Source organism: Choloepus didactylus, chromosome 3 (assembly GCF_015220235.1).
Source record: "Choloepus didactylus isolate mChoDid1 chromosome 3, mChoDid1.pri, whole genome shotgun sequence".
Taxonomy (NCBI): Eukaryota; Metazoa; Chordata; class Mammalia; order Pilosa; family Megalonychidae; genus Choloepus; species Choloepus didactylus.
In genome coordinates this window covers 154,537,670-154,681,848 of record NC_051309.1, presented here as the reverse complement: position 1 = coordinate 154,681,848, position 144,179 = coordinate 154,537,670, and the positions used below count along the sequence as shown (strand labels likewise).

General features: G+C 36.9%; 2 pseudogenes; both read left to right on the top strand.

The window, feature by feature from the left end:
• Nucleotides 1-29,753: 29,753 nt before the first annotated feature.
• Nucleotides 29,754-30,141, top strand: LOC119530495 (annotated as a pseudogene).
• A 3,664-nt stretch (nt 30,142-33,805) lies between these two features.
• LOC119530494 lies at nt 33,806-114,219 on the top strand (annotated as a pseudogene).
• The last annotated feature ends 29,960 nt before the right edge of the window (nt 114,220-144,179 follow it).

Genomic DNA, 144,179 nt, shown 5'->3' with positions numbered 1-144,179 from the left:
GAAAACTTAATATTGCTAAGATGTCACTATCATGCAAAGTGATCTACAAATTCAATGCAATCCCTATCAAAATTCATCTTTTATACAGAGTGGAAAAGTCTGTCTTCAAATTCATTTGGAACTGCTAGTGGCCCTGTTTAGACAAAACAGTTTTGAGAAAGAAGGAAAAGTTGAAGAACTCACACTCCTCATTTCAAATTGAACTGCAAAGCAACAGTAATCAAGACATTGTGATAATGACATTAGACAGACATATAGCTCCATGGAACAGAATTGGAAGACCCACATATCTATGGTCAATGGAGTTTTGACAAAGGTGCTAAGCTCATGCAATGGGGAAAGAATATTCTCTTCAATGAATGGTGTTGGGAAAACTAAATATCCATACGCAGAAGCATAAAGTTAGACCACTACCTCACACCGCATAGAAAAATTAATTCAAAATGAATCAAGTATACAAATATAAGAGCTCAACTATAAAATTCTTAGAAAATAGCATAGAAGATAACAGTACTTATGACCTGAGGTTCAGTAAAGAGTTCTTAGATATGACACCAAAATCATGAGCAAGGAAAGAAACAGTGGATACATTTGACTTCATCAAAGTTAAAAATTTTGTACATCAAAAGCATCATAAAGAAATTGAAAAGACAACCTATAGAATGGAAGAAAATAGTTGCAAACCATAATCAGTCCCAGGCTTCTTATCCAGAATTTATAAATAACTTTTACAATGCAACAACAACAAAAGATAAACAATCCAATTTAAAAATGGGTAAAGGATTTGAATAGACATTTTTCCAAAGAAGATATACAAATGGATAATAAACATATGAAAAGATGCTCAACGTTTGCCATTAGGAAAATGCAAATCAAATGAACAATGAGAGACCACTTCACACTCACAAGGCTGGCTGTCTTTTCAAAAATAGAAAATAAGTATTGGAGAAGATGCAGAGAAATTGAAACTCTAGAGTATTGTTTGTGGGAATGTAAAATGGTGCAACCACTAAGTAAGGCAATATGGTCTTTCCTCAAAAGATAAATACAGAACTATATTCCATGGCAATTTTAATTCTAAATATATACCCGAAGAAAGTGAAAACAGGCTCTCAGATACTGTACCCCAATGTTTGTAGCAATATTATCCACAGCAGCCAAAAGGTAGAAACAATGCAACTGTCCATAAACAAATGATTGGATAAACAAAATATGGTACATACACAAAATGGAATATTATTTGGCCATAAGAAAGAAAGAAATCCTGAGACATGCTGCAACATGAAAGAACACTGAAAACAGTATGCTCAGCGAAATAAGTAAGATGCCTGTGGACAAATACTGTACGATGTGTCATTTCTAAGCGATGTCTAGAAAAAGTAAATCTCCCAAAACAGAAAGTAAGTTAGTTACTAGGGAATGGGGAGAAGGGGAAAAAAGAAAAAGGAAAAAAAAAAAAACAAAAAAAAAGGACAAGAATCAAAAGCCTCTGTCACTTTGACAGGTGTTTCCACCAACCTTGATCTTGCAGTATTTGAATGAAGAAGCAGCCAGTGGCCTTCATGCAATCTACAGTCTGAACTAGAAGACACAGCTGAAAATGAAATGGGAAGAAAGAGACTTTGACTCATTTTTGGTGCTTGTTTTTAAAGTGATAAATGTTACATTAATCAGGAAATGGAGCTGCCACTGCTTTTACATTTTTTTTCTTTTTTTTTCTTTTGAGACAGCCAAGATCTTTTCCCTCCATGCTCAGTTGTCCTCATCAAAGTATCTCTTTTTTTAAATTCATATTTACTGAGATATATTCACATACCATGCAGTCATACAAAGCATACATTCAGTTGTCCACAGTACCATTATAGAGTTGTATGTTCTTCACCAAAATTAATTTTTGAACATTTTCATTACCACACACAGAAAAATGATAAGAATAAAAATTAAAGTGGAAAAGAACAATTAAAGTAAAAAAGAATACTGGGTGCCTGTTTTTTTGTTTGTTTGTTTTTTTTTTTTTTTTTTTTTTTGTTCCTCATTCATCCATACACTGGACAAAGGGGAGTGTGGTCCATATGGCTTTCCCAATCACATCGTCACCCCTCATAAGCTACATTTTTATACAATTGTCTTCAAGATTCAAGGGTTCTGGGTTGCAGTTTGATAGTTTCAGGTATTTACTGCTAGCTATTCCAATTCATTAGAACCTAAAAAGAGTTGTCTATACTGTGCGTAAGAGTGCCCACCAGGGTGACCTCTCGGCTCCTTTTGGAATCTCTCAGACACTGAAACTTATTTCATTTCATTTCACATCCCCCTTTTGGTCAAGAAAATGTTCTCCATCTCACAATGCCAGGTATAGATTCCTCCCTGGAGTCATATTCCACACTGACAGGGAGATTCATTCCCCTGGGTGTCAGATCCCACATAGGAGGGAGGGCAGTGATTTCACCTGCCAAGTTGGCTTAGCTAGAGAGAGAGGGCCACATCTGAGCAACAAAGAGGCATTTGGGAGGAGGCTCTTAGGCGCAATTATAAGCAGGCCTAGCCTCTCCTTTGCAGCAACAGTCTTGCCAAGGGCAAGTCCTGTGGTAGAGGGCTCAGCCCATCAAACCACCAGTCCCCTATGTCTGTGAGCACATTAGCAACCATCAAGGTGGGGAAGACCAACACCCCTGAATTCTCCACCAGCTCCTCAAGGGGGCTGTGCATATTTTTTCATTTTTTTTTTAATTAACTCTTTTTTTAAAAAAAATTAACTATATCAAAAAAATTAAAATAAAAAACAATGCAGTAAAAAACATTTCAAACAAACCGTAACATAACAAGGGAGTAAGAAAAAGACAACTAACCTAAAATAACTACTTTACTTCCAACATGTTCCTACTCTACCCCAAGAAAATAACCTAACATAGCAACATTTCTGTGAACTTGTTCACAGAATACCCATCAGAAATTAATAAACCATAGTTATTCCTGGGCATTCCCAGAACATTAAATTCACCCATGATGGCTTATCTGTTCTTATTGGGTTATCATTCCCCTTCCATTAATTGCTCGCTAACTCTAGTTCCCCAACATTCTACATTATAAGCCATTTATTTTACATTTTTTAATGTTCACATTAGTGGTAGCATATATTTCTCTTTTTGTGCCTGGCTTATTTCACTCAGCATTATTTCTTCAAGGTTCATCCATGTTGTCATATGTTTTGCAACATCGTTTCTTCTTACTGCCACACAGTATTCCATCATGTGTATATACCACACTCTATTTATCCACTCATCTGTTGAAGGACATTTGGGTTGTTTCCATCTCTTGGCAATTGTGAATAATGCTGCTATGAACATTGGCCTGCAGATATCTGTTCGTGTCACTGCTTTCAGATCTTCCGGGTATATATCGAGAAGAGCAATCACTAGATCGAAGGGTAACTCTATATCTAGTTTTCTAAGGAACTGCCAGACTGACTTCCAGAGTGTCTGAACCATTAAACAGTCCCACCAACAATGGATAAGAGTTCCAATTTCTCCACATCCTCTCCAGCATTTATAGTTTACTGTTTGTTTAATGGCAGCCATTCCAATCGGTGTGAGATGGTATCTCTTTGCAGTCTTAACTTGCATCTCTCTAATAGCTAGTGAAGCTGAACATTTTTTCATGTGTTTCTTGGCCATTTGTATTTCCTCTTCAGAGAACTGTCTTTCCATATTTTTTTGCCCATTTTATAATTGGGCTGTCTGTACTACTGTCATTGAGTTGTAGGACTTCTTTGTATAAGCAAGATATCAATCTTTTGTCAGATACATGGTTTCCAAAAATTTTTTCCCATTGAGTTGGCTGCCTCTTCAACTTTTTGACAAATTCCTTTGAGGTACAGAAAATTCTAAGCTTGAGGAGTTCCCATTTATCTGTTCTTTCTTTTGTTGCTTGTGCTTTGGGTATAAGGTCTAGGAAGTAGCCGCCTAATACTAGGTCTTGAAGATCTTTCCCTACATTATCTTCTAGGAGTTTTATGGTACTGTCTCTTATATAACAAAGTGAGGAGTAGAGAGAATGGAGAACAGCAATCACATCCTGGGAAGGTGACTTTTCAGGTAGAGCTCTATAAACAGAATAGAGGCAAGAATGGTCGCAGAAATATTGCATGCTGGGAAGTATAATTTTTGATGGCTTATACCTGATTTGATAACTACAGGTTGCCTGGGGATATATGCTATCCCTTTTATAGTAAAGGAACTGAGAAGTTAGAGCAGAATACCCCACTTCTATGCCAGATTAATTCTTCTGAGGTATCAGAAATTGAATTGGGACTGTGCACCGTTGAGATGGTGGTTTTTACCAACACATAAGTGACAGTAAGGATAGCCGTGGGCAATCTGTTCAGTGACGTATTTGCAAAACCTAGACCTGGATTGATCTCATGTCATATAAGAATGAAAAGCTGAAAAAAAGTAAGATAATTGCAAGATGAGATTAAAAAAAAAAAAAAAACAGTTTGAAGAAATTTAGAAAATTGTTATAATGGAATAAAAAATCTGCACTAGAACCAGAGTAGGAAAGAATTGATGCCAAACAAATCAATTCAGTGATATATACCAAACAACTTTAAAGTTTTTCCCAGGAAAAAGGGAGAAATGATAAAAATGATGTGAGATAGTAGATATAAAGAATAGAGAGAAGAGATTCCAATTTAGTGATAAAAAGAAGTCTTAAAAAGAAAACAGAATAAATGAAAGATAAATGAATATCAAAGATTATAATAGAAGTCAGAAAAGATCAGAATCCGTAGTGTCCCAGGACAAATTAATAAAATATTTTGAATTACAAGTATAAAGTATAGACTGTACTTTTGAATATTAAATTCTAGTAGATAATAGTACAATGTCTATGGGGAGCTAAGGAAAAAATTTGGGAACCTAGAATACCAAATCAAGCCAAAATGACATTGATGTATGAATGCAAAATCTGGCAAAAATGTATCACCCATGCCTTTCTCCTGAATGAAAACAAAACATATTCTCAAAGATATACTCCACCCAACTGGGAATTCAATTATCACCAAGATCTCTAAAATGAAGAACTACTTGTGAATAAGGGGTTAGTATTAAATAAACTGGTTACAAATATATAGAGTTAATAAAACTGTTTTGAGAAAATTCTCAAAATTGAAGTGAAAACCCAAAAATATGCTTGTAATTAAAACTTGATATGTTTTTTAGTAATTTGTAATTAGGATCTATACTGCCAAATAAATTTAAGAAAAGCAGAGAAAATGGAAATAGGGAGTGGATGTGCTGTAGGGGAAATGAATGCATCTTAAATTCCTGGGTTATAATAATAACTCAGAAGTTATTGTCTTACTCTTGAGTTTGATAGTTAAATATAGAATCAAGTGGGTTATTTTATTCTGAGGTATTGGAAGGAAATTATTTCTCTATTAAATATAGGATGCCTACCTTCTAAATCTTGTAGAAAATGAAAGCAAATAAAACATGAAATGTCAATGTTTTTCCTAGGCTGAGAGTACAAGTAAATTAAACCAATTTTCAAAATTTTCAAACTGTGTTTCACAGAATGTTTGATGCTTCCTGGAGTCACAGATAGGATTGGAGTGAAGTGAGGGTGGATGAGTGGGTGGGCTAGTTGTCTGGTCTCCTTCCTTTCTCTTATGAAGCGGAGCAGTTTTATTTGGTTTACAAATGGGGCTTCTGACTTAAATGGCCATTGTTTCCTGGGTAAAAAATGTTTGGAAACATTGCTCAACTTAAAACTCTACTGACCCCTCACTGGCCTGATTAGCAGAAAGCCAAGTTGTTCACAGGCAGGGCAGGCGTCACAGGCGTGTGCCCAGTGCAGTCACACAGAACCCCATGCTTAGAAGGGCCCCATGTTTGGGATTTAATGCTCTCAAGTCATGTTTTAAAATCCTTAAAAAAATATTTCTTTGCATTTGTACTTTGTAAGTGAAGTCCAGTGGGACAGCGGAGTGAACTGAGGGCTTAGCTCACACACAGTCCTGATCACATGCATTTCGACTTCTCACTGACTCCCTGCTTCCACTTGACATGGCCTCAACAGCCTACTTTTCCCACCCATGGCACCCCTGCCAGACTCCTACTCCTCAACCCTGCCCAGTAATTGCTGATGCTCTCTGTTCCCCTGCAATAGCCTGGGTGTGGGTGAAAGGAGGGTCCAAGACACACAGGCACCTTGTAGCATCTCAGGCAGACATGGCAGCAGCTGTCCCTTCCCTGGGCTGCCAGTGCCATGGCGTCTTCAGTGGGTCATACAACTATCACTGCAATCCTGTTTGGGAGTATGTCCATTGTCCCGAACAGTCACTGAATTTTGAAATCTATGGGCAGTTATATAAAACTGCAGGAAAAAAAAACAAGCATAATCTATATTAATGACAGAAAGCAGACTAGTAGTTGCTTGTAACCCAGGTGGAAGGGGATTGACTGAGAAGAGCACAAGGAACTTTCAGGGGTGTGGAATCTTCCATATCTTAACTGTGGTAGCAGTTACAGTGTGTCTAAAACGGAAAAACTCATAGAAATATACACCTAAATGGGGTGCTTTTTTCAAAGCTAATTATGTCAGTAAAGGCAATTAAAAATTCAGTGAACAATTTAAACAACAGATTAAAAATAATTTAGGAGGAATTAGTGACATGGATAAGTCCAAGAAAACTGTCTTGAATACATGCAGACAAAGGAAAAAGGATGTGTAAAATAAGAAAGATCAGTGTGACTTAGCTGCCATGATTTCTACCTCCTGGTACTCAGGCCCTTCTGTAATCCCTCCCCCTTGGATGTGGACTGGACCTAGTGGCTTGTTTCTAAGGAGTGAAATATGGTAACAGTGATGAGATCTCACTTTTGTGATGAGATTACAAAAGACTATGACTTTCATCTTGCAAGTTTGCTTTCACCAGCACACTCTCTTGCCCTCTCACTTGCTTCCACTGAGGAAACCAGCTGTCATGTTGTGATGTGCTCTCTGAAGAGGCCCATATGGCAGGTAACCAAGGGAGTTCTCTGCCTACAGCTCGGAAGGAAATGAAGCTTCACTCCAACAGCCTACAAGGAACCTGCCAACAACCACACGCATGAGCCAGGAAGCAGACCTTTCCCAGAAGTGCCAGAGGACTGCAGCCTTGTGACAGAACCAGAGCCAGAAGACCAGTGAAATCACACCAGATTCTCAGCCCCCAGAAACACTGAGATAGTACATACTGTAGTTTCAAGTTACACTAAGTTTTAGAATAATTTGTACAGGGCTATAGGCAGCTAATATAAACAATTAAAGACAGAATGAGAAAGTATAACATTTTTACTTTAGGAATTCCAGAAGGAGAAATAGTGTTTGAAGAGAGAATGATTGATTTGGGGAGAAGCAGTATTTGAAGAGGAAATGGATGAGGATTTTTCAGAATAAAAGAAAAACCTATATCCTCAACTAGCAGAAATGCAATAAGCACCCAGAGAGATGAATAGAAAGGAATTCACAATAGTTGTATCATGACAAAAGTGCAGAACATTAAATACCAAGAGTTAGAAACAACCGAAGAATAAAGATTACCTTGAAAGGAGCAACAATTTGATTGATAGCAAACTTCTCTTCAGCAACAATAGGAAGCAAAAGAAATAAAAAAAATACCTTCAAAAGTTTCAGGGGAAATAACTGTCAACCTAGATTTCTACATCTAGCTAAACCATCAATCAGGAGTACAGGAAAAGAAAGGCATTTTCAGGTGAAAATAGAAAGTTTGCCATTAATAAACTAATGAATGGACTTCAGAAATCAAAGGCTTTTCACAGAAAAAAGGAATCAATGACTCTTACCAGTGCTGTTTCAATAGAAAGGTGTTGGAAAGCATTGTAATGGTTCAGAAGTGAACAGAAGGAAAGAAGTTGAGAGAGTCCCAGAAAACAAGGCTCATCCCTTTCCCATATCTTTTTGTAGTACAGTGGGAGAAAATGCCATTTAAAGAGAGCATGTGATTGTGAACAGAACAGCAAATTTCAGAATAGTTCTTTAACTGAATGGGACAGTGAGCTGACTAAAGGCAAGAAAAAGGGCTATGGACAAATGTCGAAGGTCTAGCTGAGAATGGAAACCAAACAATTATTACCATGAATCCATAACAAATTATTTGGGTAGAAAATATTGGTCCTTTAATTCTCTGGAGAATGAAAATTAAGAGATATTATTAGATCTTTAGTGATAGTGGTTTTTTAACTCCAGGCTTTAAACAGTCATTCCAAAGTATTATGCATCATTCATGGCAAGTCCTATTTTCAACAGTTATGTAGTCAGAATCAAGGAGGAGGTAGAGAAAAAGGCAAAAGAGAGTTATAAATATTGATTTGCTTGCCATTTCTTTTCAAAGCACTCGAATATCTTCTGGGTAGGGGAATTTTAAAGAAAGCTCTATTGTTATAGATATGCTAGTTTCTGTTCCGTAAGAGAACTGTTTTAAGTATACTGATGAAAACACATTTAAAAAAATGTTTGCATCTAGAAGAACATGAAAAGGCATGTCCCAAAAGGATAACAATTTTGAATGTGTGTTTTCCAAGGTCTGTGGCATTTTGGACCTTCTCTATCTCTGAACAGGACTGTACTTGTGTTCATTTTTATGGCAGTGAGACTGTCATTTCAGGACACAAAGAGATACAAACCAATTAAGGGTTTCACTGGCTTCCAATACTTATCAGCAGAAGCTAGACAGTCTCACTGTGCTTCTCTGAATCTCTGGGCTCTGGAGCTGGCATTGCTCCTCAAGTGAGAGAGGCACTGCCCTCACCTTATAGCCCAGATTCTGCAAGCTGAACTAATTTCAATAAATGTGAGAAGGTGCTCTCATGCTTTTCATTTCTCTTTCTCAGGCAGATATTGTGGGTCCATGGTGAAATACAATTGTAATTTCACTTTTTCTTATTTAGCATACAAAGGTGAAATTTCTCCATAATTTTTCAGGGGAAGCATGTGGGTTCTTAAATAAAAGAGTTCCCACAATCTAGACAGTTTATCTTTCAGAAAAATATTCAGCAGATTTAGTCCATCATGATTAAGAATATTTCATAATCTAGTATTCTTCTATAATCCTATAAGAACAGCCTATAAGAACATCATTACATGTGAATCTCAGACCCCAATGGGAGATTTCCCTGAGGCTTCCCGCAAAGTGCAAAAGGAAACAACACAGAAAGATGAACAAGAAGCTAAGATGATCATTTAGTGACTTATGAAAGTGATCAAATATTTGCCCATCTGAATCATATGCAGAATATTAACAGCTTTGATTTCCATTCAGAAATCTGGAGAAGCAGTCACAATGTTAGGAGTTATACTAGTAAACAAGGTTATATAAGAATCAATTGATCCTATATTTTGGATTTTAATAGTGAAGAATTCATTGCTTTTATACTACTCATGTTTTATTTGGAAATACCTGTCATGCATTTAAAGGCTTGTCATGTTTTTCTTGGCCATAATGTGTATGTGGGTACATACTCAGGTCTCAAGAAAGACGAGAGGGAACTTGGTAAAGAGCAACAGAGAAGAAATAAGGAACATTACTTAGGTACGAGGCAGGGATATGTTTCACAACAAAATCAGGAAGCATGAAAACATGGCATAGACTAGACTAGAAACCCAAATTGGAACTTAAAGCCAAGCAAAGATTAAGTAGAAAAGATAAGACATGGTAATATAACAATTACTATGTATTAGGCTCATTTTGAAAGGGATGCTCAGACAGATTAAGTGACTTGCTCAAGTTCACACGCTTTTAAGTAGCCAGAGCCAGAATTCAAAACCCCACATTTACCTGACCCAAGTCTGTTTTCGCCACCTTCCAAGCACTGGAAATCACAGAGCGGCCTGAGCAAAAAGGTCAAGGTCAGTAGCTCCTGTCTCTGTGTAGGGAGAAGCCCTGGGAAGCAGGTACTGCTTCAGACTTATTCTGTTCACCTTCAAGCAGTGTCAGCCAGACTTTGATGCATTCACACCTCCATGTCAATGAAAATTCCTCTTCTTTAATCAAGTTCGAACTCAGCTTTCAGAGAGTGAAATCTTCCAGTTCAGAATCATCCAATAATTGTTCTCAGCATTCACCCCTGGACCTCTCTTTTATTGCTCATGGTATACAATTAAATTTCAGTTGGGCTGTTAATAGGTTTGATTCTAGTGTCTCTGAAGGTACTAAGTCAATTTTGATTTAATACTTGTTTTCATTCCACAGGTACTGTAAATTTTCAGGAAGTACATTTTATTGTCAGAGGAGGTCTGCTGCCACTAATATAAGGCTTTCTGCTCTTTCACTTAGACTGTCAGTGCCTTTAATTCAAAGGACATTTGAGATAATCTGTGCTCACTGAAAATGCCATAATGTTCCACAAAAGTTCGTTTTGTTTATGATTAGCATGGTTGAGATTTGCCTGTATTTTAGAATTAGAAAGGAATTTAGAAATCACCAATCTACCATCTTCACTTTACATGAAAAGAAACAGAGTATTAGAGCAGTTAAACAACTTGGCCAAAGACAGATATCTAGGGCTCTTGCTTACAGATCAGTGCTCCACACTAAGTCCCTTAGGCTGACAAAAATAGAACTACTAACAGAGAAATCTCCAACACCATGCTAAGATATGTGCTTTAGTCACACTAGTACTCTTGAAACTACTTTTCCAAAAAAATTTAGTGGAAAAACCAGTAAAATATGGCAACTTAGAACCATGTAATGTAGAACATACTCAATTTGATTCCTCTCAATCCTATTCATTAACCAAAATTGTTCACAATGTGGGCATGTAGACGTCCTGAAGGGCCTACTGAGACATGAGGCTCCGTGCTTCTGCACTGAATGTTGTTGACGCTCACCATCCTTCAAGCTCTCTCCTCTTTTGGTTACCATGACTCAATTAACCTCCTGGCTTGAGAAAAGCCAGTTTGCCTCTTTATCACCTCATCTCCTTGGTGGGCTCTTCTTAGAACTCTCTCCTAAAGACTGCTTTTCTTCTGGGGTCCTTCCTTTGCCATCTGTGGTATATTGAATTTTGTTTCTCAATTTAGACATGTTCTTAATCTTAATCTGCATTCCATGGATATGACCCCATTGCAAACAAGACCTCCTGAAGATGTTATTTTTAGTTAAGGTGTGACCCAACTGAATGAAGGTGAGTCTTAATCCAGACTACTGGAGGCCTTATAAAGAGAACAGGGAAGTCACAGAAGCTAGGAAGGAAAGAACATTGCCATGTGACATAAGGCAAGGGTTCAATCCAAGTGTTCTAGTTTTCTAATGCTGCTGGAATGCAAAACACCAGAAATGGATCAGCTCTTATAAAGGGGGTTTATTTGGTTATACAGTTACAGTCTTAAGGCCATAAAGTGTCCAAGGTAACACATCAGCAATCAGATGCCTTCACTGGAGGATGGCCAATGGTGTACAGAAAACCTCTGTTAGCTGGGAAGGCACGTGGCTGGCATCTGCTCCAAAGTTCTGGTTTCAAAATGGCTTTCTCCCAGGATGTTCCACTCTAGGCTGCAGTCCCTCAAAAATGTCACTCTTAGTTGCTCTTGGGATGTTTGTCCTCTCTTTGTCCTCCAGAACAAGAGTCTACATTCGACGGCCATCTTCAAACTGTCTCTCATCTGCAGCTACTCTCTCAGCTCCTGTGCATTCTTCAAAGTGTCCCTCTTGGCTGTAGCTCCTCTTCAAAATGTCACTCTCAGCTGCACTGAGTTCCTTATGTTTTTCAGCTCATTTGTATGGCTCCAGTGATTTAATTTAGACCCATCCTGAATGGGTGGGGTAACACCTCCATGGAAATTATCCAATCAGAGTCAACACCTGCAGTTGCCTGGGGCGCATCTCCATGGAAACACTCAGAGAATTACAATCTAATCAACACTAATACATCTGCCCACACAAGATTACATCAAAGGTAATGGCATTTTGGGGGGACATAATACACTCAAACCGGCACACCAAGGATTGTGACAAGCCAGCACCCAGATGCCACCAACCCCAGAAGGAAGCAAGTCACCTGGCTTCCAAACTTGTGGGACAATAAACTTCCATTGTTTAAACCAACCCCTTGTGTGTGATATTTGTCATAGCAACCTGGCAAACTACGATACCTTCTCTTCTTTTTCTCTAGCTACTCTACCTGTAAACTCCTTCCAAGTCCAGAATTTTACTGATCTTAATTATCTTTGATGGACAGACAGTTCCAGTTCTCCAGAACTCCATTCTGAGCTCAAAAATTATATAAAAATCATATTCTTGAAATCCCTGAGTTTACCTCAAGGAATCTCAAGTTGAAATACTAAAATTTAACTGATTGATTATCCATTCAATATCTGCTTCTTTTATATTAACTACTAACTACTCCAAATGCCCAAGGACTGAAATTTATACTTCTCCCTTTCTTCAGCCTTCTTAGCAAGTACAGCAACATATTTCATAGAGCTTTTGTGGCTCTATTTGTACCACAGGTAGATGGATGAAAAATGTACTCCTAATAGTGCAAATATCAGAATGCTTACTTTATAAATGAAATTTTTATATATCTATCTTGACTTTGCAGCTTCCATGTAAGTGTTTTCCAGTGGTTTGAAAGCATTTGTAGATGGTCTTTCTCCTAAATGTATTTCCACGATCTAGAAAACCCTGCAGGGAGCATATCAGTCGTATATGGTTACATTGCAAATTAACTTTGACTTCTATCTTAAACCAGCACGATCATCTGAAATATCTACGGAAATGGTGATTCACAAGAAATACATTAATCACATCTGAACAGAAACAAAACATGAACACTCTCCAGGCTACAAAAATGACCAAATATTCCCCTAACCTGGCTAATGTAACTGACTACTGTGTCTTTCCCAATTATAGCTTTAATCTCAGTCTAGTCTTCCCTCCTTCTAGATAAGATGTTAAGATATCCAATCATAGAATTACCCCCACAGCATCCATGCCAGAGCAAAGACCTGCTTTTTTAAACATTTCCCAAAACTACCGATCACATGTCCAAATGCCCTTTCTAACACTCTCTTACTGAGATGCCCCACAGTTCCCCAGCGTGTGTGATTTCCCTTGCAACAAGAAGTAATAAACCCAACTTGTACACTACAGAGGTGCTCCTGGTGGTCTTTGGCTGAACAGCCTTGATAATGTTCACAACATGAACTGTTGAACCAGAGGGGAGGAGAAGCAAATCAAAGAGGGGACTTCGGCACTAAACTGGGGAAGAGATAATGAAAGTGAATAAAGCAGTTCCAGCAAGCCATAGGAATTGTATCCCAAGACTTAAAAAAAAAATATGGATATGCCCACACATATTAAAATTTCAGAAATCATGGCATATGAGATAATACGAAACATGAAGTCTGAAAGGGACAAACGCCAAATTACCGTCTTATTAGTAGAGCCTTCTCCAACATGAGAGAAGCCATACACACACGCACACATGCACACACACACACATACACACACAAAAGAAAGACCAAAGCCCCTGAAATACATTCTATTTACAAAGCCGCCAGGAGAAATGCATAGCAATTCCCACTCCAGTTTTCTGTAAAGGCCCTTTGCTTACCTGCCTAAACCTGTATCTAGAGAGTGATTTAGTCATTTTGTATGAGTAGGCAAGTAAATCAATAACTGACTTGATTAATTTTTCCTGCCTAGCTGACAAGTCATTTGACTCAAATGACCAAATCCGAGTCATATAGACAGCCTAAGAAATAGTTGGTGCAAGACTCCAGGTTAAGCTTAAAATACCAGAGAGAAACAGAATATAAGAGAAGAGATTATTCATGTGAAGAGGTCAGATGGCTCCCGGCCTGCAGCCCCAGAACCAGTGCTGTTTCTCTCACAGCTCTGTAAGTATCTACATCAGGTCTTTGAACTCTAAGCCCATTGATGTTATAATTTTTCCCACAAAACTTCCTAATTCATGCAAGATACTCCTAAAAATGAAGCCAGATCAATATTTTCTCCTATGGATGTTCACTACATAGAGCATCAAATTCATGATTTATAAAGTATGCTTTGATGTTATTAAAAACCATTTATTTTTTACTTAATTACGTATTTTGATTTCTCACTGATTACATCATGATTGGCTATGTTTGGGGAACATTATGCATTAATTGTAAATCATCACAAGTCTTTTTGAGAGAATATAAATAAATAAATATTGTATTCAATTCATATATCCAATTATGCCTAGTCCTCAAATACATTTTACTCTAATTAATGTATCGTATGACTGGTACTACTCAGGGAACATTCACATCTATTTTCTTCCTACAATAATTCTGCAGCATTCCCGTCTTATAATTTCCATTTCAGGGATGAGGAAACTGAGTCTTCAAGTCCGGGACAGGCAGAGGCTCACCGAAAGAGTTGAGGGAAGGCAAGTTCTCTGATGGAGTGAAAAGCATTGAAGCGGCAGTTAGGAGGCTTTGCCCTGATGTTGCCCTCTCGTGCTTTCTTTCCACCCTCTGTAAAATGAGGATGCCCACCTAACTGAATTCTAACTTCCCTTCTAGAGTAAACAGAAGAGAATCCAAGTCTCCTGATGGCTAATTACTGTAACTACACAACACTGAACACTATCAATATAAAATGAATAGAAACCTCTGCTTTGACAAATCTCCTTAAACAGACTGCTGAAGGACAGCTGTGTGGCTTTGAATGTGGATCAAACATTGGAGAAGAGATAGAAACTATTGGATGTTGCTTTGCCATTACTGCTAAATTTCAGGGCTCTGCATGAGATCAGTTGATATTCTGAAAGTTTAAGACAACTTAATCTGAATTTACATGTCTACAGATATCATTAGCAATCCTGACCTGGATGACAGCAGTTCTTGGCACAACCTATACCTAATAAATGTTATTTAATCACTATGCTGAGCTTTAAATTTTTTTCCAAATATTTTCTATAAAAGCTTTATATTCTTTAGATCAGCGATGCTATTCAATTTTCTTAGAATGGAATCGCTGCAAGTGTATGTAATCACAAGACAATTATTGAACTTTAGGGGTTGTAACTGCATCTGAATGTATTTCTCACCTGTCACTTAATGTGACAGGCTAAGCCCACCTGTCACTTAATGTGAAGTTGTAAACTTTTTCTTTCACTTTTTTTTTACAGGTTTTTTTTAATTGTGGAATATAATAATATCTATACATAGAAGTGATAATGTTCTAAGTGCAATTTAACAAGTAGTTAGAGGGCAAATTTCAAAGACTGTTATGGGTTACAGTTCCACAGTTTCAGTTATTTCCTTATTGTGAAATATAACATGTGCAAAAAGGTAATAACTTATGAAGTATGATTTAATAAGTAGTTATATAGGAAAATTCCAAAAATGTTATGAGTTACAGTACCATAGTTTCAGTTGTTTCCTTATTGTGAAATATAAGATATATACAAGTAGCTACAGAGTAACAAATTTCAAAGAATGCTATGGGTTACAGTCCTACCATGTCAGTTTTTTCTGCTAGCTATTCTAGAACCCTAGCAAATAAGAAAAAGAAAATTATATAGAGATTCGGTATTCATAATCCTTTGTTAATTTCCATCTTGTCTGTTGCTACACCATTCTTCTAGTTTAATCACTTTCCCAATCCCCAGGGATGTCTAGGCAGTGACCACCTAACTTGTTCATGTTAAAAAGGGATGTCAGCATTATGGGAAAAGGGGACGTATCTGGTTGATGTTCTTGAAAAGGCTATTGCCTCTAGATTTGGGGACTTGGCTGGCATAGGAGCTCTCTGTAGGATTTAAGTTTCTGAAGAATAAACTTAGTGAGTGGAACTTTATAGAGTCTCAGATAGGGAGCTGGTATTCTTTAGGGTTTTCAGGACTACTACTAACTTGGGCTTATCATACTGTGGCCCTTGTCATATCTAGCTGAAGCTCACATATGAGTAATCTCCATGATGCCTCTCTACTCTATTTGAATTCTCTTAGCTACTGAAACCATATGTTGCTGCCCTTTTCCCCCATTTTGGTCAAAAAGGCATTCTCAATCCCTCGATGCCAGGGTCAGGGTCATTCCCAGAATCTGTGTCCCAAGTCACCAGGGAGACTCATTCGCCTGGGGGGTCCTGTCCCACGTCAGGGGGAGGATGATGAATTTATTTGCAGAGTTGGGCTTAGAGAGAGAAAGTCCACATTTGAGCAACAAAAGAGGTTCTCTGGAGTTGGCTCCTAGGCATAATTATAGGTGGGCTTAGCATTCCCTTTACCAGCATAAATTTCACAAGAGTAAGCCCCAAGATCCATGGTTTGATTTATAAAGTAGGGGGTTCCTAAGTTCACATAGCATATGTTATATCCACGATAATCAATCAGTATCTTACATTATCATCACTTAGTTGTATAATGCTCATCATTCTAAATTTTAAACAATTTTCATAACCCAAAACACCCAATAGCTCTTTTCAGCCCTTAATTATTTGTCCCTGGTATTTGTGTGGTACTAGTAAGTTTTTCCTATTGATTGTCATCCCAAGTATGCAATAGGTAGATTTTTCCCATATACCACCCTATTGTCAACTCTCTGTACCAGTGTCATACATTTGAAGTATATCCGGCAAACACCTATCTACATTTGTAACGCTGATTTGTGAATTATTTGCCTTTAAACAACCTCTTTCAATCCTATTCAACTTCAGTACAGCTCTGATATTTATAATCCCATTAACAAACAATCATCACCTCTATCCTTCTCATACCTTTGAATTCACCCTCATTAACATATCTGAACATATTAGATTATCATTCCCCCTCCACTAGGTTCTGTCTATCACCAGGTCCCCAATATTCTATAATGTAAGACATTGATTTTACATTGTTCAGGGAGTTCGTAGTAGTGATAATATACAATATCATTCCTTTTGTGTCTGACTTATTTCACTCAGCATTATATCTTCAAAGATCATCCATGTCGCCATATGTTTCAGGACCTTGTTCCTTCTTATTGTTGCATAGTATTCTACCGTATGTATATACCAGATTTTGTTTAACTACTTGTCTCTTGAAGGACACTTCGATTGTTTCCATCTCTTGCAAATTGTGAATAATGCTGCTATGAACATCGGTGAACAAATGTCTGTTTGTGTCACCGCTTCCAGATCTTCTGGGTATATACCCAGAGGTAGAATTGCCATTCATAGGGTATTTCAATATCTAGTTTTCTGAGAAACTACCAAACTGTCCTCCACAGCAGCTTTACCATTATACATTCCCACCACCAAGGAATAAGAGTTCCAATTTCTCCACATCCTCTCCAGCATTTGTTGTTTCCTGTTTGTTTTATGGCAGTAATTCTTATTGGTGTGAGATGGTATCTCGTGGTTTTGATTTGAATTTCCCTAGTAGCTAGTGAAGATGAACATTTTTTTTATGTGTTTTTTAACCATTTGTATTTCCTCTTTGGAAAAATGTTTTTTCATATCTTTTGCCCATTTTATATTTGGGCTGTTTGTACTATTGTTGTTGAGTTGTAGGATTTCTTTATATATGCAGGATAACAGTCTCTTATCATATATATAGTTTTCAAATATTTTCTCCCATTGAGTAGGCTGCCTCTTCACCTTTTTTGGCAAAGTCTTTTGAGGTGCAGAAGCTTCTGATTTGGAGGCATTCCCATTTATTTACTTTTTCTTTTGTTGCTTGTGCTTTGGGTGTAAGGTCTAAGAAGCTACCTCCTATTACTAGATCTTGAAGATGTTTCCCTATATTATCCTCTAAGAGTTTATTGTTCTTTCTCCTGTACTGAGGTCTTCAATCCATTTTGAGTTAATTTTTGTTCAGGGTGTGAGGCATGGGTCCTCTTTCAGTCTTTGAATTATGGATATCCAGTTCTCCCAGACCCAATTGTTGAACAGACTGTTCTGACTCAGTTCAGTGAATTTGGGGGCCTTATCAAAAATTAGTCAACCATAGATCTGGGGATCTACTTCCAAACTCTCAATTTGATACCATTGATCAATATATCTATCTTTGTGCCAGAGCCATGCTGTTTTGACCACTGTGGCTTTATAGTAGACTTCGAAGTCTGGAAGTGGAAGTCCTCCCACCTCATTCTTTTTTAGGATGCTTTTGGCAATTTGAGTCCCCATTCCCTTCCAACTAAATTTTATAACTAGCTTTTCCAAGTCTGAAAAATAGATTGTTGGAATTTTTCTTGGAATTACATTGAATCTGTAGATCAGTTTGGGTAAAATTGACATCTTACAGATGTTTAGCTTTCCTATCCATGAGCACAGAATATCTTTCCACCTATTTAGCCCTTTTTTTTTCCTTTTAGTAAAATTTTGTAACTTTCTGCGTACAGGTCTTTTATGTCCTTGGTTATGTTTGTTCCAAGGTACTTGATTTTTTTAGTCGCTATTGTGAACAGAATTACTTTTTTGATTGTCTCTTCAGTTAGGTCATTGCTAGTGTATAGGAACATTACTGACTTATGGGCATTAATCTTGTATCCTGCCACTCTGCTGAATTTATTGGCTCAAATAACTTTGTCATTGATTTCGCAGGATTTTCCAAATATAAGATCATATCATCTGCACATAATGACAGTTTTACTTCTTCCTTTCTAATTTGGGTACCTTTATTTCTTTGTCTTGGTGAATTACTCTGGCTAGAACTTCTAGCACAGTGTTGAATAATAGAAGTGACAGAGGGCATCTTTGTCTCATTTCCAATCTTAGGGGGAAGGTTTTCAGTCTCTCGTCATCAAGTGCTATGCTGGCTATGGGATTTTCATATATGCCCTTTATCATATTGAGGAAGGTTCTTTCAGTTCCTAACTTTGAAAGTGTTTTTTAATCAAAAAGGATGTTGAATTTTTGTCAAATACTTTTTCAGCATCTATTGAGATGATAATTTGATTTTTCCCTTTCTATTTGTTCATGTGTTATATTACATTAATTGATATTCTTATGTTGAATCACCCTTGCATGCCAGGAGTCAACCCCACTTGGTCGTGATGTATAATTCTTTGAATATGCTTTTTATTTGCAAGTATTTTGTTGAGAATTTTTGAATATATATTCATTAGGGAGATTAGCCTATTTTTCCTTTTTGTAGTGTCTTTATCTGGTTTTGGCATCAGCATGATATTAGCTTCTAAAATGAGTTGGGTAGTGTTCATTTTTCTTCAATGTTTTGAAAGAGTTTGAGCAGAAATGATGTCATTTCTTGTTAGATAGTTTGGTAATATTCTGCTGTGAAGCCATCTGGTCCTGGGCTTTTGTTTGTAGATAGATTTTTGATGAGTGATTAGATCTCTTTGCTTGTGATTGGTTTGTTCAGGTCCTCTATTCCTTCTTGGTCAGTCTATTTGTTCATGTGTTTCCAGAAAATTGTCCATTTCCCCTAAATTGTCTAGTTTGTTGGCATACATTTTTTCATAGTATCCTCTTATGATTTCTTTTTAAGTTTCTTTGGAATCTGTAGTAATTATCCTGCTCTCATTTCTGATTTTGTTTATTTGAGTCTTCTCTTTTTTTGGTTTTGCCAGTCTAGCTAAGGGTCTGTCAATCTTGTTGATCTTCTCAAAGACCCAACTTCTGGCTTTATTTATTCTCTGTACTTGTTTTTTTTTTTTTTTCCCCAGCTCATTTATTTCTGCTTTAATCTTTGTTATTTCTTTTCTTCTACTTGCTTTAGGGTTAATTTGCTGATCATTCTCTAGCCTCATCAGTTCTTCAGTTAGGTCTTTAGTTTTAGCTCTTTCTTGCCTTTTGATATATGCATTTAGAGCCATAAATTTCTCTCTCAGCACTGCTTTCACTGCACCTGAAAGGTTTTGATATGTTGTGTTCTCATTTTCATTTGTCTCTAGATATTTACCTATTTCTCTTGCAATTTCTTCTTTGAGTCACTGGTTGCTTAGGAGTATGTTGTGTAACCTCTATATATTTGTGAAGGATCTGGTTCTTTGGTAGTTATTGATTTCACATTGCATTCTTTTATGGTCAGAGAATGTGCTTTGAATAATTTCAATCTTTTATAATTTATTAAGACTTGTTTTGTGCCCCAGCATATGATCTATTCTGGAGAATGTTCCATGGGCACTAGAGAAGAATGTATATCCTGGTACATTGGGATGTAATGATCTATATATGTTTATTAAGTTCAATTCATTTATCATATTGTTTAGTTTCTCAGTTTCCTTATTGGTTCTGTCTAGTTGTTCTATCAATTGAAGAGAATATTGTATTGAATATTGTATTGAAGTCTCCCACTATTATTATAGATGTGTCTATTGCTCCCTTCAGTTTAGCCAATGTTTGTCTCATATATTTTGGAGCTCCTTGAGTGGGTTCATAAATATTTAATCCTGTTATTTCTTTTTGATGAATTGTCCCTTATATTAATATATTGTGTCCTTCTTTGTCTTAAGAGAAGGACTTATGATATCTTTTCATTTAAAGTGTATTTTGTCCAATACTAGTATAGTACCCCTGTTTTCTTTTCATTTAAGGTTGCATTGAATATTTTTTCACTTTTAGTCTCTTTATGTCATGGGGTCTAAGACGAGTCTCTTGTTAACAGCATATTGATGGGTCATACTTTTTAATCCATTCTACCAGTCTGTACCTTTTCTTGAGCATTTAATCCATTCACATTCAAAGTTATTACTGTGAAGGGAGTTCTGGAACTAGACATGTTATACTTTGGTTTTTAGTTGTCAGATCTAGTTTTCTCCCTCTCTCTTTTTTTAGCCTTTAAGTTACCCTTACTAATATCTTCAGTTCTGTGCCCTTATCCAGACCTCTCTCTCCTTTCTTTTTTTCTCAGCCAATAGAGCTCCCTTTAGTATTTCTTGCAAGGCAGGTATTTTGTTAATGAATTTTCTCAGCATTTATTTGTTTGCGAAAATTTTTACACTCCATCAAATTTGAAGGAGAGGTTTGCTGGATAAAGAATTCTTGGTTGCCAATTTTTCTCTTTCAGAATCTGAAATATTTCATACCACTGCCTTCTCACCTCCATGGTGCCCACTAAGTAGTCAATATTTAGTCTTATGTTGTATGTGATGAATCAATTCTCTTTTGCTGCTTTCAGAACTTTATCCTTCTCTTCAGCATTTGACAATCTGATCAGAATATTACCTGGAGTGCATCTATTTGGATTTATTCTATTTGGAGTTTATTGGGTATCTTTGATTTGTATATTTACGTTGTTTCGAAGGGTTGGGAAGTTTTCCCCAACTATGTTTTGAAACATTCTTCCTAGCCCTTTACTTTTCTCCTTCTGGGACACCAATGGTTCTTATATTTGTGTGCTTCATGTTGTCCATCATTTCCCTGAGTTCCATTTCAAATTTTTTTTCCACCATTTTTTCTTTTGTGCCTTCATATTCAATTGCCCTGTTCTCTAGTTCACCTATTTTTTTCTCCCACCTCTTCAAATCTACTGCGGTGTGTCTCTAGTATATTTTTAATTTGATCCACAGTGTCTTTTATTTCTATTAGATCTGCTATTTTTTATTTACTCTTTCAAATTATTGTTTATGTTCTTCTAGAGCCTTCTTGATATCCTTCATATCTTTAGCCTTGCCATTGAAATTGTTTTGGAGATTTGTGTGTAATTCTTTAATTAATTGCTCCAAATTTTGTGTCTCTTCCAGCTTTTTAATTTCTTTGTCTTGTCCATATTTTCTTCAAGTGCTTCATGATTTTCTATTGGTTTTGTCACATTTGTTTATCTTGGTAAGATTATTTTGGGAAATGCAGGATTATTTGAGCATCTATATATAATTTGGCAGAGCTAAGATGCTTTAGTGCAGTTTCCCTATCCTACCAGCAGGTGGAACACTTGAGACACCTTTTACTCTCAAGCCAGTTTTCCCTGAACTTTTGCTCTGTGCTGCATGGGGTCCAAACCAAATGGGGAACCAATCAGTTTACCAGTTCTCCATGTGCATTGGCAAATGCCTGCCCTGGGGCTGCAATGTGGGCCCTGTACAGTTCATCAGGGAGTTTGCTCAATGGTACCCTCCAGCACAAACATGCCCCACTCCCTGCCTGCTATGCGTCCATGAGCCTCTAGGGTTGTGGAAGGGGCTGCCGATGCCTCCGTATGGTGCCCTCTCCACCCCTGCACTTCCATCAAGGGACAGTAAATGCTGCCTCCCTCATTGCCTAATGGGAGCTCCTGGCTGTATGGATATGGTTGATCATCTCCCCAGCTAACTGCTAAGGTGGGTGCATGGGAGTGAAGAGCCACTGCTCACTCCTTGCCAGCCCTATGAGGTGGTCCCAGCCAAACAAACTCACTCCATCCCTCGAGGCAGCATCTCTCCATGATTTTTTTTTTCCATGTCCCCACCACAAACTGTAGGGGTCCCTCTATGGCTGGTCGCACCCTGAACCCAAGCATCCTCTGGCCCCTTTCTAGCTTCTTTCATGGAGGAGAAGCCATTCTGCCTTCGCCACTCCACCATTTTCTTGGAAGTTCCTTCTTTCACTTTTGATTGGATCAATTCTGACATTTCACTCTTTTGTCCCAGTCCCTCTCATGGCTGTGCTGGTGTCAAGGAGGGTTGTTTGGATTTCGTGGAAGTGATGATTGTTATGGGAAATAAGGGGAGAAGGCTAAAGCCAAAAAGCAATTCAGTTTTCTGTTCTTTTTTTTCCACTTTTTGACACTTTAAGTATCAACAAGCCATGAAGAGTTACAGACTTTTTCATTTCTACACTCAGGGACATTGTCTTTCCATCTTTCCATGTATTTATGTTTAGTTAAAAGAAAAAGATATACACACATACACACACATATATAGACACAGATATGAATGTGTTTGTGCATATTTTGTGTTCTATTATAGTTCTGCATTTCTCACTGAAATCCTAGTTCCTGGTGACATAAAGTTAAAATCTAAATAATAAGAAAATACCTAGAGTTTAAATTTAGCATCCTTTATGTTGTCTTATAAAAAAATTGGGTTTTTAATAAAATATTTATTGTTAGAATGAGCAAACACGTAATCCTAAAGTACAATGTTGCATTCTTAAAAGCTTATATCTTCAACTTTTAGATGGGAAATTGAATAACATGGGTAACAGTCTATCTCTTTTAATATAAAAATGATAATATCCTCTGTCTCTTTTTTGTCCTGTTCATATTTGTTGATACAAATAGAAAATAATAAATGAGAAAGAAATCAATGGGTCAAGTACAAGGAACAGGAAGGAAACATGAGTTGATTTGTTGAAGAAAGAGGGGTGGGGGACAATTGCAGTTCGTGAAGGGGGACACTTCTTAGAAGAGATGGGCCACTGGAAGTACAAAGCAAAATGTCCAGTGAGGATGAGCAGAAAGAGCGCTTAGTAGCTACTACACTGTCTAAGTTGGCCTCATCTCAACAGCATTTGGGTGATTCAGTTTTACAAAAGTCTGATCAGTTGTTTATTTCTCATTTTTAAATACTATTTTAAAGAATACCTATGCTAGGAAAAGCTGGTATGAATATAATTTCATTCAATTGGCATGTCAGTTCCCCCTCCTTTATTCATTTACTCTTTACAGTTTCCATTCCAGTAAAGTGAACTCAGCAAAATTTGCCACTGATGTACACAGTGTTTGAAAAAAAGAAATTCCTAATGTCAATGAGGAGCAAGTATTTTTAAAATAGACTGTCAAAAGAGGAGTTATGACTTCCCAATGCAGACCATCTGTATTACCCTGATGAGCATGGGTTAGAGATTCAGACTACAGGCCTGCAATGTAAAACATGGGCTTAACAATGTTGTGACTAGAGATTTTTGACAACCACATTTCATTAACTAGAAGACTAATCTAGTTGTGCAAATGCTGGCCTTTAAAAAAGCAAACAGCAGGGTAGGTTTGATATCTGTTCGCCCTTTTTGGTGCACAACCTATTGGCACAGGAGCCTTTCAGATCTATTCAAAGTTAAGTGAAGTATTTATTCACCCTGTCCTTTATGGAAACTTTTACTGAATGGCAATGCAACCCAGAGAGAGTGTGTAAAGTAGTGAAGAGAGGGAGGAAAAGAAAATAACACTGTGAAGAATTTACTGCATGTTGGAGCTGTGATAATCTGAAGAAAATTTAAATGTTTTCACTCTATTAGTAGCTCTAGCACATTTTGCATGAAAGTGTACATGTCCAACTATGGGATAGATTTCCATATGTGTAAAATTTATATTTTTCACATTCCCAATCATCGTGGGTAATGAAATCTTCACAGATATACCTTCATGAAACAGATTTCTACTCTGAAATTCCCTTTGACTATACGTATGTTGTCCACATCTTAAGGGGTAACTAGATGTTCCTGGGCCCTGCTCTGCCATCATTTTTTTTTTCTTTATTCTAAGAATATCCAATGTAAGGTGGTCTCACTCTATTTTAATGAGGCAGACAAACTTTTCCTAAATCAATTATTAAACTTCACATTTTTGTGCTAATGCTTTTGGGATGCGTGCTTTGCACAAATGAATTTTATTTCTTTTTATAAGCATCCTCTTTTCTAGGAAATGAAAAGATATTGAGGACAGCAGTGATTCATTCCCTTCCGTGCTGAACATGAGCTGGATGGGCTCCAATGAAGTTTTGAGCCATTTTGATTGCTCACTGTCCCAGAGCATGACACACGCTTTGTTTTTTTGTTCGTTGGTTTTGAGGGGTGGCTTTACTCTGTTTGGTTTTTCTTTTAAGCCCTATTTGAAATATACAGGATAGCAAAACTTATAGCCACTGTTACAGATTGTTAGTAAAATTCTCATTGATTTTAGCTCAATCTAATTTTAACTGCTTCTTTGAGACAATTCTTTATATAATTTTTAGAATAATAACCAGGTATTCAGCTAACTACTTGTTATACATGTCTCATGTAATCATTGCAAATCACCTGATAGGGTAGGAATGTTATCCCACTGGACATACCATTTTGTTCAGCACCATATTCCCATAACCTTGGGCAGTGTTTGGCTGGTATTAGGTGTTTGATCAATAATTGTTTCATGATAAAATGAATGATAAAACCAAAGCATGGAAAGTTTAATTTTCCTAGGGTATAGGTCCAGGAATAGGTATTCAAGCCCAGCTCTGTCTGATTTCAAGCCTTAGAGGCAATAACTGCCTCAAGTTAATATGAACATATATCAAGGTGTCACAGGCCTTGGATGACCATTGCATAATTTTGCAAACCTAAGTCTGAGGAAGCATTTTCTTTTATTTTTTTCAATCAAAATTCCTAATACTACAGCTGAAAATTCTGTTCTCTTTCAGTGGAAATGCAGAAACTCCCTCTTTTAGTATTCTCGACTCACATGTGTATCTGAGTGCCAGCAAGCTGTACTTAAGCTTGTTTTATAAACTGAGGCATTCTGTTAGAGGACTTTGCTTCCTAGAGTAATCTTGCAGTGAATAAATCCCTACACAATATAACTGTGTGAGGAGTTTTAAACACTATGATGTCCAGACAATATCCCCTACCAGTTAAATCAGAAAGTCTAGGCATATGATAAGCATCAGTATTTTTTAAAGCACTCCTGGTGATTTCAATTTGAGGCCAAAGTTTGAGTGGTACTAGTTAGAAAGAAGAAACAACCTGCTGTTAATATCTCTTCTCAGGTGAATATATTTTTACTTCAGCCTACTGTTATTTCACAAATAACCCCTAGTTCCCTAGCCTTTTCCCCTACATTGTACATTTTGATTTTCCCCTAAGTTGTACATTTTGATTTTAATTATTTTACTAACTCTTTTCTAGCTCTTTGCCAAACACTTTATATGTAGAAATGAATTAAGAGCAAAACTGTAATAAGAGTCTGACATGTTCAACATATTAATGAAAACTTTCTGGCACTTAGGGGCAGTACTACTTTTCTAGTGTTACCATGCTGTGCTAGATTTCATTAATATTTATAAAACAATCATGTTCAAAATTAAACTATCCACCTCACAGAAAGAAGGGTGAATGCTATAAGCTTCCATGCAACCACCATTCAATGAGGCCCCTTTTCCTCCTGTGAGATCTGGGCAATCAACCTTCCATCAGGGTGATGCAGCTCACTGATAACTGGATTCCAAACTTACATGTTCAGAATTAGGTAAACTAGACAAGGACCACTGGCTGTAAAGAACTATGTACACTCTTCTCCATTTTTCTAATGCCATGCTAGACCTTATTGTGACATAGTTTCTAATATTGATACTATTTTATTTTTATTCTAATCTTGGATTATTCAGGCTTTCCTCCTCCTCACAGTTGTTACCATTAAAGATGCCAAGAAAGTAATTTTAACCACCAGAAGTCCATTATTAGTCTATGATATAGAATAACAGCTTGGGAGCTCTGTGATTGCCAACTCTTCATTGCTATGTGAAGTTTTGTATTTCCCTGAACCTGAATTTTGTGTGCTTAAAACATAGCTTAAGATATCCACTGTTTATTAATAGCAGGAGAGATTATTTACACACACACACACACAAACACAAATATACACATACACACACATTATGAGTATCAAAAAAATACTGGATAAACTTCCTCTTAAATTGAGGAGTTCACAATGTGGTGAAGATTATGAGCTCAAAATGTATGAGGAAATAAGAACCCAGAAAGGCAAGCACAGCACTCAAAGCTTTGATCCTGAAGCACTTTGATCAAACAGGATAAAATGGATTGTGAAACTGAGCTATGATTTTCATTAACTTGTGAAGCAAGAGGGTAGAAATCTTAGCTAAGGGCCTGTTAAATTTGGAAAGCCTAATAGACCTCTCACTTTAAAGTTGGTAAAGAACAATATCATTAGAAGAAGTTTCTGGCTCTACCTTCAGAATAAGGAGGAACTAGAAATAAGCCACTCCCACCCTCCACACCCTTCCAAACGCTGAGACTTCCAAGAAATTTACTTTGGCACTAAGCAGATTCAGTGTAAATGTGTATTAAGGAAAGTATTATGGAATGTTATAACCATGGGCTGGTATATTGGCAGCCCACTTAGTTTTTCATCATCAGGTATTCCAAGAAACCACAAGCTATAAATTTAAAGTCAATATTGAACTAACAGTCATCCTAAATACCTGAAAGGAACAAATGCCAATCTCTAGAGGAAGGTACCTATATCCTAAGCCTTGTGGACTCCACACAAACAATTTTTCTAGGATAATGAGTAGCATATGATTAAAGATAACAAATCATACAAGGAAATAAGTTGTCACAAGCAACAAACAAAAAAATGTAGATGGAAGAATGACTGCAAACATTGCTTTTATCAGATACCTTATAAAACAATGATGCTTACTATGCACAAAAGAAACAAAAGAGAAACTTAAAACTATATGCATGATGTAAGAAATTATAAGAAATGACAGAAAATTGGAAAAGAATGAAGAGAACTTAAAGAACTGAAATGTTGTAAACACCAATTAAATGTGTGTTATATTATAAGGATTTATTTTCTAAAATAAAATAAAATGCCATAAAACAGGAACACTAATACTCTGCTGGTGGGAGTGAAGAGTAAGATAACCACTTTGGAAAACATTTGCTATGGTCTATTACTATTATATATACACAGATCTTACAACCCAGCAATTCAACTTCTAAGTATATGACCTAGAGTATATATACGAGAACACATGTAAAAGAATGTTTATAGCAGCATTGTTTAATATTACAGAAGTGAAAACAAATACCTACAAAAGCGTGGGTAAATAATTGCAGTATACACATACAATAAAATTCTATACAGAGGACTTCCAGTTGACCAAGATGGCAATGTCAGATGCTCTAGGGTTCTGTACTCCATGCAGAATCTTTAAACAACTAGCACAAAATGACAGAGCATCTTCCTAAGAACTCTGGAAAAGAGTAATAGGATTGCAGTAAAGTGACAAGCATCAAATCAAGAAAATTCAGCTTAAAAATGGTAAGACAAGCTTGTGGTGCACTTGCTGCCTCCCCCAACTCCTTGGCATAGTGTGGAGCTGGCCTGCAGTCTCCTTGTTAGTTCCTGTTCCAGTTCCAGAGGGAGCAGAGTAACCCCTATGCACATACAAGTGTGCCTATATGTTGGTACCAACTACTGGGTGGCAGCCTGAAAGACTGAACCAGGACACTATTCTCTGCCTCACTTCCCAGAAATTGCCCAGCAGGCAGAAGAAGCTTGATGATAGCTAAACAGCGTAAGAAGCAATCAAAGTTAAGTGGTCTGGGGCAAAAGAATACCTAAATCAAGATATACAATAGAGCACAAAGGAGGGAGGGGGAATATCTATGTCAAGGGGATGTTCAGATCCCTGTAAATGCAGGAATTTCTAAGTCCAGGTGTGCATGCCTAGGAGAGGAAACATGCTCAAGAAAGGCAGAGAGGGTCCTGCACTTTTACCTCAGCTTGATATTCTTGGCAGGAGGTCTACACTCTGAAGGAGAACACAAACCAAAACAGAGTCAATTTGCAAAGGCTACAAATATCATTTTTTTTATTTTGTTTTTTTAGCATTGGACTGCTTTTGATAGTTCCTAGAACTCAAGGAAATCTGTGTCATATCACTATCTGATAGAAACTTAAGGAAAAGACACTCAGGGACCAAATCCCAGAGTTAAAACATTAAAATGTAAAGTGCAACAAACAAAGAAATAAGAATTGATGGCCCATCCAAAGGAACAAGGTAAAATTTCAGAAATCATGAAAGAAGAACACCAAACTTTGGACATACCAGACAAAGACATTAAAAAATGATCTTCAATACATTCAAGGAGATAAAGGAAAAGGCAGAGAAATAACTAAAAGATATCAGGAAAATAATAAATGAACAAAATGAGATTCTCAGTAAAGAGAAAGAAATTATAAAAAGGAACTAAAGAAAAATGCTGGTGGTGAAGATCATGAAAATTGAAATAAGCTCTTCAGAGGGTTTCAAGAGCAGATTGGGGCTGACAGAAGAAAGAATCAGTGAAATCAAAGACAACACAATTGAGATAATTCTGGCTTAAGAGCAAAAAGAAACAAAGAATGAAGAATAGTAACCAGAGACTAAGAGACTTATAAGACACCATCAAGCCTATCAATATGCACTTACAGGAGTCACAGAAATGAAAGAAAAAGGGCAGAAGGAGTACTCAAAGAAATAAGTCAGAAAAATTCCCAAATTAAAACAAAAATGTATACAAACATTTAAGAAGCCCAATGAATACCAAACAAGATAAAATCTAAGAGAAACATGGCCAGACCCACAGTAGTCAAACTGTAAATGCCAAGGACAAGGAAAGAGCTCTGAGCACTGAAAGACAAAAGAAACACGTCATGTACAAGGGGCCTCCAATAAGACTATGTGCCAGTTTCTCATCAGCAACTGTGTAGGCAAGAAGGTACTGGGATGAAATATTAAAAGTGCTGAAGGAAAACAATAGCCAAACAAATATTTCATACCCAGCAAGACTGTCTTTCAAAAATGAGGGTGAGATTAAGAAACTTTTAAGTTAATAAATCCCTATAGTAAAAGCCAACCCATTTCTGATATATTGCATTTTGTCAGCTTTAACAAACCAAAACAACAGCCATATGGGTTATTATAAATGCCCATAGTATTGCATTGTATTTTATGTAACTCCACTTTTTTCTTCTTAAAGTTTCTAAAATGCAAAGCCATAGAAAGTTATAATAAACCTGTGGTTTTGGACACTTGACGTATAAAGATATAATTTATAAAAAATAAAGAAGGAGTCCATGTGGGTGCTGTGCAGGGTTGCCAAGGCAGAGCTCCAGCAGCTCCATGTGCAGGAGGTGGTGGAATCCATGGTGAAGAGTCTGGAGAGAGAGAACATCTGGAAGATGCAGGGCCTCATGTTCCAGTGCAGCACCAGCTGTTGTGAGGGCAGCTATGCATCCATGCATTGAGCACTGCCATGCACTTCTGGCTCAGGCCCAGGCCCTGGTGACCAGTCAGTTGGAGAAATTTCAGAACCACCTGGCCCAGTGCACTATGCATTGCAACGACAAAACCAAAGACTTGATGGATGCAGGAAGTAAGGAGCTCCAGGTAATGTGTGACATGCACCTCATCTCATCCATAACCAAGAAGATGAAGGAGTCTCTTACATCCATGGGGAAATGAGAGTCTTTGCCAGTGTCATTGGGGATTAGGGCAGAAATCCTTACACAAGAGAACTAGGAGTTATAGTCTTTTTATTGAAGTTTGTGAATGAAGAAATTAAGGATGGCAGTAAGGTTAAGGAAGATGTTACCCACCTCTGGACACTGGTTCCTTTATATACTTCAGTCTGTAAAAAGTGAAATGGAAAAAACTGTTGCTTACATTTAGATCAGATAGCACAGAAGTGTTTCTTAAAGCCTAAGTTTCACATGGCAAGTGCTTGCCCTGGCAGTAGGATGCTCCCTTGCAGTACCAAGCTAGAGCCTCCAACATACCAGATTCTTCTTGGTACACAGATAGTAACAGGCTGGCAGTTTCCTCTAGCTTGTCTGTTTAAGGAGGGGTATTTTTGTTTGTTGTCAGCCTCCTGTTTACCAGAAGTACTCTCATGCCATTTTCCATAAGTTGTAAGACAAAATCCATGAGGTCACTAATTCAGAAGGGGAAAAAAAGTTTATGGGTCTTTGACATACTTGATTTTGTTTTATATACAAGGGCCTGAAATTGGTTAAGATGTAGAGTTGTGGGAAAGGGTACTTTGAAAGAGAACTTTGAAAGGCTCCTTGTAGATATTCTCATCTGGCCATCAAGATGTAGTTGCATCTTTCTTGAAATTCTCACACATTACATCTTTTAGCCTGGAGTCCATGCAAAGGCATGAGAAGTGGTGTGACACTAGGCATGGGACGTAGAGTTTCTCTATCACAGACTGTCATGATGGCCCCTGAAGTTGTCTACAGAAAGCAAAGGACAGTCTTACAGTGACACTGTCCCTTTGAAGGGAAAGGGAATTTTAATAGGAATATATACCAGTATCTGGGAATGAACAGTCAAAGAGGAACTGTTGGGTGTTTAGGAGAGTTGTAAATTAAGATTTGGAAAGACCTGGTTTTTCATAGAACAGAATGGAGTGAAAGCCTAAACCCAGTGTTGCCTGCTTAGCCCCCTAAAATAGTAGAGCCCTCTGAGACAATCCCCTGGCAATAGTAAAGGGAGAAAAAATAAGCAATGCAAAGGCTTGGGTGGGCTGTGACTCCCTTAGAGCAAAGGAGGGGCCGCCCCCATAACCAAACACCACATTCAGCCTGGGGCCTCTGCAACATGCCATGTTCCTGCCCCAGCACTGACACCTTATCGTTTTGATAAGGATCTTGTCTTTCTACCAAATTGTTACTTGAAGTGATAGTATAGACTGTCTGCTTGCTGTTGCAAAACTGTGATATATTTTCCTAGTGGCTTGGTTTAAAAATAAACAAGGTTTAATTCTCTCCCTTCCCCCCACCCCCAAAAAAGTAAAAGGGGTGGGAGAGATGGAGGGGTACAGTAACATAGTTTGTATATCCTATTGAAGTTAAGTTGGTATCAAATCAAATGTGATTGTTATAGATTTTAGGATGTTTAAATTTAAGCCTCATGGAAACCACAAGGAAAATATCTGAAAAATTAAACAGAAGAAAAGAAGAAAGGACTCAAAATAGTTTACTACAAAAGAACAAATAAATATGGAAGTAGACAAAATGGAAGAATTGAAGGACAAACAGGTATGACTTCCAGAAGTCAAACAGCAAAATTCAGAAGAAAGTCCAGCAGTGTCAGTTGTTGCTTAAAATGTAAATGCATCAAACTCCTGAGACAAAAGGCAGACAATGGCAAAATGGATTAAAAAGTATGACCCAATATATCCCATTTAAAAGAGACGCACCTTAAATTCAAAGACACAAGTAGGTTGAATGTGAAAGGATAGAAAAATATTCCATGCAAATAGTAACCAAAAGAGAGCTGGGGTAGGTATACTAATACCAGATAAAATAGACTTCAAGTCAAAAACCATTACAAGGGACTAAGGAAAACACTAAATATAGATAAAGGGGTCATTCAACAAGAAGATATAACAAATATAATTATAAATATACCTAATAGAAGAGCCTCAAAATATATGAAGCAAATATTGACAGATTTTAGGGAAAAATAGATAGTTCTATATTAATAATAGGTGTTGGAGATTTAATCATATCCTCTAAAAAAGGCATGTTCAGGTCCCAGCCCAAGGTCCTGTGGGTCTGAATCCAATTTTAAATAGAACCTCTGAAGATTTATTAGTTAAGTTGTGCCCCAACTGATTGAGGGTGGGCTTTAATCCAACATGAGTGACAACCTTATAAGCAAAAGAAATTGGACAAGGAAAGAGAAGCCACTAGGCATAACTAGAAGCTGGAAGCCAACAGAAAGTGGAAGAGAAGGGAAAGATGCTGCCATGTTCATGGCCATGTGATGGAATAGCCAAGGAACCCCAGTGATTGCCAATCAGGCAGAAGATACTGAACTTAGGGGTAAACAAGTCTGCTAGCCATGAAAAACATGAGACAATAAATTCCTGTTGTTGAGTCAACCCATTGCATGGTATTTGTTTTAGCTGCTAGTAAACTACTACAATAGGATACATCAATACACTACCTTTATTAACACACAAAACATCTGGACAGAAGATCAATAAGGAAATAGAAAACTGAATGATTCTATAAACCAACTAGACTTAATGGGCATGTAGAGACACATCACCCAATAACAGCAGAATACACCTTCTTCCCTTGTGAACATGGGTCATTTTCCAGGATAGACCATATGTTATATCACAAAACAAATCTCAATAAATTTAAGAATATTGAAATCATACAATGTGTTTTCTCTAAACAAAATAGAAAGGAGCTGGAAAGCAATAGTAGAAGAAGAACTGGAAAATTCACAGATATGTGGAAATTAAAAAAAAACATAATCTAAAGAACTAATGGATCAAAGAAGAAATCACAAAGGAATTTAGGAAATACCTTGAGGCAAATGAAAACAATAATACAACTTAAAAAAACTTATGAGATGTAGCCTGGGCAGTGCTGAGACAGAGATTTATAGCTCTAAATTCTTAAATTAAAAAAGAAGAAATAGTTCAGAGAAATAATCTCACACCTGGAATAACTAGAAAACAAAGAGTAAAGTAGATCTAATGTATGCAGAAGGAAAGAAATAACAAAGACTTAGAATGAAGATTAACTAAATAGAGAATAAGAAAACAATAGAGAGAATCAACAAAGAAAAGCTTGATTCTTTGAAAATATCAACAGAATTGACAAACCATTAGCTAGACTGTCAAAAAAAAAAAAAAAGAAATAAGATGCAAATAACTAAAATCAGAAATAAAAGGGGGAACATGACTACTGACCCCAAGAAATAAAAGGATTATAAGTGGATACTACAAACAACTGAATGCCAACAAACTAGGTAACCTATATGATATGAACAAATTCCTAGAAGCACACTGTGGCAGTTTGGAGCTATGTGCCTGAGAAAAAAACATGTTTTTAATGTTAATTCATTCCTGTGGGTGTGAAGCCATTGTAAATAGGACTTTTTGATGTGGTTGTTTCAGTTAAGTTGTGGCCCAACTGAATTAGGATGGATCTCAGTCCTACTACTGGAGTCCTTTATCAGCAGAATGAAATTCAGACACATAGACAGAAAGCAACTAGAAGAAGCTGGAAACAAATGGAACCCAGAGAAGCTAGGAGAAGCCTCCCTGTGCAATGCCGTGTGACAAAAAAGCAAGGACTGTGGGATGGGGCTGAATGCAATAATGGTGGCCTCCATGATCAGCCTGCTTTTGGCTGCCTCTGCCCTTAGGAGATGGCCCTGGATGGTGCTGTGGGCTGCCACCCAGATTCTGGGAAATTCTGGATTGTTTAACAACCATGGACTCCAAGTACAGCAACAGCAACAAAGGAACCTCACACTACATGAATACTTGAGCATGAAATTGTTGCAAGAAGCTGGTGTGGCTGTTCCCAATGGAAAATTTATTATTTTCCTGATATCCTTTAGTTATTTCTCTGCCTTTTCCTTTATCTCCTTGAATGTATTGAAGATCATTTTTTAATGTCTTTGTCTGGTATGTCCAAAGTTTGGTGTTCTTCTTTCATGCCAAAAAAATAGGTTCAAAAAGTGTTGTGATAAAGGCACAGGTTTTAGCTGGTAGCAGAGGAAAATGGACATTTGAAAGTGGCTTCAAAACAGGAGTAAAAATAGCTTTCTCTTCAGAAGAAGCAAAAGCTGCTTCCTCACAAATAATTGGGAAAAACTTGATTAACAAGAAAAAACAGGAGAAAGGGAAGAATATGCAATCAAGCACAGGTCTGTTGTGAAGATATGCCAGGAGAGAATGCTAATTTGCGATAACAATGGAAAGCCATTTCAAGGCCCTATATTAATAGAAATTTCTCAAGGTGACGCCAACTCTGAAGGGGCTGCTGCTGAGACTCTTGAGGCAATAAAGAACCTATTGGTATTGTAGAAGGCATCAAAAAGGAACAAGCTTTCAGGCTTGCACAAAAGATGAGACTTCCACCTAATATTGCAAATTGTGCAGCAGAGAACATGATCAAGCTTTACAACCTTTTAATAAAATATGATGCAACTGTGGTAGAAATAAATCCAATGGTAGAAGATGCAGATGGAGCTGTGCTGTGTATGGATGCAAAGATCAGTTTCATTTCTAATTCAGCCTATAGCCAGAAGAAAATCTTCGACCTACATGACTAGACCCAGGAAGATAAAAGGGATAAATATTCAGCTAAGGCAGATCTCAACTACATTGGCCTAGATGGAAATACAGACTGTCTAGTAAATGGTGCTGGTTTGGCTATAGCCACAATGGATATGGTAAAACTTCCAGCCATTCTTATATATGTACTGTTAACCACCTTCATCATCCACAACAGACTTCACTATGTTATACAGACCCTTGTTTCATCCTCTAGCTTTCCTTCTAGTGATACATGACCCTAAACTTCCCCTTTCAACCACCTTACACACATGATTCAGCATTGTTGATTACATACATGATAATGTGCTACCATCACCTTTGTCCATTTCCAAACATTTTCAATCAACCTTATTAAAAACTTCGGCACAAATTATGCTTCAGTTCCCCATTCTCTACCCTCATTCTATCTTCTGATAACCTATATTCTATATATTAACTCCGTGAATTTGCTTATTATATTTAGTGTGATCATATCATTTTTATCCTTTTGTGTCTGGATTATTTCACTCAACATAATGTCGTCAAGGTTCAACCATGTTGTCACATGCATGAGGACTTCATTTCTTCTTGCAGTGGAATAATATTCCATCATATGTATATACCACATTTTGCAAAAAGGTACAAGTTATTCTGGTCAATATTTTGGAGGATTTATGCAGTGTGATGTTATTGTATAGGGTGTAGTCATGGCTGTAAAGGATCTGGAAATTAAAATACCCATTGTGGTGTGGTAAAAAGGTACATGAGTTGATGATGCAGCTTAAGTTGCTTCCACTTTTTGTAAATTGTGAATAATGCCACCATGAACATAGCTGTGCATATGTCTGTTCGTGTCCCTGCTTTCAGTTCTGAGTATGTACCTAGTATATAGTCTGGGATTGCTGGAGCATAGGGCAGTTCTATACTTAGCTTCTTGAGCCAAACTGTCTACCACAGTGAATTTTACATTCCCACCAGCAGTGAATAAGTATTACTATTTCTCTCACATCTTCTCCAAAACTTGCAGTTTTCTATTTGTTCAATAGTGGCCATTCTAGTAGGCATGAAATGATATCTCATTGTGGTTTTGATTTGCATTTCCCTATAGCTAGCGATGTGAGCATCTTTTCATGTGCTTTTTAGCCATTTGTCTTTCCTCTTTGGAAAAATGTCTATTCAAGACATGCCCATTTTTAAATTGGGTTGTTTGCTTTTTTATTTTTGAGTTGTAGAATCTCTTTATATATCCTAGGTATTAAAACTTCATCAGATATGCGGTTTCCAAATATTTTCTCCCATTAAGTAGGCTGCCTTTTCACCCTTTTTGACAAAGTCTTAAGTTTTGAAGAGGTCCCAATTATCTATTTTTTCTTTCATTACTTGTGCTTTGGATATAAGGTCTAAGAAACCACAAACTACTGCACGATCTTGAAGATGCTTCCCTACATTTTCTTCTAGGAGTTTTATGGTCCTGGCTCTTATATTTAGGTCTTTGATCCATTTTGAGTTAATTTTTGTATAACATGTGAAATAGGGATCCTCTTTCATTTTGTTGGATCTTGTCAAATGCCTATTCTGTATCAGTTAATATGATCATGTGGTTTTTCCCTTTCAATTTGTTAATGTGGTGTATTACATTAATTTATTTTCTTGTATTGAAACTCCCTTGCATACGTGGAATAAAACCCATGTGAACATGGTATATAATTCTTTTGATATGCTGTTGGATTTAATTTGCAAGTATTTTGTTGAGGATTTTGACATCTATATTCACTAGAGAAATCAGTCTGTAATTGTTTTTTTCTTGTAGTATCTTCAACTGGCTTTGGTATTATGGTGATGTTGGCTTCATAGAATGAGTTAGATAGTGTTCCCTCTTCAAATTTTTGAAAGATTTGTGCAGGAATGGTATTTATTCTCCTTGGAATGATTGGTAGATTTCATCTGTGAAGCCATCTGGTCCTGAGCTTTCTTTGGTAGGTTTTTGATGACCAACTCAATCTCTACTTGTGATTGGTTTGTTTTAGAGTCAGTGTAAATTGCTCATGTGCTTTAGGAAACTATTTCATCAAAGTTGCCTAATATGTCAGTATGCAGTCACTCATAGAATCCTCTTATGATCTTTTTTTTTCCTATGGGGCCAATGATAATGACCCCCCTTTCATTTCTGATTTTATTTATTTGCACCTTCTCTCTTTTTGCCTTTGTCAGTGTAAAGATTTCTCAGTTTTATTGACCTTCTCAAACCAACTTTTGGTAGTACTGAATATCTATTGTGTTTTGTTCCCAATTTCATTATTTCTGTGCTAGTCTTTGTTATTTCTTTCCTTCTGCTTGCTTTGGGATTCATTTGTTCTTTCTCTAGTTCCTCCAAGTGTTGAGTTAAGTCATTGATTTCAGCTTTTTCTTCCTTTTAAATGTACTCATTTAGGACTATACATTTCCCTCCCAGCACTGCCTTTCCTGCATCCTATAAGTTTTGATATTTTGTGTGCTCATTTTCATTTGTGTCAAAATTGTTCAATCTCTAGACCTTGGTGGAAGTAAACAAAAAGTGCTCATTAAACAGTCTATATATGTTTTGTGCAAGTGTTTTGTTGTATTGCATTTCACAATAAAAAAGAATGGATGGATTATGAGAAAATGAGCAAGTATAGAAATCTTAAGAAATTGAGCTGAGAAGAAAGTACAATAACTAGAAGAGAGTGGGAAGTGGGGAGTTATTGGTTAGTTTTTTCCCTTTAATAAAGTGGATATTTGAGAATTTCTAAACTTATGGGAGAATTCAAATATCCAGGAGAGAAAAAAAAGTGAGTAAGTTTTCTTAAAAATAGGGCATGTTGAGACAATTTGCCGTGGATCTTGCATTTCTGCACATCTTGGACATGAAGGCACTGATTACTTATGTGCTGGACTATCTTTTCAAGGATGTTTGTATAGAGAACAGCTTTGAAAGGTAGAGTTAGAGTCTCCCTCTGTAGCAGAGGGAAAGTCTGTTTACTGTCCAATGTTATAAGGATATCTCCCCGAATGCAAATGTATACAGGCTTACTCATTACAAAAGTTCAGGTTCCCTAAGCCCTGGGTTCCCTCTTGAATACAGTCCATTGTGTTTTGAAGACTCATCTGACCTTCAAAGCATCACTCTGTGGGAATTGCAGCTCAGGAACTGGCACAAACACTGATGCTCTGGCTACTGCTCTTGCTAAGAGTAATAAACTATCTTTTCTGTCTGACCCAGGAGTCCTTTGTCTACTCCCCAAATCCATGAAAGGATGGTTGGCAAATATGTTAGCTTGCAAGTGGGGTAAACTCGCATCCCTTCACAATTATCAGCAGGAAGAGCACAGGATCCAAAGCAAAGGCCATTTGGATGATCTCAAGCTATTTTAAGTATGCTGTCCCAACAATAACAAACAGCTTGGTGTCACTTGTAAAATATTGTATAAATTTTTATATGCCTTCCATAATTTAATCCTCACAGATCCCATTAGGACTCCAATTTTACGTCTGAGCCACATGAACGCAATTTAACTAAGGTCTGGCATTAATAAGTGACGAGATTCAGATGTGAGCTCACAGGCCTGATCAAAAAGCTGGAGCGTCTGCCTTCCACGCCAGCATTTCTCAAACTGTGTTTTATAGACTGATGCCAGCACTTGATGAGGGTTAAAAAGCAAAATAGGAGAAGTGTTTTTGAAGTGAAAGAAGAAAAAAAGGACCATGGAGTTTTTAAATACAACAGAATATATTAGATTTAAATGGATACACTTTATTCTTCCTTTAGGGGCAAGAGTATTTTCATACCTTTTTGTAAAAGAAATGTAAGTGATAGTAAATTATTTTTTTTTTTTCAGAATTGTTTAATATTCTTCCAAGCAACACAAATGGCTATCACTATATTGGCCCTTTCATTTTTCTTTCATTATATGAGGTATCCCAAATTCTTAGAACCAAGAGTATAGTTTATCCTCTGAATGAGTGCAATTGTTGAGCACTTGCTTCTTTTTTTTTTTTTTCCACTAGAGAAGTTGTAAGTTTACAGAAAAATCATGCAGAAAACAAAAAGTTCCCATACCACCCCCCTTATTAAAACCTTTCATGACTGTGGTACATTTGCTGCAATTGATGAAGTAATATTATTATAATTGTACTATTAACCATAGTCCATGGTTTACATTGAGTTAACCATTTGTGTTGTACAGTCCTTTTTTAAAAAAAGTTTCATTCTAGTAACATACATAAAACCTAAAATTTCCCCTTTTAGCAACAAATACATACTTCAGTGCTGTTAAGTATGTTCACAATGTTATTCTATCATCACTGCCATCCATTACCAAAACTTTTAATCACCCCAATTAGAAACTCTGTACAATTTAATCAGTAACTCCCGAATTCCCTACCCATTTCCTTCCTGGCTCCTAGTAACCTGTATTCTACTTTCTTACCCTATGAATTGGCTTATTCGAATCATTTCATGTCAGTGAAATCAGACAATATTTGTCCTTTTGTGTCTGGCTGATTTCACTCAATCTGAGGTCTTCAGGGTTCATCCATGTTGTCACCTGCATCAGAATTTCACTTCTTTGTATGGCTGAATAACGTTCTATTGTACACGTATACCACATTTTATTTATCCATTATTCTGTTGACGGACACTTGTATTGCTTCCATCTTTAGACAATTGTAAATAATGTTGTTATGAATGTCAGTGTGCAGACATCTGTTGGGGTCACTGTGTTCGATTCTTTCAATATGTATCTAGAAGTGGGATTGCCAGGTCATGTGGTAATTCTATGCTTAACTATCTAAGGAACCACCAAACCATCTTCCACAGCAGTTGCACCATTTTACATTTCCACCAACAAGGAAAGAGAGCTCTTATTTCTCCACATCCTCTCCAACACTTGTAATTTTGTTTTTTGTTTTTTGTTTTTATTTTTCAGTAGCTGTGCCAGTTTGGATATATTGTGGTCCCCCAAAAGCTATGGGTTTTTGTTTGTTTGTTTGTTTTATAATTTACTTTTGTTTTAATGAAGACATCTAAATTCCATCCAGACTGTTATTACCTATAGTGTTTTCTTTGTTATTGTCAATGATGACTATTTATATCATAATGCTATTTTTATAAACAGCAAGTTATCAAGTATTGTATATTTAATTAGGGACTGACTGAAGAACAGGATGAAGTACTAATCTAGTTTCTCCCCTTCTTTATACCTATCTGGCTGGGAGGAACTCTGGAACATTTTTTTTTAAGGTTTGTTTACAGTTGTTTTTTTTTTTTATTCAATTTTATTGATATATACTCACATTTCATACAATCATCCAAAGTGTACAATCAATTCTTCACTGTACCATCATATAGTTGTACATTTATCCCCTAATCTATTTTTTGAACATTTTCCTTGTACCAGAAAAAGTGAAAATAAGAATAAAAAATAAAAATAAAGAAGAACATGCAAAGCACCCCCCTCACCCTATTTTTCATTTAGTTTTTTGTCCCCATTTTCTACTCCTCCATCCATACACTAGATAAAGGGAGTGTGAACCACAAAGCTTTCACAATCACACTGTCACCCCTTGTAAGCTACATTGCTATACAATCAACTTCAAGAGTCAAGGCTACTGGGTTGCAGTTTGATATTTTCAGGTATTTACTGCTGGCTGTTCCAATCAAAAGTCAGTTTCAATCCAGTCTTGTGGGATATTTGGTTAGAGTGTTTCCATGGAGATGTGACACACCCAACTGTGGGTGATACCTTTGATTAAGTTATTCCCAAGGAGGTTTTAAGCCACCCATTCAGGTGGGTCTAAATTAGATCACTGGAGTCCTATAAGAGCTCACAGACAGCAGGAGCACAGAGCAGCTTTTAGAGAGATGCTTGCTGATACTTTGAGATGTTTGGAGACATTTGGAGATGCTAGCCCAGAGTTCTCTCTGGAGACGCTAAGAGAGGACCTTGATGCTTAGATGCACAGAAGCTGAAGAAGCTAAAAGAGAGAAGCCCAGACACATTTTGGAGAAAGCCATTTTGAAACACAACCCAGGAGCAAAGGACACACAGATGCCAGCCATGTACCTTTCCAGCTGTCAGAGTTGTTCCAGATGTCATTGGCCTTTCTTCAGTGAAGGTATCCTCTTGTTGATGCCTTGGTTTGGACACCTTTATGGCCTTAGAACTAATAAATCTCCCTCTATAAAAGCCAATCCATTTCTGGTGTTTTGCATGATGGCAGCATTAGCAAACCAATACAGTAGCCATGCTAGATGGTGTGAAGTGGTATCTCATTGTGTGTTTGATTTTCATTTCCCTAATGACTAATGATATTGAGCATTTTTTTCATGTGCTTTATGGCCATTTGTATATCTTATTTTGAGAAATGAATATTCATGTATTTTAAACTTTTTAAAAATGGGTTGCTTTTCTTTTTGTTGTTGAATTATTGGATTTCTTTATATATTCTTGATATTAAACCCTGATCAGATAAATTATTTCCAAATATTTTCTTCCATTCTGTAGGTTGTCTTATTATTTTCTTAAGTCCTTGGCTACACCAAACTTTTTAATTTGGTGAGTACCATTTATCTATTTTTTTACTTCTGTTGCTCGTGCTTTGGGTATAAAGTCTAAAAAACTACAAGTTCTTGAAGATGTTTCCATGCACTTTCTTCTAGGAGTTTTATAGTTCTGGTTCTAATGTTTAGATATTTGATTTTCATGTGTGGTTTGAGGTACGGAGTCCACCTTCATTCTTTTGCATATGGATATCTGGCCCACTTGTTGAAGATGTTAATCTTTCCCAATTGAACAGACTTGGCATCCTTGTTAAAAAAAAAAAAAAAAAAAGCAATTGGTAATAGATGTTCTAGTTTGCTAATGCTGCCAGAATGCAAAACACCAGAAATGGACTGGCTTTTATAAAGGGGGTTTATTTGGTTACACAGCTACAGTCTTATGGCCATGAAGTGTCCATCAACAAAGAGTACCTTCACTGGAGAAAGGCCATTGGCATCCAGAAAACCTGTGTTAGCTGGGAAGGCACGTGACTGGTGTCAGCTTGCTTCCAGGTTGCATTTCAAAATGGTGTTCTCCAAAATGTCTGCATCAGCTTCCAACGGCCATCTTCAAAATGTCTCTCAGCTCCAGCTTGCTATGAGCTCCTTCTGTCTGAGCTTATATAGTGCTCCACTAAACTAAACAAGGCCCATGCTGAATGGGTGGGGCCACACCTCCATGGAAATTATCCAATCAGAGTTATTACCTACAGTTGGGTGGGTCACATCTCCATAGACACTGAACCGATACGTTCCAACCCAATCCACTCTAATACATTTGCCCCCACAAGAATGCATTAAAGAATATGACTTTTTCTGGGGGACATAAATATACAAACTGGCACAGACATGAAGTTGTATTTCTTGACTCAGTTAAACTCCAGAATCCTACTATTTAGATTATTCTGGCTTTGTCTATTGGGGCCCTTATCTTTCCCTATAAGTTTGATGAGTGGCTTTTCATTTCTACAAAGAAGAATTTGATTGTGTTGAATCTGCAAATTGTTTTGGGTAGAACTGACATCTTAACAATATTGTCATCCAATTCATGAACACAGGATATCTTTCCATCTATTTAGGTCTTCTTTGATTTCTTTTAGCAATGTTGTGTAGTTTTCTGTGTAGAAGTCATTTACAGCCTTCTTTTGATTTCTTCCTAGATATTTGATTCTTCTGGTTGCTATTGTAAGTAGAATTTTTTTCTTGATTTTTCTCTCCAGATTTTTCATTACTATTGTGTAGAAACACCACTGTTTTTTGTGTGTCTTGGTCTTATACACTGATACTTTGCTGAATTCATTTATTAGGTCTAGTAGCTTTGTTGTGGATTTTTCAGAATTTTCTGTACATAGGAGCATGTCATCTGCAAATAGAGAAAGTTTGACTTCTTCCTTTCCAAGCTGGGTACCTTTTATTTCTTTTCCTTGTTTAATTTCTCTGGCTAGAACTTCCAGTAGATTGTTGAAGTGGTGACAGTGGGCTGTCTTGTATTGCTCCTGATTTTAAAATGAAAGCCTTCTGTCCTTCTATTCCTGGATTTCCACATGATTTTATAAAAAGGAGTGCTGGGTTTTAAATACTTTTTCTTCATCTATTGTGATGATCATCTTTTTCCTTCATTCTGTTAATATAGTGTAGGACATTAATTGATTTTGTTTTGTTGAACCCCACTTATATACCCTGGATAAATCCCACATGATCATGATGTATAATTATTTTAATGTGCTTTTGGATTCAGTTAGCTAGTATTTTGTTGCCAACTCTTGCATCTATATACATAAGGGATATTTGTCTGCAATTCTATTCCCTTTTGGAATTTTTGTTTGGTTTTGGTATTAGGGTGATGTTCATGTTACAAAATGAGTTTGGATATGTTCCCTCCTCTTCCAATTTTTGGAAAGATTTTTGAGCAGGATTCACATTAATTCTTCTTGGAATGTGTGGAAAATTCCCATGTGATGTCATCTGGTCCTGGGCTTTTCTTTGTTGGTAGATTTTGATTAGTGATTCAATATCTTTGCTAGTTATTGGTGTACTGAGATATTCTATCTCTTCTTGTGTCAATATAGGTAGTTTGTGGGTTTCTAGAAATCTGTCCAATTCATCTAGGTTATCTAATTTGTTGGCATACTGTTATTCATAAAATCCTTTTAAAATCATTTTGATTTCTACGTGGTAAATAGTAATGCCCATCTTCTTTCATTTCTGACGTTAGTTATTTGTGTCCTTTCCCCATTTTTCTTTATCAGTCTAACTCAAGGTATGCCAAGTTTATTGATCTTTTCACATAACCAATTTTTGATGTTGTCAGTTTTCTCTATTTTTTAATTCTCTATTTCATTTATCTGAGCTCTAGTCTTTGGTATTTCCTCCTTTCATCTCTTTTGGTTTTAGATTATTCTTCTTTTTTAGAGTCTCCATTTGTGAAGTTAGGTCTCTGATTTGAAATCATTCTTCTTTTTAATGTAAGCATTTAGAGAGATACATTTCCTTCTTGGCATTGCCTTTACTTTATCTCATAAGTTTTGTATGTTGTGTTTCATATTCATTCACCTTAATATATTTCCTAATTTTCATTGTGGTTTCTTTTTTGACTCTTTGGTTGTTTAAGAGTATACTCTTAATTTTTTGCATGAATTTTCCAGTTCTCCCCTATTATCGATTTCTAACTTCATGCCATTGTGGTTGCAGAAGATACTGTTTTATTTTCCTAGGATGCTCAAAGCAAATACGAGGAAATGGGTCAGGTTAAGCAATGGGAATTTATTTGCTTACATTTTTGAGGCTAGAGAAATGTCTAAATCAAAGCATCATCAAGACCTTGCTTTCTTCTTGAAGTCTGCCTACCAGCAGTCCTTGGCTCTTCTGTCACATGGCAAGGCATATGGAGGCATCTGCTTGTTTCCCCTTTCTCTTCTGTGTTCCATTGATTTCAGCTTCTTGCCTCTCTGGATTTCTCTCCCTTTGTCTGAATTTCATTCTCTTATAAAGGACTCCATTAATAGAATTAAGACCCATCCTGATTGAGGTGAGTCACACCTTACTGAAGTAGCCTCATCTAAAGATCCTACTTACAATAGGTTCATATCCATGGAAATGGATTAGACTTAAGAAAATGTTTTTCTGGGGTACATACAACTTCAAACCACTACAGGTACATTGTATGATTTCAATATATTTCAGTATTTTTAAATCTAGTGAGACTTATTTTTGAGCTAACATATGGTCTATCCTGGAGAATGACCCATGTGCACTTGGAAAGAATGTGTATTCTGCTGCTGTTGTGTAAAGTGTTCTATATATATATGTATCAGTTAGTTCTATTTGGTTTAAAGTATTGTTCATGTATTCTGTTTACTTTCTGATCTTCTGTCTAGATATTCTATTATTTAAAATGCTGTATTCAGGTTTCTTACTATTACTGTGAAACCATCTATTTGTCCCTTCAAATCTGTCAAAATTTGCTTCATTTATTTTTGGGTGCTGTACTTAGGTGTGTATATATTTATAAGTTTTATGTCTTCTTGTTGAATTGACTCCTTTATCTGTATTTAGTGACCTTCTGTGTCCATCATAACAGTTTCTGACTTAAAATCTATTTCATCTGATATTAGTATAGCCACCTCTGCTCTCTTTTTGTTGCTATTTTCATGGTATATATTTTTCATCCTTTCATTTTCAGCCTACCTGTGTCTTTGAATTTAAGGTGAGTCTCTTGTAAACAGAATATAGGTGGATCATGCTTTTTAAAATCATTGTGCCAATCTCTGCTTTTTGACTGGCGAGTTTATTCCATTTACATTTAAAGTAACTAGCGATAATGCAGGACTTTGTTCTGTCATTTTGCTGTTTGGTCTTTGTAAGTCTTATACCTTTTTTGATGCTGAATTCTTCTATAGAATCAATTTATTTTATTTTATTTTTTGCACCATTTCAAGACCCTTCTCATTTCTTTCCTAATATATTTTTCATATGTTTTCTTTTGGGTGACCATGGGGCTAAAATGTAGCATCCTAAATCTATAACAATCATGCTTGATTTGGTACTTACTTAATTTTAGTAGCATATACATACACCATTCCTATACTCCTTGTCTACCCACCTTTCTGTTGAACTTCTTACAAATTATATATTTATATATTGTATGTTCAAAATCAGAGGTTCATCATAACTTTTTATGTCTTTGCATTTTGAAACCTATAACAAGTAAACAGCAGAGTTACATACCCAAAAGTACAATGCAATTAAACTGGTATTTACAATTATCCATACGGTTATCTTTACCAGAGGTCCTTCTTTATGCTGATCAATCCACTGTCTACTGTCCTTTCCATTCAATCTGAGAAATTCCCTTTATCATTGCTTGTAAGAATAGGTCTAGTGATGACTCAGCTTTTGTTTATCTGGGAATGTCTCACTCTCACCATCATTTTTTTTTTTATTTTTTTTAAATTCATTTTTATTGAGATATATTCACATACCATGCAGTCATGCAAAACAAAGTGTACATTCAATTGTTTGCAGTACCATTATATAGTTGTGCATTCATCATCAAAATTAATTTTTGACATTTTTATTACCACACACACAAAAATAATAAGAATAAAAATTAAAGTGAAAAAGAACAATTAAAGTAAAAAAGAACACTGGGTGCCTTTTTTTTGTCTCTCATTTTTCTACTTATCCATCCATAAATGAGACAAAGGGAAGTGTGGTCCATATGGCTTTCCCAATCACATTGTCACCCCTTCATAAGCTACATTTTTATACAATCATCTTCAAGATTCATGGGTTCTGGGTTGTAGTTTGATAGTTTCAGGTATTTACTGCTGGCTATTCCAATTCATTAGAAGTTAAAAAGGGTTGTCTATATTGTGCCTAAGAGTGCCCACCAGAGTGACCTTTCAGCTCCTTTTGGAATCTCTGCCACTGAAGCTTATTTCATTTCCTTTCACATCCCCCTTTTGGTCAAGAAGATGTTCTCCATACCATGATTCAGGGTCTAGATTGCTCCCTGGGAGTCATATTCCACATTGCCAGGGGGATTTACTCCCCTGGGTGTCAGATCCCACGTAGGGGGGAGGGCAATGATTTCACCTGCCAAGTTGGCTTAGCTAGAGAGAGAGGTCCACATCTGAGCAACAAAGAGGCATTTGGGAGGAGGCTCTTAGGCACAATTATAGGGAGGCCTAGCCTCTCCTTTGCAGCAACAGTCTTCCCAAGGGCAAATCCTGTGGTAGAGGGCTCAACCCATCAAACCACCAGTACCCTATGTCTGTGAGCACATCAGCAACCATTAAGGTGGGGGAGTCCAACACCCCTGCATTCTCCACCGGCTCCTCAAGGGGCTCTGCATATTTTCTTCATTGTTTTGTTTTTTTAGTTAACTTTTTAAATCAACTATATAAAAAATACAATAAAAAAAAACATTTCAAACAAACCATAACAAAGGAGTCCAACATGTTCCTACTCTACCCCAAGAAAATAACCTAATATAGCAACATTTCTGTGAACTTGTTCCTACCATACCCATCAGAAATTAACAAACCATAGTCATTCCTGGGTATTCCCAGAATGTTAAATTTACCCACGATAGCTTATCTGTTCATTAATTGCTCTCTATCACTAGTTCCCCTACATTCCACATTATAAACCATTTATTTTAGGAGTGTGTTGTTTAACCTCCAGATGTTTGTGAATTTTCTAAGTCTCTGATGGTTATTGATTTCCAATTGTATTCCATTGTGGTTAGAGAATGTGCTTTGAATAATTTCAATTTTTTTTTAATTTATTGAGGCTTGTTTTATGTCCCAGCATATGGTCTATTCTGGAGAAAGTTCCATGATCACTAGAGAAGAATGTGTGTCCTGGTGATTTGGGATGTGATGTTCTATATATGTCAGTTACATCAGATTCATTTATCAGATTGTTTAGGTTATCAATTTCCTTATTGGTCTTCTGTATGGTTGATCTATCTATAGGAGAGAGTGATGTGTTGAAGTCACCCACAATTATTGTGAAAACATCAATTGCTTTCTTTAGTTTTGCCAGTGTTTGTCTCATGTATTTTGTGGCACCATGATTGGGTGCATAACAATTTATGATTGTTATTTCTTCTTGTTGAATTGCCACTTTTATTAGTATGTAGTGGCCTTCTTTGTCTCTCATAACATCCTTGCATTTATTTATTTATTTATTTATTTATTTAGAATTTAAAGAGCCTTTTATTAGCCAGCTAGCAGGCGGCTACCGTCTCTCACTCCACACAGGGAGTTCAGCAAGCAGCCCCCACCTTTGTGCGCTGGTGCCTTAGATAGACAGAAACCATAACCTAGAAACGCAAGCAAGCAAGCTATTCTTTTTTTTTTTTATCTTCATTTTATTGAGATATATTCACATACCATGCAGTCATACAAAACAAATCGTACTTTCGATTGTTTACAGTACCATTACATAGTTGTACATTCATCACCTAAATCAATCCCTGACACCTTCATTAGCATGCACACAAAAATAACAAGAATAATAATTAGAGTGAAAAAGAGCAATTGAAGTAAAAAAGAACACTGGGTACCTTTGTCTGTTTGTTTCCTTCCCCTATTTTTCTACTCATCCATCCATAAACTAGACAAAGTGGAGTGTGGTCCTTATGGCTTTCCCAATCCCATTGTCACCCCTCATAAGCTACATTTTTATACAACTGTCTTCGAGATTCATGGGTTCTGGGTTGTAGTTTGATAGTTTCAGGTATCCACCACCAGCTACCCCAATTCTTTAGAACCTAAAAAGGGTTGTCTAAAGTGTGCGTAAGAGTGCCCACCAGAGTGACCTCTTGGCTCCTTTTGGAATCTCTCTGCCACTGAAGCTTATTTCATTTCCTTTCACATCCCCCTTTTGGTCAAGAAGATGTTCTCCATCCCACAATGCCAGGTCTACATTCCTCCCAGGGAGTCATATTCCACATTGCCAGGGAGATTCACTTCCCTGGGTGTCTGATCCCACGTAGGGGGGAGGGCAGTGATTTCACCTTTCAAGTTGGCTTAGCCAGGGAGAGAGGGCCACATCTGAGCAACAAAGAGGCATTCAGGAGGAGGCTCTTAGGCACAACCATAGGGAGGCCTAGCCTCTCCTTTGCAGCAACCGTCTTCCCAAGGGTAAAACCTATGGTAGAGGGCTCAACCCATCAAACCACCAGTCCCCTATGTCTGTGGTCATGTTAGCAACCATCGAGGTGAGGTGGGGTGGGCCAATACCCCTGCATTCTCCACAGGCTCCTCAAGGGGGCACTACATCTTTTTTTCCTTGTTTTTCTTTTTTTTTTTTTTTTAACTTTCCCTTCTTTTTTTTTTTTTTTTTTTTTTTTAATCATCATTTTATTGAGATATATTCACATACCACGCAGTCATACAAAACAAATTGTACTTTCGATTGTTTACAGTACCATTACATAGTTGTACATTCATCACCTAAATCAATCCCTGACACCTTCATTAGCACACACACAAAAATAACAAGAATAATAATTAGAGTGAAAAACAGCAATTGAAGTAAAAAAAGAACACTGGGTACCTTTGTCTGTTTGTTTGCTTCCCCTACTTTTCTACACATCCATCCATAAACTAGACAAAGTGGAGTTTGGTCCTTATGGCATTCCCAATCCCACTGTCACCCCTCATAAGCTACATTTTTATACAACTGTCTTCGAGATTCATGGGTTCTGGGTTGTAGTTTAATAGTTTCAGGTATCCACCACCAGCTACCCCAATTCTTTAGAACTTAAAAAAGGTTGTCTAAAGTGTGCGTAAGAGTGCCCACCAGAGTGATCTCTCGGCTCGTTTTGGAATCTCTCTGCCACTGGAGCTTATTTCATTTCCTTTCACATCCCCCTTTTGGTCAAGAAGATGTTCTCCATCCCACGATGCCGGGTCTACATTCCTCCCCGGGAGTCATATTCCACGTTGCCAGGGAGATTCACTTCCCTGGGTGTCTGATACCACGTAGGGGGGAGGGCAGTGATTTCACCTTTCAAGTTGGCTTAGCCAGGGAGAGAGGGCCACATCTGAGCAACAAAGAGGCATTCAGGAGGAGGCTCTTAGGCACAACCATAGGGAGGCCTAGCCTCTCCTTTGCAGCAACCGTCTTCCCAAGGGTAAAACCTATGGTAGAGGGCTCAACCCATCAAACCACCAGTCCCCTATGTCTGTGGTCATGTTAGCAACCATAGAGGTGAGGTGGGGTGGGCCAATACCCCTGCATTTTCCACAGGCTCCTCAAGGGGGCACTACATCTTTTTTTCCTTGTTTTTCTTTTTTTTTTTTTTTTTAACTTTCCCTTCTTTTTTAAATCAACTGTATGAAAAAAAAGTTAAAAGAAAACAAACATACAATAAAAGAACATTTCAAAGAGACCATAACAAGGGAGTAAGAAAAAGACAATTAACCTAAGATAACTGCTTAACTTCCAACATGTTCCTACTTTACCCCAAGAAAGTTACCTAATATAGCAACATTTCTGTGAACTTGCTCCTACTATATCCATCAGAAATTAACAGACCATAGTCATTCCTGGGCATCCCCAGAACGTTAAATAGCTTATCTGTTCTTCTTGGATTATTGTTCCCCCTTCCTTAATTGCTCTCTATTGCTAGTTCCCCTACATTCTACATTATAAACCATTTGTTTTACATTTTTCAAAGTTCACATTAGTGGTAGCATATAATGTTTCTCTTTTTGTGCCTGGCTTATTTCGCTCAGCATTATGTCTTCAAGGTTCATCCATGTTGTCATATGTTTCACGAGATCGTTCCTTCTTACTGCCGCGTAGTATTCCATCGTGTGTATATACCACATTGTATTTATCCACTCATCTGTTGAAGGACATTTGGGTTGTTTCCATCTCTTGGCAATTGTGAATAATGCTGCTATGAACATTGGCATGCAGATATCTGTTCGTGTCACTGCTTTCCGATCTTCCGGGTATATACCGAGAAGTGCAATCGCTGGATCCAATGGTAACTCTATATCTAGTTTTCTAAGGAACTGCCAGACTGACTTCCAGAGTGGCTGAACCATTATACAGTCCCACCAACAATGAATAAGAGTTCCCATTTCTCCACATCCCCTCCAGCATTTGTAGTTTCCTGTTTGTTTAATGGCAGCCATTCTAACCGGTGTTAGATGGTATCTCATTGTGGTCTTAATTTGCATCTCTCTAATAGCTAGTGAAGCTGAACATTTTTTCATGTGTTTCTTGGCCATTTGTATTTCCTCTTCAGAGAACTGTCTATTCATATCTTTTGCCCATTTTATAACTGGGCTGTCTGTACTATTGTCATTGAGTTGTAGGATTTCTTTATATATGCAAGATATCAGTCTTTGTCAGATACATGCTTTCCAAAAATTTTTTCCCATTGAGTTGGCTGCCTCTTTACCTTTTTGAGAAATTCCTTTGAGGTGCAGAAACCTCTAAGCTTGAGGAGTTCCCATTTGTCTATTTTCTCTTTCTTGCTTGTGCTTTGGGTGTAAAGTCTAGGAAGTGGTCGCCTAATACAAGGTCTTGAAGATGTTTTCTTACATTATCTTCTACGAGTTTTATGGTACTTTCTTTTATATTGAGATCTTTGGTCCATTTTGAGTTAATTTTTGTGTAGGGGGTGAGGTAGGGGTCCTCTTTCATTCTTTTGGATATGGATATCCAACTCTCCCAGCCCCATTTGTTGAAAAGACCATTATGGCTCAGTTCGGTGACTTTGGGGGCCTTATCAAAGATCAGTCGGCCATAGATCTGAGGGTCTATCTCTGAATTCTCAATTCGATTCCATTGATCTATATGTCTATCTTTGTGCCAATACCATGCTGTTTTGGCAACTGTGGCTTTATAATAAGCTTCAAAGTCAGGGAGTGTAAGTCCTCCCACTTCGTTTTTCTTTTTTAGAGTGTCTTTAGCAATTCGAGGCATCTTCCCTTTCCAAATAACTTTGATAACTAGCTTTTCCAAGTCTGCAAAGTAAGTTGTTGGAATTTTGATTGGGATTGCATTGAATCTGTAGATGAGTTTGGGTAGAATTGACATCTTAATGACATTTAGCCTTCCTATCCATGAACATGGAATATTTTTCCATCTTTTAAGTTCCCCTTCTATTTCTTTTAGTAGAGTTATGTAGTTTTCTTTGTATAGGTCTTTTACATCTTTGGTTAAGTTTATTCCTAGGTACTTGATTTTTTTAGTTGCTATTGAAAATGGTATCTTTTTCGTGAGTGTCTCTTCAGTTTGTTCATTTCTAGCATATAGAAACATTACTGACTTATGTGCATTAATCTTATATCCAGCTACTTTGCTAAATTTGTTTATTAGCTCTAGTAGCTGTATCGTCGATTTCGCAGGATTTTCTAAATATAAGATCATATCATCTGCAAACAATGACAGTTTTACTTCTTCTTTTCCAATTTGGATGCCTTTTATTTCTTTGTCTTGCCGGATTGCCCTGGCTAGCACTTCCATCACAACGTTGAATAACAGTGGTGACAGCGGGCATCCTTGTCTTGTTCCTGATCTTAGAGGGAAGGCTTTCAGTCTCTCACCATTGAGTACTATGCTGGCTGTGGGTTTTTCATATATGCTCTTTATCATGTTGAGGAAGTTTCCTTCAATTCCTACCTTTTGAAGTGTTTTTATCAAAAATGGTTGTTGGATTTTGTCAAATGCTTTTTCAGCATCTATTGAGATGATCAATTGATTTTTCCCTTTTGACTTGTTAATGTGTTGTAATACATTGATTGATTTTCTTATGTTGAACCATCCTTGCATGCCTGGAATGAACCCCACTTGGTCATGGTGTTTGTTGCCATACAGTTGTTCATAATAACCTCTTATAATTTTTTTAATTTCTTCTGGATCTGCAGTTATGTCACCTTTTTCATTCATTATTTTGTTTATATGGGTCTTCTCTCTTTTTGATTTTGTCAGTCTAGCTAGGGGCTTGTCAATCTTGTTGATCTTCTCAAAGAACCAACTTTTGGTGATATTTATCCTCTCTATTGTTTTTTTGTTCTCTATGTCATTTATTTCTGCTTTAATCCTTGTTAATTCTTTTCTTCTACTTGGTTTAGGATTGGTTTGCTGTTCATTTTCTAGCTTCTTCAGTTGATCCATTAATTCTTTGATTTTGGCTCTTTCTTCCTTTTTAATATATGCGTTTAGTGCTATAAATTTCCCCCTTAGCACTGCTTTTGCTGAATCCCATAGATTTGGTATGTTGTGTTCTCATTTTCATTGGTCTCTATATATTTAGCAATTTCTCTTGCTATTTCTTCTTTAACCCACTGATTGTTTAGGAGTGTGTTGTTTAACCTCCAGGTATTTGTGAATTTTCTAAGTCTCTGATGGTTATTGACTTCTAATTGTATTCCATTGTGGTCAGAGAATGTGCTTTGAATAATTTCAATCTTTTTAAATTTATTGAGCCTTGTTTTATGTCCCAGCATATGATCTATTCTGGAGAAAGTTCCATGAGCACTAGAAAAGTATGTGTATCCTGGTGATTTGGGATGTAATGTCCTGTATATGTCTGTTAAATCTAATTCATTTATCAGATTGTTTAGGTTTTCAATTTCCTTATTGGTCTTCTGTCTGGTTGATCTATCTATAGGAGAGAGTGATGTGTTGAAGTCTCCCACAATTATTGTGGAAACATCAATTGCTTCCTTTAGTTTTGCCAGTGTTTCTCTCATGTATTTTGTGGCACCTTGATTGAGTGCATAGACATTTATGATTGTTATTTCTTCTTGCTGAATTGCCCCTTTTATTAGTATGTAGTGGCCTTCTTTGTCTCTCAAAACATCCCTGCATTTGAAGTCTATTTTATCTGAGATTAATATTGCTACACCTGCTTTCTTTTGGCTGTAGCTTGCATGAAATATTTTTTCCATCCTTTCTCTTTCAGTTTCTTTGTGTCCCTGTGTCTAAGGTGAGTCTCTTGTATGTAACATATTGATGGTTCATTTTTTTTTCATCCATTCTGCAAATCTATATCTTTTAATTGGGGAGTTTAATCCATTTACATTCAATGTTATAACTGTGAAGGCATTTCTTGAATCAGCCATCTTATCCTTTGGTTTATGTTTGTCATATTTTTCCCCTCTGTCTATTAATATCCTTTTTTGTACCCATACCAAATCTCTTTAGTACTGAACCTTTCTCCAAGTCTCTCTGTCCTTTCTTTGTTTCTCTGTCTGTAGGGCTCCCTTTAGTATCTCCAGTAGGACAGGTCTCTTGTTAGCAAATTCTCTCAGCATTTGTTTGTCTGTGAAAAATTTAAGCTCTCCCTCAAATTTGAAGGAGAGCTTTGCTGGATAAAGGATTCTTGGCTGGAAATTTTTCTCACTCAGAATTTTAAATATATCGTGCCACTGCCTTCTCGCCTCCATGGTGGCTGCTGAGTAGTCACTACTTAGTCTTATGCTGTTTCCTTTGTATGTGGTGAATTGCTTTTCTCTTGCTGCTTTCAGAACTTGCTCCTTCTCTTCTGTGTTTGACAGTGTGATCAGTATATGTCTCGGAGTGGGTTTATTTGGATTTATTCTATTTGGAGTTCGCTGAGCATTTATGATTTGTGTATTTATGTTGTTTAGTAGATTTGGGAAGTTTTCCCCAACAATTTCTTTGAGTACTCTTCCTAGACCTTTACCCTTTTCTTCCCCTTCTGGGAAACCAATGAGTCTTATATTCAGACGTTTCATATTATCATATCCCTGAGGTCCATTTCGATTTTTTCAATTTTTTTCCCCATTCTTTCTTTTATGCTTTCATTTTCCATTCTGTCATCTTCCAGGTCACTGATTCATTGTTCAACTTCCTCTAGTCTTGTACTATGAGTGTCCAGAATCTTTTTAATTTGGTCAACAGTTTCTTTAATTTCCATAAGATCATCCATTTTTTTATTTAGTCTTGCAATGTCTTCTTTATGCTCTTCTAGGGTCTTCATGATTTCCTTTGTATCCCGTACTATGGTCTCATTGTTCATCTTTAGTTCTTTGAGTAGCTGCTCTAGGTGCTGTGTCTCTTCTGATATTTTGATTTGGGTGCTTGGGCTTGGGTTATCCATATCGTCTGGTTTTTTCATATGCTTTATAATTTTCTGTTGTTTTTGGCCTCGTGGCATTTGCTGAACTTGATAGGGTTCTTTTAGGATTTGTAGACCTATTGAAGTCCTTATCTCTAATTTATCAGATCTACAGCTTCCTGGAGTACACTTTCTCTAACTAACCAGCAGGTGGCGTCCACAAGCCACCTGTTCTCCACAAGCCAGTTCTCCCCTGCTCAGCCTTTTTGGTGAGTGGGGGAGTGAGTCTTGTGGGGTCCAATTGGTGTACCAAGCTTGCGTGTGTAGTTGGTGTTGCCTGCCCTGTATATGGGGCGTGTTTCTGGGCAGTCAGGGAGGGGGAGTGGCCCTAACAATAAAATCTCCCTGGTGATCCTAGAGTTTTAAAGCTGCTGCAATAGTCTAATCCTTCAGTTCAGTCCTGCCACAGTTTGTCTCTGCCACTGACCCACAAGTCCTTGGTATTGGCGTATGGCTCCTGAGTCTTGCAAGTGGGCCCCTCTTCCAGGCTGTGCACCCTGGGTCCTCTGTTGAGGGATGACTGTGCTATGTCACAGGTGAGTGCTGTCCCCCCAGGGCAGTTCTGGGCTGCTGGGCTGTGTAGGGAGGCTCCAAGTCTGCTGAAATGATGGCTGAATGGGGCTTTGTTAATTCACACTGCTCCACCTTCCCAACTCTGGGAAAATCAGCTGAGATTGCAGGGAAGGCTAATGTCCACGCCCAGTTTTGTGGTGTGTGCCTGTTATTTGAAGCACTTCCGTCACACTGGGTTGTCTGGGGCAGCTCTGGGCTATGGGGCTGGCGATGGGCAGGAGTGTTTCCTGTCCACCAGGATGATGGCTGTGAGCGGACACCCCCTTTTTCTTGGGAAGTTATGGTGTTTAGTGATTTTTCTCAGCCACTGGATTATTGCCTTTTGTCTCAGAGCTCTCTTAGTTCTGCTCTTGACTTGACCTGCCCAAATAGCAAGTCTTTGAAGCTTTCTGTATTGGGCTTCTTAGAGTAATTGTTTTAGAAAAAGAAAAAAGAAATAAAAAAAAAGGGCCCTCCTCAGAGATCTAATGGGTTATTGAAATGCTAAGAGACAAAGCAACCAGGGCCACTAAGGAAAGGTCCACAGGGCAGAGAGATCAGCTTTTCTTTGGGATTTGCATATGAGCCTCAGGGCCTGAGCTCTGCCCTTCCCCTTTCTATGTTCACCACAACTCCAAAAATCCTCCGCTTTTATTTTGGAGTTTTTCGTGTTGTTTTTTTTTCTATGCCTGTCTCCTCTCTGCTGGGCTGGCTGCTCTCAGATTCTCTGGTGTCTGGTCTCAGTCTATCTATGGTTGGAGTTTGGATCAGTTGAATGAGTTTCCAATAAGGACTGCCACTGCAGTTCTCCCTTCTCCTTCCCGGAGCTGACAGCCCCTCCTCCCACGGGACTGAGCCTGGCAGGGAGGGGCGCAGGTCCCCTGGCCGCAGAAACTTACAGATTTTGCTGATCTCAGCAGTTCCATGTTTTCATGAGTGTTGTATGAAGTATGCCCAAAGTCAGATTGCTCTGTGGTGTCCAGTCCACGGAGTTCCTGGCTTTCTACCTACTTTCCTGGAGGAGTAACTAAAACATGCAGCTCACCAGTCCGCCATCTTGCCCTGCCTCCAACATCCTTGCATTTAAAGTCTATTTTATCTGAGATTAATATTGCTACTCCTGCTTTCTTTTGGCTGCAGCTTGCATGAAATATTTTTTCCATCCTTTCACTTTCAATTTCTTTGTGTCCCTGTGTCTAAGATGAGTCTCTTGTATGCAACATATTGATGGTTCAAATTTTTTGATCCATTCTGCCAATCTATATCTTTTAATTGGGTAGTTTAATCCATTTATATTCAACATTATTACTGTGAAGGTATTTCTCGAATCAGCCATCCTATTCTTTCATTTATGTTTGTCAGATACACTTTTTCCCTCTCTCTTATTGTCCTTTAATGAACCAATATTGAATCTCTTTAGTACTGAACCTTTCTCCATATCTCTCTCTCCATTCTTTGTTTCTCTGTTGGTAGGGCTCCCTTTAGTATCTGAAGTAGGGCAGGTCTTTTATTAGAAAACTCTCTCAGCATTTGTTTGTCTGTGAAAAATTTAAACTCTCCCTCAAACTTGAAGGAGAGTTTTGCTGGATAAAGTATTCTTGGTTGGAAATTTTTCTCTCTCAGAATTTTAAATATGTCATGCTACTGCTTTCTTGCTTCCCTGGTGGCTGCTGAGTAGTCACTACTTAGTCTTATGCTGTTTCCTTTGTATGTGGTGAATTGCTTTTCTCTTGCTTCTTTCAGAATTGCTCCTTCTCCTCAGTATTTGACAGTCCGATCAGAATATGCCTTGGAGTGGGTTTATTTGGATTTATTCTATTTGGAGTTTGCTGGGCATTTATGCTTTGTGTATTTATATTGTGTAGAAGGTTTGGGAAGTTTTCCCCAATAATTTCTTTGAACACTCTTTCTAGACCTTTATCCTTCCCTTCCCCTTCTGGGACACCAATGCGTCTTATATTTGGATGTTTTATTTTTTCTGTCATACCCCTAAAGTCCATTTCAATTTTTTCAGTTTTTTTCCCCATTCTTTCTTTTGTTCTTTCATTTTCCATTCTGCCGTCCTCAAGATTGCTGATTTGTTGTTCAGCTTCCTCTAGTCTTGCACTATGAGTATCTAGAATCTTTTTAATTTGGTCAACAGTTTCTTTTATTTCCATATTATCATTTTTTTTTTTTTATTTTCTCTTCTGATTGTTCTTTATGCTCTTCTAGGGTCTTCTTCATGTCTTTTATATTCTGTGCCATGCTCTCATTCTTTGTCCTTAGTTCTTTGATTAATTTCTCTAAGTACTGTGTCTCCTCTATCTCTTGATTTGGGTGTTTGGATTATACATATCATCTGTTTTTTTCATATGCTTTAAAATTTTCTGTGTTTTTTGGCCTCTTGGTATTTGCTTTATGTGATAGGGTTCTTTTAGGATATGTAGGATTATTCAAAGACTAATCTTTAATTTGTCAGATCAACAGCTTGGTGGAGTACACTTTCTCAAACTAACCAGCAGATGGCATCTGCAAGTCACCTATTCCCCTCAAGTGAGTTCTCCCCAACTTTGTCTTTATCATGTGTGGGGGTCTGATTCTTGTGGGGTCCAATTGGTGCACCAATTTTGGGTGTGCTGGTGCTGTCTGCCCTGAATATGGGGCATGTGTCAGAGTGGTTAGGGAGGGAGGGCAGCTTCAACAGTCAAACCTTGCACGTGTTCCTGAAGATCTGAGGCTGTTGCAAGAGTCTAAACCTTCATTTCAGTCTCACCACAGATTGTCTCTGCCAGTGACCCACAAGTCCTTGGTATTGGCGTAAGGTCCCTGGGATTTCTGAGTGGGTCCCTCTTCCAAGCTGTGCCCTTCTAGGGCCTCTGCTGAGGGAAGGTTGTGCTATATCACAAGTGTGCACCATCCCTCAAGGGAAGTTCTGGGCTGCTGGGCCATGTAGGTGTGTTCCTGGCCTGCTGTATGGATGGCTGTATGGGGTGTGTTAATTTCTACCTTTTTGCACAGCCCCGCCTTCCCAGTTCCAGAACAATTAGCTGTGGGTGCACGAAAGGCTATTGTCCATGCCTGACATTGTGGCGTGTGTGTGTGTTGCTGGAAATACTTCCTGTCACACTGGGTTTTTTGGCATGACTCTGGGCTGTGGCTCTGGTGCTGGGCAGGAGCATTCCCAGCCCTTTGGGAAGATGGCTGCAAGGGGCTTGGTTATTTTCCCCTTTTGGCTCACCTCTGCCTTCCTTGCTCCAAGACAATTAGCAGCAGGTGCATGAAAGGTTATCTTCTACACCAGATATTGAGGCATTCGCACAGCCCGTTCCTGCCATGCTTCACTGTGTGGTTCTTGCTGCCGTATCTGCAGTCACTTTTGGGTTTTTTAAAAAAAAGAGCTAGTCCACCTCTGAACACCAACATATGGTTTCTCCACACTGCAGCATGGCTGCCAGATATTCAGCAGGGTTACTCACTCATTTCAGAATGCAGACTCCCGGTTTCATCAAGTGCATGGTCCCTGTGGATTTAGCAGACCTTCTCCAACTGGTGCATTGCTGGAACTGGTGTTCTGGGTTACTTGCTGGCTTTTTTCTAGTATTTTTCATGGAGGTGTTTTTTGCCCTGTCTCTCCTAGCTGCCATCTTAAGTTCTCCACTCCATCATTTTTGAAAGAAAATGAGGGTACAAAATTCTTTGTTGGCATTTCTTTTTCTTACAGCATTTTTGATATTTCGTCCCATTGCCTTCTTCCCTTCATGGTTTCTGATAAGAAATCAGTTCTTAATCTCATTGAGATTCCCTTGTATTTTACTTGCTGCTTTCATCTTGCAGCATTCAGAAATCTTGCCTTGTCTTTGGCATTGGATGGATGGATTACAATGTGTCTGGGCATGGTCCTTTTAGTTTAACGTGTTTGGGGTTCTTTGGGATTCTTGAATATGTCTATTCATATCTTTTATTAAAACTTGAGAAATTTTCTCCCATTATTTCTTTGATATTCCTTCTTCCCCTTTCTATCTTTCTTTTCCTTCCAGAACTCCCATAATGTGTTTATTGGACTGACTGACGCTGTCCCATAGGTCTCTTATGTTCTGCTCACTTTCTTTTATTCTTTTTTCTTTCTGCTCCTCAGCCAGAATCATTTCAATTGCCTTGTCTTTGAAATCACTGATTCTTTGTTCTTCCATCTGCAATCTTCTGTTGAAACCCTCTAGGGAAATTTTCATTTCAGTTATTGTGTTTTTCAACTCCAATATTTCTGTTTGGTTCCCATTCAGAATTTCAAACAGATTCACATATAGTTTATTCATCATTTCTCTCATATCATTTAGTTCTTTCTTCATGTTTTTCTTTAACTTCTTAAGCATTTTGAGGGTTACTTTTTTAAGTCTTTCTCTGGGTATAACCAAAGTCTGGTCCTTTTCATTGATGGTTTCTGGATATTTATTTTCTTCCTTTGGATGAGCCATCCTTTCCTGTGTCTTGGTTTTTCTTGTAATCTTTTGTTGCACACTGTATATTTTAATATTTTAAAGTGTTAACTCTGGGATTTAGTCTGGAGAAGTGTGTATCCAGTTAGTGATATAATAGTGATTTCCTTGAGTGTCAGGAAGTAACAAAAATAAACAAACCAAAGCAAAAAGCACCTTTCACTGTCTTTGCAAATTGGCTCTGCTTTGGCTCATGGCTTCCTTCAGAGCTTAGGCCTCCTAACAGGAAGTTCAGCCTGAGGCAAATGCAAAGTGCAGGGTCCTTTCTGTCTTATCTGAGTTTGAGTGGAGCCATGGGGCCGGCTTCTTTTCCCAGGCTTATGCTTTCTCTTTGTCTTAGCAATTCCCCTGTTTACAGAGTTTTACTGCACTCTCTACTGCCTTTGAAACAGACATTCACTCCTTCCTGGGTGCTCTCCTGTCGGTCTTAAAGCAGGTAATCCTTTGCCAGAGACCTCTTTGACTCAATTGTTTCTTATACTGTTTCAGCTTTCTGCAAGCTGCTCCTCTGCCTTCAGGAAAAATTCTGGGAGGAGAAGCTCGAGAAAAATTTGCTGGTTGAGTTTTTTAGACTTCTACCAGATAGATTGGGCTGACATACTCCAGCATGTGCACAGGGGTGATTCTGCTCTCAAGGGACCCACAATGGGGGTGCAGGTTGGCGCCACACTGCACCCAGGAGGGGGCAAGGGCACCATGAGTTTTGCCTACCAGTTTATAGATTACCTTTTCTTGCTTCAGTACTGTAAGAAAGGGATAAGTTTAGTTTTCACATAGAGACAGTATGGAATAAAGGAAATGGAGGCAAAACCAGTTTAAATAAGCCCTGTGATAAAGAGAAGAAAGACTCTGCCAGCCCCTTATATGGAAAAGTAACCATGGTTACTGGAATGTAAAGAAATATGAGGTAAAATCACAGGGTGGAACTCACAGCAAAAAGAAAAAAAAAATTTTAAACTAAATGAACTCTGGGATAGGCTGATCAGTTCAAAATCTCAATAATGAGCTAGTTGGCTCTCTGGGATTGGCTGTACAAATTAAAATCTCAAAAGATGAATTAGTTAGTGTTCTCGGATAGGCTGTAACCTCTGTAGTACCCAGTCAATGGGGAAACAGGGGAGGGACTTGCGAATTAGGAGTAGGAGATTTAAAGATCGCCATTCTCTTCCTCTGGCGCGCCAGCCTGCCACATGTTTGGCTGGACGCCCTGTCTTGCAAGATTGTAAATAAAATCTTTTCTCCTCCAAAACCGAGTGAGCGTTTATTCCCTTACAGGTACTGCTTTATTTCCGACAAGTACTTGCCCAGTTACTGCAAACCTCTGTTTCCCAGAGTTTTGAGGAATATGGTTCTACCATTTTTTGCTAGTTGTTCAAAGATTCTGCAAGTTTTGGGGGAGATGGCACCCTGGAGCATCTCATACCACCATCTTGGTCACCTGGGAGTCACTTATTGATTCTTAAATGGGCTGAAAATCCAGTTCACATCCCTAGTGTGATAATGTCAGTTAATTGGTGTGTAGGTTTGCTTGCGTTTGTGAAATGCAAGCACATCTTCCTTGAACTATCTTTGGCAGACTGAACAAAGGATTTTCATTATGATCTCTCCTTGTTAACTTTATAATATTTGGAATGTCAAATATTACAAACATGAAAGGTACTAAATAAATGTTTAATGAATGAATAAGCAAATAAAGTATGAATGGATACAGCAATGAAGTTTGAGGTTCTTTATTGTTTTGGAAATTCAGGGTATATGTGATTGGACAGTCCTACTCCTTTCATACGAACAAGGTGTGGTCCAGAACACCATCCCATTCCTCAAATATGAAATAAGAAATAAGCAGTGCTCACCTCCTGAAATGGAGGTTATCAACTTTTGATTTTTTTTCCCATGTGATAACCTCCTGAGGGTAGCAAGAAATATGCCAATTTCTGAAAAAATTGCCAAACATAGGCAGATGCTTGAATTGTGAAGGAATAAATAAGTGCATTAATTATGCTTGTCCCATTAAATGAAGCAGTGGCTGCACATTAGCTTTACAAAAGAGTAGAGCCATTTTGGATATTTTATGGTTGTTGTTGTTTAAAGTTTTCCTTTACATTCCTTGCAGCATTTTAAAAATATTTTGTAATTCTAGCCACTTATAAATAATTCTGAAACTATTATCTCTAAGATTTTGCAAGTTTGTTGAAAAGATGATGTTTTAGTGTATTAAGAAATCATTGTTAAATTGATTGACTTTGAGAACTGACTTGTTACGGCTTCTGAGACCTTTGGAAAGTAGATTGACCAGAATCTTCCTTTTTCAGATTAGTCATTAGATTCTCTTTTACAGTATGCTTTTATTTTCCTTTAATCTGTCTCAGAACTTGTGATTAACAGATAAATTTTGTATAAACAGGAAGCCCTTTATTCCCTACTCTTCTTCTCCCTCCAGACCAATTTGGTCAATGCTTGCAATATCATAGTCCATCACCATGGAAATAACTGTAATATGATAAATATTGGCACAAATTAAATGGGAAGAGACTGGTTAGAAAGGAAGCAGGCTTGCAGCAGAAAATAGTAACTTAACAATGCACAATGCTTATAATCTCTCACCCCGTCTCCCAGGTGATTCTCTGTGTAACATGCGTCTTTCAATTCTTCACAGCAAATACGCCCAGTAGCATTTCCACTTAAGAATAACTTTCATGGTTTGCTGTATTCATCATCAGAAACAGTCCCCTTTCATAACTTTTTATACATTCTATGATTTTGTTCACTTACTTTCTTTAATATAATTTTTCTATAATCTATATTCAAAGCAAAGGTTTGGCATTCAAGAGAAAAGCTAGGAATACTTAATACCCTCCTGAGTTAATGAAGTATTTGGGAAAAGGAATAGATAAGAAGATAAATAACACAGGTTTTATTCTTGGCTCTACCACTTATAGTCCTCAATTTCTTTACCTGTGCAAGGGGCAAAAAAAAACAACTAATTTACATATCTCACAGGGATTTAGCAAGAACTAAGTTAACATATTAAAAAAACTGTGGTAAATAAACTTCAAGACAAAATGTTGTACAGTAACCTTAAAATATGATTTATCTATAATGTGCTCATTCACACACAATGGTCCTTGGCAAGTTGTGATATGCTCATTAATGAACATGTCTTTTAACTACATCATTGTAAAGTAAAATGATCGTCCAGTTTTCCCAGAGAACATATAACCTTGATCCTTTAAAACATGAACTACACACAGTCCTGAGAAGAAAAGTGCTAAAATTAATTTGGCTTGGCAGAAAGATGTACTGTATGGGTGACTGAATAGGGCTTTCTCATCTTTCATTTCCAAGGTAGTAGAAACAATAACATCCCAGCACCCAGCTATCATATGCCCTTAATGTCCATCTGAGCTAATTCAATCAGGAGTGTGAACATCATTACTTCTAGCTATGGGTTCCACATATGAACAAAAACACAATTCTCCCTTACTTGGAAACCAATGGTCCAAATTAAAATCTCCCGTAGGTTTAAAATGGCAGAAGCAATACAATTTTAAAAGGACTCTAAAGACACATTTCTCTTCAATGACTGGACCTATGATGTAGGTAATTATTAAACTCATAAACTAGCTATAATTGGGAAGATAGTTCAACATATTAGAACTCTGTAGTCAAGCTCAATCCAGAACAGGGAGTCTTTGAGAGGGTCTGCAAGTGAGAGAGTTGATTTCTGTGATTTTCCTCCTTGACCCCTTTCCATTCTTTACCCCTCTCCCTCCCTCACTCTCCTTTCCCTTCCTTTGCTCCCTTTCCTTTTCTTGTCCTGCATTACTCAAATTGACCATCCAAACTATCTTGGTCCAAATTGTGCAGACAAGGAGGCTATTTGTTTTATTCTAACTTATCGAAGTTTTCTTCTTAACCTTATCTAAATTTATTAGGTAATTTTGCCACACCATTGAACTGTTGCTTTTTAGACCTGGACTATAAATTTTACTTTATTTTTCTTTTTTTGAAGAATGTATTCATATCATCACACACTTCCTTCCCCAGGACACATGTGTTTATAGACCAATCCATAAATTACCAGAATTTTCCTCAACCCTTTCTGAATAAGCCATGTTCCAATGGTTTTACTATGCCAACATTTGGGCAACTAAGAGGCTCAGACGCTTTTTTTTTTTTTGAAAATATAATTGATTTTTGGAACAAAGTCAAAATTTGACAGCTCCCAAACTCTTAAGTGAAGGGAAATGAAAATAATCAATCCTGCTATTTTGACCAAAACTAAAAAATGACTTTTTAGTTTTGATCTTCAAGCATTTCTGATTGAATTTAGGATTTTTACTGAGTAATAAGAGCCACAAAGAGGGTTGATTTAGACATTTGACTGGTAAAAAGAAAAGAACATTGGTTTGTGGGTCAGAGATTTGTTGCTGTTATTATTTTTAATCTTAGTTTGGCACCAAACTAGGTGTTAGACTTTTTTTTAATATAATTTAATCCCTGAAATGTCAGTTTGTTTCTAACAGAGACCTGGCACAGGCAATGCTCCTTAAAGTTTGGCTATTCTTTAATGACTCTTTTCCCAAATACTAAAACACCTATATCTAGCAGAGTTTTGCTATATTCCATGCCCATCCTGCCAGGTGTTTTATAAGAAAGAATTTTTACTTTCAACTGATCTGAAATAGTTCTATTTACTTAGTAACCCACACCACACTTAGAAAACCTTTTTTAAACGAAATTTTATTTTGGTTATCCCTGAGTCTTTATAAAATTCACAGCCAAAGAATAAATAATACTTTTAAACCAGACTGTGGAGAGAATGTTATAAACTCGGATAATTTAAAGATTGTGTCAAATCTAAAATTAAGCTTCATCAGCTCCTGAAAATCACTGTTTTAAAGTGATTTCTAAACTCAATATTTATAGTTTGGCATAGATAAATCCAAGTCAACATTATTGGTAAAAGTACAGTTTACAATGGGAGCTTGGTAAGAGATCAAATTCCTAAGGTTTGGGGGCTTAGTGAAAACTATAAATATACCTATAAATACACCTGCTTTAGATAGGATTAACCAGTGGGAAGCGAAAGAAGAGCTGAGGGGCACGTTTGCTTCTCAGGGAGAACCAGAGTGTTATAGTACAGAGAGCCATGGACAGGCCTGCTGAGTGTCACGGGCAATGCATTTAACATGTACCACCTCATTAAATCAGTCTGCATAATGCCCCATAGGGCCAGTCACTGGGTGAAGAAATGGATGTAACTGTAAGTTATATGTCAAAATCAGAAACTAAACCTGGGATTGACTGATCCCATGCCCATGGACCCTGCCAACAGAGCCAGACTTCTGGTTCAGACCTACTCCTGACAAACTATGTGGCCTTGAGTAATTCGCTGAGTTCATTGGGATCTCGGTATTCCTCTTCCAGAAAGCTGAAGTTTTAGAGTGGATGACTTCACAGGTTCCTTCTGGCTAGAAAAATTGTACTTGCAAAATACTCAGTGCAAGCCAGAAGCGGAAGGGCCAAATCGGTAAGCATCAATTCCATTATGATGCTGTGTTATGATTCCATCATGATCATTTGAATTTGTTTTGGTATTCAATAGAAACTGTGATACAGTTATGTCTTCAAATGTGAGTTTTATACACATAATTCAAATTATTGTGTATATATATATATATATATATCGATTGAAGTGATTTGTTGCTTAAGATTTGTAAATTAACTTAGTACTGTATGAAGAGGGTGGATGTAAATAGTATAGACAACCAATTTTTATTTTGATATAATTTTTAAATAAGTTTATTATTTATTCATCAAAGCCAGTAATAGCCTCAATAAGCTAGTCCCTAAATGTATACGGTTTTACTATATGCACATTAAGAAAGATCTGAAAGGGACATGAGGGAATAATCTGGCCAAAAGTGTCTTCTACAAACTGTATGAATTATCAGCCTAAGACAATGTAGATAAAACTGGGTGTAACTTTGGATATAGCAAAGGAAGCTATTGCCACAACCCTTATTTTATGAAACTATCAAAGGAAAACTTATTTGAGACACATTCGTATAATGTAAAATACCTAGCAAAACATTTGGATGTATGGAACACACTTTTTGCAGACAATTTTAGTGTTTGTCACTTTGGCTGCTGTTCATTTGACCAAGAGGCAAAAATATGTTGCTAAGTCTACAAACAAGTAATTTGCTGTTGTGTTGATTGATAGAAAAATTAACATAGTACTGTGAGGGTGAATCTTGATGAAAATGGGCCCTACCAAGATGTACTGAAATAGGGCCATGATCACAGGCCAAAACATCCCATCCAGAATGTAAACATTCTGCAGATACTGCCATCCTACTCAGCAAAATTGTTGCAAAAACCTGCCCAAGACAAACAAACATGTAGGTGGCTCTTGCAGAGTTTCCAAAGCAAATGTGGAAATGGAGATCCAGCAAGGAGAGACAGCTGTCATAGAAACTGGACGGGTTTCATATAAACCAGTTGGACATGTTATGGAGCTGGATCTCTATCTTGCTCTGACAATAATAAACAAAATAGTGCAGGGTAGCACTAAAGTTCTTTTGTATGAATTTATAGTTTCTCTCTCCCTTACCCTGTGATCTCAGCATACCATTTGACTTGCATCCCTGATCACTTAGGCATTTCCTTTCAGGTGAGCACCAGCAGTGTTTCACAAAATCATTTGTTAGGTGCTCAGCGTTTCTGCATTTTGAACTGTCCACTGGATCGGCCATATTAATTCTGATCCAACCTCTCATTTATAGCCATCAATAATGAAGGTAATTGTGGTGATGATTAAAAACGCATTTATTCAGTAGCCAAGCAGAATAATTTCTTTAAAAAAAAACAAATTAACCAGATATGAGCATTCTTTTCTGATCTCCTTTGGAAAGTTTTTGATTTATTTTGATGAGATTTGAGCTTCCTTGTGCTGTAATTTTGAAATCACGGGCAGTCAGAACAAGGTGCCATAAAACACTGCATGCTGAGCTTGTTTGCTTAATTGACTAGAAGCTTCTCTTCCTTTTTTAGTGTAATTGGATGCCAACGAATGATAAATTGGTCTTAGAAGGGTATGTTACATACAACTGAATAACTGAAGTAACTCATTTTAATTATCTTAATAATTATCATGACGATTTCTAAAACATGCCATGTCTTTAGAGTCTTAACAAATGAAGAGGGAATAAAATCGACCTTATAAAAGGACTGTGCTCTGAAAATGTTGTATATTTTGTATATGCTAAGGAACAATCTAGGTGCCTTTTGTAGACATTCTAAATTAAATTCAGGGAGCAGAATTAGGACAAGTCCCCCCTAACTTCACCTCTGCCAGGGAATGGGGATGAGCTCTCTGTAGTCACTATGGCTTGTCTTGGGAGATGATGCTAAGAAAACAATACAGGGAGTTGGAGATCTAAGAAAGATATCTGATAAAGTAAATCATACAACCCTAGGGTCAAATGCAAATTTTACTTGGTGAATCAACCAAGGATTAATCTTTTCATTTAAAAGCAAAAATGAGAATTGGCTGACAATTCTTATTTTTAATTACTTTAGAAAGTAATCAAAAAAGGAAATTCTTTTCTTTTTCTCTGGGTTAATTCTGACTGACAAGGGAACAGGACATTTCAGTTTCTTTTGTCTGAGTTCCGATTCTGTATATTAACTGAACAAAGTTTGTTTGAAATTCAAGATCTGTAGGTGAGAATTATACAAATCATGGGTGCCTACCCAGACGAAGCTGGGCCATCATACACATTGGAACAACCTCAGTTGCTCTCTTTCTCTGTCTCCCTCTCTTGGTAGGTTTTCCAAGGTAATGTACTATAGAAAAAAATGGCACTAACATATAATCTAAAGGATATAAAGGCTTTTTTTACAAAAATAAAAAAGGAAACTGCTTTCCTTGCTGCTGATTTTCATCCTTACTAGACTCTAGCAACATTGGAGACAGCTTGTTCCTCAGGGAAGTTATTTAAGAATCAGGGGAAATTTTTAGGGCATAAAGAGTGTATACTTTTTTTTCTAAAAAATACTCCTGGTTTTATTTCTCAAATGTCAGTCGTTTTCTACCACTTGTAAAATAAGAGGCATTTCCATGTATTACCTTCATTCTGATTTTTTACATTAAAATAGCTCTGATTTTCATAAATAGATTTATTGAAATTTATTTAACATTCATCAAAAGACTGGAATCAATTGCCAGAAATTGTAGAAAATAACCATAAAATAACTCTTGAAATTAGAAGTGGATGTCACGCTTTGAGATAATGTTACCGTGGTATGGATCAACAACAATAAAGCAAGTAGAAAGTTGACCTATTCAAAGAGAACATCCACCTGAGTAATGCAGGTGCACACACCGACTCACAGCATCTCTAGGATAAGGACTCCTGCAGTTAGGGGACTGGGTAGCTGCAGACCACACTAACTCCCCTTGTTTACTTTTATTCAGTGGGTCATCAGACATTAATTTCTCACCTATCAAGTACATACACCTGCCTGAATCCCTCCCACATGCCCCAGTGTCATAAACTCCTGTGTCTTTCCCAGCCTTTGCCACAAAAGTGTTTCATGTGCTTTCCATGTGCAAAGCACTGGGCTTGGTGTTGGGAATTCAAAGGAAACAATAAACTATCCCTCCCTTCAAGAAGTTCATAGCTTGTGGAAGATGGAAACAGAAAAGACAGAGCACTGTGAGGTACAAAATACTTCACCCTGTGATATATTAAGTAGTGTGATAAGTACATGCTCAGGTCATCCTGTAGCATAGTGAAAACCAACCTGACTCAGTCTGAGGGTGATGGAGGAAGCTTTCTGGATTTGTGATGTATAAAATATATGCAGAGCCCAGGCTTCAGATCTATGTCCACTATTGCACAGAAGATAATCTGAAAATCAGAAAGGGAAATTCAGAGATCCCAAGAATCAAGCAAAATATAAAAAGCCAGGATGGCTTTATTGACAACACAGAGCTTACGTGTAGGCTCTATGACCCGAGTGTAAGATCATTTCCACTTATGCAGCAAATTCAGCCACTTTGTCCATGGTAGTATAAGCAGCTGCTCTTTACTAATCAATTACTGTGTCAGACACATTGCTAAGTTCTACCTTGCAAGTATTTCCTACTGTTTCTCAGATATGGGAGATAAATGTGTTCACCCCAGGGTTTTGCACCTTCAATTTTCTCTTTCGGGCATGCTATTTTCAGATATCTATTTGCATGGCTCACTCCAGCACTTGTTTCGGACCTCCTTCCCTAAGAGACTTCTCACAAATCACCAAGTCTAAAATAGCACTCCAAGCCCCTGACCCTGCTTTATGTTTCTATATAACAGCTAAAACTACTCTGAACTAAATGTTTTTATTTGTTTATTTATTTATTGTCTGTCTCCCCAGATAATGTGCAAGTCCACCAGGAGAGACTGTTTTAGTTGTGATGGTGGAGGTGGTTTTCATTGTTGCTGTAACCAAAACACACTGTCCCCGGGACCTAGCCAGTGCTCAGCATGTCACATCAGTGGGTTTCAAAAAATACCATAGAGTGAATTAATAAATCCTACTTAATCCTTAAAAGACCTCAAAGAAGTTGAGAGGACCAAGTATTGGCAAGAGTAAGTAATTTGATGTTTGTCTCACAGGTAGTGAATGGAACAGATGGAATTTGAATCCAAGTCATTCTGTGGATTTAAACAATTGCATATAATGTCTTTGATCCAGTTGGGGGTGCATGTGGGTAGTACAAGGAGAGGTGTTCAGGGTGAAGAAAGCAAGAATACATAGTGAATAAAAAAATGCACCTGTTCTTCTTTAGCTGGACACAGACAATAGTTGAGAGAAAGTGAAAAAGAAAAGCAAAAGGGTGAGTGAGAGGTAAATAGATTTGATAATTTGAGAGCTTCAAATAATCTCAATATTAGGAAAAGATAAAACAGCAACAGAAACTAAAGTTATCAATCCTCTAACTTGCAGATCTCAGAATTATTTGAGTATTTTTTAAGCTTGACAAAAATGGAAAGGAAGTCATTGAATCAGCTCACAGATACCTTTCTGGAATGCAACCTGCTTACACTCGGGGGTACTTCAACCTGCAGACCGAGCCATAGCTCCTGGCCTTGACATGACCTGCAATTGCCCTGAACTGTCTCTGCCATGATTGTGTTATGTCTTTCCTCCTCACCGTGAGAAAATAAGCCCCTGTCTCTTGAACTTTAGGCATTTTGCAAGTTCCTGGAAGCAGACTCACAAAGGACCTTTCCTAATTGAGTTTTATATTCCATAAATTATTTGACTTTCACGGTCTTTAGTTAAAGAGCTATTTCACAGTTTGGTAAGCCACTGTGAGCATCTTTTTCTCATGCTTGCAAAAAGAAGCATTTCCAATCTACCCCAGAGACACAGTGAATTTCCTATTAAACACACAGAAGCACTCCCTGCAAGGCCCAAGGCTGCTGCCTCCTGACTCACAGGTCCATGGAGTGTATTCCCGCCACACAGCCACCACTGTCTCCCTGGGGTCCAAAGAGTCAACACGCGTTTCCTCAAAATCCTGACTTAGAGCCAGAAAGAGACTTGGGCACTGGGGAGAAATGAAGGCCATTAGGTGCCTCCAAGCACAGAATAGGCACTTAATCATGTTAAACGACGGCCATAAAAACAGGCAGATGGAGAGTAATAGAGATTTTGCACCCATCCTCAGCTAGCAGACTGCCAAGAACACTGTTATCCAAATAAATCATTGAAGTATCATTCTATTTTAAATTCTCTCTGCCTTGGCTCCCATCTCCTTTTCTCAAAGGCCCAATCAATGCTGTTTTAATTTATATTTTCAAGGGGATATCACCTAACCATACAATACAAATGTGACATTTTTGGTGACGGCATCTCAAGCTGTATTAGAAGCAATCTTCTAAAATGCAGGTGGGAAAATTAGAGAGGGATAGGTCGTTTTTCATGGAGGTGACCACAGCTTCTATTTTTCCCTTTCTCTAGTTAAGAAAAAGTTTCATCATAGCTTCTAGAGATAATGGCTGCAGACCCAAGCCCCAGTTCTAAGGGAGTTCTGTGATAGATGAGCTGCTGTCATGATGTGAAGTGAGGATGAAGTTATCTAAATGGTAGAACTACAAAGCAATTTGACCCTAGTGGATTTCACTTAATTTCACTTCAGCAAACATTTATTGAGTCCAACTGCACTGGACACTGTGGTAGGCATTTTCATATCCATCATCATCTTTCAGCTCCAAAATAGCAACATGAAAGAGATTCCATTTATCCAAAATGGTTTTAGTTTTCTTGTCTGCTCAGGCAAGTACCATGAAATAGGTCAGGTTACACAATGAGAATTTATTCTCTCATGATTTATGGCTGGAAAAAAGTCAAAAACAAGGTGTCATCAAGGCAATGCTTTCTTCCTGAAGACTGGCATTCTGGGACTGGCTGCCAGACCTTCTTGGTCCATTTCTTGTCACACGGCAAGGCACATGGTGACCTCTCCTGGCCTCTTTGTTCTCTTCTGGGTTCTGTTGAATTTCAGCTTCTTGCTTTCTGTCTGAATTTCATGCCACTTATAAAGGACTCCAGTAACAGGATTAAGACCCATTCACATTAGGCTTGGCCACACAGCTGAAGTAACCTCATCAAACTGCCCTACCTATGATGGGTTCATACTCACAAGAATGGATTATATTTAGGAACATAGTTTTGGGGAGATACATACAGCTCCAAACCAGCACACAAAGTTTCAGAAATGTTAATTTTTTCAAAGGCAAGAGCTGGAAATTTAAACATCTGATGTCTTGTGGATTAGATTCTCAGCTGCTAAAACAAATACCACACAATGGGTTGGTTTGAACAACAGAAATTAATTGGCTCATGGTTTTGAGAATTGGAGAAATCCAAAATTGAGTGAGGCAATGCTTCCTGTGACATCATGGGCCTGGTCAACAATCTTTGGGTTTCTTGGGGTTTCTGTCACATGGCAGTGTGCATGGTGTTGTCTTCTCCTTTCTCTTCCAGGTTCCATTGAGTTCCAGCTTCTTTCTCTTTCCATGACTTTCTCCTCTATGTCCAATTTTCTTTGCATATATGGACTTCAGCCATATTGGATTAAGGACCACCCTCATTCAGTTTGGGCTCACCCTAACTAATAACATCTTCAAAGGTCCTATTTTCCAGTGGGTTCACAACCAATGGACCAGGGATTGGAACCTGAACTTGCTTTTTGTGGGGGACATGATTCAATCCCCAACATTATACATAAAAATTTTGCCACAGGATGGATTACAATATCTTGTTGCATGTGAAAGAGGACAAAACAATTTACCTTGGATAGCTAGAGAGTTTTCATAACTGACCTTCACTCCATACAAGGTTTCTCTGTAATTGGGAACTTGGCATAAATCCCAACACATATCTGCATCCAAAACTGGTCTTTCTTCCCTACTACAAGTAGTTTTTCCTATCTCAGCACATTTTTCCTGTCTCTAAGCACAGATGACTCAGAGTCCCCTTTAATTCTTAACCTCTGCTCCATCTTTACCAACCTATTATCAAATTATATGTATTATTTTTTTTAAATGTTTTCCAGTTTCACCCTGTTTCTCTTCATCTCATATTCCTCATCCTAGTCTAATCTGCAATTTGTCTGCCTGTCCTGAATTACTGCAATAGCCTTCTAACTCATCTTACTTTTGTAAATTTTTACTCTTTCTGTTGAACTCACCCATTAGGGTCACCCTAGAGTGTGTAGGATTGGGAACAAATAATTTTTGTGGAATCCCTTTCTATTCCACATTTGGTTGTAAATGTATTTTGGTTTTAAAACATTTAAAAATTTTTCCACATTTAATGTCAGTTGTGTTCCACATTTTACAATGTAATGTAAAATATATTCCATGTTTTGGATTTAAATGTATTATAAAATTCATAGGCTCATGTATTACCCAGGGTTCTTCAGAGAAACTAACAGGATACACATATGTAACTATTAAGAGATTTGTTATAAGAATTAGCTCACAAAACCATGGGGATTGGCAAGTCAAAACTCCATAAAGCAGGTTGCAAGCTGGAAATTTCAGTGAAGGTGACATTGAATTTCCCAGGAGGATTGGGCTGGTATAAGATAGTGGCAGACATCTTTCTGACTGCTGAAATCCTCAGTTCTCACTTTAAGGCCTCCAATTGGTTGGATAAGGAGACTCCTCTCATTGCTGAAGTCAGTCTCCTTTGTTGATTGTAGATAGTCATCCATAGATGCAATCAACTGACTAATGATTTAATCCTTTTATGAAATACCCTCACAGTAACAATCAGGCTAGTGCTTGCTTGACCAAACAACCAGATACCATAACCTGATGTGAAATTAGCCATCACAGCCCATGTGAGGCATAGTGAATTATCAAAGGAGATTTAGAATAATCAGTAGAGAAGATGCACTTACATATTTGTTTACTGTGCAATCAGTGCATATAAATTCTCTTGATAGTGTCCAGGTATCTTCTTTTCTTGTTCAGATCCAGAAGACATCTCTTCAGTCTCCTTATTTTCAAATATGCTGTTTCTGGCTAATTTTATATCTTCCACCATGAGAAAAGGGTGGCAATGCTATTAGTATATATGATACCGTGGTTCTTCTGAACCTGTTTGTTTTGAAACAGTATAGATCTTCCTACATCTGAAGTTTCCTAATGCCATTTATTTAGTGCTGTTTACACCATTACTCACTGTGATGGCCAGCAGACCTGACTGGCTCTATAGACTGCCCTCCTAGAACTGATGCATAGGTCCTGAGATGACCCCACTGTCACCTTCTCAAGTCTTCTCAGGATTTCAGTTGACCATGTGAATGGGTAGGGGAGCTGCTGGAGAGCTCCCAAAAGGGAGAATCTACTCAGTCATAGACCAACTTGGGGAACCCCAGTTCAGATTCAGAGAAACCTGCACTGAGGGCATTACCTGTTCTTGACTGATTTTACATACCAGAAGGGAAATAAAAAAGTTTTGAGGAAAGCACTCCAAAGTATTGGGACCCCTGAAACTTGAGGACCTCTTACCTAGGACTAAGGGTGGTAATGCCCCCTCACTTCCCAATATCATTTCCAACCTACCTTCCTATAAAAGAGCATGACTGGACTTCTGGGAAGATGGCAGAGTGGGTGAGGTGGAGCCGGCTTCTCCTCCATGAAGGAAACTAGAGAGGGGCCAGAGGATGTCTGGGACCGTGGTTTCCGGGTGTGAGCAGCCATAGAGAGACTTCTATAGTACACGATGGGGATGTGGATGGAAAGGCAGAGAGACTGTGCCTCCAGGGACAGGGTGAGTTTGTTTGGCTGGGACTGCTTCCCAGGGCCAGCAGCAGCGAGATGGCCACCGGGCAAGGGAGTGGGCAGTGGCTCTCCACTCCCATTCACTCACCTTAATAATTAACTGTGGAGATAATCCTCCACGGTCACAGATCCTGGAGCTTCCCAAGGTAATCCAGGAGGCAACAGACGAATACTGACCTCATTTACTCTCCCCAGTGGAAGACTGGGAGGTGCACAGGCAAGAAGTAGGGATAGGAGAGGGCACCACACAGAAGCACCAGGAGCCCCATCCACACCCCAGAAGCTAGCAGGTGCATGAAAGGCAGGGTGTGGGACGTATTTGAGCTGGAGGGTGCCCTTGAGTGGATTCTCTGCTGAACTGCACAGGGCCCAAATCACACCCCTAGGGCAGGCAGTCCCCTGTGCACACGGAGAACTGGTGCACTGATTGAATACTCAGCCAGTTTGGACCCCACGCAGTGCAAAGGAGAAGTTGGGGGAAGGCTGGCTTGAGAGTAAAAGGTGGCTCAAGAGTGCCATCTGCTGGTAGGACAGGGAAAGTGCACTCCAGCAAACTGTAGCTCTGCCAAATTATATATAAATGCTCAAATAATCCTGCATTTCCCAATATAATCTTACCAGATGTTCCAGTTCTCTATTGCTGCTGTTATGCAAAATACCAGAAATGGATTGGCTTTTATAAAGGGGGCTTATTTGGTTACAAAGTTGCAGTCTTAAGGCCATGAAAGTGTCCAAGCTAAGGCATCATTCATAGGGTGCCTTCACAGAAGAATGACCATGGTGTCTGGAATGCTTCTGTTGTCTGGGAAGGCATGTAGCTGGCATCTTCTTTCTCCCAGGTTGCATTTCAGAATGGCATTCTCCAAAATGTTAGCATCAGCTTTCAATGGCCGTTTTCAAAATGTCTCTCTAAGCTGTAGCTGCACTGAGCTCCTTCAGTCAGCATTCCTATAGGGCTTAGGTAAACTAATCAAAGACCCAGGCTGAATGGGTGGGGCCACATTTCCATGGAAACATTCAATCAACAGGTCACACCCTAATCAAAGGTGTCACAGTTGGGTGGGTCATATCTCCATGAAAATAATCAAAAGGTTCCAACCTAATCCATACTAATACATCTGTATTCACAAGATTGTGTGGCATTTTGGGGACATAATACATCCAAACCAGCACATTCCACCCTCTGGATCCCAAAATGATATGATCTTTCCATACACAAAATGCATTCATCCCCACACAATATCAAGGAAGCTTAAATCATTTCAATAATAATAGGTAAGTACAAGATCCCATCAAAATCAGTCACATGTGTGGTATTGTCCTAAAGCAAAATTCTCCTCAGGCTGTGGACATGTGAAATCTAGAACAAATTATCTGCTTCCAATATTCAAAGGAGGGACAGTCATAGGACAGTCATTAAAACTGTCATTTGCAGATGATATGATCTTATATTTGGAAAATCCTGAGAAATCAATGACGAAGCTATTTAAATAATTCTGCAGAGTGGCAGGATACAAGAGTAATACACATAAGTCAGTAATGTTCCTATACACTAGTAATGACCTAACTAAAGAGGCAATCAAAAAAATTCCATTCACGATAGCAACTAAAAAAATCAAGTCCCTAGGAAAAATTTAACCAAGGATGTACAAGACCTCTACACAGAAAATTACAAATTGTTACTAAAATAAATCAAAGAGGACCTAAAGAGGTAGAAAGATACATCGAGTTCATGGATAGCAAGGTTAAATGTTAAGATGTCAGTTCTATCCAAACTGATCTACAGATTCAATGCAATTCCAATCAAAATTCCAACAACCTATTTTACAGACTTGGAAAAGCTAGCTATTCCAAATTTATTTGGAAGGGAATGGGGCCACATATTGCCAAAAACATTCTTAAAAGAAGCATAAAGTGGGAGGACTTATACTTCCAGATTTTGAAGCCTACTATAAGGCCACAGTGTTCAAAACAACATGCTGTTGGCACAAGGATAGGTATATTGATCAATGGAACCAAATTGAGAGCTTGGAAATAGATCCCCAGATCTATGATCAACTGATTTTTGATCAGGTCCCAAATCCACTTAACTGGGACAAAACAGTCACTTCAGAAAATGGGTCTGGGAGAACTGGATATCCATATCTCAAAGAATGAAAGAGGACCCCTACCTCACACCCTATACAAAAATTAACTCAAAGTCAATCCAAGATCTCAATTTAAGAGACAGCACAATAAAAGTCCTGGAAGATAGTATAGGGAAACATCTTCAAGACCTTACACCTTATACCCAAAGCACAAGCAAAAAAAGAAAAAAAATAGACAAATGGGAACTCCTTAAAATCAAAAGCTTCTGTATCTCTAAAGACTTTGTCAAAAAGGTGAAGAGGCAACCAACTCTATGGGAAAAAAATATTTAGAAACCATGTATCTGATAAGAAACTGGTATCCTGCATATATAAAGAAATCCTACAACTCAATGACAACAGTACAAACAGCCCAATTATAAAATAGGCAAAACATACAAAAAGGCATTTCTCCAAAGAGGAAATACAAACGGTTAACAAACACATGAAAACATGTTCATCTTCACTAGCTATTAGGGAAATGCAAATCAAAACCACGATGAGATAGCATCCCATACCAATAAGAATGGCTGCCATTAAACAAACAGGAAACAACAAATGCTGAAGAGTATATGGAGAAATTGCAACTCTTATTCATTTTTAGTGGGAATATATAATGGTACAGCCAATGTGGAAGATAGTTTGGCAGTTCTCAGAAAACTAGATCTCAAATTACCCTACGATCTGACAATTCCACTTCTCAGTATATACACAGAAGACTTAAAAGCAGTGACACAGATATTTGTACACTGATGTTCATAGCAGCATTGTTCACAATTGCTAAGAAATGGGAACAATACAAGTGTCCTTCAACAGACAAGTGCATATGCAAAATGTGGGATATACATATATGATAGAATACTACGCAGCAGTAAGGAGGAACAAGGGTATGAAACATATGGCAACATGGATGGACCTTGAAGATGTAAGGCTGAGTGAAATAAGTCAGACACAATAGGAGAGATATTGTATGTTACCACTACTATGAATTCCCTGAACAATGTAAAATCAATGTCTTACGTAGAATATTGGGGACCTAGGGATGGACAGAAACTGTTGAGAGGGGAATGATACCCCAATATGTTGAGATATGTTAATGAGTGTGAATTTAAAGGTATGGGTATGGATAAGGGTGATGACTGCTTGTTAAAGGGATTATAAGTATTGGAGATGCACTGAAGGTGAACAGGGTTGAGAGGGGTTGTTTAAAGGCATGTATCCCACAGATCAACACTACAAATACAGATAGGTGCTTGCATGATATACTTCTAAAGTATGACACTGGTACAGAGAGTTAACAACAGAATGGTATATATAGCAAAAATCTACCTATTGCTTACTAGTGACTAAAATCAATAGGAAAACTTTACAGTACCACACAAATAATTAAGGGCTGAAAAGAGCTATGGGGTGTTTTATATCGTGCGTATTGTTTAAAATGGAAAGTGATGAGGCATGTACAATTAAGTGATGATAATGTGAGATATGGATGGATTTTCATGGACAGAACATATGCTCTGTGAACTTAGAAACCCCCTACTTTATAAGTCAAGCCCTCAATCTTGAGGCTTGCTCTTGTGAAACTTATGGTTGTAAAGGGGAGGCTAAACTCACCTATAAGAATGCCTAGGAGTCACCTCCAGAGAATCTCTTTTGTTGCCCAAATGTGGACATTCTCTAAGTGCAATTCTATAAATAAATTCATCACCCTTCTCCGATGTGGGACAGGACCCTCCAGGTGAAGAGTCTCCCTGGCAATGTGGGACACAGATTCCATGAATGGGCCTGAAGAGCCCTCTGAACCTCTGAACCTCTGAAGAGGTTGAGAATATCTTTTTGACCAAAAGGGGGAAAAGAAAGACAACAAAATAAGGTTTCAGTGGAGAAAAGAATTCAAATAGTTGAGAGGCTGTCATGGAGGTTACTCGTATGCAAGCTTCAGCTACATATGCCAAATGGCCAAGGTCTGATAAGCCCAAGTCAATAGTAGTCCCAAAAATCCTAAAGAATACCTGGGTCCCTATATGAGACTCTATAAATGTTTCACTCACTAAGCTTATTCTTAAGAAACTTATACCCTCCAGAGAACTCCTATGCCAGCCAAGTCCCAAAACCCAGAGGCAACAGCCTCTTTAAGAACATCAATCAAATGTGTTCCCTTTTCCCATAATGTCAACCCCTTTCCAACATGAACAAGTTAGAGTGGTCACTGCCCACATATCCCTGAAGATCAGGAAAGTGATTAAACTAGAGAAAGGGGTAGCATCAGACAAAATAGTATTTAACAAAGGATTATGAATACTGAATTTCCATGTAATTTTCTTTTTCTTAGTTTCTAGGATATTAGAACAGTTAAAAGGAAAGTACTAAAATGTTACAACAGTAACCCTTAACATTCTTTGAATGGGCGGGGTGCACATGGAAATAATTCAATCAAAGGTTCCACCCTAATCAACAGACTTATCAGTCTGCCCCCACAAGATTGCATTAAAGAATATGGCTTTCTGTGGGACATAATATATCCAAATCAGCACACTGGTCAATTCAATAAAATAATGTCTTATCGACTCAAAGCCAGATATAGTCACCTTGTTAGAATAAGGCATTTCTCATTGTTTAGGCATCTCTGTACAAATAAGTGATTAAGAAAATGGCAAGATGGTACCCCATAGCATAAGGAGAAAATGAAATGTAGACAGTCACACACACATACACATACACATGCACACACACACAAAAAAAGAAAACTGATTTTAATGCCCACCTCTTCAAAATATATTTCATCTAAGAAGATCTTTATTTTTCTCTAGGGAGGTCAGATGATATGTCAAGTAGAACCACTTAACCATGATTTCCTGAAGACATGTAATGCCACAGAGAGCACTCTAAACTGAGGAAAATAAGGTCAGGTCCTTATTAAATGTCTAAAAAAAAACAAAAATGAATGGTAGACCTTCAGGTTGTTGAAGACAAAACTGAAAGCAAACACAAAACCCTTACAAACTCTCTATTAACAAAGGTTGAAAAATAAAATAAGATCTTTTAAAAAAATCATTATTTATTTCTTCTGTATGTTTTATCCTTTTTTATGGAAAATATAAAACATATTCCAAAATAGAGAGATAATAAAGCAAACCACATGTGCCCCTCATCAGGTTACAATTATCAACTCATGGCCATTCTTGTATCATTTCTACCTCCTAATCATTACTGTCTCTCCCTCCAGATCATTTTAGAGCAAATTCCTGACATCATATCATTTCATGTAAATATTTCAATATGTATTTGTAAATAACAAACACTACCCTTCAAAAAATCATATTTTCACCAACACACACACACACAAAGCCAGCATTTCCTTAACAACACCAAATAGCCAGTCAATGTTCACATTTTCTCAATTGTATTATAATTTTAAACAGTTTGTTTACTTGAACCGGGATCCAAACAAAGACCATACATTGGATTTGTCACATATTAATACATAGGTTTTTCCCTCCATCTCATTTTTTTCCTTGCAATTGTTTCCTTGCAGTAACTTATATGTATCCTGTAAATTTCCCAGGGTCTGCCTTTTTCTGATTGCATCCCCTGTGGTATCATTTAGTACGTGCCAATAGCATTTCTTCTAATTTGATAGATCTAAGCACTTGGATGCTTCAAGTTCCTCTGGAGGTGGGAGTGGCGGAAGGGGATTCCAAATTCTGTGTTCTTCCAAAAGTAAGCAGTTATTGTCCGGTTTTCTTATTTTGTAATTTTAGCAGCCTTTGATGCTCATTGCCAGATCCAATAATCATTAGGAGTTGCAAATGGTGATTTTCCTAATTCTATTATTCTCTACTTGCTAGTTGGAATATTTTTAGAAATAGGAACTTCTTATCAATGACACTGAGGTAATAGTCTGACTAGGTAAATACTTGATTCTTTCCCTTTATGTACTTATCTTCTAAATAAGGAATTGTTTCAATGTTGATGAATGAAATTTGTACAATATCATTATGAACTCATGGTTGTAAACATATTGAATGTATTTCAAGTTATTACAGTTATTATCCTCATTGATGCTCTTTTGTCCCGATTTTGGTCAGTAGGAACCTATTCAAGTTAGTTTTTGTATCTTTTGACAGAATTCTAGTATTCTTTTATAGCATCCTTGCTTTCTTGTATGACATGATATCCCACATTCATCTTGTATAGTTCTAGCTCCAGACATGAAAGCAGCCATTTCTCCAGGGGAGTTGGGCCTTGTTTTGTTTGTTTGTTTTGTTTTGTTTTTTAAAAGAAAATGGTATTTAGGGATTACAATCTATGTGATAGTCATGCACATCGCTACTAGTTTGTCCTTTCTGTAGGCCTCACTGATGAACAATGTAGGAAAGCTATACAGGCATGTCAGCGATATCGCAGGCTCAGTTCCAGACCACTGCAATAAAGCAAATATCAAAATAAAATGAGTCACACAAGTTTTTTGGTTTCCCAGTGCACATAAAGTTATGTTAACACTATACTGTAGGCTATTAAGTGTGAAATAGCATTATGTCTAATACAACGTACATGCCTTAATTAAAATCTGGCACAGAGACATGAAGGGAGCACATGCTCTTGGAAAAACAGTGCTGATAGATTTGCTTGATGCAGTGTTGTGACAAACCGTCAATTTGTAAGAAATGTAATATCTGTGAAGTGCAATATAGTGAAGAGCAATAAAACAAGGTATGCCAGTAAAAATATGAGTGTGTGCAGGTATTATATATATGTATCTTTTTAAAGATAAAAATCATCATGAAACAATACTGATACTTCCCATTCAAAATGCAGATTACACGATTTTGGCTTTTCCTCATCAATCTTACATAAATATATTATTTTTTTTCTTCCATGCCAAAAATCCTGAGTCTATTTCTTATGAAGTTTGCTTTATCTCAAATTGCACAGAAATAGGTTGAGAATAATATGGACAACACTACCACCAAAAATGCAATTATTGAAATCAGAGCTGTGCAGTCATATTACCACAGTTTATAGTCATTTGGAATAGTTGCCATCTGTATGGTTATTGTATCATGTGGATATATATTTATGTTCATTTGCCTCATTTTATTTTCCAATTTTAAGAATTGCTTTTAAATTTGAATTATAATTATTTTAAATTTTTGCATGTTTAGAAAGACAAACCTACAGAATAGGTGCATCAGAAGAAAGTGTAGCTTTTATCTCTATCCACTCCAACCTAATTTCTCCCTCATCTTACAAAAAAAATCTTTTCATTTAATGTTATGATTTACCATTCTATTTAATGGTAGTATACATAAAAAACATAATTTTATGGGCTTTGCTCTTTTCACTTATCCTGGAGTCCAATCCATAATATTATTTAGAGTTGTACTATCCAAAACGTTAGCCATTATGCACATATGACCATTTAAGTTAAATTTAAATTAATTAAAATTAAAATTTAAAAATCAGTTCCTCAGTCTCAATAGCTACATTTGAAGTACTCAATAACTACAGGTGTCTGGTGGTGATAGTATTGACAATACAGATATAGAACACTTTCTTCATTACGGAAAGATCTATTAGACAACATTCATTATACAGTCATTCCTCCTTCTTTTTACAGTGTAATCAACAAGTCCCCTATTGATGGACATTTGGGTTGTCTCTACTTTTTCACATTGTGAACAAAATTGCTATTAATAGCCTTTTGCAAACATTTTTTCATAGTACTTGCAATGTATCTTGGGTTAGTTTCCTAAAAATGGGGTTGCTGAGTCAAAGGATAAGTGTCTATCCCTCCCCTTTAGTGACTATATCATTTTGCATTCACAAAAGAAATGTATGGTAATGTTTCTACATGCAATCTTGCCAAAAATTACTTGGTCAAACTTTTGGATTTTTGCCAATCCTATAGATGAGAAATGGTACCTCAGAGTAGTTTAATTTGCATTTTTCTTATTATGAACAACTTTGAGCAATTTTACGCACCTTTTACTATGGTTAATAGCTTTCACTTTTTTTATTTTCTGTGAGATATCTTCATATCTTTGGTCCGTCTTTCTCTAAAGTTGTTGGTCTTTTTCTTTATTTTTAGGAGTTCTTTAAATATTAGTGATATTAACTTTTATCTGTAATATGTTACAAATATTTTCCCACTTTGTCAGCTTATGGTGATTTTGCCATGTGAATATTTTTTATTTTCATGTAATCAAATTTATCAATCATTTTTAGATTGAGTTGTAGTTAAGAAAGTTAAGAATTATTTGACTTTTTATATTTACATCTCTGATCTTTTTATATTGAAATCTTCTTATGGAATGAAGAAGTCCAATTGTACATTCTTTTTCTTCATATGCCTATCAAGTTTTCTCAACACTTTATTAAAAGACCCATCTAATCCTACTGATGTGAAACACTGCTTTAATCAAATATTAATTTTCCATATGCAATTGGATCTGTTTGTAGATATACTATTTTGTTCCCTTGATCTGTCTATTTATTCATTTATGTTTTGGTAATAGGGTATGTTTTAATGAGTGGTAGAATTTGGACTCCTATTGCTCTTTTATGTTTTCAGGGTTTTTTCCTTTTTTTTTTCTTTTCTTTTTTTTTCTTATTTATTCTTTCAGCTGAACCATATGATCCACTTGACTAGCTCCTGATTTTTTTTCTAAATTTGGTATTTTTATTTGGTTATGTTAAATTTATATATTAACTTAGGGAGCATGGCAAGTTTTTCCCTTTGCATAAAGACTAGAAACTAAGAAAGATCTGTAGTTTTCTTTTTCGGTGTAATCTATGGCAGGTGTTAGGATCAACTTCATAATTACTTCATAAAACAAAATTGGAAGTATTTCTTTGCTTTGTGTATTCTGAACTACTCTAAGTAGAACAGAAATTATCTTTAAAGTTTGGCGTAATATATATGTGAAAACTTTGGACCTAGTGCTTATTTGTGAGGAAGATCTTTAAATATTTTCTCATTTCTTATGTCATATTTGGTCTGTTTTGACTGGGATTAGTTTGGCCATTTGTTTTTTTCCTGAAAGATGTTTGTTTTTTCAAGGAATTTCCAATTTATTTCTGCAGGGCTGTTCAAAGCAGTCTCACATGCTGTCAAACTCAACAAATCATGAAGTCAAGTGACCACAGCAACAATTCATCATAAGATAGAAGGTGGACATCTGGGTTTGGGCCTGAGCTGGTTCAGAAGGTACAGTAGCTTCATAGACAAGTGGCCTCAAACCGCCGGTCATCCAACAGTGTCGCATCAGCATCTGTTCTTCAGCTCACACGTACGGCCTCATGACAAACCAATGGAAGAGGAAATAAACTCAGGCTTGATTTCTGGCTGGGTTAGTACTCCGGTTTGCTAATGCTGCTGTTATGTAAAATATCAGAAATGGATTGGCTGTTATAAAAGGGGTTTATCTGGTTACAAAGCCACAGTCTTAAGGCTATACAAATGTCCAAAGTAACGCATCAACAATCGGGTACCTCCACTGGAGGATGGCCATTGGTGTCCGGAAAACCTCTGTTAGCTCGGAAGGCAGTGTCTGGCGTCCACTTGCTCCCAGGTTGTGTTTCAAAATGGCATTCTCCAAACTGTTGCTCTTGGGGCATTTTGTCCTCTCTTAGCTGCAGCTCCTCTTCAAAATGTCACTCTCAGTTGCTCTGAGGTCCTTCTGTCTGTGAACTCCTTTATACGGCTCCAGTGATCCGATTGACACCCACCCTGAATGGGCGGGGTAACACCTCTGTAGAAATTGTCCAAGCAAACATTTCACTCACAGCTGATTGAGTCACATCTCCATAGAAACAGTCAATCAAAGGATTCTGATCTAATCAATCCTAATATGTCTGCCCCCACAAGATTGCATCAAAGATAATGGTGTTTTGGGGGGCATAATAGACCCCAACTGGCACAGTCAGCTTAGTATGTTGATATGGGCTGAAAATGGGCCACTGCTATATTACATCCCCACTCAGTAGTGTCCTTGAAAGATGGTGGTGAAGCAAATCCTCCCAGGGATTAGAAATTTGGTTGATCCATTCTGTGTTCAAGAGAAGCCTGAGGTAAGGATATTGCAGTAGATTGTGTTATGGACTCCAGACAAAAAAACCTTTTCTTAATGTTAATCCATTCTGTGGGTATAAACCGGTAGTAAATAGGACCTTTGAAGATGGTATTTTTAGTTAAGGTGTGTCCTAAATGAAGGAAGTTGGCCTTAATCCTGTAACTAGAGGTTTTATGAAGAGAGGGCCATGTGGAGGAGCAGAAGCTGGAAGTCAATGAAACCTGGAAGAGAAAGAGGAGAACATCGCCATGTTTTGGGAAAGCCAAGGATTTCTGAGGATTACCAGCTAGCAAGAAAATTCTGTCATCCCTGGAGGAAAACAAGCTTCCAGTCTCCAAAACCATGATACAATAAATTCCCATTGTTCAAGTCACCCCATTGTGTCATATTTGTCATAAGAACCAGGAAACTAAGACAGATACACATACCCTTATTAGCAGTAGTGGTGAATGGCTTGACAGATCAAGGGTCTGGAAGGAGCAAGATTATAGACTAAGTCTGGTGAAGGCATGTGGACAGAACTATGCAAGTAGATAAAAAGTAAGAGATAATTGTTTTGCACGTCAATGCTCACTAGGATTATTCACTACAGAAGTGACAAGTGGACAGGATGACCCATTTAATAAATGTTAGCCAGCCTGTGCTGTTGGCCATCCTAGTACTTGCAAAACAGGCTCATGAACAGTGGCATGGGTTTTTTTCTTACCAAGGCTTATCTAGCTACTACTACTGCAGAGTGTCCAGCTTGCCAAAAGCAAGACTAATGCTGAAGTCCCTGACATGATATCACCCCTCAAAGCAATCAATCCCAGCAACTTGGTGGCAAGTTATTAGATTTGACTTTTTTCCTTTCTAGAAATACATAATTCATCTTGACTAAGATTGACAAGTATTCTGGGTATAATTATACCTTATCTTCCCATAGTATCTCATCCATTTGAAGGCCCACAGAATGTCTGACCTACTGATATGGAATCCTGCTAAACAATTTCCTTGGACCAAAGGACCTACTTTACAGCAAAAGATGAGCAGCTGTGGACAAGAACTATGGCATCCACTGACCTACACTATACTGCACCATTCAGAAGCTGTCTGAGTGATTTAGCAGTGGAATGGCCTTTTGAAGTCAAGGCTGAGACATCAGTTTAGAGTTGATACCCTGTGAGAATGGGACATTATCTCTCAGGATGAGATTCACCTGAAAGAAAGAAATGCCCATTGGATGGTAATGTGTCTGCAATTGTTAGAATACATGAGTCTAGAAACCAAGGTGCTAAACTTTGGAATCACCATACCCCCTGTCGCTCACTATCATTCCTCCAAGTGGTGACCCACTTGAGGATTTGGTGTTTCACATTCCCACAATTCTAGGCTCCCGGTTCCCAGAGAAGGAATACTCCCACCAGGAGACAACAAAGAGTCCTTCTAAACTTAAAGCTACAGTTACTGCCTGGCACACTGGGCTCCTCACATCAGAAGACAATCTGTAAAATAAAGTGTTACCCTACTGGCATGGCTAAGTGATCGTAGTCATCATGAGGATATTGGTTGCTGCCAATAATGGGGGATGAGAGAATATGTTTGGCACCTAGGTGATTGGCTGTTCATCTCTTCACATTTATGTGCCCAGTTTTAACTGTAAATGGACAAGTAAAACAACCAAAGCCTTATATGGGCATAATAGTCAAAGACTTAGGTATAAGGGTCTGACTTATCCCACAAGGCAAGCCTCCTGTACCATCAGAAGTGCTGGCTGAACATGGTGGGAATCTAGAATGAGTGGTAGAGAAAGGAGATGACAAATTTCAGCAATTTTCTTGTAAACAGCTGTAAGCACTGGATGATCTGTTTTGACATATTAATTTTCCTCTTGTAAATTTCCTCCAGAAATTTAAAACTATAGAGAAACTTGAGTAGAATGAGAAAACTTAATGAGAGAAGCAAGTGGATCTGAGTGGTGCAAGAGGTGGACTATAAAGATACTGTTGGTGTGCTGCCCAGATTCCATTTACAAGGTCAGTATAACCATATCCCACCTGCTGTGAGTATTGGCTTTTAGAAGCTCACACCTGTGGCTTTCTTCAGAAGATTGCCCTTGGACAATGGGAATTTTTTCTGGCAATTGCTCAGAGATGCCTGGGAATTTACAGATCTCCCTTATCCCCATTTGGGTTGGCCTATAGCCAGTGACTGCAAGTAGACACAATAGCTCAAACTCCTTGCCTCTAAGCGAGACTCTGTGGTACAATTCATGCTCCATAGTATCTTACAGCATCAGGTTAAGGCATGACTTGCCATGAAACTGTATCTTTGCCTGGTTTCTTTCCCTACACTGTTCTGTTTCCCTTATCCCCTTATGACTTTCTCTTGAGAGTACTCCCTCAATAAATCACTTGAAAAAAAATCCCCCATCTCAGTTCTACTTCTAAGAACCCAAGCCTAAGATCATATTATTTATGGCAGTTTTAGAATTACTATTCTGAGACTGGTGTGTGTGTGTGTGTGTGTGTGTGTGTGTGTGTGTGTGTATGTGTGTGTGTGTGTGTCTGTAGTGAGATGAAGCATGAGTGATCATATGATAGTCTAGTTGTATATCATTCCCAGTGTCATTAGAAATGAAATTCTTGATGTGGGAGAAAGTAAATACAGATGTAAGGTTGTAAGGGCTAAGAAAAAACTCTGTATATCTAAATTTTGATAACAGTATAGGTTCATGATACATTTTTCTTTAAAAATGAAAAAAAAAATCCTGGTTCTGTCCATTGAAAATATTTAAAAATTACAACAGGTCCAGTTGCAAAGTGCTCAGATTATTCTGGAAATACTATTTCTCCTTAATAGTGCCAGGGGTTCTTGGGGTAGTAGCTGATTTTAAGTCAGTGGCAGGAAGTACACAAGATGAGCCTGAAATATCTTGTCATAACAGATAGCAAGTAGATTATCAAGTATTACTCAGAGCCAACTTGAAGATTCTGGCTCTGGCCAAACATAGGGCAATTTCTTTAGGATAACACATGTAATAAATTAAAACACATAACATGTTTAAATTGATGAGTTCATAATAATACTGAAGCAAATAAATCGATGAGTTAGTAATAATACTGAAGCAAATAACAACAACAGCAAAGCAAACTGATCAGTCACTAGTGGACAATGCTAGTGAACTAGTTCATTATTTTTTTTAAAACTGATAAATAAAGGGAAAGAACCAGTTGCTTACCCTACCCTTCCAATTTAAATTGTACAACTGGGTACACAAAGGTTATAATACAAGTATTCTAACTAATAAAATGAAATCATAGATTTGAAATATTACCATTTAACAACCTATAATGAATCAAAGCAATGATCATCAGTGGAAGCTAGCATAATTAAAAGAGGAAGAACCAGATATTTTGTACTTTCTGATGAAAGAACAGAATACCATATATGAGCTACCTTTGCCAGAAATTCAACCGAATCAGATCAGTCATTTCTAACTACCAATTTCCTGGGAAACAGAAAACTATCAAGGTAATCCAGGCTGTGGGAAACTTTACAGGACAAATTAATAGAGGGAGATGATGACATATAGGTTAAAATAGACTTAAGAAGCATTATATATAAAGTGAATTAGAAATCCCAGGGAAAATGTAGGAATTTAATTTATGAATGAAGTAGATAAATGAGTCATGACAAAAGAGACCATCATCATTATGATCAGAATCTAAACTCCAAAATATATAATTAAAAGACAGAAATGTGGTTGAGAAAAATACAAATATATACATTTCCTAATTTTACACAGGGAGTATCTATAAATACTATGGGAATTCTGATGTTAGTACTTTCTGTAATATAATAGTCAAAGGATATTTGTCTTTCATATCATAACAAATAGAAAGACAATGAAAATAGAGTCCACATAAGAAAATAATTTAAAAAAAAGAAAGGAAGTGGGTTCTTCAAGTCAAACACAGCAGATTAAAGGATATCTGGTTGTTCCCTCCTCCAATCTTACTAAAATACCAGTAAAAGAATTTGAAAGATAAAAATCCATAAAGACAAAGAGCTCTAGGAGACCAGAGCAGACAAATGATATCAAAATTTTGGAAAATGGAAAGTGGACAAGTGAAAACTGACTTGGCCAAATGACAAAGCTGAAATGTAGGTTTCCAGAAGAAGGAGCCAAAGAAAGCCAGCCAGCTCAACAATAGGATTCTAGAAATGCTTGGGAATGCAAGAACTTGTATCTCTGAATGGGAGGAAAAATAGAGGAGAAATAACTGAACGTCTATAGAAGAAGCAGTATCCCCATTCCCGCCCAGACTCCACCTCCTGTTTGGCACAGCCCGGGTCACCCCCACTTACCATCCCCAGCATAAGCCTGGGAAATTATCATCTGAAGAAACTTACCCAGAGAGACATATATTTGAGGAAACCAGGTTCCACCATCATTGATCTGGGCAAGAAAATTAGTTTGATGTGAGTTACTCCATCGTAGACAGAAATATAAGTCATGTAATTGAAATTTAACCCAAATTTGGATCCTTCAAAGGTTGCTTAAAATGACTTTTTAAATACACTATGATGAAACATAGAAACAAAAATAAAAGCTGATGGGTAGGAAGAAGATTGCCTGCCATACACGAGACAATTCAATTAAAGATAGTAGAAATAGCCAAATGTGTTGGAATAGATCACAGACTTCTCAAAGCTGGAGCCATTCTATCACCAATTACTGCCTCCAGATGGATTGTGTTTTAGGTATTGAGCAACTACTTGTCAGAATCTGCCAGCCAGTTTTCAGGAGACTTTTTTTTAACTTCCAAGTATATAAAATTCAATTAGTTAAAAAAAACAAACAAAATCATGTTTTAGTTAATTTATAGCTACAATACATCTAATAAAATTTTTTTGATGTCCCAATTAACCATGCATCTAATATAAAGTATACATTTTGAATATTAGAACATTGGATTGACCTTGGAAATCATAAAGCCACAAATACATCATTTTACAGATCAAGATACTGAGTCTTTCTTTTTATTTCTAAGACATCAGTTACGCAGCTATGGGGGGAGACATTTCTGTCATAGATTTGAATGTTGGTTCTGAAGAGCACTGTGTGTGGAAAGTCTGTTCCTCCCTTGTTCCAATACAGCAGAAGGTATGGTTTTATTATCACTGCTACATGCTGAGTTCTTGTCCTAGCCTTTGGACGTGTTAGAAAAACATTTTATTTTCTTTCTGCTTCATGAGTTATTAGGCTTTTCTTTGGCAGTTATTTTTATGGCTCATATTTGTTACAATGAGAAGTTACTGCCATGGGACATAGGTGCATACATCCTTGCCCAAACCTGTTTGCAGCTCTTCTGAGGAAGAGAAGGAAACAGCACAACAAGAGGGAAAGAAGCCATCAGGAGGCTTGATCATGAAAGCAGTCATAGAGGGAGCTGCCAGATTATGCTGCAGACTGTGCTGCAGTCAGGTCAGGCTGGGGTGAAGGGTCTGAACATTGGAGTAAGAGTTCACAGATGATTCATCATGACTCTGTAATGATTGTTGACTGAACTAACACACGAGCTTTCCGGGCAGTACAGAGACAGGGGTAGGACGGTGTTTTAGTTTTCTTAGCTGCTCAAGCAAATACAATGACAACGGGTTGGAATAAACAATGGTATTATATTAGCTCACTGTTTTGAGACTAAGAGAAAGTCCAAATCAAGGCATCATCAAGGTGATGCTTTCTTTCCAAAGACTGGCGTTTTGAGGCTGCCTGCCAGCAATCCTTGGTCTTGGCTCCTCTGTCTTATGGCAATACACATGGCAGCCTCTCCTGGACTCTCCATTTTCTTCTAAGTTCCACTGATTTTTGACTTCTTGCTTTCCATGGCTTTCTCTCTGTCTGAATTTCATTCTGCTTAAAAAGGACTCCAGTAAAAGAGTTAAGACCCATCCTGATCATGATGGGCCACAACTTAACTGAAGTAATCTAATCAAAAGTCCTACTTACAATGGGTTTACACCTAAAGAATGGATTAAGTTTAAGAACATATTTTTCTGGGTTACATATAGCTTCAAACCACCATAGAAAGTGATACACATAAGGCTTATTGCCCTAAAATGACAGAAACATTTAAGGAATTAAGCTGATAAAAGACCCTTCAGTTCATATGTGAAATTAAATGAGCTAGCAATGAAAAAGACCTTTAAAAAGTTCAAGTATGTTAGGCAAATTGTAAATAAATAATTCATAAGAAAAACAGAAAGTAAGCAATTGGATTTTATTGAGATAAAAGTGTATTCTGTGGAGGAGGCTACCATTGACCAGGCCCCATTTAGAGTGAGGGCCACAGAGCAGTATATAATCTAAAAATAAATGTAGAAAAAAATTCACCAGAGAAAACAGAGTTAAGTCAGATCCAATTAGCATGAGTTTCATAGAGGGTGTTAATGTCAGAATCAAAACAATTAAGTACACAGAGCTGACACCTCTGACGCCCCACAAAACATCTCCCTTGCTACGGTGGCAGAGTTGAGTCATTACAACCCAGACATATGGCCCACAAGGCTTAAAATGTTTACTATCTGTTTCTTTATAGAAACTTGTTTCTTGACCCCTGATCTAAATCAATAATACTGAGTACCTGTGCTTCAGGAACTTAGCACCTAAAATTCTCAAGTATCTCCTTTTTAACCCTAGCAGGAATATTGGGCTAAAAGGTAAATAAAAGATTATTGAATTAATGTAAAGCTTACATAATCTTGGAAATAATTATTACTATTTGATACAAGTTATCTCAAGAATGTTCCTTAGGTTCTCCAGATTCCAGTAGATCTAAAATTAGAGGCCAAAAAACTACATCCCTTGATTACTTTGCTTCATTTCTCCATGGCAATGCCTTATAGAACTCTAATTTGAAATGTTGATCTCAGTCACATGACTAACAGTTTTGAATCTTCAATAAAACCCCTGTTCAAGAATTTGTCCACTGTTTTGAAATATTCTTCTGGGGATCTCTGTTCTAGGCATTTTACTGCATAACACTGTGACAATATGACCATGTAAGCACCTTAAGAAATGGAGTGTATTTCTCCTTGTAATAAAGTAGTCTTGCATTAAATATTAGAGAAAAAAGATTTCCTGGTAAACTCACATAGTTTCACTTTTAGCGTGATGAAGACTATGTAATTTATCACATTTCCTTTTTTTGATTTAGGCCTACACAGAGGCAGAAGGATGAAGGCTCAGAAGCTGTGAGCTAGCTGGACCTGAGACGTCCTCTCCTTCCAGAAACTCAAACGAAAATGCCTACAAGGTTGTCAGGTGCCAGTAAATGGTAATCTCACTTTTCTTCAGCTCTAAAGCTGCTCCCATGCTCACCTCATAAGGAGGGCAAGCAGTAAAAAGGCAGGGTCCCTTGCCTCCTATGGTGTATCCCATCAGACCAGCTCAGATGCACCATTGCACAGGATTCTGAGACCACAGGGGACCAGCTGACCCTATACCTGTGAGTTACAGCCTGCACCTACTCCATTATCCCATTGGCTCACTTGAACCCATCTATACAGAAGCTCAGAGCTCAATTCTGTGGTGAAATGTATCAGTCCAAGGAAATACGACAATCATTTCAGGATGTGTTATAGTTCTTGTTTTTGCTTTTTTTAAAATCATTATTCTAATGGTCCTATTATGTCTCTTATTATAAGCCAACTCAAATCTTTTTTAGGAAGTAAACAAAGTATAAATAGTAAATAAGTGAAATAAAGAAGTACCTGCTTGTGCTATGTACTTTGGAGGGCATGTGCTATGTACTTTGGAGGGCATGAAAAACTAGAAGACATAATCACTGCTCCCAAGGAGATTTCAATACCAACTGGGGGATGAGAAATGCACTTGTTAAACAGCTCAAGAATGTTTTAAGAGGGCATATAATTTTTGCTGCTCAATTGTCTAATGCAGACGACTTAATTATTTCTTATAGAGATTCAGGAAAAGGTGAGTTAGTTACAAACAGAATTGTTCAGAGAGGGCTTCACACTAGGGATACATTCCATTTATAACACTTCTGTGGCCCAGAGCTCCCCAATCAGTGTGTCAAGTAGATATTGATCCCCTCTGCCCTCAGGGTAGCTTGGCACGACTTGAGGCCACAGGGCCAGAGACTGCCAGAAGTAGCCTGCTGGAAGGTTCAAACCGCCTTCTATTTTACCTCAATGGGTCATGCAAATATTTTTCTTCCTTTTCTTAGTGTGAAAAGGATTCTCATGCTTGGCCTAGGGAAAATGGAACTAATTTACTGTATTAATTTCAGTTCCTCATAACTGATTACATTCAGCAAAATTTCCCTTAAACAAAGCCCAGCTAATCTGATTCTTTCTGACTGAACCATTGGCTTTGCAAGTAGTTTGCAAAAATTTACAGTCTCATAAAATTAGTCACTATGTCTGCTCACTGGAAGCAATTTTGGCTGACTAGATGTTCATTAGTTCATTCTCTGGGGGTATTCAAAGTAGCTACTGGTTAGTTGATTGTTGTTTCCATAAAAAAATAAAATAAAATTCTTTCCTTCAAGCTACTATGTAGGCAAGCTTATTTTCCATGATATTTGACATGACTATGTGTGTGTAGACCTCAGAATAACACTTTACATCATCAGAAAGAGGAAAATGTACCTTGATTTATTATCAAGTTTCTACCTTCACATTTGCCAATTCAGCCAAAAGTTTAAGTATTTTTGTGAATGGATTTCTAATGATTTACTGACCTAAAAAGTGTCTTTATGTTAGGAGAAAATAAAAAGAAAACTTCCCTAATGTTCATGGCTGTCAATGTGAAGCACCTTCATTTACAAATATGAGAAAATAATCAAAAACAATTCAGAAAAAGAGAATAGAGAAATAAGGAAAAGACAATGAGAAAATTTACACTGCAACAGTATTCTAAGTACCAAGACCTTCAGTGAAAGGGAGGAAATCTTCATACAAGTCCCTCGGACATATACCAAAGACCCTCAAAAGGGAGCAGAGTCACAGCTTCCAGCTGGGGGTGCCTCACTTAGCATTTGTTCCCCCCATGAGTGCAGCCAAAGCTCATGCCCTGCAGGAATGCAGACGTGCTTATTTTAATATGAATCTTCCTTATCTAAGAAAATCAAAATAGTCCACAGTTAACTTCAACTTCCTGTAAGTGAATTTTCTATAGCCAATAGAAACACCAACACCCAATTATTCAAATATTGTGGATTTTTATGCCTACAATAAAGCATAGATCAGGGGTTGACAAACTTATCTATTATGGGACAGATATTAAATATTTAGGCTTTGCAGGCCATTATGTTTGTGTCACTACTCAGCTCTGCAGTTGTAGAGGGAAGGCAGACATACACAACACATAAATGAATGGCTGTGGCTGCTTTCCAATAAAATTTGATTTATAGATACTGATTTGAATTTCTTATAATTTTCACACCACAAAATGTTAGGCTTCTTTTGATTTTTTTGCAACCATTGGAAAATCTAAAAATCATCTTTATCTCTGGCTAAAAAAAAAAAAAAAAAAAAAAACAGGCTGTGGATATTTGCCCAGTGGAAGTAGTTTGCTAAGCCCTGGTCTAGATCATTGATTTATGATTTGTGGCTCATAAACTGCTTTGGTTGGGAGAAGAAAGTTTTGCACAGAATTATTACAGGGAATCTGTAAATTAAATGTTGTCTCTAGACATGTTAACCATTTTTCAAAATTTGTACATATATAATTGAAATTTGTAAAATGAAAAATCACAGTACCTTTAAGGATATTTAATAAGGCAGAAAAAGATTTGTCAAGGAGATTTTAATCTATCTATTCCTAAAAAATTGTTTTACTTTTGCTTTGTGTTTGGCCACTGAGGGTTTAGTAGTTTAAAACTTTATAACAAAATTAGGTGCAATCAGAACTATAAGGATTGGATTGAAGGAAGGAAGGAAAGGAGGGAGGGAAGAGTGAAGGAAAGGAGAGAAGAGTTGAACAAAGTCAGACAAAACAGGGCAAAAGGAACATGATCTTACTGGGAAAAGGGTACCAAATAATTAAAAGAGAGGGAGAGAAGAGACAGACATTGCTTTTTCAGTAAAGCTTTCATATGTTTGGAGTGTGATTCCTAATCTTCATGACAGATTAAATCATCAACAGTAAAGAGACTAATTAGTGCAGTCATAATTTGAACAGTATCTTTAATTTCATAAATACATTTTCTTAAACTTAGATCATTCCTTCACTTACATGCAAAATCTTCAAGGATGTTGGGAGTGCCAGCCTCTGTGTCCAATGCAAATGTCTAATTTTGGAGATTAAAAAAGAAACCAACAACCTGACTTTCTATTCAAAACAGACATGGGGTGCGAGAAAGGTAACATAATTATGTTGTTAATGTGATAATAATAAAATTAATAATCAGTGTTATTAGTAGGAGTGAGAACTAACATTTATAGAAGTCCCTTATGGCAGCTTATAGAATGGATGCAGTTAATTTGGCAAGTTGGCAGAGAAAAGAGAACGTTTTTGGGTACTTGATAATAAACAAAAAAATTTTTAATGCAATTTAGTATCTACAGCTTTATCAAGCAATTCATGAACTGAGCACCATCCCATTCAGAAAGCAGAAGGGAGCTCTGCTGAGGGGGTTGAAAGTGAAAGCTCATATAGGGCAAATGCGGAAGCAAGTGAGCAAATGTTCTGGACGTCTGATATTAAGTTTCCGTTTTGTTTGGGGGGGGTCTTACAAAATGGGGATCAGCTACAAATAGGTTAATTAGTATGCTATGCTTATCCATTCTGATAAGCTGTCTTTACTGGATGAAAAATAGTTTTATCACCAGGTGTTGCACATTAGCAGCCCTATAGGATGTGTTCTATTTTCTCAGAAAACCCCTGCAGGCAATTGTTTTTGTTTTCTGGAGAAGCCCTTCTTGGAAAGGGGCCTTCTCCCAGCAACACTCAAGGTAGAGAGCCATTTTAATTTGACTTAAAATTGGTGAAATAGAAAACCTGATATTTAGAAAGAAAGGTCTTTTGCAACACTCCTTTCAACCATTAATGTTAGCATATCTATAATAGAAGGAGGCTATCTCAAATTATGCTATTAATAGTTTTTGAAAATAGATCAATACTTTGGGAATATCATTTGTTATTAGATGTCTGCGTCTATGACATTTTGATCCTTATTTTCCAGAAATCTAATTACAAATGTATTTGATATGGCCACTGCAATTTATTATGTTACTAAATTGTTAGCCAAGAAAACTGAAATCAAGCCTTGACTAAATGCTCTAAAATTTAAATATGTACCTGTAGCATAGTAGCATAATAAACACTTGCTTGGTCTTTGTCCACATTCCCTGATGAGGTAACCTCTGAATCTTTGGAATTTGTTGCCAAAAGCCACAGGTTTGCTGCCTAATGTGCCCTGCAATCAATATGGTGACACCAGTACTTCAGAAAGAGAAAGGACTTTATTTCATGACCACCAAGAAAGAAGACAGAAGTAAAAAAATCTCAAATCTGTGTCATCAAGTCTTAAGAGTTTAGGATTTTTATGGATTCAAACAAGAGTTAGAGATGTTAACACTGCAATAAGAAATAACAAAGCTAAAATAGTCATTACAATAACAAATATAAACAACTATAGTATCATATAAATGAGTGGAAAGTAGCCATTACATTGACAAGTATAAACAACTGTAGTACCATCTAAGGGAGGGGAAAGTAATCATTACATTAGCAAGTAAAAACAACTATGATATCATGTAAAGGAGTAGACCTAAGCTAAAGTTACTGTTATAATTTACAAATATAAACACTGTAGTAAGCTGTTACAAACCCCCCTTATTTTTGTTCATTCCTCAATCTTGAGGGATTTTTGAATAAGGACTGCTCTGGCTTCTTCATGCTGAATAGGGGAGATATTGTTAGAGGATAGAGGAATGAAGCGTTTTTGCCTACAGTTGAAGATTTTCATGAGTTCCTGGTTGTCATTCTTGTAGAGGCTGGTACCCATGGGTTTCAGGGCTTACCTGGCATAGGAAAAATCCAGTCTTTAAGTCTCTGAGAAACAAACTTAATGAGTAAGCTGAAAATTTTAAGGTTAAAAAAAAGGAGTAGAATGATCATGACTTGAGAACATACTAGTGAATGTAATAGTCACTTTGCGGAAATAGCTTTTCATAGATTCCCAGATAGATATGGCCATGTGGCTTATTTATGGTGCCTAAATGTCCCTAGGGTTTTCAGGAACATTGTTGCCTGCATACTATGACAGTTTGCAATATTTGGGTAAGAGTAATATTCAGTATATAAGAGTAACCTCCAGAATGACCATCTGACTATGAAATCTCTTAGCCATAGAAAACTTACTGTTATATTTCTTTTCCCCCTTTGATCAAGATCTTTCTCTGAAAGCATTGCTGATCAACATTTAGTATCAATCCCTCAGCACCAAGGTGCTCATCCCTGGGAGTCATGTCCCTTGTATGGAGGAAGGTAGTGAGTTTATTTGCAGTGTGACTTAGAGTGACCACATCTGAGCAACAAGGAGGTTTTCAGGGGGTGACTCTTAGGCATCAATTATAATTAGGCTTAGTTTTGTTATTACAGAAAAAAAGTTTCATAGGTGCAAGCCTCAAGACTGATGGCTTAGCTTATTAGCATATTTCCTTCTGTTAAGCAGGGCTCATATATTCCAGAGTTTATTTTCATAGGTAACCCTGTTATAAGTTCAAATGGGGATAATTTATGTTTTCTAAAAGGAATGGATCTTAGATTTAGACTGTTCAAATTCTTTGATTACAATTTCAGTAAATTGAGAGTTCCTATTGCTTGAAAGAATAGCAGGAATTTTCCAGGTAGGGATGCTTTCAGTTCCATGCTTTCCTTCCCCAGCCCCTCAAGAGACCTTATACTTTTCTTTTTTTTTTTTTTCATTTCATGCCCAAAACATTCTGAAAAGGATCAGGTTATTTATTACATTAACCTGTAGAGAATACCAGATCTCATTCCTTATTCTAGATTTCATGTTAAATAAACTGTTAGATTGTCTAAATAAACTGGCCAGGCAGGTTAAATCAGATAGTGTTCCATAGAAAGTTTAATTTTTTGGACAAAATAAATCTCTCCTCTTTTGCTCACATAGAAATTAAAGTCCAAAAATGCAGACAGTATCACCCTTTACCCTTTAATCTGATTCACCTTAGACCAAACCAGATCAGGCCAATTCATATCCTAATTGAAGTCTGATGCCTTCTTCTGCTTCTTTGAGAGTTGCTTTATGGTGCAGTGCTGCTCCTGAAGTACCTCCAGAGCTGGAGAGCTCCAACTCTGAGTCCCAAGTGTCATACAGACACCCAAAGTTTAAGGGAGGCCATCAGGTTATCCACAAAGAGCAAAGCATCTCAGAATTTAGAAATAACAGCTAAAGCCCAGGAACAAATGTGACTGCTGCAAGAGCTTACAGTCTAGGCCCTACTTCCCTTATGAGCATTTTCCAAAGGAAGCCATGCCCAGAAATACAAACATTCAACAATTAACTTATATAGCGGTCATCAACCACAGACCATAGCAGAAAGTTTTTCCTGTCTTGCTTTTACACTTTTACTAAGGTTATGTTAACAGGTAGAACATAATTTATATACTTGCTTTGCTTCTCTTTTGAAGTCCCTTTTTGTTGAAGATGAAGTTCTGAACTGTAGCCGATCTCGGGCATGTTCAGAGAAACATCAGAGTAAAACAATGCAACTGACAAGGAAATTTGGTTGTTTTTTGTGGCATATAACTTTTTTTTAAGATAACTAAAACCATGACTAACAACACTATAACCATTGTCTAATATCATGCAGATCAGTGTCGGCATAACCTGGACAGTGAGAACATTGTCAAGTCTTTAGGAATTTTATACAATCTCTAAATATTTATATAAATCACATTTCACCCATTAGTATTCAACCAACAGGTTGGAAAATCCCTTTGTTATAATATTTCCCATGCAGCTCATAACACAGCAAATGAACCAAACTATTTCTAGAACCTCTCTTTTTACAAGGTGAACGAACAAATCCTTTGCAACACTATGAAATAAAAAGATATCCTTTGATTTGGGGAGAACATACCCAAGTAGAATAAAATTGTATGCTTGTATTATACTTAATAATGATAGTTCAGAAGACATAGCTATTTTTAGGGAATGGCTTCCAGAAATAATTGCTTTCTTCAGTTTACCATTTTGTCAGTATTACAGTGACAAATACTATGAATAATTTCTGAAACAGCTTTCTGGAGGCAAGTATAGATGGCTGGTTTAAAGTCATCACTTAATTTCAGGCTTATAAAAGCGGCCAGTGTTTTCCATTCTTTAAAAATATTTCCAATAAATTTGTTTCATTCAAAAGTTATCCTAGAAACAGGAATACAGGAATATGACTACCCTTTGTTGCTGCATTTTTTATATTTTATATTTTTTATATTTGCCTAGTGGTTACCAATGTTTTCCTCCATCTTTGCCTGAGAATGACCAGGAATTTTAATTGTAGCCAAAATTCAAATCCAGCAATTTCTTAATGCAAGAAATGTTTGTATTGTTTTTCCAATGGTGGTTAAAAAATCTCTTTGTTTTCATAATATGCTAAAATTATGATCAGCCTCAAAAATATAGCGACTGTCAAGCTCTGAAAAATATACAGTTGCTTAATTTGTCTCAAGCATAATCCAGCTTTCCATTGTTTCCAAGGACGTTTTCTGAAACCTTTGAACCTTTGAAATCTGACAATTGTATTTTATTCAATTACTCCATTCCAATGCTGTAGATGTTTTAATAATGATTTATCTACTACAGCTACCACTGTATTGGTATTTGAAAAAATACCATTTTTAAATTGGGGAATTCCTTCAGAACAAACATGGCTTATTCTATAGCATTTCCTCTATGCCTATCATTCCTAACCTCCAGACCCAGTAGACAGAATTCTAAACCAAACCCACACCTTCTCCATCTTTCTGCACCCAACCCTTCCCCCATAGCTGCCCCAACTGGTTCAATCAAATTAAGCCAAGGTTTAAGAGGCCCTGGGAGCAGGGATGGGTGAGAATGAGGCCTGGTCTGTTGAACTTGGTCTTAAAGTTTCCAAAAGAATGCTGTGGGATTTAAGACAGATAAGGTGGTCCTAGCATCAATAAGAGTTCATACTCCTGTATTTTAATTGTTTCCAATTATCAGACCTATTTCATCTAAAGATGTGACCTGACTAATTATTAGAAATATCTTCCCCATTTCCTGAGGCAGCCCTAGCAGCTACATTGAAAGGCACTTTACTTTCTCACAGGCAAAGACCTTTGGGGGGCTGGGGGGAGCTTACTGCTGCTTCAGGAAATCCCGGGCAGTTCCTTTCCAATGTCCATGTTGTTTGCAGAAATTTCAAGTACTAATGTCCTGAACTCTGGGGCCTAGACAGTTTATTTGGGCTTATTTGGCTCAGGAGAATTTCTTTTTCTCAGTTTTTTTTTTTTCCCAAATAGTTTTGTCTATTCAGATTTTGCATGACCTTTACCAGTAGTCCTGTAAATTAGTCAGTAAAGATGTGAGTATCTGGGCTCACAAGTCTGAGCTAGGCCAATGCAGGACACAGAGGGGAAGGAAAGGAGGAGTTCAAACAGCACTAGAAGCTCAGCTTCCCTAAGTTCTGGGACTCCAGAGTGCTAATTTATGCATATATATATATACATATATATATATGTGTGTGTGTGTATATATATATATATATACTTTATATGGTTTAAACAATTTGAATAGAGCTCTCCTAGTAATTTTTATTTGTTAATTTGGCATTGCCATCTGGAGGTAGGAAAATAGACATCAAACAGACACAAGTATAAATCAGACAAAAAAAACACAGAAGCACAGAAATTAAAAAAAAAAACTCACTAGTTTAAATGATAATTTTGCAAATTTTCATTCTAATACAAAGATATAAAAGATTGCATATATGGGATTTTTTTCTCATTTCACCTCCTTTTTACAATATAAATCTATTGTAGGATAGTATTATAATTTGAAGTTCATTTTCAGGCCAGTGGTCCCCAGATTCTAATTTATATTGGGGTCACACTGTGTTATAAAAGAATATCATCTTTTTCTTTTTTATTGCACTAAACATAGACCAATTATCTAGAATACATTTTAAAGGACTGTAATCTGATGTATCATTAACATTTCTTATAATTATCTAAAACCAACCATTAATTTTATAATATTAACAAGTATCTCATTACAAACACACTACTAGTACTTTACAGAGATTCAAATGATCCAATAAATCAGAAATAAACCAGAAATGGAGTGGTCAGAGTAAGTGTGATCATTCTGGGAGGCAGACGTTAGTCTGTAAACTTGGTTCAGGGGACTTGAACCATGTCTCTCTCTCTCTTTCCCCAACCAGCTTCTGCCTTGTTGACCTACTCACCCAGTCCTGAAGTTAGGTCCAGACACCATTTCTCCCTCTGAAGCCTGGTCACGCACTGAAGGCTCTAGGGCTCTGGGAGGGTGAAGGGAACCCAATTGTCAATACTTCAGACTAAGGAGGTCTGGGTAGCCACACAGTCTCAGTTCCCCACCCTGTTAGGGTCCCAATGTCCCAGGGCAGTGGCTTCCTAAGGACACCTTGTTCCCACCAGAGTCACCAGAATTTGTTGCCCAAAACTGCAGTTTGGCTGCCTGAGACTCACTGCAATCAATATAGTGACACCAGTGCTTTAGAGAGAAAAGGATTTATTTCATGACCAACAAGAAAGGAGACAGGAGTAAAAAAAAAAACCTCAAAACTATCTCTGCAAGTCTAAAAAGTTTAAGATTTTTATGGATTCAAACAAAGGCAGTGGAGTGATTATCATTGCAATAACAAGTTAACTCAGCTAAAATAGCCAGTATAATAACAAGTATAAACATACTATCATTTAAAGGAGTGGAACTAAACTAAGGTAACCATCACAATAATAGGTATAAACACTGTAGTTAGTGGTTACAGAATTTTCCTATTATAGAAGTGCTTTTTATTATTAATGGTGGGCCAAGGACTATACCTGATAGTTAATATGCTAATGAGATCACAGGGTAGGGTAACATCTGCAGTCTTAGGGTGGAGGTTGTGGCTTTAAGCCAGGTCATGTCACTCGACATCCTCAACTTCTGGGAAGGGAGGAGGTTCTGGAGATTAGTTTATCCACCTGGGCATTGATTCCACCAGTCCTGCCTACATAACAAAACCCCATGAAAACTCGGGAGACCAGAAGCTCTGTGAGCTTCCACAATTGATGATGTCATCCCTCTGCCGGGAGGATGATGCATTCTGACTCCACATGGAAAGGAGGTGGAAGCCTGCATTTGAGATCCTCCCATACTTCACCCTATGCATCTCTTCTTTTGACTTCCTTGTTGTATCCCTTTACTATGATAAAACCATAACCATAAGTATGGTGCTTTCAGTGAGTTCTGTGAGCTGTTCTAACAAATTATTGATGCTGAGGGTTTGGTGAAAACCCCCAAATTTGTAACCAGTTGGTCAAATGTGCAGGTGGCCTGGGTCTGGTGTCTGAAGATCAGTCTCATAGAGGATTGTCCTTAACCTGCAGAGTCTGGCCTCTCTCCACATAGAGCCAAAGTTGAAAGTTGAATTGAACTGAGTTATTGCAGTCTTTGCAGTTGGTGTCAGAAGCTGTGGGAAGTTGTTGTATTTCCAAATTTTATAGTACCAAAATAAAATAGCACATGAATGTATCCTTTATTTATCATATATCATTTATTAAACATTATCACATAATCAGACTCTAATAACTTAATCTTAAGTAATTTTAAAAATATCTCTATAATTTAGAAAAATGAAAAGAGAGAATGAAAAAAGTAGAATGAAAAACAGAGAGAAAAGACAAAGACAAAAATGAAGAGTCAAAAAAAGAGGACGATAAGGAGGTAGAGGAAGGAAAGAAAGAGAATTGGATGTTTTGGCCATGACAATACAGATAGAAAGCATTGCTTTTTTACCCTTTCAAGGCAGTATTTCTGTGAAAGAGGCATGACAAATGTAATTATCTTTGGAGAATCGAGAGGATTTGACTACAAATAATATTTTAATATATTTAGCTCCATAAACTTAATCTTTCACCTTTTATTAAGATTCCTTTGAATTTAAAGGCTGTGGTCTGCTCAGTGGAGGAGAGGGAGACTTTCTGATTAAAGCAATTTGCCTAAGACATGATGGAGAGCTGGGTGGAATGTTGGCAGGTTATTTGTAAGTGATGCATCCAGACCCCTGGTGTGGTGCTGAAAAGTAAGCAATATGTGCTCTTTTTCACTCTAATTATTATTCTTGTTATTTTTGTGTGTGTGCTAATGAAGGTGCCAGGGATTGATTTGGGTGATGAATGTACCACTATGTAATGGTACTATAAACAATCGAAAGTACGATTTGTTTTGTATGACTGCGTGGTATGTGAATATATCTCAATAAAATGAAGATAAAAAAAAAAAAAGTAAGCAATATGGATTTCTACCCCTCTGTTTAGGATACCCTGTTTTAAATTAGCACAGGTACTGTGTATGTTTTTAATAGACCTGCTTCTTTTCCCTTTTCTGTGAGTGTGGTCTCTAATAGCAAGGAAGACAACTAGTTGTCCCATATAGTAATAGAAGTTTCAGGGGAGCAGGGAGCCACACAGCTAAAAACTCTATTTCCCAGTTTTCCTCGCTGCTAGATGTGGCCATGACTAGGTTCTGGCTGGTAGATGGTGAGCGGAAATGCCTTTGCAATTTTTGGGTTTCACCTTTCAAAAGAATAGAGCATGCTCTCCACTTGTCATTTTATCTCTCCAGTACCTCCCCTTTCCTTGAATGTCATGTGTAGTAGAATCTAAAGCAACCACACTCCTCCCGCACTCATTATTTTCATTACTTTATATTTTTTCCAAAAGCAAACATCACCTTTTAATATCATAACACATTTAGTTACTTATTATATTTATTGTTGTGTCTCCTCAGTAGGGAAAGGACAGGGGTTTTTAATTTCTGCTTTGTTTTCCCAGAACCTGAACATCACAGGCTATACAGAAACTGCTCAATAAATAATAATTGAATAAATGTATTCATATGAACAGAGCCAGGAGAGTTTGGAAATTAGAAATATATAGATATTCTTGAAGCCTCTGATAGTAATATGTAGTTATAGTTTGAGTTATCTCCAAATAACTTGTTCTAGATCTTTGCATAAACATTATTCTTTTACATGCCTACTCTGTGATTTCTCTTCCTGCATTTTTGTTTGTTTGTTTGTGTGTGTTTAGGTTTCAATGTGGCATAAAGGAAAAGGAAAAACAGCATCATAAATCAGTTACAGAATTTTTTTTTCTTTTAATCAAGACCCGCAGGAGAATGAAAACTGAGATCTGTGCACAAATAAAGCATAATGGATTTCATTGCTGTTATTTTTCTTTTCTTCTAGACAGAGATACAAAATTACATTCATTCTGGCTTTGGAAATTAAGAACAAGAACTTTAAACTCTTTAATAAACACATCAAATTCTGTATTTGCTTCAGTGCATTTTTTGACTAGTTTAGAGGTCTGAGTTTGGACATAGAAGGAAAAGAAACAGAAAAAAAAATTAAATAAATAAAGGAAAGAGAAATGAGTAGAAGATTGAAAGGAGGGGCTGTGTCCCAACGACTTTATTGCAATAATCTTGGACAGGTGTGGTGATAGTCGGAACCGGGAGGTAGAAGTGGATGATGTGGAAGTGGTTGGGTTTTTAATTCCAATCAAATTATCTTCCTTTCTGTCAGGATCCTGTCTTACCCAAGCCCTCAAGAGGAACCAATAATAATTCTTCATATGCATACATTTTTCATTTTTAAATGCCTAGAAAATTTTCATGCGTACAAATGATGCACATCAAAATCTGTGCAGTCTACAGACCCAATGAAAAACAAAAAAGTGGAACTAAGTTTTCCACAGGGTGTCCCTTTATTGGTATCTTGGAACAGACACATGCAAAACCAAGCAAAAGGTAGACCTCAAAGGTCAACCATCCCAATTTCTTAAAGTTGAGTCTAGGTTGCTTTCTGCCTGCAAAATACCAAGTCATGTTCTTTTTATTTCCCTTATTCGACTTACTAAGAGATTTTTTCCCCTATGCAATACACAGCCAAGAACAGTGTTTATGGATGACAGAGTGAGTCTTTGGACGGTGATTTATTAATTCCATAGTTCTAAATATCCCATAAATAATAACCATGGGAACACAAAAAAATGTTTATTTTATGAGAAGTTTTGATCAAGTATTAACATTTCCCCTGAGAAGAATTTACATTTACAGTTGAATCCAATTATCCCTCTACAGGGCGCTATAAAAGGAGTAAGTGTGGTGGTGGTGGTGTGTGCAAGGGTGTGTGTATATGTATGTTCATGTTTAAACAACCACCCCTAAGAACTAAAATTACTCCCAAAGTGTTGCATTTTATACTATCTCAATAATCAGACATTACTTTGAAAAGCAATTTATCTTTAGTTACCATATTCTTTTTTTTTTTCAAATAAACCAATACAATGGACATTTGGAAGAACAGATAGGCTTAATATATTGAACCATCAACTGTGTAGATCTCTTTGTTTCTATGCTCTGTAGTGATTCTGAAAACAAACAAATAAACAGGACTGTGCAAATTCAGCAGTGAAAGACCGGTAATTTTTCTAGGTATGGCGAAGTCCTGTTTTCTCCTTGATTATATCCTGCTGATCTTGATAAATATGGCTAACATTTATTGAGCATTTAAGCACTGTCCTATGTCCTATGACACTTAAGCACTGTCCTATGTCTTAACATAAATTAGCTCATTGAATCGTCACAGTAATTGTTACTAACCCTATTTTAGATGAGAAAACTGCAGCAAGAGGAATCAAGTAACCTTCCCAAGATCACACAACTGGTGTACTGGTTTGTATATATTATGTCCCCCCAAACTCCATGTTCTTTGATGTGATCTTCTATGGGAAGACTATTAGTGTTGACTAGACTGGAATTATTTGATCGAGTGTTTCCATAAAGATGTTTCAATCAACTGTGAGTGAAATGTTCTATTGGATAATTTCCATGGAGGTGTTACCCCGCCCATTCAAGGTGGGTGTTAATTGGATCACTGGAGTGGTATAAAGGAGTTCACAGACAGAAGGACCTCAGAGCAGCTGTTAGTAACATTTTAGAGAGCAACTGAGAGTGATATTTTGAAGAGGAGCTAGAGTTAAAAGAGGAAAAATGCCCCAAGAGAAGCTGCAGCCCAAAGAGGAACATCCTGGGAGAAAGCCATTTTGAAACCAGAACTCTGGAGCAGACGCCAGCCAGTTGCCTTCCCAGCTAACAGATTTTCCGGACACCGTTGGCCATCCTCCGGTGAAGGTACCCGATTGTTGATGCCTTACCCTGGACACTTTATGGGCTTAAGACTGTAATTGTGTAACCAAATAAACCCCCTTTATAAAAGCCAATCCATTTTTGGCATTTTGCATAATGGCAGCATTAGCAAACCGGAACAACTGGCAATTGGCAGAGCAGTGTTCAAACCCTGGCAGGGTGACTCTAGGGACCCTTCATCCTCTCATCCATTATGTCACAATCCCTCTCCTCTATATTTAAAAGATTAATTGACACTATCCTCTATGATCTCATATGGATTTTGTTCAACTTTATCTTCTATTCTTTGGACACCAACCTAATCTCACCTTTCAGACTCCACAGTAGAGATCTTTCCACATTTACTCTAACAGAATGTCATTCAGCTACTGTCATTTTTTAATCATGGCAATTGTCTTCTAAAAGAACATAAAAAAAGAAGCATGTTACTGACAAGGAGTTGTAGACCTTGAAGGTATTTTATCTTTCTTTGTGTGAAACAATCTAATTTGATCTTCTGGCAACAAAATTGATAGAGCACAACCAATCTCATTTTTTTCCCAAAGGCCTATATAATGAAAACAAAAATGTAAATTATTTGATATGTGTGGATTTACATGTCAATATACTTTTCCTATTCCCTGCCCTCATAGAGGCATCTTTTTACCATTGCAGTTGCTAAGCTTTCCCCATTACATGTGATATTAACTTTCATCAGATCTATTTCTTTCTGAATTTGTGTTTCAAAATAAGATAAGAGAATAGATCCTGTTATTCTCTTGTCTTATCTATGTCAGTTGCTGTTATGAATCCATGGTGACAGGAAAAAGATAATTAAGATCACTGGGGGAAGGGACAACAAATAGGAAGGGAAGAAAAATATAGTGTGGAACATAGGAAGCTGAAAGTCAAACTTTTTTAAGAAAATAGTTTTGGTTATCAGGACTTGACTTATAGAGTACTCAAATTTTTTTCTTTGTGTGTTTCTATTCAGTTCTCATCTATATCTGGTGGCCTAGTGAAAGGAACACATATGTGTGGAGGAGGCAAAAAGACTTCCCTTTTAACACAGGCTGTATAACTCCCTAGATGTGTGATCCTAAGCAACTTACTTAAATTGGCTTCAGTTTCTTCATCTGTAAAACAGAGATAATCACACTTCTTTAAGAACTTGTTGTGAAGATTAAATGAAATTATGTATATAAAGAACCTAGAGCAGATCACAGTACATAGTATGCTAAAAGTAAATGTATATATGCAGAACATACGTAAATGATAACTCCCTTCCCATCTTCAGTCATATTCACCTAATACACATGTATAATTATCATACGTATTTGTTATGCACAGTCATGATTATCATAGCATAAAATAAAAATTTGGGCAAGTTATCTAGAGAAAAAGAACCCTTATTAGCACTGACTATATAGCCATAAACAGAGAGAAATAATATGAAGGATTAGTTCATTTCTTGTTTAATAAAGAGAGATAAAAAATAAAGCAAGCCTCACAGTGCCATACTTCAAAAGAAGAAGCTCTAATATTATTTCTGAAGAATTTCATTAAATTCTAATAATTAACAAATACAAATTAATACACATGGATATCAAATCTAATTCTAGGCAAGTTCAAGGAGACAATACCAACTCTAATAAAATTTTCACATCTTGAATTGATTTTCAATAAAATGTATTTTTAGTAAAATACAACTTTTATTTGTATTTCTTACTATTTATTCAATGATATTTCCCTTTTGTAAGAAATTGTTCAAGAAATACTGCTAGTGAATGCTAAAGTGGAGCTGAAGCTCTTTGCTTCAGATACAAGTAGTTTCACATCAATACCGATTTTATTTGCTTATTAAAAGTTCCCGTAAGCAGGCGAATATTTAATAAGTATACTACACCACAGTGAAAATTTCCCCTTTTATTTCAACCAAGATTACCACTTTTCTTCTAGAAATGAAATAAAATCTTCACAAATACCATAGGACTAACCATGTGATGTGATCATAGGCAAGTTCTTCAACAACAAATCACTCCTGTTCCTCATCTGCAAAACAAGGCTAGACTAGCTCTTTCTTCATGAGGTTTCCAAGTATGTTTTTGCCTTTATTTAACAGATATCAAGCAATTATTTATTCTGTACACAGTACTGAATTAGGATCAGAAAAGGGGATTACAAATCCTCTGAAGGAGGTACATCATCGAGGAAGATAAGCTCCATCTCACGCTCAGTCCTCTTCCCACTGGAGAATAAAGTTCTGTCTCAGAGCGCCGGGGCTCTCAGCGACCATCCATGGCCATCTCACAAATGGATGGCAGGTGCAAGTGTGGACATAACTCGCTTTCATCCATCACTACTATCAGGAAAGAAAAGCAGATCTTATCCCCCTCATAAGCATCCTTTGGTTTCTTTGGGAAACAGAGATCACAATGCCTCTGACATATTAGTATTGCTTCACGTGACTTTGACTGTAGTTTAATAATCACTCTGAGATTGCTTCATTCTCCTTTTGGAACAGCTTCCCTAGGAAACATACCAAATTCTTTTTTTGCTTTCTTTCTAATTCTGTTTCTAATGCTCTACAATAGTGCGGGTTGGAGAACAGCATTAACTTTCAGGCAGGGCTCTGATTTTTCATTCCGATTACTCAGTTGTAGTGTTTGATTACAGTTTTAATTTCACCTTCTTTATTTCTGTAGTTTATGATAAACTTGCTTTTTCTCTTTCATTCTCTAGTAGTCATGTTCTAGTTACAACCATATTTTAAATAATTGCTATTCCTGCTCTTTCACTTCTCCTGCTTTCAAAGTTGTGTTTTACAACAAAAAGGACTTGTTTTTGACTATCATCTAGTACAATTTTTTTTCAGAGCTTTAAAGAAATTATCATTATTCTACTTTTCTTACTTCCCTCTTTGAAACCCCCTAAAGTTCCTTGTAATTTCATATGGATGCAAAAATTAAGTAAAAACTGAACCATGAGCATCTGCTTTGCTGATCCTGAACACCCAGTAGGGGCTAGAAAGTGCATCACAAAAATCTCAACTTGCAGCAGTTTTCTATTTCTAAGAAGATACTGATTCTAAAATCGAATGTAGAAATATGTATATGCAGCAGAGAATACTGTATTATGAATATTTTTCTAAAACTTTGTAACTTGTCAAATAATTTACATGGAATCGGAATTTATGCAATTATAATTAAGTTAGGGACTTTCAAGGGCTGAAAACTCAGGCGACCAATTAATGTCATGGAGATCTGCTTGGGACTTCTTAATGTAAACAAATAGAGAAAAAAATGTTTTTATAAATTTGATGATGTCCATTATGTTCCATTGCATTTCCACATTTTCCTCTGTTAAAATATCCATGTTTTATCATTGTCTTTGTTTCATTAAATATTTATATATATATATATGTTTTTTTCTACCAAAGTTCTATGGCTTTCACTGCTTACCTTCCCTCATTGGTACTTAAGGTCCAGTTCTTCCGTATATCCCATCCTGTTACCAACCAACTTCAAGATCTTAAGGATCTGCTGGGTTCTCAAATGGCACAAATCTTACAACAACAGTTCATATTCGACACACAACCATAAAAGTAAGAACCATACAAACATTCTATGCTTTATTGTGCACAAGTCTTGTCCAAGATACCATGTTGGCAATACATAGAGTTACTTGTCATTAGTAATCAATGGCGTATTAACCAGTCTACAAAAGGTAATATTGACCTATTTGAAGGAAAATAAAACAACAAACTTTCATTCTCCTGACTGTTCAAATGCATAATATTTTAGGCCAGAGATGAGGAAACCCATAAGTCAGACCTTATCACTGGTGGTAGCCATTGAAACACACTGCTGTGAGGAGCATTGATGGCTGGCAGCCCTAGCTTTCACTCCTCTGGATCTACGTCTTTATTCCTGCTGAGGCCATGCCTACCCCAGGCTGCACAGTGTGGGTTTTAATGCAGGTCCAATCCTGGAAAACGGGGTCTCATCTAACAATCATCTTTGGTTCAAGAATGTCCCTTTGGCCTTTCAAAACTTTCTTAAAATATTACCTTAGTCTGAGACTCTTCCTACCCGATCCTCCTTCCTTCCTTCTCTCTTTCCACAGGTGTCAGACCCTGCACTACAGACTGCAGGCTCTCCCTTCCCTCTGCCTCCCTCCCCTTTACACTTCACAGACATCCCTGTCTTGGTGTTTGCTTCTCAGAGAACCTCAACTGACACAGGTCATATTGGGCATGGCCTGAGAAATAGGTGGTACAATGGGATTTGAGGACTCGCTTGTCAAGGAACACCCCATCATTAGTGGTATTTAGGCCATTGTCAGTCCCTGGTATAAGGTGGTGGCCAAGTTACTGAAGGTTTCATTGGCAGCAACCTTGGAAAAACACCCCAGCCACGGGAAATGCTCTTGCATACATAGTTTTTTTCAGTCATTTGAAAGGTATGTGGTGAACAATGCCTATAAGGACTGTGGAGTTATTGCTGATTATTACTAAGTTGTGTCAATATGCTACCAAGGAAGAGAGAGAAACAAAGGCTACTCATAATCATCAGAGACAGAGGATATCTTTGGTAGCTTACAAAGAGGACCTTCCTTTTTTCTCCTCACTGTATTTTCCTAATTGACAGAAATTCATTAATTTGCTATATTTAATACATTTTAAAGATATTTTATTTTGGAAAAGGAAAAATTAATATGGTAATTGATTCATCTTCTCACTGGTCTAATAAGTGTTTCAGGGTGATCTTTTTAATGTGATTTGCAGTGCAATTAGAGTGACATCTACTTGATTCAATCCCTTTGCTTGATATATATTTTTAATTCATTGCAGACCATTGGCCTGTCTAAAGGAATCCTAGTGGAAAAAGAGAACTCCCATAGAACTCTTGAGGCTTCCTTGGCCAACCCCAAAAATAGAGAGTATGACCTTCTTTCCTTGCTTCCTTGCTTCTTTCCTTCATTTCTTTATTCTTTATTTCTACTGACTTGTAAAAAGAATTGCAGGCAGCTGTAACCTATAACTGGTAAAGACAGACAGTCTGTCCTGAAACGTCCATCTGTTGGAAATTCTGTTCACAGAACAATAGTCTTGGGAATTAATTAAGCCTTAATGATAAATTTGAAGGGACGTCTGCCTCCCAATCCTCTTGCCTTTCTAGGCTTCTTGTGAGTGCTTCAGGGTAGTCAACAGTGACACAAGAGCTAAATCTAGTTCTCTACACTGGATTCAGGGTGGATATGCCGGACTAAGCACTATGAAAAAAGAAATGTAAAATGTGATACCCTCTCCAAAGGAGAAAAAAATAAAACCAACGATAACAACAAAAACAACAAAAACTAAGACTGATGTTGGGACAGATGTTGCTAGAAAAAAAGGGGCCATCAATCCAGTGGAGTGAAAGATTATGAATGAAAGGTGGGACTTCTGAAAAGGTATAGTGTGTTGAAAGGAGCAAGGCACAGGCCTGGCTGGAGAAATAGTTTAATGTTTTCGAATTGCTAGAGATAACACTGAATAGGACTAGTTGGATAAGAATTAAATTTATTTTATGGGCAACAAGGAACCACAGTGAGTTAGTTTTTCATGTTGTGATAACACTTAATGAGAGGGTTTTAGAGATTAGTCTGAAAGGATTGGAGATAGGAAAAGGTCTGAAGTTATTGTCATAATCCCAGATGGAGGGAATGAGCATCTGAGGTTGGTTGGAAAAAAGTACTATTGCAGATAAAGAGACAGATGAAAGGGAGAGCATAAAATAAAAATTGTCAGGGTTTTTTTTTTTTTTTTTTTTCTTTTTTTTGAAGGTTGCTTCTTCCTTTTGACCTCTTACCCTATAGTCCTCAGATCATCTGCCCTCCCCTGTCAGGTTTTCTCCACACAGAAAGAAAGAAATCTGTTCCATATATTCTTTTTTATTATGCATTCTCAGCTTGAATTAGTTTGAAATCAGAGAAGGAAAAGATGAAAGGGAGATATTGAAGTTCAGACTTCTCTTAAAACACAGAGCAAATGCATTCTTTGCAATTTGATTATAAAATAGCATTCCAGATTTTAAACTTGGCTTATTATTTTTTTGCATTAAAAATTGGTTCTGTTCTCCATGATTTTGGAAGTCATGATACAGAAACTGGTAGCTCAAATTGAAAACAGTGCATCTTTTATTTTAGTAAGAAATTTGGAATATCAAGTTTCTGCCAAAACATTGTATAATGACTTCAATATTTCTGCATAAATCCCAGAGAGTTAAAAGAGTCATGCTTTAATACTGATCATTAGTTAAACTGTTGTACAGATTTTTAGGATCAATCAAACTATGAAATAGAAACCTAACATTTTCATTCTCGAAATCTCTGAGAGGCAAAGTTAAGTTAAACCTGAGACCATCAAGGGACCAAAATATAGTTGCTGGTGCACTTTATCACTGATACACCATTGTGCCAGTTTGGATATCTTATGTCCCCCAGAACACCGTGTTCTTTGATGCAGTCTTGTGGTGGCAGACATATTAGTGTTGGTTAGATTGGAATCCTTTGAGTGAGTGTTTCCATGGAGATGTGACTCAGTCAACTGTGGGCAAGACCTCTGATTGGATAATTTCCATGGAGGTGTTACCCTACCCACTCAGGGTGGGTCTTAAGTGAATTACTGGAGTTGTATAAAAGACTTCACAGACAGAAGGAGCTCAGAGCAACTGAGAGTGACATTTTGAAGAGGAACTGCAGCTAAGAGAGGACAAAATGCCCCAAGAGCAACATTTTAGAGAACACCATTTTGAAACACAACCTGGGAGCAAGTGGATGCCAGCCACGTGCCTTCTCAGCTAACAGAGGTTTTCCAGATGTCAGTGGCCTGTCTCCAGTGAAGATGCCTTACCTTGGACACTTTATGGCCTTAAGATTGTAACTTTGTAACCAAATAAACCCCCTTTATAAAAGCCAATCCATTTCTCGTATTTTGCATAGAAGCAGCATCAGCTAACTGGAACAACCACAAAGGCAGATGGACCACAGTTTCCTCCTGCAAGTTTATCTCAACACCATATGGCTTTCACTAATTCCATAGACCTGAAAGCTTGCCATTACTCTACAAATTAATGCCTAACCCAATTTAGACAAGCAAAAATGATTCCAAAGCACTCAACAAAAGCAAAATTATTAAGTCACACTAAGATGATAAGGAAGATTAAACAAATGGAGAAAATACCCAGATCCTCTGTTTTAATACAGAGACTAGAAATCAGACAAGTAGCCCATCTGAGGATCACACAAAATCAGGATAAAGGATTTGCCTACAAAGTCCAGCCACCATAAATGTTTCACATCACTCTTATGCCTCCGAATTGCCCCAGAGAATGAAAATACATCTTGCAAAAGTTTATATTCTTCTCTAAAATTACATCTGCATCAAGACTGTAATCACTTAAATGACACCAGTCTCCATTTGAAATATTGGCAGGGTCTCTCAGCAGCAATTTAATGCAAGGCCCAGAACTGATGAATCACTTCGGCTCACAACTCATTTGCCTAGTGTTTCTCAACCTTTGCACTATTGACATTTTGGAACAGATAACTTTTTTTATTTTTTTATTGTGAGGGGCTCTCCTGTGCATTGCTGGTTGATGCCAGTAGCACTCCCCCTAGTTGTGACAATCAACATTATTTCCAGAAATTGCCAGCTGTTCCCTTGGGGCTAAAATTGTCATTGGTTGAGAACTGCATTAGACAAATTGGCTACATGATCTGACCTAACTGTATAAGCCCAGGAAGTACAATTTTACTGTGTGTCTGCAAGGCAGAGTAGTGGAGATATTTGGTGACTATCCCAAGAGCTACTTCAATAGAGCATTCTTAATTTTCATGCTTATTGCTGTCCAACTTTTTTCTTTTTAATGCTCAGGCATCAACCCCAGAGCTTCTAATTCTCTAGAATCTGAGCAGGATCCAGATACCTGCTTTTCTAACAGCCCTGCAGATGATTTCATCTGATACAGGCACAGGACCTCACTCTGACATGGCCCTTAGAGGCCCTGGTTAAAAATTGGCAACTGCTTTTCAAAGAAAAGGAAATAGAGGTTGATATCAGACTCCACTGTATAGCCTTTAGAAGATTGTTATCTATAAAGAATTATATTTTTATTTATTATATTTAGTCATCAAGAAAATATTTATTTAACATTCATTTCACATATATACTAGGCTGGAGACACAGCAGTCAGCAAAATGCACAAGTATCTCCAACGTCATTGATTTTATGAGTAAGTTCAATAATTCTCAACAATTTTTTTTCTTTTTCTTTTTCCTTCCCTCTTTTCTTCTCTCCCTCCCTCCCTCCCTTCCTTCCTTCTTATCATTTATTTTGTATTTTTCCTGATTTCATAAAGTTCTATATAAAAGACTCTTCAAAGATTAGTCCATGTGGGTACCACATAGAACCTGAACAAGTAACTGAATTTGAGCAACTGTGATTTCCTTTCTAAATTATTTTATATATTTGTGCATTACTTAAAAATTTCCATTCTTATTGTTGCTTTCCCTTTTCTTGAAAGATCAAGCTCATCTGGAGAGCTGAGGGTGAAGCTACTACAAGTGTGGACATTTCTTCCGATATTCTAGATGGTAAAGGGCACCACACAAACCAACTTCAACAGAGGATACTGTTACAGAGAGGGCAGTTCTGTGGTGTTCTTGGTCACATTTATGGAGTGTCTGAAGGGCAGTGGAGATCGCTGCCAGGCCCAGTATGACCTCCATATAGACAAGTGAACTGCCGTTAACTTGAAATGAAGTGTTGAAGTGAACTCCACAGAGCATTTTACAAGAGTTCTGACTTGGGTGGGATAAATCTCAGTGCACTTCTTTTCTGTTTTTCAGTATCATTGGATTAAAGATTTTCTGCTTCTTGTTAAGTTTATTTCATTTCCCTTTACTAACGACTTCATACTCAAAGCACTGAGAATTTTAAGTGGAGTATATTGAAGTAGACTTCAGGTTTTTTGTTTTTTCTTTTTACATAATTCTGTATGCAATTTTAAAAATTCTTTCTTAACCCTACTGAGTGTATTGCAACTAAATTAAATGACTTAAATGAACCACCCAGCTCCTGCAGAAGTCACATACAAGAACATGAGATTTCAACAAAAGCAACATGGAGCTTTTAACAGCAAGCAACTGTTGGATACTTCTTTTCAAAGAAGTATCATCCTACATAGTAACATGTCGACTTGGTGAATTAATGAAGCTTCCAAAAGAGTATTGAAAAGCAGTTTACCGGGCCACAAGCTCAATAAAATTACAACCTCTGTGTTTGGGTTATGATCATCCTATTTGGACACTTAGCAAAGGTTTTAGCTGTTAAGCATTTAAAATGTGCTTATCATTTGTATCAATTGACCTTTCCTGAAATTATGCAATATTAAGTTATAAGTCTTAAATTTATTCTCATGCCAGAATCAAATCAGTACATAAAATATTTAGAGATTACATTCCAAAATACCCAGACAATACTTGTATATTTTTAGTATCATGCAGCGCTAAAATCCCAGGAACTATGAACACCCTAGATCTTATGCAGTTTATTCCTTCAATCATTTCAAACATTGACAGTAGACAAATACACTTATTCACCTGCTCACTTCGTTTCCATTTCCCACATTCCCATTATACATCAGGTGCTCACAACCATTGGTTTTGTTGGGATTTTACCAAATCTTATAGCCATTCTTTAGTGGCTTTCTATAAATCTCATTTTATGCCATTATGGAAAACTTCCATTAAAAAAATCTACATTTATGACATGTGACTGCAATGTCTCCAGACAAGAAGGCCTTAGAGTTATTTCAGTGTTTGCTCCTGAGGGTGCAACTTCACAGGGAGCGTCTGAAGAAAGAATGGGAGAGACTATTAAATATTTTTAGTAAAATGTTGTCTTTTTCTTGACCAGAACATGTGGAATATGTTCTTTAATTTAGTAAATCATTTTGAAAAGGAAGAGATGCTTTGTTATTGTAGCTAAAACAATTCTTAATTGTAAAATTTCTGAAATCCTTGTAATTTTTCCATATATTTTGGAAATTACTTATCAACTATTACTTTTTTTTTGAAGGGTGATATTTTTCCTTCTCCTCCCAATCTCTCTTGTAAAAACAGAAGTGGGTTTCTGCTCATGAACTGAGCAGACATCTACTATTCCATATGCCTTTAGAGCTGAATAACAATATTTGGATACTTGATAATTTGTTTTATTACATAATTGATAAAATGGTGATGTGTGTTAATGTTAGTTTGATTATATATTTATATTGTCTGGGAATTTGTGGCTATAGTTTGGTGGGAGAAATAATTTGCCAGTGTTTTCCAGCTTGTAAAAACTTTATGTGGGAGTTTAAACATCTAAACAAATAATAAAATGCAATTATATAATAAAAGATCAAACTCTCAGATAAATTTTAACATTTCTTTAATTTTCTGTTAAGGGCATGAACTTTCCTCTGAACATTGTTTTAGCCATATTCCATTAATTTTATAAATTTCTAATAAATTTATTTTATATGCATTTTATAATTTCAATTGTAAATTTCTCTTCCTTCTAAGAATTTTTCAAGAAATATTTTTTTAAATTCACAGTTGATTTTATATATGTAGAGAGAGAGAGAATAATTTATTGTTTTGAGAACAGAGACTATTTTCAGTAGTATTTTTGCTTTCTGAAATCTATTAAGATTTGGTTTATGGTCAAATATGCAGTCAATTTTTTTGAATGTTCCATGCGGACTTAAATAGATGATATAGTCTCTATTACTAGGGTCAACAGTTGTTAAAATATCAATTAGACACACCCTATTAATTATGTTACTTGATCTTCTGGATCCTTACTTTTTGTCCATTTGATTGCTCATTGATTGGCAAAGATGTGTTTTTACTTTCTTTATATGCACCATAGTTTTTGCTTTATAGATGATGGTATGTTTTTGGATGCGTAGAGGTTTATAACTGACAAACTTTCTGTATATACTGTACCCAGTGGTGTGATATGCATGGCTCATCCTGGCTCACATGACCTGATTGTTAAATATTAAGAAAATTTGCAAGCTTATTGTTAAGCACAACCATTATTAAAAATTAAATAATGTAAACTTACAATAAAATACAATATATTATAAACAAAGGTAATATTATAAATGCATCAGTTACTAATTATTTTACTACATTTTAAATTTGTCTACACACTTGAGATCACTTACTTCTCCTGTATCTGTATAATGAAAATATTATAAAATGTGCCATTATTGCACATCTCTTCCCAGTTTGTGTTCATTGACATCATGGTGGTAACTTATACAGACCCTTGTGGGAGTATGCACATCACAGAACAGAGAAATCAGGAAATGCTACAATGAAGGCTAATGTATTGGAGGTTTTTTACTGTATAGACTAAGGGTCAGTAAATGTTTTTGTAAAGGGTCAGATAATAAATATTTTAGGTTTTGTAAAGTACTCAACTTTGACGTTGTAGCATGGAAGCAGCCATGAGCAATAAGTAAGTAAATGGGCATGGCTGTATTCCAGTAGCACTTATATTTACAAAACAGGTGGTCAGATTTGGCCCACAGGTCACAACTTCCCAACCACTGGTATACACTTAAGAAATTGATGAAAAAATTGGTAATAATTCATACTAAACACAAAACTGTGCCATATCTAGTACTGAAGTTAGAAAACTTTTCAGGTTAATTAATATTTGTTTGAGGGTAAAAATAGTTTAACAGTAGATCACATATCAGATTTAATGACAGTAAATTTATTGGGAAACAAGTTATTGGATTGGGATGCAGTTCCAATTATCAAATCATGATTGAATTTCAATCAAAGTCTGTCTGTGGATCAAGAGGCTGGCAGTAGTCAATGAAAGCGTTTTATGAGAATCATTGGCTACATGGATTCACAATAAATAGTACTGTATATTCTGTTATTATTTATGAATTATATGCTTTTTATTTGTAACTTGTGTATAGTTTTTACCTCCAGAGAGCATTTGCCAGCATACCACTGACTGCATCCATTATTATGAAAAGCCTTTTCAAAAATTTCATTGAAGTGTTTCTCCTGAATCCAACCTTGTTTTTTATTAAGATGTGACCCTACATCGCTTTTATTTTTCTACGTAATACATTCTCATAGCTTTATCCAACCTTGTTTTTTATTAAGATGTGACCCTACATCGCTTTTATTTTTCTACGTAATACATTCTCATAGTTTAAACATCAAGAATTGTAAAAAAAAAAAAAAAATGAAAAGTATCTCTCCTTCTGCTAAATCCACTCTTCCACTCTTTCACACCATTTCTGTTGGAGATTAAATCATGTCCCCCACAAACAGCAGGTTCAAGTCTCAACCCCTGGTTCTGTGGGTGTAAACCCATTTATAAATAGGATCTTTGAAGGTGTTATTAGTTAAGGTGTGCACAAACTGACTGAGGGTGGGCTTTAATCCAACATGGGTGAAGACCTTACAAGCAAAGGAAATTGAACATGAGAGAAAAGCCACAGGGAACATCCAGAACCCAGAAGAGAAAGAATAGGCCTTGCCATGTAATGGAAAAGCCAAGGAACCCCCAAAGATTGCTGGCCAGCCAGAAGTTACTGACCTTGGGAGGAAGGAAGCTGTCTAGACTCAAACCATGAGCCAATAAATTCCTGTTGTTAAGCCCACTCATTGTATGCTGTTTGTTTTAGCAGATGAGAAACTAAAACAAAAAAATTCTCTACCGTATCTCCTCACTTCAGTGCAGCACAGTGTCAGTGTCTTGTTTTTCCTTATAGAAAGGTTTATGCACAAATTTTGTTTCTCACAAATTATGCCGCAGTTTATATATTTTCTGCACCTTGCTTTCTTCATTTTTCAATGTATCCTGAATATTTACCCATATTAGTACGTAAAGAGCTAAAGCTTCATAATAATCCATTGTGTTAGATATCATCATTTCCTTAATCAGAAACATTCATTAGGCTATGTCAATCTTTGGCTGTGATGCAGCAATGAACAAATTTGCATGTTTGCAGTTTTGCACAAACGTATTTGTAGATGTGGCAAAAATTCTTAAAAGTAGACTTTCAGGATCAAAGAAGATACACATGTATAGTTTTCATAGATATTCCAAAATCAGTTCACAAAGGCAACAGCTATAAATGAGAGAGCCTGTTTCTTTATTAATTCTCCAATACAAAGTTAACACACTTTTAGGCATTGGTTAATATACTTTTGTTTGAAAATTTTAATTCACAATTCATTGAAATTGATCTATAAATATATTTTTGTGCCATAATTATTGGGTTTATGAATTGGTATTATGCATATTTCACAAAAAATTTGGTGGTTTCCTTTCTTTTTTTTTTTTTGAGGATATGAAATGTTTATTGTTCACATGATGATGCTCTCTGGGGACAGCAGGAAAGGCTCCTGTGGTGGTTTGAAGCTGTGTGTACCCCCAGAAAAACATGTTCTTAAATCTAATCCATTCCTGTGGGTGTGCAACTATTGTAAGTAGGACCTTCTGATGAGGTTACTTCAGTTGAGGTGTGTTCCTCCTCAACCAGGATGGGTCTTAATCCTATTACTGGAGTCCTTTATAAGAGAATGAAATTCAGACAGAGAGAGAAAACCATGGAAGCAACAAGCTGAAATCAAGGGAGAGACGAGCAGATGCCCTGCCATGGGCCTTGCCACATGACAGAGGAGCCCAGGATCACCGGCAGCTGGTCTTTGAGAGGAAAGCATCGCCTCGATGATGCCTTGATTTGGACATTTTCCAGGCCTGAACTATGAGCGAATATATTCCCATTGTTTAAGTTGAACCATTTTATGGTATTTGCTTGGAGCAGCCTAGGAAACTAAAGCAGCTCCCAAGTAGGTCCAAAAATGGCTTGAGAGAGCAGGAGGGGGTGACTGGCTTTGGGTTTTATTGTGGTTAAAGGATGAGTCTGGGGTGAAGGTTCTTACATGAGAACTGGGGTTTGTGTGGTTTGAACTTTCTGCCAGCACCAGGGAAAGGAGTAGCTGGGCTTTCTTATGAGCTTGTCCAGATGTGGGCTGAAGGGTAAAGGGGAGTGGTAGGGCTTGAAAGCTGTCAGTTCAACACCAAAAATGGAGTCAGACTCTTTATTACAGTATCACTATAGACTAATTAATATTTTTCCTAACAGTGTGCTATTTATTAATGTTATTATTCTTTTTGATACTAAAATTGCCCAAATTTGGCTAAGGGAGATCTTGTCAAGCTGCCTCCTGTGTATGTTTGACATCTATCCTTTCTTTTTATATGCTCCAGAATTTTGTTCTTTTTAAAATTTTGGTAGCATTCCCCCAAAAAAGCATCTTGATTTCCAACTTTTTCTAGGAGTAAATATTAGGCACATTTTTCTATTTCTCCTATGGAAATATATTGTTTTAGATATTCTATCTGTTTTGGGGGACCAGTTCTGAGAAATTATATTTCCTAGAAAGTTTTAATTTCATCCAAATTTCAAATTTATTTGCATGGATTTGAACAAAGTAGTTTCTCATGACTCTTCTTTTTCTTCTTCTTCTTCTTCTTTTTTTTTTTTTTGACTGTATCAGTTTTCTTATTTTTGTAAAATATACATAATGTGATGGTTAACTTCATGTGCCAACTTAGCCAGGTTATGGTGTCCAGTGGTTTGGTCAGGAAAGCACTGGCCTGATAGTTCCTGTGATGATATTTCCTGGATCTAAATCATCAGTAAATTGATTGCATTTAAGGCTGATGACATTTACAATCAAATGAGGAGATTGACTTCAACAATGAGAGTGTCATCCAATCAGCTGAAGGCCTTAAAAAGACAAGTGATTATTTCAGCAGTAAAAAGAGAGAATTTCCATCTATGCTTCAGCCAACCAGTCTTCATAGAGTTTCCAGCTTGTCGCCTGACCTGCAGAAGTTGGACTTGTCCATCCTCACGGTGAAGTGAGCTAATTCCTCTTTAAAAAATCTCATTATAATGAGATTTTATATGTATATATACATTCTATCAGTTTTGTTTCCCTAGAGAACTTGGCTTTACAGATTTGGTATCAGGAGACTGGGGTGCTGCTACTGCAAATACCAAAAAATGTGGAAATGACTGTGGAATTAGATAAAGGGTAGAGGCTAGAAGAATTGTGAGGTGCTTGATAGAAAAAGCCTAGATTCATTTGAAGAGACTGTTGGCAAATACATGGACACTAATGGAACTTCTGATGAAACCTTAGATGGAAATGATGAATGTGCTATTGAAAACTGGAGGAAAGGTGATCCTTGTTTTAAAGTGGCAAAGAACTTGGCAAAATTGAGTACTGATATTGGATAAAAGACTAACTTGAAAGTGATGCAATGAATGTATTTTGCATGTAGAAAGAACATGTCTTTTTGGTGTTAAGAGGGTGGAGTGTGGTGGTTTGGAGCTGTATGTGCCCCAGAAAATCATGTTCTGAACCTTAATCCATCCCTGTGGAGGTAAACACATTTTAAGTAGGACCTTTTGATGAGGTTCCTTCAGTTAAGCTGTGGCCCACCTCCATCAAAATGGGTCTTGATCCTATTCCTGGAGTCCTTTATAAGTGGATTTGAAATTCAGACAGAGAGAACGCCACAGAGAAAGCAGGCAGAAGCTGAATATCATCAGATGAGAATGAAGAGGCCCGAAGATGTCGACCTGTGCCTTGCCATGTGACAAGCTAAGAACTTAGGATTGTTAGCAGCCAGCCCCAGAATGCCAGTCTCCAGGAAGAAAGCATCACCTTAATGTTTCTTGATTTGGTCTTTCTTTTAGCCTCAAAACCATGAGCAAACAACCTGACCCATTTCATGGTATTTGCTTGAGCAGCTTAGGAAACAAAAACACATAACTTAGAATTTACCACTTTAATCACTTTTAAGTGTATAATTCCATAGCATTTAGTACATTTAGAAGGTTGTGCCATCACCACTGTTTCCAGAATTCTTTTAATTTTGTGATTATTTCTTACAGTCATTTGTACATAGGTGTATGCATGTGTTTATTTGAGTATTCTGCCTTGTATCATAAGATTAAGCAGTGATGTGACTATTTTTTGAGATAGCTTTTGGTTTTACTTATTATTCTCTCTTTACTATTCTCTATCTCCATCACTGGTCTTCTTCAATTCATCTCATTGTTCCTTTTCAAATTTCTTTGGTCAGATAATTACTTTTTAAAATTATTTTCCTGATTAATATTAACATTTAAGTCCATGGAACTTCCTCTGAATAGTACATGAATGTCTGTTTTGTAATGTTTAGGTTATCATTACTTTCTGGATATTCATTAATTTTTGTTCATCTTTCCTTTTGACTGAAGGGTTAAAAGAGAATTCTTTGCTTTCCCTGAGGAAGTGAATTTTTGTTTCCTGATTTTTTTCTTAAGTTTTAGTTTTTTATTGCATTGTGATTATCAAATATTGTATATACTATTTTTATCTTTTGGAATCTAATGAGCTTTACTTTTTGGACTGGTATTTGGTTCATTTTTGTGAGTGTTGTATTGGCATTTGAAAATAATTATTTTCTACATTCAGGGAACAGATATGTATATATCAAGCTCCCTGAATTTTTGCAAGTTTAAAAATATTTTTCTATTATTTCCTTATTGGAATAAGTTTATCTGGGTGTAAACTTCTTGGTAAACACTTCCTTTTCTTGAGGATATTATAAGCATTGCTCCAATCATCCTGGATTTGAATATTATTAATTTACTCCTCCCCTCCCTTATATACAATATAATCTTTAGATCTGGTTGTCCAAAAGACTCTCTCTACATTTTAGGTGTCTTATAAATATTTCTGCAATAGTCTTTGACTGTTTTATATTTCTATTTTTTTCTCAGAACATGTGCTTTTTAAAATTTTCTTGAAAAATATATTCTTTTTTTTCACTATTTTGATTCTTTTCTTCAGGAACACCAATTACATATATGTTGGATTTCCTGTACCTGTCTTTCATAAATACCATTTTCTGTATATTAATATTAAAATCTGTTCATTTATACTTTATTTTGTTTGATTTCCCTATTCCTGTCTTTCTTTTTCTTACTGAATGTTAAGTAATATCCATTTTCCTTTATGCTATTTTCAATTTATTTCTGTGATATTTCTTTTTCTTTCTTCCACTTTCCAGAGTTTTGTCTACTCATGCCTCATCTTTGTTTATATCACTATATCTTTCATGAAACCTAAATCTCTGTTTTGAATTTTTGTTTTATAAAAATTTCTTCATTTTTATTTTTGAACCCACGATGTCATGTTTTGTAATACGTTACATCTGTTCTGTGGCAAAAATTTTCTGATAATCTTTTTTACTTTTTTATTTGCAAATTTTGTTTTGAATCCTGTTCTTTTCTTAAACTGTACTGTTTTGTAATGATTCTGTCCTGTTTCATATTTTAAATACTTATTGTCAAATGAAGTGAGTTCTTCCTGAATCAGTCATTCCCTGTGGTGTGTATGGCGAGGGATCAACACTGTGTTTCAGGCTATGCACCATGGTTGTGTCATGTCCCTTCTCTTGGTGTTTACAAACTTCCTGAGATGTGCAGCTGTACGGTTGTTTTCATTGCAAAGTCCTTCTACTCTACCCTGTAGCAATAGCAATATATTCCTGTAAATGGGATTTATCTGGGTCATTCTATGTTCCCCTCTACTTCCTCTGTTTTTCTTTTGCTTGGAACAAAATCAAATCTAGGAGAGCTCCCCCTTCAGTCCACACATATTTTTCCTCTTGTCATTAATAGGGGTATGCTCTGCCATTCTGCTGAGATTTGCAGTTACAGCCATTATCACATTTCTTCCCACACTTCATTGCTTTTGGACTTATTCCTTACTTTATTGTGTGGGGTGTCATATGTCTCCTAATTTTATCAAAGATGGAGCTGTAAGTCTGTATCTCTTTCTCTTTTTCATTTAAATATTCTGTCAAAAGATGGGAATAGTGAAAGGACAGAGGTTTTGTTTAATTTCTCATCATAAAAATTACATGTTTTTATATTTTGTTTAGATGTTTTAAAATACATTCTTTAAAATATGACAGTATAAATCCAAGTATTTTAAGCTTATTACTTCTGGACACTTTTGATAGAGTTATTGGTAAGGAAACTGTGTAAATGGAGCATAAGATATGAAAGCAAAGGAGAAAAATAGGACAAACTTTTGAAGCTAGCTCCTAGAGAGATGTATTATTGGAAATAACATCAGGAAACCTTTATAAACAAAAACTTATCCAACTACAGAAATTTTTTGTCTTTTGGCAAGAGAAAGGAAGTGTGAGCAGAGTAGGAGAACTTGGAGAGTAACACAGGACATTTTATCTATTAAATCTTAAAAGGATGTAATTGGCTTTCCTTGGTTTCCTTGGGGCAAAAGCAAATGTGCAGAATAAGGAAGGGATGGTTGATATTGGGCAATGCTGGTTAGAAACTGAGGGGCTAAGACTTCAGATCCTGAGCATGTCACTAAAGATTCAGATTGAGATTCATCTACTTAACTTTGTTAAGTGAAAAATCAGTTAGGTAAAAGATAAATATATATATATATATATATATGAAGCATGGCTGAAAATTATCCTTTCAGTACGGATGGATTGCTTCTTCCTTTTTTCTCACTTCCGATGTTTTCTTCCATGTGGAGAAGTCACCAATATATAAAACCACTGAATTTCCTTCCTTCCCCCAACTTACTCCTCCCATGAGAGATGCAATGATTTCTATGATAATGGAGCTGAAAACAGGAAATATACACTTGTAGCTCTTTCCCTTCCTGACTTTGTTTTCTTCTTGATTATCAGCTTCCCTCAGGGATCACACTTTTGCTCTTCTCCTCCATACTCTGTTACAACATATTTCTTTCATGACAAATATCTGAGGTTATCCAGCACTGACTCATCCCAATGGGGAAGAAAGAAATAGCATTCCCTCCAAATATGTAGACTATGCTTATCTTCCAACCCCACATAAAAGCTATCAAAATGCCTGAAATATAAACACAATAAATTTTACATGAATTAATACATAAATGTAACATGATACATCTGTTTCTTTCAATGTTGGTCGAAATTGAAAATTGCATATTTTAAAGGTTGTAATTACCAATTGTAGAAATTTTTTGTCCAGCTATTTTACAGGAAAAAGCACAACAAATGTAATTACAGTTCAACTACCTGCTAAACACCTAGATGAACAGACCAAGTACTCAATGCTTCCTGATTAGCCAAATTAAAAGCATGGAACCCAAGAAGAAATAAATAGCCCATAAAGCCATTGTTGAAGGGGAATGGTTGCATCAGACTTAACCTGGAAGATTTTGAAAATGAAAACCCAAGCTCTAATGTCTTGTCAAATCAAACAGACAGAATGATAACCAACATAAATTGCAATGAATGTAATAATTAAGTCATCTGTTTATTCATTTAGCACTGGCTACTTCCTTTGTGCCAGGTACATTGCTTGATTCCTGGGTCCTTGGGGTGAACAGGACAAATGTGATCCTAACCTGTGGCAGACAGACTTTAAGGTGGCCCCCATGATCTCTGACTCCTGGTATTTAGGACTTTGTATAATCCCCATGTTTTGGTTACTTAGGCTGCTCAAGCAAATGCCATAAAATGGGTTGGCTTAACTAATGAGAATTTTTCAGCTTACAATTTTGAAGCTAAAAGAAAGTTGAACTCAAGGAATCATCAAGGCAATGCCGTTTTTTTTCTTTCATAATTAAGATTTTATTGGTTGTTTGAAGATCAGCACACAGACATTATGAACAATTTGTACACAACTGATATATGTAACAAAAGTCTAAAAAGCCATATAGTTGTAATTCCTTTCTAAAGTTATTCCAGTGACTCTCCAGCTTAAAATTTGGAGGCAAGTTTTCCCTAAGAGGATATCAAGTACCAATATATTCAAATGTTGATAAGCTGCTACACCGTAAGTCCCACTGTGATGGTTAGGTTCATGTGCCAACTTGGCCAGGTGACGGTGTCCAGGTGTCTGGTCAAGCAAGCACTGGCCTAACCATTACTGCCAGGACATTTGTGGCTGGTTAATGAACCAGAAGGCTGGTATATTAAATCATCAGTCAATTGGCTGCAGCTGTGATTGATTGCATCAACGAAGGGAGTGCCTTCCACAATGAGAGAATTCAATCAGTTGAAGACTTTTAAGCGAGACAGAGGATCTTCACTTCTTCTTTGGCTAACCAGTGAAGCATTTCCTGAGGAGTTAATCAAAGTTGCCAGTTTGCTGCCTGAGGAGTTCATCAAACATCTTCATTGCAGTTGCCAGTTGGCTGCCTGCCCTATGGAATTTGGACTTGTGCATACCCACAGTTGCATGAAATACTTTTATAAAATCTTATATTTATAGATATCTTTTGTTGAATCTGTTTCCCTAGAGAACCCTAACTAATACATCCACTAATTCACAATTTATTATCATGCACACCACATACATTTCCAATCTTTCACAGCATATAACAAAGTTATTAGGAAAACTGGATGACCACAGTCAAGGATGTTACAGAGTACACACAGTTCTGACAAGGAGAGCCAAGATCAAGGAGCGGTTTTACAAAACAATTCTACTAAATAACATGGGAGTAGAAGGAATTTTAAATGTCCAAGGCATTTTAAATGCAAGAGTGTGGCTCCAAATCATCATTTAGTATGTGTTGAATGATAGGGTATAAAAGCTGCCACCCCTCACCCTATAGAATGTTAAAGTTGACAACCAAGATAGTCAAGGCCTCCCATAATTCAATATCCAACTATTTTCTGGTTGTACTAAAAAGCAAATAACCAGCAAATGATTTTTCCTCTTAAAAAAAAAAGCATTTACACTTAAAAAATGGGATGAGGTAGAATTTCAATCTCCTTCTTAAAATGTTTCTTCTAGAGCTACTAAAAAAACTTGCATTTACAAAATAGTTGACAAAAATATTCCTTTGGATTATTCAAGAGGGGAGAAACAGGAACCACTGATAAGACATGGTATACGAGATTAATTAGACTTGGCTTCTTTCTCTCCTGCTTCATCAGAGGCTAGACTCTCTTCATTTTTAGTTTCTCCATTTTCCGCAGGTGAATCTTCTTTAGTTTCTTGGTTAGCCATTTCAGCTTTTTTTCCCTTGCCCCTCTTCTCCCTTTTGGTTGCACTTTTTTGTCTGAAGACTTATCCTTTCCCACTGCCTTTTTTAGCTTTGTTTCCACTTTTGCGGGAATAGGCTTAGCTGACAGCCTCACTGACCTCCTCTTGGGCTCCTCCTTCCCGGCACCGTTGGCCAAGCTGACCTTCCTCTTGGGCATCTTGGAAGCAGAGTGGGCATGTGTGGGGTGCTGTGGGACCCAGTGCAGAGAAAGAGCCTTTGCTAAGCTGGGCTTCTGGCTATTGCAGCTCTTCCCGCTCTCCCAAAGGGATGCTTTCTTCCCAAGACAAGATGCTGGCAATCCTTGGCTCTCTGTCACATGGCAAGTCACATGGCAACATCTGCTGGTCTTTCTCTTTTTTTCCGGGTTCTGTCAATATCCAGCCTCTTGCTTCCTATTGCTTTTTTTCTCTCTTGGTCTGAATTTTATTCTCTTATAAAGAACTCCAGTGATGGGATAAAGACCCATCATGATTAAGGTGGGCCAAAACTTTATTGAAGTCACCTCATCAAAATCTCCTACTTACAATGGGTTCAAACCCACAGGAATGGACTAAATTTTAAAATATATTTTATTGTGGTACAGACAGCTTCAAACCACAAACTGTCTCCCCCCAATATGGGTGGGAACTGTTTTTTTTATTTTTTCTCCCAGCAAATAGAATATGGCAAAGATTATGGGATGTCACTTCCGTGACTCTTCAATCATATAAGATGCCATCTTGTTCATAGATGCATTCACTTCCTCCCTTGCTGGCTTTGCAGATGCAAGCTGCCATGTTGAAGAGGACTTACAGAAGGTCACATGTAAAGAAACTGTGGTTGACCTCTAGAAACTGAAAGCAACCACCAGCTGACAGCCAGTAAAAAGCCAGAGCCCTCAATTTTACAGTCCCAAGGAAATAAATTCTACCAACAAACTAAGTGAGCCTGGAAGCAAATCTATTGCCAGTAGATCCTCCAGATGGGAACTGAGTGTTGGCCAACAGCTTGATTTCAGCCTTGCAGAAGGCTCAGCTAAGCCATGTCCAAACTCCTGACCCACAGAAATTGTGAAGTAATAAATGTGATTGTTTTAACTGCTAAATTTGTGGTAATTTGTTATGCAGCATAGAAAATTAATACATGCCCTAATTGAGTGAATTATCTACAGGTTACTATTTCTATAATATAATTATAACTTATTTTTTTAGGACAAAAATGATGACATTTTTACCATCATTATCAATGTATGGCATGGGTGTCTTAACTGAAGGCTTGTTACTGACTTTAAAGTAGGATGTCCCCAGGGATTTATTTATCATAGATGTTTGATTATATTTCTTACATACAGCACAAGACAATATAATGAATATGTTGTTTATAAAGTTATGGGAGGCTTATGTTTTCTTTTGCTAACAATGTATAAGTCATATTTAGCTATAAGAAATATTGTTGGTAGATGGTGAAATTCTTTGAAGTATTGAGGAAGATATAATGAACCATTAGACATCCATTACAGTAGAGGCTTGGGACATTGGAGTCCCCAAAATGTGATGTTTCAAAATGGTTCTCTTTAAAGAACATATTTCTCTTCAGTGAAATTTTTAAACAGGAACCATCAGTGAGGCTTTGAGCTTCCCATTGAGCTCAGAACATCTGCCAAAGTGATATTGATTTTAGGTTTCTCAGAACTTGGCATAATCTCAATTCCAGGAAACCTTTCCCCATCAGATTTGTTTCATTGCATACTGAAGATGGTAGGTGTGGTAGTATACCCTTTCTCAGTAGATAATTTGATTCTAAAGGCCCCTTTGGGAGGCTTTTCCACTTGAACAGATATCCTAGGAGTCTTATATCAAGTATGGAATATGAAGTATAGAATATACTCAACTCCAACCAGATGAAAATCCTTGGAGAATAGATTCAAGAAACTTTGCTCATTATTACACTAAGAATCAATTTAGCTAAAGAATTTTAACTCAGACAGATGAATATCAAAATACCCTTTTTCCTATTCTTTCTCTTTTCTACCACCACTTATCTTTTTCTATTTTCCTTTCTGAAAACACTTAGAGGCCCTGAATCTTAGTTTAGGTGATTATTTTCAAACATCCGAACTATCATCTGTAAGAAATATACCTTTATGCTATTAACAGTACATGCACATATGTATTTGTGACTGTAGCTAAAGATAAAGAATTAGATAGACATACATATAATTAAAACAACAGCTTCATGAAACAATACTTATTCTCACTATATGTTATAAAATATTTGTTATATACTATTCCACTTTATCTGAAGAAGTGCTTCCCAATGCACTAACAACTTATAATCTGCAGTTTTAAAAACACTGGTTGACACTAAGCCTATCCCAGGATATGAAAGAGCAACATGACTCTAAGAACATGATTATGGATAACTTTTGTCTACTTTCTTAGGTAGACTGATTGGTAAAATATGCAGGAACTCAGTAGCACATTCTTAGGGTGGGGATAGTTAGCAGGGAAGATATAAATACATTGAGTACAAGGGCTTTGTTTTCTGTTTCTCCAATCACTAGCAAATAGGATTGGCATCGAATATATGTTTGCAGAGAGTACAAGCAAAAGTAAATAAAAGAAGAAGAGGGGAAAAAAGAAGAGAGGGATAAAGAAACAAAGAGAAGACAGGCAAAAGAGAAAACTTGTAATGTAAAAAAAAAAAAGGAAAGAAAGAACAGTGGAAAGAAGGAATAGATTTAAAACCAGCCCTATCAAACAGTGAAATATAATTTCTCCCAGGTTAATAAGAAGCTGTACTTACAATTATTTACAAACAGAAGCCAATTTTTAAGTTTGAAATTAGGTCAGACTTGCTACATTTCACTTTCTTTTACTATTTAAATGTTACCAATGTGATTAATAAAAGTATTGTAAAATAAGATTTTTAAAATGTGCTTGCATAATGCAAATGCTCTGCAGGCACTGATGCAGAGTTTGTACAAAGCCAGAAAAGTTAAACAATTTTAATGATTCTATATAAGTGTTCACGTAAGGATAGGGTTTTCAAAAAACATTTACCTATGTCATTTCATTTCTGGCACTACTTCAATTCTGAGTAGCAGTTTATTTTGGCTCCATTAGTGAGGTAAAGAAAACATAAAAAGATAGAGTTACTATTCCCAGTTCATACATTTTATTAGTAGCCTAGAGATAGGACTAAGAGGCAGTTTTCTCAGACTCTAAATTCACAGCTCTTTCCAGTCTACAACACTACATATGTCTACATTATACCTATTTAACGTTTTTAAGAGTATACTGCTTATGTCTATCTTATTCTTTCATCTGTAACTTTGAACTATATGAACTAGTCAATGAATATAAAATATTCTTATTTTAAAATTAACAATAATTTTTTAAAATGTAGTGTCAATAAATTGGACATGATGTTTTTACTTAAGGGATTAAAAGAAATTCCTTACTATTGAAACTAGGTTGATAATAAATATACAGAAGAAAAATATTTCCAAAATCAGGACTAAGAGGGGACAACACTACCAACTCTTCTGAAATAAAAAGGGTTAGAAGGGAATAGTATGAACAGCTTTATGCCTATAAATTAGATGAAATTGAGAGATTCCTTGAAAAGTAACAATTTATCAAAACTGACTGAAGAAGAAACAAAAAAATATGAACAGACCTATAACAAGTAAAGAAATTAAATTAGTCATTTAAAATACTCCCAAAATAAAGCCAAGATATAAATAAAACCAAGATTACTTGCAAATTCATACAAATATCAAAAGAAGAAACAATAACAACCTTTTTCAAATTCTTTAAGAAAATAGTAGATGAGGAAACACATCTGAACTCATTCTGTGAGTGCAGCGATATCTGAAATCAAAACTGGGCAAAGACATTACTAAAAAAGAAAACTACAGGGCAATATTCCTCATAAACAAAGACATAAAAACTTTTAACAAAATATTAGCAAAACAAACCCAGAAATATGTCATCAGATTTTATTACACTATGACTAAATAGGCTTTATCCCATGTATCTAAGATTGGCATCTGAAAATAAATTAATGTAGTACACCATATTACCAGAATATAGGAGAAAAACCCACATGATCATTTCAGTAAATGCAGAAAAACATTTGACAAAATCCAACATCCATTCATGATAAAAACTCCCTACAAACTAGGAATAGAAGACATCTTACTCAAACTTATAAAGAACATCTACAAGAAACCTATAGCTAACATCATACTCGCTGAAAACAGAATGTTTTATTCCTATGATTAGGAATAGCAAGCTTTATTCTAACAGCGCCAAACTGGAAACAATCCTAATGTCCATCAAAAAGTGAATGGATAAACAAATTGTAACTTATCTTACAATGTAATGCTATGCAGCAATTAAAAGGAGCAAAAATACTGTTACGTTCAACAACATGGGATGAATCTCAAAAACATTTCGTTAACATCCAAGGCCAACAAAGATGGAATGAGCCCACTCCAGCCTATTTCTCCCACTGGATACAGCTAAAATTTCCAGAAAGAATGCAAAAAGCAACCACCAGGGACTTTGAAAAGTAAACTGTAGCATGTGGCTTAGGAAAGTAAGAATTTGAAAACAGAAAAGTATAGTGGTAAGTTTCCTTACCATTTTCCTCTTTCATACCTTGGCTTGGAACGGAGGATGGCACAAGTCTTAAAATTGATCAACAGGCACAGACAGCAGAAACTCCTACAAAAACCACCTTTGGCTGGTCAGAAGATTGGGAGAAGGGATCACTGTGAGCCAGAGTGTGGGGGGAGCATGCAGCAATACCAGCATAGTCACTTAAAAATATGAGAGAAAACCTGTGTGTTTGGCCAGAAGAAGCAAGAAAAGGGGCCCCTGGAAACTAAAGAATGTGGGGGTAATTTCAGAGTGAAGAGAATGCTGTGCATGAACCAACACATGCCCAGGATTCAACCCCAGTCTGCACATGTGTGGAAAAGACACCAAAGAAAATAAAAAACCACGGCGAAAGCTTGGAGAATTGAACGTTTCTATGAATCACTTTCCAAGTCCCAGACTAACCCCTAAGTAGCTTAGGCATGGGGCAGACCCAGCCAGCCCAGCAAAGTCTTTGCAAACTGAACTGGCATTGATTGAAAGCACCATCCACAGAAGGTGAGACAGAACATGAGGTCAGAACCTAGATGGGATGATTGCTTGCTAATAAAAAAAATCAGCAATCTTCAGAAGCTGTTAACAGGACCAGAATCTCACAAGATAATAACCAAAATGGCCAGGGTATAATCCAAAATTACCTGACATACAAAGAACCATGAAAATGCTACTAATTCTCAAGAGAATTAGTTGCCAATACCAAGGTGACACAGATGTTAGGATTATCAGAAAAACACTATAACAGATACTATAACCATGCTCATTGAAGGAATGGTAAACACTTTTGAAATAATTGGACAGATAGAAGATTTCCTCAGAGAAACAGAAATTATAAAAAGGATGAAATTGAAATTTGAGAACTAAAAACACAATATCTGAAATAAAAACTTTCTCTGGAGGGATCAGAGCCAATTAAAGATGACTGAGGTAGTGAACAGCAATAAAGGTCAGTAGAAATCTGTCCAATCTGAAAGACAGTGAAGAAAAAAAAAGATTAAAAAGAGAAAAAATAAGAGAATGTGTGGCCGGCAGACCTTCTCTGGAAGAAAGGCTAAGAAAGTTCTTCAGGCCAAAGGAAAGTGATGTCGGAACTTAACATGAAACTTCAGAAATGAAAGAAGAGCAACAGAAATGGAAAATGCCTGAGTAAATACAATAGACTGTTTTTTTCCTCCTAAGTTCTTTAAATATGTGTGAATGTTGAGAACAAGATTTTTAACAGTGTCTGGTTGGGTTTCCAATGTCTGAATATGTAATACATATGACTACTAGAATATAAATGGGGAGGGAAAAGGAATCTAAATCATATTAACATTTCTACATTTTTACCAGAGGTGGAAAAATATTAATTCTTACTAGACTGTGAAGTTTAGGTATGATTAATGTAAACTCTAGAGCAGCTGCTATAAATATAGTGCAAGAGATTTAGCCAAAAATCCAAGAGATAAGAGTACTACAAATATTCAAACAATCTGAAAGAATGCAAGAAAGGAGGAACAGAGAAATGAAAAGCAAAAAGGAGAAACCAAAAACAAATAATTAAATGTCAGACCTAAATCCAATTTTATCAATAATTATATTATTACATTTTAAAGGTATAAATATACCATTTGAAAGACAGAGCATCAGATTACATAAAAATACAGGACACAACTCTATGTTGTTTACAAGAAACCTATGTATGTACTGATACAGATAGTCTAAAAGGACAAGGAAGGAAAAATATGTACTATGCAAATACTAATAAATGTATTAATATCAGACAAAGTTGACTTCAGAGCAAAGAAAATTATCAGGTACAAAGGAATAAAGAAGGAAGGATATTACATAATGGTAAAAAGAGCAAATCAACATAAAGACATAATAAACCTGAGTATGTACATGCCTAATAAGAGAACTATAAAATATATGAAGTAAAAACTGATAGAATTGAAGAAAAAAAAAAAGAAAAATTCACAATTATAATTGGAGATATCAATACTCCTTTTTCTATAATTTTTAGAACAGGTAGGCAAAAATCTAGCAAGGGTATAGATGACCTGAACTTCACTATCAATAAACTACACCTGACATGTATAGAACATTCTTACTGCACAATAACAGCTGAATACACATTGTTTTCAATTGTAATTGAATATTCAACAAAATTAACTGCATTCTGGCACTAAAATTTTTTAAAAAGCAGAAAAGAAACAAAATAATTAAAACCTAATGAATTTAAAGTAATTGACATAATACAAAATTATGTTTTCTGAACTGAAGGAGATTAAACTAAAAATGGAAGGATATTTAGACAAGTCCTCCTATATTTGGAAATTAAAAAATCAAGCTTCTCCATGACTCATAGGTAAAAGCAGAGCCTCAAAAGAACTAGAAAATATTTTGTAGTGAACAACAATGAAAAAAATTATATAAAAACTTGAGGTACACAGCTAGAACAGTGCTTTGAGAAAAAATTATAGCATTACAGCTTGCATTAGAACAGACAACAGATCTCAAAAATCACTCTAAATTTATACCCAAAACAGAAAAATAAGAAAAATAAACATAAAGCAAGCAGAAGTAAGGAGAATGAGTATTAACTTTTGTGAAATTATTCTTCCTGCATTATAATCTTCTAATCTCTTATCTGGAATGTATTGATACTATCGTGTGTTTGTTATTGACACATTCACAGAAAACACCATGAGTTAAATGTAAAGGATAACAGAGTTAACTTTGAAAGAGTAAAACACATTCTGCCAAGGTAAGTTTTCTAGATAACCAATAAGTAACAAAAGTGAGTGTCCCAATATCCAAAAAAAATGAGGGTCTTATTAATCTTCAAGTATTGAGAGCAGATTTTATAGTTTATTCAAATTTTGATTACCCTATACTTGTCTAAGCTCAAAAATCCAAATGTAAAACAAACAAACAAACAAACAAAAAACTGGTAATACATTTTTATTTTATCTATGGCCAGGAAAGGGAAAGGGAAATAGAGATTTCATCATAAAACATTGCTTTGTACTTTAAGGGTTATCCAAAATTCTGTCCCTGAGGATGACTTTCTGTGGCCTCATGACACAGATATAAACCATCCAGAGAGATAAGAATCTATTCTATTTTTAAAACCTGCCTTGACTAAGAGAAACCATGTGAGAAAAAATAATTCATCTCCCTTAAGAATTATAATTCTGCATTTAATCCTCACAGGCCCTTTATCAGGCTCTGTTTTTAAGAAATGATTACCAAAAAATTGCATATCCATTATAAAATTTCAAGTCAGTTATTTTTTTTAAATCTTCATTTTATTGAGGTATATTCACATACCAAGCAGTCATACAAAACAAATCGTACATTCAATTGTTCACAGTACCATTACATAGTTGTATATTCATCACCTAAATCAATCCCTGACACCTTCATTAGCACACACACAAAAATAACAAGAATAATAATTAAAGTGAAAAGAGCAATTAAAGTAAAAAAGAACACTGGGTACTTTTGCCTGTTTGTTTGTTTGTTTCCTTCCCCTATTTTTCTACTCATCCATTCAAAAACTAGACAAAGGGGGGTGTGGTCCTTATGGCTTTCCCAATCCCACTGTCACCCCTCATAAGCTACATTTTTGTACAATTGCCTTCGAGATTCATGGGTTCTGGGTTGTAGTTTGATAGTTTCAGGTATCCACCACCAGCTACCCCAATTCTTTAGAACCTAAAAAGGGTTGTCTATACTGTGTGTAAGAGTGCTCATCAGAGTGACCTCTCGGCTCCTTTTGGAATCTCTCTGCCACTGAAGCTTATTTCATTTCCTTTCACATCCCCCTTTTGGTCAAGAAGATGTTCTCCATCCCACGATGCCAGGTCTACATTCCTCCCCAGGAGTCATATTCCACATTGCCAGGGAGATTCACTCCCCTGGGTGTCTGATCCCACATGGTGGGGAGGGCAGTGATTTCACCTTTCAAGTTGGCTTAGGTAGAGAGAGAGGGCCACATCTGAGCAACAAAGAGACATTCAGGAGGAGGTTCTTAGGCACAATTATAGGGAGGCCTAGCCTCTCCTTTGCAGCAACAGTCTTCCCAAGGGTAAATCCTGTGGTAGAGGGCTCAATCCATCAAACCACCAGTCTCCTATGTCTGTGGTCATGTTAGCAATCATTCAGGTGGGGTAGGCCAATACCCCTGCATTCTCCACAGGCTCCTCAAGGGGGCTCTACATATTTTTTTCCTTGTTTTTTTTTTAACTTTTTTTTTTCAAATCAACTATATGAAAAATAAAAAAATAAATAAATAATAAAAAAAAAAACGTACAATAAAAGAACATTTCAAAGAGACCATAACAAGGGAGTAAGAAAAAGGCAACTAACCTAACTACTTTACTTCCAACATGTTCCTACTCTACTCCAGGAAAGGTACCTAATATAGCAACATTTCTGTGAACTTGTTCCTACTATACCCATCAGAAATGAATAGACCATAGTCATTCCTGAGCATTCCCAGAATGTTAAATTTACCCATGATAGCTTATCTGTTCTTCTTGGATTATTCTTCCCCCTTCCTTAATTGCTCTCTATTGCTAGTTCCCCTACATTCTACATTATAAACCATTTGTCTTACATTTTTCAAAGTTCACGTTAGTGGTAGCATGTAATATTTCTCTTTTTGTGCCTGGCTTATTTCGCTCAGCATTATGTCTTCAAGGTTCATCCATATTGTCATATGTTTCACGAGATCGTTCCTTCTTACTGCCGTGTAGTATTCCGTCGTGTGTATATACCACATTTTATTTATCCACTCATCTGTTGAAGGATATTTGGGTTGTTTCCATCTCTTGGCAATTGTGAATAATGCTACTATGAACATTGGCGTGCAGATATCTGTTCGTGTCACTGCTTTCCGACCTTCCAGGTATATACCAAGAAGTGCAATCGCTGGATCGAAGGGTAACTCTATATCTAGTTTTCTAAGGAACTGCCAGACTGACTTCCAGAGTGGCTGAACCATTATACAGTCCCACCAACAATGAATAAGAGTTCCAATTTCTCCACATCCCCTCCAGCATTTGTAGTTTCCTGTTTGTTTAATGGCAGCCATTCTAATTGGTGTGAGATGGTATCTCATTGTGGTCTTAATTTGCATCTCTCTAATAGCTAGTGAAGCTGAACATTTTTTCATGTGTTTCTTGGCCATTTGTATTTCCTCTTCAGAGAACTGTCTTTTCATATCTTTTGCCCATTTTATAATTGGGCTGTCTGTACTATTGTCATTGAGTTGTAGGATTTCTTTATATATGCAAGATATCAGTCTTTTGTCAGATACATGGTTTCCAAAAATTTTTTCCCATTGAGTTGGCTGCCTCTTTACCTTTTTGAGAAATTCCTTTCAGGTACAGAAACTTCTAAGCTTGAGGAGTTCCCATTTATCTATTTTTTCTTTTGTTGCTTGTGCTTTGGGTGTAAAGTCTAGGAAGTATCCACCTAATACAAGGTCTTGAAGATGTTTCCCTACATTATCTTCGGGGAGTTTTCTGGTTCTTTCTTTTATATTGAGATCTTTGGTCCATTTTGAGTTAATTTTTGTGTAGGGTGTGAGGTAGGGGTCCTCTTTCATTCTTTTGGATATGTATATCCAACTCTCCCAGCCCCGTTTGTTGAAAAGGCCATTATGACCCAGTTCAGTGACTTTGTGGGCCTTTTCAAAGATCAGTCAGCCATAGACCTGACTCCGAATTCTCAATTTGATTCCATTGATCTACATGTCTATCTTTAGGCCAGCACCATGCTGTTTTGGCAACTGTGGCTTTATAATAAGCTTCAAAGTCAGGGAGTGTAAGTCCTCCCACTTCGTTTTTCTTTTTTAGAGAGTCTTCAGCAATTCGAGGCATCTTCTCTTTCCAAATAAATTTGATAACTAGCTTTTCCAAGTCTGCAAAGTAGGTTGTTGGAATTTCGATTGGGATTGCATTGAATCTGTAGATGAGTTTGGGTAGAATTGACATCTTAATGACATTTAGCCTTCCTAACCATGAACATGGAATATTTTTCCATCTTTTAAGGTCCCCCTTCTATTTCTTTTAGTAGAGTTATGTAGTTTTCTTTGTATAGGTCTTTTACATCTTTGTTTAAGTTTATTCCTAGGTACTTGATTTTTTTATTTGCTATTGAAAATGGTATCTTTTTCTTGAGTGTCTCTTCAGTTTGTTCATTTCTAGCATATAGAAACATTACTGACTTGTGTGCATTAATCTTGTATCCCGCTACTTTGCTAAATTTGTTTATTAGCTCTAGTAGCTGTATCATTGATTTTTCGGGGTTTTCCAGCTATAAGATCATATCATCTGCAAACAATGACAGTATTACTTCTTCTTTTCCAACTTGGATGCCTTTTATTTCTTTGTCTTGCCGGATTGCCCTGGCTAGCACTTCCAGCACAATGTTGAATAACAGTGGTGACAGCGGGCATCCTTGTCTTGTTCCTGATCTTAGAGGGAAGGCTTTCCATCTCTCACCATTGAGTACTATGCTGGCTGTGGGTTTTTCATATATGCTCTTTATCATATTGATGAAGTTTCCTTTAATTCCTACCTTTTGAAGTGTTTTTATAAAAAAATGGATGTTGGATTTTGTCAAATGCTTTTTCAGCATCTATTGAGATGATCATTTGATTTTTCCCTTTCGAGTTTTTAATGTGTTGTAATACATTGATTGATTTTCTTATGTTGAACCATCCTTGCATGCCTAGAATGAACCGCACTTGGTCATGGTGTATGATTTTCTTAATGTGTCTTTGGATTCGATTTGCAAGTATTTTGTTGAGGATTTTTGCATCTATATTCATGAGGGAGATTGGCCAGTAGTTTTCCTTTTTTGTAGCATCTTTGCCTGGTTTTGGTATTAGATTGATGTAAGCATCATAAAATTAGTTAGATAGTGTTCCATTTTCTTCAATGTTTTGAAAGAGTTTGAGTAAGATTGGTGTCAGTTCTTTCTGGAAAGTTTGGTAGAATTCCCCTGTGAAGCCATCTGGCCCTGGGCATTTATTTGTGGGAAGATTTTTGATGACTGATTGGATCTCTTTGCTTGTGATGGGTTGGTTGAGGTCTTCTGTTTCTTCTCTGGTCAGTCTAGGTTGTTCACATGTTTCCAGGAAATTGTCCATTTCCTCTACATTATCCTGTTTGTTGCCATACACTTGTTCATAGTATCCTCTTATATTTTTTTTTAATTTCTTCAGGATCTGCAGTTATGTCACCTTTTTCATTCATTATTTTGTTTATATGGGTCTTCACTCTTTTTGATTTTGTCAGTCTAGCTAGGGGCTTGTCAATCTTGTTGATCTTCTCAAAGAACCAACTTTTGGTGATATTTATCCTCTCTATTGTTTTTTTTTTTGTTCTCTATGTCATTTATTTCTGCTTTAATCCTTGTGATTTCTTTTCTTCTACTTGGTTTAGGATTGGTTTGCTGTTCATTTTCTAGCTTCTTCAGTTGATCCATTAGTTCTTTGATTTTGGCTCTTTCTTCCTTTTTAAGATATGCATTTAGTGCTATAAATTTCCCCCTCAGCACTGCTTTTGCTGCATCCCATAGGTATTGGTATGTTGTGTTCTCATTTTCATTCGTCTCTATATATTTAGCAATTTCTCTTGCTATTTCTTCTTTAACCCACTGATTGTTTAGGAGTGTGTTGTTTAACCTCCAGGTATTTGTGAATTTTCTAAGTCTCTGATGGTTATTGACTTCTAATTGTATTCCATTGTGGTCAGAGAATGTGCTTTGAATAATTTCAATCTTTTTAAATTTATTGAGGCTTGTTTTATGTCCCAGCATATGTTCTATTCTGGAGAAAGTTCCATGAGCACTAGAAAAGTATGTGTATCCTGGTGATTTGGGATGTAATGTCCTGTAGATGTCTGTTAAATCTAATTCATTTATCAGATTGTTTAGGTTTTCAATTTCCTTATTGGTCTTCTGTCTGGTTGATCTATCTATAGGAGAGAGTGATGTGTTGAAGTCTCCCACAATTATTGTGGAAACATCAATTGCTTCCTTTAGTTTTGCCAGTGTTTCTCTCATGTATTTTGTGGCACCTTGATTGGGTACATAGACATTTATGACTGTTATTTCTTCTTGTTGAATTGCCCCTTTTATTAGTATGTAGTGGCCTTCTTTGTCTCTCAAAATATCCCTGCATTTAAAGTGTATTTTATCTGAGATTAATATTGCTACACCTGCTTTCTTTTGGCTGTAGCTTGCATGAAATATTTTTTTCCATCCTTTCACTTTCAGTTTCTTTGTGTCCCTGTGTCTAAGATGAGTCTCTTGTATGCAACATATTGATGGTTCATTTTTTTTAATCCATTCTGTGAATCTATATCTTCTATTTGGAGAGTTTAATCCATTTACATTCAACATTATAACCGTGAAAGCATTTCTTGAATCAGCCATCTTATCCTTTGGTTTATGTTTGTCATATATATTTTTCCCCTCTCTCTATTAATATCCTTTAATGTACCCATACTGAATCTCTTTAGTACTGAACCTTTCTCCAAGTCTCTCTGTCCTTTCTTTGTTTCTCTGTCTGTAGGGCTCCCTTGAGTATCTCCAGTAGGGCAGGTCTCTTGTTAGCAAATTCTCTCAGCATTTATTTGTCTGTGAAAATCTTAAGCTATCCCTCAAATTTGAAGGAGAGCTTTGCTGGATAAAGTATTCTTGGTTGGAAATTTTTCTCACTCAGAATTTTAAATATATGGTGCCACTGCCTTCTTGCCTCCATGGTGGCTGCTGAGTAGTCACTACTTAGTCTTATGCTGTTTCCTTTGTATGTGGTGAATTGCTTTTCTCTTGCTGCTTTCAGAACTTGCTCCTTCTCTTCCGTGTTTGACAGTGTGATCAGAATATGTCTCAGAGTGGGTTTATTTGAATTTATTCTATTTGGAGTTTGCTGGGCATTTATGATTTGTGTATTTATGGCATTTAGAAGATTTGGGATGTTTTCCCCAACAATTTCTTTGAATACTCTTCCTAGACCTTTACCCTTTTCTTCCCCTTCTGGAACACCAATGAGTCTTATATTTGGACATTTTATATTATCTATCATATCCCTGAGGTCCATTTTGATTTTTTCAATTTTTTTCCCCATTCTTTCTTTTGTTCTTTCATTTTCCATTCTGTCATCTTCCAGGTCACTGATTCATTGTTCAGCTTCTTCTACTCTTGTACTATGAGTATCCAGAATCTTTTTAATTTGGTCAATAGTTTCTTTTATTTCCATAAGATCATCTATTTTATTATTTAGTCTTGCAATGTCTTCTTTATGCTCTTCTAGGGTCTTCTTGATATCGTTTGTGTCCCGTACTATGGTCTCATTGTTCATCTTTAGTTCTTTGATTAGTTGCTCTAGATACTGTGTCTCTTCTGGTATTTTGATTTGGGTGCTTGGGCTTGGGTTATCCATATCGTCTGGTTTTTTATAATTTTCTGTTGTTTTTGGCCTCTTGGCATTTGCTGAACTTAATAGGGTTCTTTTAGGATTTGTAGACCAATTGAAGTCCTTATCTCTAATTTATCAGATCTACAGCTTCGTGGAGTTCACTTTCTCTAACTAACCAGCAGGTGGCATCCATGAGCCACCTGTTCTCCACAAGCCAGTTCTCCCCTGCTTTGCCTTTGTGGTGAGTGGGAGAGTGAGTCTTGTGGGGTCCAATTGGTGTACCAAGCTTGCGTGTGTACTTGGTGTTGCCCACCCTGTATATGGGGCTGTTTCTGGGCGGTCAGGGAGGGGGGTTGGCTCTAACAATCAAATCTCCCTGGTGTTCCTGGAATTTTAAACTTGCTGCAATAGTCTAATCCTTCAGTTCACTCCTGCCACAGTTTGTCTCTGCCACTGACCCACAAGTCCTTGGTATTGGCGTATGGCTCCTGAGACTTGCAAGTGGGTCCCTCTTCCAGGCCGTCACCCCCTGGTCCTCTGTTGCGGGATGACTGTGCTATGTCACAGGTGAGTGCCATCCCCCCAGGGTGGTTCTGGGCTTCTGGGCTGTGTAGGGAGGCTCCCAGTCCGCTGAAATGATGGCTGAATGGGGCTTTGTTAAGTCACACTGCTCCACCTTCTCAACTCTGGGACAACCAGCTGAGGGTGCAGGGAAGGCTAATGTCCACGCCCAGTTCTGTGGTGTGTGCATGTTATTTGAAGCACTTCCATCACACTGGGTTGTCTGGGGCAGCTCTGGGCTGTGGGGCTGGTGACAGGCAGGAGTGTTTCCTGTCCACCAGGATGATGGCATTGAGTGGACACCCCCCTTTTCTTGGGAAGTTGTGGTGTTTAGTGAATTTTCTCAGCCACTGGATTGTTGCCTTTTGTCTCAGAGATCTCTTAGTTCTGCTCTTGTCTTGACCAGCCCAAATTGCAAGTCTTTGAGGCTTTCTGTATTGGGTTTCTTAGAGTAATTGTTTTAGAAACAGAAAAAAAAAAGAAAAAAAAAAAAACCCATGCAGATCTAATGGGTTATTGAAATGCTAAGAGACAAAGCAATTAGGGCCATTAAGGAAAGATCCAGGGGGCAGAGAGATCAGTTTTTTTTTGGGATTTACATATGTGCCTCTGGGCCTGAACTCTGTCCTTCTCCTTTCTATATTCACCAGAACTCCAAAAATCCTCTGCTTTTATTTTGGAGTTTTTCATACTGTTTTTTCCTATGCCTGTCTCCTCTCTGCTGGGCTGGCTGCTCTCAGATTCTCTGGTGTCTGGTCTCAGTCTATCTATGGTTGGAGTTTGGATCAGTAGAATGAGTTTCCGATAAGGGCTGCCACTGCAGTTCTCCCTTCTCCTTCCCGGAGCTGACAGCCCCTCCTCCCATGCGACTGAGCCTGGCAGGGAGAGGCACGGTTCCCCTGGCTGCAAAAACTTACATATTTCGCTGATCTCAGCAGTTCCACGTGTTCATGAGTGTTGTATGAAGTATGCCCAAAGTCAAATTGCTCTGTGGTGTCCAGTCCATGCAGTTCCTGGCTTTCTACCTACTTTCCTGGAGGAGTAACTAAAACATACAGCTCACCAATCCACCATCTTGCCCCCGACAATAATCAATTCAGTCTTTTATATTTCTTGGAATTATGGGCTTTGTTTCAACCATTTATCCATTCACTCATTCAACTGATATTTCTTTAAAAACTGTAATATACTAGGCATTATTTCTAATATCAATAATAGTGTAATGAAGAAGAGGCCAATCTAGTGAAAAAAGATAGCTTAATACTTACAATAAAGTATGGTGAGTTCTTGTAATTGATACCAATGAAATGTGAGGTTCTCTGCCCAATGCTCATAACAACCAATGAATGGCACCAGAGTTTCAAAGGGTGAAAGTTTATTACTTTGTGAAGCAAGGAGAACAGATGACCTATTTGCCTAAAATCTGTCTCCCAGAGTCTGAGTTTAGGGTTCTTATAGATGCAAACAAGGGGAGATGGGGTTGTTACCATTATAATAACAAGTATAAAGTACAGTTGAAAAATGTGAAGGGGTGGAACTAGCTAAAGTAACCATTACACAAGTATAAGCAATATAGTACCACGTAAAGGGGTGGAACTCAGCTAGAACTAAGTAAAAATAATCATTGCAATAGCAAGTATCAACATTTTAGTCAGTGGTTAGTTTTGGCTGACTCAAGTTCCTTCATTAATAAACATTAAGGGGCTGTCTTTGTGATCATAAGACTCTAAAGTTGTAAAACATGATAAGGGGGTACAAGTGGGGCCAGTCATGAGGTTCCTACAATCACAAGATAAAGGTTACATGGTTATACAATGATTTTCAAGGATCAAGGAATCTAGGTTACAGTTCAGTGGGTTTCAGTAATTTCAGGTGTCTCTTGTAGCTATTCTACAATATACTAAAAAGTAAGAGAAAGGCACCTATATAATGATTTGGTAATCCTAATTATTTGTTAATTCTTAAATTCTCAGTTACATTATGTGTAGACATGAAGATAGTTGGAAGCACATGAAAATAACTTTTATCCTAGATTGGGTGTGTTAGGGGAGTCTTCTTAGAAGAGAAGACATTTGAGTTGATTTTCAGGGACAAAAATGCCTTAGCCCAGTAAAGAAGTTCAGCAGGGCTTTCTGAGGTGATAAGAGCAGTGTGTGCAAAAGGTGCTGAGGTTTAAGAAGAAATGATTTGGAGAAAACTATCTGCACATAGTTTAACAAAGCTAGAACATAGTGTGAGTTATGGAACAGTAAGAAATGGAGCAGAACAGGCAGACAAAGACCAGATCAAGGTATGAAAAGGATTTGAAAGATATGGAAAGGATTTGAAGGGTATGAAAAGGACTGAAGGCAGTGGGAGGGACAAAAAAGTTTAAGGGGATGATATAATCAGATTTCTATTATAGAAAGATTCCTCAGATGGTTTGATGGTTTGAAGCTGTATGTACCCCAGAAAAGATCATGTTCACAAACGATTAGCTAATCCTTTCCTGTGGGTGTAAACCTATTGCAGGTGTGGACCCAATGTAAGTAGGTTCTTTTGGTGAATATGATCTTTTTTAAAAAAGTAATTTTATTGGTATATATTCACATACCATACAATCAACCAAAGTGTACAACTGTTCACAGTATCATCATATAGTTGTACATTCACCACCACAATCAAATTTTGAACATTTTATTACTATAAAAAAAGTAAAAATAAGAATAAAAATAAAAGTAAAAAAGAACACCCAAAACATCCCCTACCCCCAAATCCCCTTTATTAGTCATTTATTTTTGTTTCCATTTTTCTACTCATCTGTCCATACATTGGATAAAGGGAGTGTGAGCTGCAAGGTTTTCACAATCACATGGTCACACCATATAAACTATCTAGTAAC